The 144,179-nt window shown below is 38.7% G+C and overlaps 3 protein-coding genes across 7 annotated transcripts in view; 2 read left to right on the forward strand and 1 right to left on the reverse strand.

The window, feature by feature from the left end:
- Positions 1-3,411: 3,411 nt before the first annotated feature.
- Positions 3,412-53,571, forward strand: LOC579592 (centrosomal protein of 164 kDa). 3 transcript variants are annotated; one of them, XM_030977664.1, is made up of 31 exons: positions 3,412-3,478; positions 6,539-6,630; positions 7,972-8,086; positions 8,641-8,860; positions 9,135-9,263; positions 10,216-10,320; positions 11,268-11,330; positions 12,918-12,995; positions 14,249-14,344; positions 15,959-16,075; positions 16,753-16,892; positions 19,165-19,404; positions 21,736-21,867; positions 24,922-25,093; positions 27,191-27,313; positions 28,309-28,428; positions 29,577-29,699; positions 31,210-31,371; positions 33,244-33,378; positions 35,432-35,604; positions 35,951-36,192; positions 37,483-37,702; positions 38,591-38,807; positions 41,707-41,814; positions 42,745-42,877; positions 43,856-44,005; positions 45,941-46,327; positions 47,576-47,654; positions 48,815-48,982; positions 52,174-52,305; positions 52,428-53,571. In XM_030977664.1, the coding sequence occupies exons 2-31, from the start codon at positions 6,567-6,569 to the stop codon at positions 52,429-52,431; spliced, it is 4,347 nt and encodes a 1,448-aa protein (XP_030833524.1). In that variant the 5' UTR covers positions 3,412-3,478; positions 6,539-6,566; the 3' UTR covers positions 52,432-53,571. The 3 variants fall into 3 exon arrangements, with proteins under 3 accessions (XP_030833524.1, XP_030833523.1, XP_030833525.1); XM_030977663.1 differs by having other exon boundaries at positions 52,174-53,571; XM_030977665.1 differs by lacking the exons at positions 41,707-41,814; positions 42,745-42,877; positions 43,856-44,005; ... (3 more) ...; positions 52,174-52,305; positions 52,428-53,571 and adding an exon at positions 38,894-39,092 and having other exon boundaries at positions 38,591-38,751.
- A 62,608-nt stretch (positions 53,572-116,179) lies between these two features.
- LOC105436503 lies at positions 116,180-131,211 on the forward strand. The gene is made up of 8 exons (XM_030978510.1): positions 116,180-116,315; positions 119,544-119,659; positions 119,739-119,874; positions 121,120-121,218; positions 124,546-124,641; positions 126,374-126,549; positions 130,317-130,509; positions 130,776-131,211. Exons 1-8 carry the CDS (start codon positions 116,180-116,182, stop codon positions 130,937-130,939), a joined length of 1,116 nt encoding a protein of 371 aa, XP_030834370.1. The 3' UTR covers positions 130,940-131,211.
- An 8,386-nt stretch (positions 131,212-139,597) lies between these two features.
- LOC115920908 (ankyrin repeat and SAM domain-containing protein 3-like) overlaps positions 139,598-144,179 on the reverse strand; it is a 16,235-nt gene continuing 11,653 nt past the window's right edge. For all 3 annotated transcript variants that reach the window (XM_030977668.1, XM_030977667.1, XM_030977666.1), the window contains exons 10-11: positions 141,985-142,157; positions 139,598-140,992 (exon numbers count right to left, since the gene is read on the reverse strand). In XM_030977668.1, coding sequence (XP_030833528.1) covers positions 140,569-140,992; positions 141,985-142,157 — 597 coding nt within the window. In that variant the 3' untranslated portion in view covers positions 139,598-140,568. The remainder of the gene's footprint in view (positions 140,993-141,984; positions 142,158-144,179) is intronic.

Consider the following 144,179-nt stretch of genomic DNA (forward strand, 5'->3'; position numbering starts at 1 on the left):
CAAAGAAAGACTCTCAATATTAGTCCATCTGTAGTAGGGTCCATGCTTATGTCATCGTTTTTTTTAGAACAACTGATTATTAGCGAGTAAACTTGATTAAGATTCAGAAATATAAAAATAAATGTATTATCATACACGTGTATATCTACTTCAGTGGGATTTCTTCGTTCCATTAGGGCTTCGCGTATTCGGGTTATACACGAATTTCCGTAAATTATCAAGCCCTAATTCCAGAAGGAACGGATGTAACGTTTGTGAAATCCCCCCCCCCCCCCCCTTATCGCCAAAGTCTCGGGTCCAGCTAAACTGACACTTTCTATTTTAAAAAAAACCTAAAGCAAATCTACGAAAACTCGCGTATCCGCGATCCAATACTTTTATTCGAGATAAATAATCACAAGAGTTCATTAAAAGGCCAGCGATCGACACTTTGTTATTTTCAGATTGCATGGGCATTAGTGTCGATACAGATCTTTCGCGTTAAACTTACTCGAATGACGAATAATCTTTGCGATTGCCTATTATACATCAGCGGATGAAGCTGATATCAATTCCAAAGCTAGACAAAAGTGAAACTACTATCTGTCATTAAAAAATAAATTAGTAATAAAGGAATTTTCAATCACATATCTAATCATACCATGCACCCTCTCATAACTAATGTATTTGCTTACAAATGATTCAACAATTATTTATAAATGAAAGTAAAAAGCGCATTATGTATAATTGTGTGAAATTTCCAATTACATAAAATATATATGACTGGAATAAGAAATATATATGTAGTCGATATCGTGTTATCATTATAATGGTCCATTATACAAAGAGCACCACTTAAGAATAGGAAGGTTTCTGTTCAAAAGGAAATTAAAAGAGCACTAGTTGAAAGCAGGCGCGGATCCAGGATTTCTTAGGGTTGGGGACACTGGCAGGACACAAATTGGCGTGGGCGGGGGGCTAGGGGCGAAGCCCCTGCGGGGGTTCAGGGGTAGAGCCCCCAGAAGCTCAGGTGGTATAAGCATTTAATTACGGTCAGATGAGCATATTTTGATACTTATTTGTGACACTGACAGGACAAAAATTGGTGTGGGGTCCAGGGGGCGGAGCCCCGAAAGCTGAGGGGTTTTGGGCAATAATTACGGTCAGATGACCATATTTTTATACCTTATTTTGTGACACTGGCAGGTCACGAATTGGCATTGGGTCAAGGGGGCGGAGCACCCGGAAGCTCGGGGGTTTTAGGCATTTCATTACAGTCAGATGAGCATAATGATACCTTATTTAATTGTGACACTGGCAGGTCACTAATTGGCTTGGGGTCCACGGGGAGAAGCCCCTAGAAGATCAAGGACTTTATACATTATACTCAGATAAGCATATTGTATAGTTTATTTGTGACACTGGCAGGTCACGAATTGGCGTGAGGTCAAGGGGGCGGAACTCCCGGAAGCTCAGGGGTTTTGGGCAATAAATTTGGTCAGATGAGCATATTTTGATACCTTATTTGCGACACTGGCAGGACACAAAATGGTGTGGGGTCCACGGGGCGGAGTCCCCAGAAGCTCAGGGGTTTGGTACGCAATGGTGACACCGACAGTGGCGAAATGAGCAAAAACGTTTGGGGACGGGCGGGTGGGGGGGGGGGGGGGTAAACAAAAAAATCCGTACCACCCCACTCTTCGTTAGCCCCGGATATCGTGAATGTTATGATTGGACAGTGGGCTCCTTACTTCGCATCTGGCCTGCTGCGATACGCTCCATTGCGTAGTACCGGACTATTTTTCGTTTCTGTTCTCATTCATTTGCTTAGCACCGCAATTGCGGGGTTAGCAGGAGTTAGCACCACAATTGCGGAGTTAGCCCTGCTATTTTGCAGGGTTCGTTAACCCCGTACTATAGGTGGGGTTAGCCAACTTTAGCCCACTTTGGTAAAAGCCAGTCTGAACAGAAAGTGGAATAGGCTTAACCCCGTACTATAGGTGGGGCTAAGACCCCCCCCACCCTTAACTCCACCAGTACGTGGTTAAGCAAAACCAGTGTGAAAAGAGGGACAGGAATGTGACTCTGATCAAAGAAGTTTGTGAGGGTGTGGTGAGAATGAATGGGGGGGGGGGGGGGGGGGGGGGAGTGGAGGAATCGAGACCTATCGATCGAAAGAGAGGGAGAGAGAGAGAGAGAGACTGGAGAAAGACGGAGGGAGCCGAGAGAGACTGGAGAAAGATGGAGGGAGACTGGAGAAAGAGAGAGAGAGAGAGAGAGAGAGAGAGAGAGAGACTGGAGAAAGAGAGAGAGAGAGAGAGAGAGACTGGAGAAAGATGGAGGGAGACTGGAGAAAGAGAGAGAGAGAGAGACTGGAGAAAGAGAGAGAGAGGGAGAGAGAGAAAGAGAGAGAGAGAGAAAGAGAGAGAGAGAGACTGGAGAAAGACGGAGGGAGACTGGAGAAAGAGAGAGAGAGAGAGAGAGAGATCGAGAGAGACTGGTGAAAGACGGAGAGAGAGAGAGAGAGAGAGAGAGACTGGAGAAAGACGGAGGGAGAGAGAGATGGTCGGGTCAGATCAAAATGTATGCAAGTGAAGTGAGATATATATCAGCATTGGAATGATCAATTATAATTGATCATAGTGCAGCTGGGAAAGGATGACACACGCGAAAGTAGTGACAAGAAGTCTTAAAAGTTTGATATGAGAAAGAGAGAGAGGGAGAGAGAAAATTGAGAGAGAGGGGCCGAGCAGCTAGGTCATTACATGATCGGAGCTACGGTACTATACATGCGGCGCGCTACGTGTAGAATATATAAATTGTATTTCTGGTGTAATTATTTCAAATATTAATTGGCTGTATAAGGCGGCGGGGGGGGGGGGGGGGGGGGGGGGGAGGTGTCTTCGAGTTAATTTAGCAATTCAGAATCTTGAAGATATATATAGCCGCGTATATATTGGGATATATAGGAATTAATTGAAATAGCTGCCCCTATCCGTTGGAATTCTCTCTCTGTTTTGACCAGCATGCACGCACACACAATATCTCCCTAAGCCTTTAAGGACACTATCATTTTTTTAAAGGTTTTTCATAGTGAGGAATTAGGCTTTCTCATTTTCGACGGCCGCGCGGCCGATATTCGGGCCCCACCTGGATCCGCTTATAAGTGTATAATTACTCTCAAGTAACTTTCTATTTTTATTTATCATCTATTGATTTAACGGGGTAAGCTTAATTCTTTTATACAATTTGCAGCCAAAATTAGTACATGAATTGGACGGTCACACATTTATGTGCGGGATGGAGGTAGTTTATCGAGGAGGCCGCGCCAAGGATCATTGATGCGTACAGATAAAACTGGAGAAGAGGTTAACATTTAAAAATGAAAATGTAAACAGACGCGCACGGACTTCTACCAACGAACTCAAACTTGGATTTCGATGACTTCTACTGGCGAATAAAAAAATAATCAAGAAATTTGCGTTTTGGGTCTTCTGTGGTAAGTTTACAGTTAAAGATGAGTATTTAATGAAGCCTTATGCCGAATTCTATCATTTTGTGCCGTTTGTTGTTGTAATTTAACTCTTCGTCTGCCCTCGAAAATCCTGGATTTTTTTTTGAACGTGTGGGACTGGAGCTAGCTAGCTAACCAACCGGCCAAAGCCAAACGTCATTTCAGAATCTGATTTCGAAGAAATTCGATATTGGGCAAGTGTCATTGCTTTGTATTGATGTGTAAGCATATGAGTGAATCAGTAGATGCATCTTACGCTAATGTAATAGCTGAATCCCCTTCATTACATTTTTAAGGTTTTTTCCCTTCATTTTCTGTCTTTGTTTTTTAATTTGATTTTGAATTTTGTTTGTTGATTAACGTTAGATCTAGACTCTAGATCCCCTAGGTCTAACTTTTAGATCTAGTCTACTGGCCTAGTAAATTCTATTCCTAATCCTATTCTAGACTAGACCGAATTTTCCGTCTATTTCGTTCGTTAGCCTCTTATTGGGGTAGGGTCGGCCGGCTCTCTCTTTAGAGACGGAAACCGTCTAGCCTATACTAGTCTACACATTCCCTTGATAACGCCACGGCCATTTCAGGTCGTAGCGTTTTGCCCCCAAAATCCCCCAAAATGTCATTTTACCTCGTGTATATCCAAATGTAAATTAGGCCTAGGCTATAATACATCGGTTCCACTTACTAACTTGATTGAAATAATCCGTTTAATGGTCCCTTTTAAGGAAATTATGGGTCAAAATCGACATCCATGTTGAAAATCTTGCACGCCGTGTTAAACTCTCGCTGCCGGAGTCATCTAAATCAATCTCATCCCTTCTAGTCTACGCCAAAGGCAAAAATGATTATGAAGGAAAAACTGTGATAACGCCATTACGAACGTGTAGATGGCGCACAGTTTTTCCTTGGAGTGTCCCTATCCCTAGTGTACTAAGAAATAGACCGAAAGCTTCAGTCTCTGAAATCGTCGGTTGTTCCACTGAGACTACGTCTGGCTCCACTAGACCTCCGATTACAGAGACTGAAGTCTGGGGACCTCTTTCTGTGAGGCACTGTACGGAACAAATGGTTCGGTTCGACCGGACCGCGATGAATGAGATATGCAACGAGATTTTCACTCTTTACATCCTCATAACTGCTGCAATTATAACACAAATTAAAAATAACATATATATAGCTTATTTGACTTACGATAGCTTGCTCATTTAGATCCTAAATTAATGATTAATCCGAGAAAGTCTCGTCGTCAACATTATCCGTCTTGGTGTTAGTTGATGAATATTCATTTTTTTCTTTTCGAACGTCCAATAGCTACCGTAGCTACGTACGAGTAAGCCCAGCTTGACCAACGAACTCCCACGAAACGAGTGCTCTGATTGGCCATTTGGCTATGTTTTGGTAGGTTGACACGGAAATATTTTGGCCGCTGGGTCATATAGCCCTATGTTCCGAGTGCATGAACGTTTGGAGATACAAATTGGATAATTCATATAAGTAAGTCCGTAAATTATCAATTTAATATTGAGTTATCAAATTTTGATAACTGTAATTAGGACAAATGACATACCGACCTAATTTACATCTGATTTAGAAATCAGGAAATTAGATCTAAATAAAGAAAATCTGGGAGAAAATGTCATGGACGAAAATATGTACATATAGTAACATAGCCATCCCCACGGTACGAGATCTCTGGGTTGCCATCTGTATTGGGGAATGACAACAAATGTCAGTTTTATTAAAGAAATGACCCAAATCAGATGGTTATTGCTGTCTAACTAAGAAAATGCTCTTACGCACGACGCGCGCACTAGATTTAGAAAAAACGCTTTGAACTTGGCGTCTCTGCAGTTTATGAACGATCTGCGCATTGGTGATTTTAAAAACGGATTCTGCGATGACGCTCCATGATGGAGCACAGAGTCACGTAATAATAGATAGAAACAATAAATCCTCTGGAGGATGGACATCCTGTAAAAGATGGACAACCAGCGTGCCGATCGGGGAACCCTACACCTGCAGAGTGCCTAAGAAAAAAGAGTTCCACAAAAATCTGTGGATGGTCCCTATTTTTTAGGACGTGTTTTGTCTGAGTATACAAGGAAATCCTTGTTTATGCAGACGATCCAAACTGTAGAACTTTCCGCATTGAGCGCTGCACAGTGAGTTTACGCTCTCCCCATTGGTTGATCCGCTCAAGCGGCTTTGAATTTAATTGAGAGACCCTACTGATCAACTAGCCCTAACTTTAAATCGGCACCCATACGGAATATACCCCTTGCCCTGGGTGAAGAGGTAGGGTAAACAAAACCTAAAATGCCTTTGTAATCGCCCCTTCCCGCACCTGATGAACATTGCACACGGGCTTCGAAACTCGCGAGTGAACTCTTCTTTCTTCTTATACAAAGCACTTTGAAATAGGTCAAGAATTAAACAAAATTGAGAGATTTTAATACCGCTGTGATAGCGATTTGCTTACCATCTAGTTCTATGTGTTCCCGAAGAATAGTAGATGTATTATTATGTGGTTTACATTCCAAAAACGTTGCCCTCTTACGAGCGGTCGCTTTGTTGGTTCTGGCTGCAATGCAAAGACACCCGTTGTAGTTTGTACACAGGAAAACTTTTTGCGTTGCCAATTTGGTACTTTTACGATAATAGCGATTATCGGTAGTGTAAAAATGCCTGTGCGCAGGGAGCACACTGAATTCAGCAAACTCTATCCATCGCCGTTATACGTAACTGATCGATATCATTGTCATGAAGTAAACTTGTACCAAATTGGCAGCGCAAACATTTGTTTTTTGTGTGTACACTGCATGTCTTTACATTTCAAAGCGGGACCAAACAAATCAAACTCTCGAAATAGGCCAGCATGTTAGCAATGTAAATTATCTAATTTCAGTTACCGGTAATTCATCTCCTAGCTGGGTCCTAGAAATAATACTTTTTTTTGTCAGTAAACATCACATGCTTTTTGAAGTTTCAAAGGAAACCACCTACAAATTGACATATTTTCCATGTGCCTTTTCTTCTCTTCTGTAGATGGAGTGACCAAAGGCAGGTGGTCAAGATGATGGGAGATCAACTAATCCTAGAAGAGGATTATGATGAGAATTATAACCCCACAGAAGGAGGTAATTCATCTCAAATGTGATCAATGCTCTTAATATCCAATAAACTGGTAGTTACTAACGGATTCATAATTTACGCATATTGTTTAAAGAAAGGTTAATCTTGGCAATCTGTAAGCTTGCCCAATGCTTGCCCGACATGGCAACAAGTAATGTATGCAGACTGGATTCCAAGTATTGTACTTTATTTATTAATAACAGGTTAACTCGTCACTAGGTCCCCAGGAAAGAAGAAACAGCCGTAATCTTGAATATATGTTAGGAAAGCGGTCTAAGGGTACATAAGAACTTAACCTTTCTTTACTGATTCTGAACCTCGGGGAGTTACAAGTAATATTTTGGTTTTTCTCAAAATGGTACTCAAAAAGTGGTTAGAATATTAGAATCCTACTTCAATTATCCATATGATAATGAGATCTGTTCATCAGAGGTAATGGATGAACACTTTAAGGCAATTTAATCATTAAAGGGAAGGTCAACCTAGGTAGCAAACTACTCTAGAGGAAAGCAGAAAAACCAGAGAAGTAGACTGGTGAAAGTTTGAAGAGAATCGGACAAAAAGAGAGACAGTTTTGAATTTTTGAAAAATGTACATGGGTTCTTCAAATTGGCTGAATCAGTAATGTCCTTGTGATGTAGTGGTGGAAAACTTTCCCATTTGTTCTAAAATTCAAGTTACTAAAATATCAATTTTTCAAATATGTATGACTCAGGATTGTCTATTCTCTTTAGGAGACCTAGAATAATATGCTATCCATAATATATTTTGAGTAGTGCCCCCAGGCCAAAGAAAAAGGCATCTAGGAGAAAAACAGAAGTTAATTATATTCTTGTACACGATTTGTACACTATATCTCAAGAACAACTTGAGGTATGAGCTTCAAACATTGTTATACATGTAGTTTGTATCATCATAGCATAAGAAGATGACCTAGTTAGATTTTAGGGTAAGTAGAACAAAGGTCATAGAGGTCAATTTGTTAAATTATAGGTATTACCCTTGTTATTCACAATATGTCAGCAACTTATTTCGGTGTGAGCTTCAAACATGGTGATGGTATTATTATAGGAAGATGATCCAATTACATTTTTGGGCTTGTAAGTCAAGATCATCATCGTCGTCAGTTGACATTTGATTATAGGCTTTTTGTTTTAATCGTAATATGTCACCAATAATAATAATAATAATGATAATAATAAGTCCATCCATTTCCTATACTACCTTTAGAGAGGCGACATAAAGGAGACGCTATTAGGTTTGTTTTGTTTAGCGAGATGTCATCATTTTGATCATTAAAAAAATATCAGATATTGTGATGGAATTTATTTATGTTCCAATTGCAGAGATTGTTGAATATGCCACCACAGTGATAGGCATAGACCCAGACACAGAACCTCATTTGATGTGGATTGCTAGGGAAGGCATCAGTGCACCACTACCAGCTGATTGGAAACCATGGTAACAACAACATCAATGCTTCCAGTTAAAAGGGGAAATGAAGAGTAGACAAAATGAGAGAAACAGATTCATGAAAGTTTTGGGAAATCTGAAAATAGATATTGAAGTTAAAGAATTGATTAGTCCAACACAAATTTGTCAACTCCATTACTCCATTACTGCTCTTGCAAGCAGTTTTTTTAAATTTCTTGTCTACAGGTAATTTCATTTTTTTTTGAAAGAAATGTATGACCATTCATGTACCCAACAAATATAGTTGGTCACTTATTTTCATTACAGCTCCGTTTTGTAGCTTATCAAAAGTGAACCTGAACAAATTTTCCCATTTCAGATTATTATTGTGGACTGCTGCAAGACAGGGGGGGGGGGGGGGGGGGGGGGTCCGGACATTGCAATGATTTCAACCCTGAAACAATGCTTGTCCATTATCTTTTTTATCAATATTTTCGGACAATATTTAGGCAATAAATATGGGCCCTTGTAAATTAATTGTGTTATTTAATCAAGATATTATAGAAATTGGTATTTATTTTGATAATGTATTTGTATTGCAGTCAAGACACATCTGGAGGGGACATCTACTATTTCAACTTCACCAGCGGTGAGAGTACCTGGGACCACCCTTGTGATGAGTTCTACCGGAAGATGGTCCAGGAGGAGAGGGATAAACCCAAAGCCACAGGAGGGGCGTCGACTGGAAAGAAGGAGGGGAAAAAGAAGAAGGAAAAGAAGGAGAAGAAAGATGGAGGAAAGAAGAATCAAGGATTATCTTCTGTAAGTAGCACATCTTTCTAGGATATACATAGATGAATCTGACAAACGATGCTTTGGCATCATGCAGATAATAGTCTCTTTTCAGTTCACAGTTAAAACCTATTTAGGAAGGCTGCGACGAGTACTCGCACTGTTGACAACTACTTGAGTATGAGCTTTTTAATGCGACTTCCCAGACACAATTTTATTAAAAATTATATCTTTGTATTTTATGAAATTAATGAATTGAACTGCAATTGAATGTCAGTTCTTCTCTTTTTGCTTTGGTTGACAGTCTCTTGGTCCCCTAAAGGACAGTGCTTTAGGATCCCCCCTTGGCAGTCTGAAAGGCACAGGTCATCTTAGTACTCTAGGGATAGGGACACTCCAAGATCCAGGAAGCACACTAGGTTCTACAGCAGGGGTAAGTCTGAAAGGCACAGGTCATCTTAGTACTCTAGGGATAGGGACACTTCAAGATCCAGGAAGCACACTAGGTTCTACAGCAGGGGTAAGTGGGAAATGCACAGGTCATCTTAGTACTCTAGGGATAGGGACAGTCCATGATCTAGGAAGCACACTAGGTTCTACAGCAGGGGTAAGTCTGAAAGGCACAGGTCATCTTAGTACACTAGGGATAGGGACACTCCAAGATCCAGGAAGCACACTAGGTTCTACAGCAGGGGTAAGTCTGAAAGACACAGGTCATCTTAGTACTCTAGGGATAGGGACAATCCAGTAAACCCTTTCAGGACAGGATTTATTTCTATGGCTCAATGGATCCCATATTCTTCTTCAAATTGACGACAATGATATTTGTCTTTTATTGCTACAATTATAGAATAAAATGCAATGTCTCTGAAAACGATATTAATATCGTCGCTGTTTTCACGAAGTGACGGTAGTGAAAAAAAATTGCATTCACTTTGCGTGACGATTTTCCTCACTACCGTCACTTTGTGAAAACAAGGACGATATGCTAGAATTTGTCAAAATGTCTTTAAAATTGCGCATCTTTACGCGTTGCCAAATCAAAGATTTTAGAACTTCATATATTCATGGAACATATTAAATGGATGCAGTGTGTGGAGAAATATTTCCCTTTCTTCTCCTGTATCTGGTATATTTTGTAGGGCTCTGAATAAAAAGTTATTGAGCCAAACCATAAATTGTGGAATGATTGTTGTGAAAAAACTATTACTATCAAAAGTGTCCCATCCTCGTTGATTTACACTACAAAAATAGCTGTTTGACATTTCAATACTTCTCACAAGAATTCATGGTTCTGTATTTGAAGACTTTTTATTTTGATTCGGAGAATGCAAATATGTGTTTGATTGAAAGTACATGTGTATCATTTTTTTTTTTTTTTCCAGATGAAAGACACAGGATTTCTCAAGAAGTCATTGGATAGCAAGCCATTGTCTATAGCCGGTAACAGGGAAGAGAACATACAGATGTTACCAGACTTCTCAGAAGATGTAAGTTAATATGAATATTTTCAGGGCCCTCTTTCACAACAACTTGTTACCGATAAAAAATACTGAATTTCTATGACGAACATGCTCTCGGCCACTCAAATGCCACGATTTCATATGACAGTTACCGGTATTGCAACTTGTTACCAAGAACAAATGCTGAATTTCTATGACAAAGTTGCTCTCGGCCTATCATATGCCACTGTTTCAGGAGCTTGTGACATTTGTTGTAACTTGTTTTTGATAACAAATTCATTGAACACCCACAGGGCCCTGGTTCATTTATTTTTGAGACATTTATTTCAGCCTTTATTTTGTCAAAGATGTAGAGTTAGAGTTAGTGTTGTAATAAAGGTGTTGTTTTTTCTAATGTAAGATTGAATATAGTTTTTTGGTCTCAAGTTGAAGTTAGGAATTACTTTTGTTGTAGGAAATTGACTGAAGAAATTGTCGCTGGAGCAAGTGTCATAGAACTGTTGTAGATATATATTTGTATGCTCCATATATGAGTTGAACTTTAACATATGACAGGCACCCATTGGTTTGAATAAGTTGAAAATTACACAATTGTCAGGATACACTACATGTATGTCATTTAACCGTTTGAAAATTGGAGATATTTTCATCACAGCATTCTTAAGTTGGTGGAATGATTCCTATTTTCAGGCCTTGAAATTTAGTTTCGTCTTTTCAAAAAAACATTGTAAAAAGTATACGAAAGAAACTGTATTCCTAATTTTTGCTGTGAAAGTAAGGCAGGTGTGTATTTTTTAAGCTAGAAAGGTTTAATCGTATACAGTACCTGCTTATCCCTACATGTGTATGTTCAGTGGAGGAAAGTTTGACAAAAAAAAAATAAAATTCATGCATTATTCATGAGAAATTTCCCCCACTTGTCTACATATATCTACAGTTATTATCACATTTATTTATGTTGCTTTGTCAAACAGGAGCCGACGCCAAGACTAAATCTCTCTCTTGACCTTCAAGATATTGGTCAGCTTGGTTATGAGGTAGGAATGACCTAATTTGTTTTCTTTCTATGTCTGTCTCCTCTTTTTTATTGCTGTATATAGAGCCGTTAAAGTAAAATACGTTAACAGGGCTCGACAATATGATACACAGGTGCCTAGGTGCCTGAAATCTTAATCTGGGCCTGTCTAATAAAGAGCTGATATTAATCGCAACTATGTAAATGAGAGATAGGAGACTGTAAACTTGCAATTGATATCAATTGCAACTATGTACATGTACATAATAATAATAATAATAGTGGTTTCTTGTATAGCGCTCATGTCTGTCATACATGACACTCCTGGCGCTCCCAATTATTACCCTGGCTTTAGCTCGGCTGCCATACAGCGCTCTAGCATTTCAAGGAATTACTTCCTGCCAGGTACCCATTTACATCACCTGGGTTGAGTGTGGCAAATGTAGTTCAATGTCTTGCCAAAGGACATAGTGCCGAAGCGGGACTCGAACCGCGGACCTTGTGATCGACAGTCCGGTGACATATCCACTCGACCACAACACCTCTACATGAGAGATAGGAGACTGTAAACTAGCAAATGATTGGAGGACTCGTGAAAGATTTGATTCAATCGCGACTAAGACGACTCTTAAAATTTCAGAATTTGTAACATATGGTTCATGAACACAGATCATAAAACACTCACTTTGGACTCCCTGCAGGGTGCAGGCAAGCTAAGTGTGGGGTCCTTGAGTAATTAAAATTACATATCAATGTTGGGGAGTTCATGTTATTCTTTCTCATCTGTTTTATTGCCTTAAAGGTAATACAAAGTTTTGGTATGGGGTCATGAATTCGGTTCAAATGAACAAATTGGAAGCATATGCGATCCTACAATATTCAGCGATCGTTGTCGCGGTTGAAATCGAGTCTAAAGTTATAAATTGTAAATTATAAACTCTTTGTGTTGTATAGCTCCCTCTCAAGGTCAAGATATTAATTAAGCTATAAAACTATGTTTTTTTGACTAAAATTGACCGATTAGCTATTCCCGTTGGGATATTATACATCACAACTACATATTCTGAGATTGTCATGGTTGCAGCTACCATTGTACGGCCGTAGGCACTATTTGAAATTTATCAAAATTTACCGGGAGCACCGTTTTTTATATTAAATTTTTCTCGAAAGCAGAAGTGTTTTAGAGGCTAAATTTTCTAGTGCTTATAATACATCCACAGGTGCATCCAAATATATCAAAATTGTAAAGAATCACTGTCCACCCAATTTTCAAAATTTCCCAAAACTTTGTATTACAGGTGTAAACCTTTTAAAAAAGCGGGTCAAGTACAATTTTGCTTTAAAACATAAACTGATAATGTGGACTATTTTTAAAAGGTTTAGTGCAACAACAAAAAACTGTCAGATTCAATATGTCACAGTCATTTTATGTGACAAGTACTTACATGTACTCAATTGCATACATATCTTTTGATGAGAAGAATTCCCTTAGTCCCAGGAAAATTGATGCTGATTTTGGGGTGCTCTTGTTTTATAGCATTAATGTGGTGCTTGTGTTTTTTTTTAATTACATATCAATATATCAATTGGCTGTTTGTTTTGTTGCTAGGAATCAGAAGCAAGTGAGCCAGCATTGAAGCATCTGCAGCCCTCCGATGATGACAGTGATGAAGATGATGTCAATGTGGTAAGAATTATCCCTTTTAATTCTACTCACTCATAGCTCATAGTCAAAGTATTGCCTAGCTGCCAACCATTCCTAATTGTTGGTCTTTAAAGATAAAGTTGAGTTCTGGTCATGCGATTGCATTGTTTAAGAAACAGTGTGGAAATTGATGAGAAAAGGTTGATCATCTTGCATATAAGTATTGGTGTGTACTGCAAGGTTCTGGAATCATCAAAATGATAAGAAATTTGGCCCAGTCTTGGACTACACTAACATGTGGCGTAAAAATCTGTCCTGATTTTTATGTTTTTACATGCCATATTTTGAATATGAAAGCATTTGAAGAGCCATGCCTTTCAGGGAACATATCTGATGTTCTTCCACACTTTCATAATAACAATGATAACGCTCACAAATTATTTTCACCTCTCCCCAGAACTCAACCTTCTCTTTAAGCTGCTGTTTTGAACTCTAAATTTCTCTCTTTTTCTCCTTGAGATATTCCTAATTTTGCTTTGAAAGATTGGCAGGTATCAGATTGGTTAAATGCAGTCGTGTCTGATTCATTTATGAAGATTATCAAGATTATGTAGCAAGACTCATTGTTGTTACTATCTTCATTCTTTCTATATATGTATTTGCTATTGTTGAGCCTGTGCACATATCTCACTGATAGATAAATACAGTAAAACCTGCTTTAGCAACCACCTTTATATAAAGACCACATTTTAAAGGTAAAGACCAGTATTGGAAATGCCCCAATTTCAAAAAATGAAATGGAAGCTCTCATTACCAATCATGTGAAAGAATATGTTTTGACTAATACATGATGATAAAAAATTTGCTGGGAAACCGCCTACTAATTCATATATTTGGTAAATTTGTTTCTCTCATGGTCTGTGAGAGATATAGGGTAGATACATCTTTCTGTGTATAGTGCTTGTAACTTAAAGAAGAATGGGCCAAATTTCTTATCATTTTGATGATTCCAGAACCTTGCAGATGCTAGATGCTAGATGATCAACCTTTTCTGATCGATTCCACAACGTTTCTTTCACAATGCAATCGCATGACCATAACTGGTCTTTACCTTTAATATCTCCCTTGACAATTATTTCTCACACAAACTTGTACTAAAGGAACCTGTTCATAAAAAAACTCTGCCAATAAAGACCACTTTTCTTGTCACCCTTGAGTGGTCTTTATGTAGCTGTACAGATTTCACTGTACAGGCATTGCAAGCTTTTGTGTCCTTTTTTGACCCTGTCTCTCAGGACTTTGGTATTGATGCTAACCTGTCCAAACGTCTTGGTCTAATGGATGCTGACAGCCTGATGCCTTCTACCAGTCCAGATCCCCCCAAATCAATGGTAAGTGTATGCTCTTCGGTTCTGAGTACAGTTCTGTATAGCCACGATGTATTTACATCTAATCAGGGGGTGTTTCATAAAGAGTTCGTAAAGTTACGCATGACTTTACGAACGACTTGTATATGAAAAGCCAAACGGGATGCTCAATCATTCTTGATTATTATTTATTAACTTGAACTGTGCAGATGTAGATTAACATTCTTATTATAACAAACATTTTTAATGCAAAGTATATTTTTTGCCATAATTTAATTGAGGTTATTGGAAATATCAGAAAAAACTTTGGGCATCCTCTCTGGCACTTCATATACAAGTCGTTCGTAAAGTCATGCGTAACTTTACAAACTCTTTATGAAACACCCCCCGGGTTGGTTATCTAGGCAGGGATCCATTGCATAAAACTTTCAATTGATGGTAACTTTGCCATCAATGGCAACTACCATGGTAATAGGGCTCAAAAGCCAATCAAAATCAAGGTTTCCATCTGATGGTAGTTACCGTCAATGGTAAGTTTTGTGCAACAGGGCCCAGATCATTTCAAGCTGTATGTAACCAAGTGTACATGCAAGTTGTCTTGGACATTCCTATTGTATTGGGTCTGTGAGGTCGAAGGTCACAGGATCATGTAGGCAGAGGTAATAGGGCTCAACAGGCAATCAAAATCAAGATTTCCATGGCAGAGGCATACTAGAGACGCAGTCTTATTCATCTTGTCCTGATTTTGCATGAAATTGATTGTAAAGAAAACTTTTGATATATTATTTTGTTTTATACAACACCTACGTGGATCCTTGTCATTTGATTGGAGGATTGTTGGTCACATGATATTCAATAGATGTTATATTGCACGGTCGTGCATTTTTGGTTATATGCGGCGTGCATTTTTGGTTATATGCAGACTGCGTACCTCTCAGCCGTGCGCGCGCGTATCCCTGCGTGTATCTGACGCGAAGGCAATCTGAATGTAATTGAGAAGGCTTGACTCCAACTTTAATTTATCTTTAATATAAGGAGTAAAGCATAATTTGTGGATTAACGTTCTATTAGATCTTCTTCGATGTTGTATAAAACAAATAATGAATGTTTTTCATTCGTCCAATGGTGCGAATATTTTCATTCGTTGAAAGATTAACGTTAATTTTATTCAACTCGGCTGACGCCTCGCTGAATAAAATGTTAATCTTTCAACTCATGAAAATATTCGCACTATTGAACTCATTCATTATTTTTGTATTAATCACTGATGATCCCCATTTTTTGTTGTAATGAAATGTTAGCAGATTTTTCCTCACACAATCACACAACATCTGGGCCCTATTTCATAAAAATTATTACCAATAACAAATTACTATAACTGTTATAAGCTACTGAAATCGTGGCATTTGATTGGCTGAGAGCAAATTTGCCATAGAAATTGAGCAATTTCTATTGAAAAAGTTTTATGAAACAGGCCCCTGGATACAGATGATTCACTATAATTATATAAAACATTCTTTGTTAGATATGAGTTATTAGATTTCATACACACTTCCTAATAAAGATGGAAATGTTATTTTCATAACTCTTTTAATAGTAAGAGATTGAATAATATTTGTTGAATTTCTCCCTCTCCAGTATTTGAAGAGTTCAAAGAAAGGAGCTGAGAAAGGACCGTCGTCTAGACCTCCTCTATCCCTGGACTCCTCCTTAGACAGCCCTCGAGTACCAGACCTAGGCTACTCAGGATTAAAGGTAAATGACACAGTTTATTGCCGTTTGGTCCACACCCAGCCTGTCTGCTATCCACATGGTCTAATAATCATTTGGTCTAATGACTATTATTACTTATGATTAAATGATTATTAATCCATATTGATAGAAGACAAAATGGTAATTAGACTGACTGGATTGGATGTTGGACTAAATGAGCATAGACCAAATAGGTTGTAGGCTTTTTGGAGATTGGACCAAATAGTGATTATACCTTATTTGTTTCTTTCGTTGTAAATATTGTAATATTTTAATTTACCATGTCTAGGAGAATTTCGAATTTTGTTTTTCGGTTTATTGTTTTTTTTTCTTTCTTATGTCTGTTACATGTCCTTTTCTCTATGCGCCATGAGCATCGAAAGGTGGACCTGTGCGCTATACAAGTAGCCACTATTATTATTATTATTATTATTAGCCTTAATGGTCCAATTAGACCAAGTAATAAGTAGTCAAAATGATTATCAGCAATGTTGATAGTTGATGGGCTGGATGTAGACCATAAAGGAGTAGACGAACTGTATGTAGACTGAACGGCAATTCCAGACAAGTCACAAGTTAAATAAATCTTTACACTCACTAAATGAACAAATATTTCATGCACATAGGAGTTACTGGTTTTAGACCGACTTCAATCATTCTTTTTTTTTAATTTCCATCAGATGGGTGCAGTGCCATTCGGATCCTCGGCCCCGTCATCATCCGCTCTCCTTCCCAAACTTGACACTGTGAAACTGCATAGAGAAGCTAAGGAGGAAGAAGAGAAACTCAAGGCTGGCATGGAGGAGAATTTAGAGTCAAAGTAAGCATAGTGTCCTGCCAATGGGATGGAAGTCAAAACTCTATGTAGTAATGGAGTCTTTACTTTTTCTCTCCTTTTTTTAAAACAATGTCTTGAGTTTGATGTTGAGCTGTACTTTCCATGAAGTGATTATCACGAAAGTGTTTTATAGCTGCCAACCATTCCTATCCTTAAAGGTAATACAAAGTTTTGGTATTGGGTCATGAATTTGGTTCAAATGAACATATTGGAAGCATGTGCGATCATACAATATTCAGTGATCGTTGTCACGGTTGAAATCGAGTCTAAAGTTATAAAATTGTAAATAATGGACTCTTTATAATGTATAGTTCCCTCTCAAGGTCAAGATATTAATTAGGCTACAAAAAAATGTTTCTTGACTAAAATCAACCGATTAGCTGTTCCCGTTTCGAAATTATATATCACAAGTACATATTCTGAGATTTTTATGGTCGCAGCTATCATTGTACGGCTGTAGGCGCTATTTTAAATATATCAAAATTTACCGGGAGCACCGGTAAATTTTTATATTCACTTTATCTCAAAAGCAGAAGTGTTTTAGGGGCTAAATTTTCTAGTGCTTATAATGCATCCACATGGGCATTCAAATATATCAAAATTGTAAAGAATCACTATTCACCCAATTTTCAAATTTCCCAAAACTTTGCATTACCTTTAAGAATGATTCCTATTTACTATTATTGTTGTGAACCCCAGATTCCTCTCTTTTTCTGAAATATTCTGTGTGAAAAGTATATAAAATATGCTGTATTCCTACTTTTGCTTAGAGAGGTTCCTAATTTTTGCTGTGAAAGGTTGTCAGGGAAAGTTGAAGGGGTTGCTGTACAGGAGATGAAGAAGGAAGAGATCGTGATGGATCTGGAGGTATAGGAGATGAAGAAGGAAGAGATCGTGATGGATCTGGAGGTATAGGAGATGAAGAAGGAAGAGATCGTGGTGGATCTGGAGGTATAGGAGATGAAGAAGGAAGAGATCGTGATGGATCTGGAAGTATAGGAGATGAAGAAGGAAGAGATCGTGATGGATCTGGAGGTATAGGAGATGAAGAAGGAAGAGATCGTGATGGATCTGGAGGTATAGGAGATGAAGAAGGAAGAGATCGTGATGGATCTGGAGGTATAGGAGATGAAGAAGGAAGAGATCGTGATGGATCTGGAGGTATAGGAGATGAAGAAGGAAGAGATCGTGATGGATCTGGAGGTATAGGAGATGAAGAAGGAAGAGATCGTGATGGATCTGGAGGTATAGGAGATGAAGAAGGAAGAGATCGTGATGGATCTGGAGGTATAGGAGATGAAGAAGGAAGAGATCGTGATGGATCTGGAGGTATAGGAGATGAAGAAGGAAGAGATCGTGATGGATCTGGAGGTATAGGAGATGAAGAAGGAAGAGATCGTGATGGATCCAGAGGTATAGGAGAACAAAGTAACAGAAGAGCAGAACTGGTTCAGACCAATGAGGGAGGTCTAGAGGTCCAAGGAGCTTGAAGTTCATTGTTTCTTTGTTTATTCCTTTCATTACAGTGGCCTCTCTACACCACTTTAGATTGATTTTCACATCATGTATTTTTTTTTCAGGAGTAAGGAGATAAGGAAGAAAAATTGAGAAAAGGTTGAGAAGACAAAGTTAAGGAAGGAGCAGGAGAATGAGTGTATCTGTAAAATGTTTGTTTTCTTCTTGAATACTGTTACACTTTAGACTGATGTTTGCATCATATCTCTTTTTTCCTGGAGAGAGGAGATGTAGAAAGAGATCTAGAAAAAGTTAAGGAAGGAGTAGAAAATGTCTCTAAAACTGATGAGGGAATGTAAAGATGTCAATATTGGTTTTATTCTTAATAACTGCTTAAAGGTAAAGACCAGTATTGGAAACGCCCCAATTTTAAAAAGTGAAATGGAAGCTCTCATTACCAATCATGCGAAAGAATATGTTTTGACTAATACATGATAATAAAAAATTTGCCGGGAAACCGCCTACTTATTCATATATTTGGTAAATTTGTTTCTCTCATGGTCTGTGAGAGATATAGGGTAGTCCCATATACATCTTCCTGTGTATAGTGCTTGTAACTTTACGAAGAATGGGCCAAATTTCTTATCATTTTGATGATTCCAGAACCTTGCAGATGCTAGATGCTAGATGATCAACCTTTTCTGATTGATTCCACAACGTTTCTTTCACAATGCAATCGCCTGACCATAACTGGTCTTTATCTTTAACTACATTTTGCATCATGTCATTATTTCTTCAGGAGAGAAGAGATGAAGGAAGAGATGGAGAGGGAGCTCGAAGAGGAGGAGACAAAGTTAAGGAAGGAGCAGGAGAAATCTCTCAAACTGATGAGGGAGCGCTTGGAGAAGGAGCTTGAGGACGCTAAGCTGGAGCTCCTTGAAGACAAGGAGGATAATCTAAGACAGCTCAAGGAGGACGCTCATAAGGAGGAGGAGAGAGAAGAGGAGGCACTCAACAAAGAGAAACAGAAGAGCATCAGGTTTGTAAATAATAATAATAATAATATTTAATTTTTATCAAGCGCTTAATACAAATGTCTCTAAGCGCTTTACAGATAAACTATTACCCCGGTCAATGTGTGCACAATCTGTACTCCCTGGGGAGCATTCCAGCCAGGCGTTACATGACACTCAAAAACTGTTTGACCAACAATGACGGTCGCATCCTACTGGGTACCCAATTAACACCTGGGTGGAGAGTAGCAATTGCAGGTTAATATCTTGCCAAAGGATATTAGTGCCATGTCGGGATTCGAACCCTCGACCTTCGCATCTCCAAGTCAAGCGCTCACGACCACGACACTCCCGATGAACAAATAAAAAAATTAAAGACCATAGTAGTGGGCTCTCATGGGAAATTTAACACCATTCAGGTGTTTATCCAATAACAGGTGTTGTCCATCACCAGGATTAGCCTTTAGTTTCATGACGAACAAGCCTTATGTAATCCTCTGCATTTTCTAGGTCTACTTTCTAGGTCTCCTGTAGAAACACACTGATTCTTTTATTCAAGGTCTGGATTTAAGGTGGCCTCAATCCATGCAGAGCTGCCAAGTCTCCCGGATCCTGCGGGAGACTCCCGGATTTTGACCCAATATCCCGTTTTCCCGACCCCATGCAAAAATCTCCCGGATTTCCAGATTTTAAGTTGTATTATTTTCATAAACGACTGTTTCACAAGACTAGCATGTTGAGTTCGTACGTACGTATACAAACACACGGCAATTCTGTAATATGAATTTTCCTGTTATCCAGTCGTCGAATATAAATTTACCGTGATATCGTACTTTATTTAACAGCGTAATAAATGAGAGTTACGCCGAACGACTGGCGGGCTAATCTAACAAACCATTGGGAACATGTGATAATGTGAGTGGTGTTTGTGTGATAGCAATTCGCCTGCTTGCTCTGCCGGGCGGCTTCCTCGCCGGCCCCCGTAGCGTCCCGGTACGTTGGTGCCGGTTTCCGATCGGTCGCGTCAGAGCAGCCAGAAGTTGCACTGATACAACAAGCAGACTTTGTCTGCTGCGATCGGCCCAAAAAACTGCACATTTCAACATCAGTTTTTGGATTGATTTGGGGACTTTTGCGATGTGATTTTTAAGTGGATTATCATTTGATACCAACATGGCAGTGTTACTGCAGAGTGGATTTTGAAGCCGACTTTTTTTTTCTGATCTCCTTTGCCGTTGGGAACGCATCGATATAACTTGCATCTTCCGAAGGCGTAAGTCAACTTTGTCCAAAACAAGGCTGTATTTTGCTCTCTGTTTGAGTATTAAAATATCATCCAGGACAATGTCGAAGTCGAAATATTATCAGAAATATAAAGATGACTACCACTTGGAATGGCCTTGTGTTGGGAAATCTACGAAAGGCGAATACTACGCATTTTGTACAGTTTGCGGCGCAGATATCTCCATCAAGACAAGCTTGAGCTGGAATTTGCACAATACCAGGTTGAAGACTTTTCAGGGGAACCAGAGATCCTGAACAAAAACTTGAGAATAGACAAGAAATGGTCTGCAATTTCAAAGATGGAGGATGGCAATGGCTCAAAGAAATACACACTTCTGAGCAAAGTGATGAAATCTTTGCTTGTGATACCACATTCCAATGCTTCATGTGAAAGAGTTTTTAGCATTGTTAGGAAGAACAAAACTGATTTCAGGGGATCAATGAATTTGAAAACACTTCAAGCACTCCTAACAGAGAAAATTGCCAACACAGATGTCCCATGCTACCAAAGGGAGTATAGCAAGGACCTCCTTAGCAAACTCAAGCAAGCAACCTACCAGTCACTTCAAGGAAAACCCTCAAGCACACCCCAGTCCTTGCCTTCCACAAGTACATCCCCCATTTCACAATAGAGGTAACAGGAGTTCATAGTCTGAAATATGATGTGAAGTTCATATGTTATCAATTGTATGCAAATAAAATGTGCCATATCAAAGCCTTCCATTTTGAGAAATCATTGAAAAAATGTGTTCTAAAAGGGTTTCAAAGAGGCTTAAAACCAAGAGCTTTTGGGGGCCTGCCCCCTGCCCCCCCCCCCCACCAGGGGCACTAAAAGGCCATTCTTGGTTCCCGCCAACAATGAAGTCGTTCGATGCTGCTCTCTCAGAAATCTCCCTGATTACCCAAATCAAATGTTGGCAGCTCTGTCCATGTTCTCTCTCTCTCTCTCTCTCTCTCTCTCTCTCTCTCATTCTGTCTGTCTCTCTCTCTCTCTGTCTGGAACATATGTCATAACAAGTAACTAGTGAATCATGAAGATAACTTTATAACTGTATGAATCTTGTGTTTGATAGTGACTTGAGGAAGAGCGTAAAGGAGGACACCGAGGAGGAGGAGGCCATGTTGATGGAAGGAAAGTCAGATGCAATCAGGAAACTTAAAGAAAAGATCAAGAAAGAACAACAGGTTGCAGAAGACAAAATCAGGTCAGTTGTAGCCTAGGCGAAATAAATTGATTTCTGGCTTCCTGTGCTTTCTTTTGTATGAAGAGGAAGGTTTTTTTTTATTTTAGTTAACATTGACATTTTTCTTTCACATACAAATGAAACCATGTCAAGGTAAAATTGCAGTTTATTATTTTATGGATCCTCCTTTAATATACTTCAAAACAAAAAAAATTGTTTATTCAAAAGTAAAAAAGAAAGAATTTTGAATGACCTTTACTTGGCTTTATGGCTCATTTCAATTGCTTTCTTTTCACAGTTTTTTTGCTGCCATAGTTGCTTTAATCTCCCTTGATGAATATTGACTGAGATAATGGTATCATATTATAATTGAACATGAAATAGGAATCATTTATTACTTATTAAGCATCTGTTGTGCAAATACACGCTTTCTGTACTTGTGGCAATGCTTAATAGTATATAACCCTTTATCTTATTCCCGAACTTGTGCCTAATATAAGTGATGCTTATTGAAAATGATATAATCTGAATTAATATAGCGCTTAATATGAAGAAAAAAAATGTCCACCATTTCCACTCCCTGGGGAGTATTCCTACCATATGGTCACCATGAGTGCATATTGCAATTACTAACACAAAGGCTTTGGTCATCCTACTGGGTCCCCATTTCTCTGCTAGCTATGGAGTGGCAAATATAGATTAATACCTTACCACAAGACATTAGTGCTGTGTCGAACCCACAGCCTTTGCATTTCAAACTACGAAACCTTTAAATAGTGGATATCAGTGGCGTAATGAGCAAAAACGTTTTTGGGGGGCTGGCAAAAAAAAAATCCGCATCACCCCACTCTAACATGCAGGCCCTGCTGAACGTTTCGCAAATTGGGGTCTAGGGGCGGAGCCCCCCAAGCCAAGGGGTATGGGCATCAGTGGTGGATCCAGGAATTTCTTACCAGGGGGGGGGGGGGGCACAAAATGGCATGGGGTTAAATATGTGTAAACGATGAAGTGACAGAACGAGGCTTTAGCGGCGAGGGAGCGGAGCGACCAAGCGGGGGTGGGTCTGGGAGGGGGTTCTAGAACCAAATTAGACGCATTTTCAGGCACTTCCTGGAGTAATATGACGTAAATTGCTTTCTCCTACCCCTTCCAAGAGTAGGGATCTTTTACAATTTCAGAACCATATTTGGCGCATTAATGTCCACCGGCACTTCCTGGAAAAAAACGAGGCCTTCTGATTGGTTAGAAGTTAGAGAAAAGTGATCTGTCAAGTCGTGAGACGTTGTCAATGCTTTGATGCCGCGCAATGCACAAAGACGGTGGTCCGGTACTTCATCAGTAGTACTTGCAAAATTTATCTCGAGTGTATAAACTGTGTCGTTATCAGGGGCATCGCTAGATCTTTTTCTGTGGGGGAGTGGGGAGGGTGTAGAGGCCACTGATTACCGACAAAACGAGCAACCAATTACCGACAAATATATTAATGCCAATGTCCAAATGTCTACAAATTTAACGCTATAAACCCGGGGCCAGGAACTAAGTTATTTTTCAGTTCCCCACCCTCCCGCGCAAAGCGCGAAATCTTTGACACTTCATTAAATTATTAGAGAAAGAAGACGATCCGGTGTACCGTTTTCGACTCTTAATCCTCTTCTGGGTCCAGCTCCCCCCCTCCCTCCCGCGCGAAAGCTTTGACGTTTCAATAAATTATTACTCTTAATCCTTGTCTGAATTCATTTTCGCCCATCCCGCGCAAAGCGCGAAAGCTTTTACGTTTTATTAAATTATTAGAGAAAGAAGACAATTCGTTGTATCGTGTTCTTGTCTGAATTCAGTTTCCCCCCTCACCCCTCCCGAAACGCGGAAGCTTTGCCGTTTCATTAATTATAAGAGAAAGAAGACGATCCGGTGTACTGTTCTCGACTCTTAATCCTCTTCTGGATCCAGTTCCCCCCCCCCTCCCACCCGCGCGAAGCGCAGAAGATTTGACGTTTTAATAAATTATTACTCTTAATCCTTGTCTGAATTCATTTTTGCCCATCTTGCGCGAAGCGCGGAAGCTTTGACATTTCAAATAAATTATTACTCTTAATCTATGTCTGGATTCATTTTCGCCCATCCCGCGCAAAGCGCGAAAGCTTTCACGTTTTATTAAAACAATAGAGAAAGAAGACGATTCGTGGTATCGTGTTCTTGTCTGAATTCATTTCCCCCTCCCGCGCAAAGCGCGGATTCTTTGACACTTCATTAAATTATTAGAGAAAGAAGACTATCCGTTGTACTGTTCTTGACTCTTAATTCTTGTTTCGTCCCTTCCCGCGCAAAGCGTGGAAGCTATGACGTTTCATTTAATTATTTGAGAAAGAAGACGATTCATTGTACCGGCCCCGACTCTTGATCCTTGTCTGGATCCAATTCCCCCCCTCCCTCCCGCGCGAAGCGCGGAAGATTTGACGTTTCAATAAATTTTTACTCTTAATCCTTGTCTGAATTCATTTTCGCCTATTCCGCGCGAAGCCCGTAAGCTTTGCCGTTTTATTAAGTTATAAGAGAAAGAGACGATTCGTTTTACCGTTCTCTACTATTAATCTTGTCTGAATTAAATTTCCCCACCGGGCCCCTTAACGGTACATGTGCAGTGTTACATGATGTAAGTATGGAACGCCCGGCAGTGCTTGTCACAGTTGCTTCTCGAAAGGATTTTTTTTTTTTTTTACTAGTGTTACTGTTAGTGGCCACGGCCCCTTAGTGACTATAAAAAAAACATATGCTCTTCCTGGCTATTTGGCAATGTGTCATTTTGCAACAGAAATGGAGAAACGCGCATTTTGTTGAAAATAATGTAATATCACGAACATTTATACATCACGGAATTGAAAATAAGTCATGGTTCAATTTTATTTGGGGGGGGGGGGGCTGGCACCCCCCAAGCCCCCCCCCCCCCCCACCAGTACGCCAGTGGTGGATATATAGTGTTAATTTAATTGACGGGCTCGATTTAGTATCTTTTTCCTTATCATTATCGGTGCTGATAATATTGACTATTTTTTTATATGTTGTACCATCATCTATCAGGGAAGACAAGGATAAAGCACTAAAGACTCTGAGAGATGAGGTTAGAGATCTAAGAGAGAAAGAAGAAGAGAAACTGGAAGAAGAGAAGAGGAAAGCAATGGATAAAATCAAGAAGGAAGTGGCATCCTACCAGGAGGAAAAGATGGCTGATTTGAAGAAGGATCATGAAAAGGTACATGTAATAATAATAATAATATTTAGATTTTATATAGCGCTTAATACAATGTCTCTAAGCGCTTTACAAATATACTATTACCTCAGTCATTGGATTCAGTGCTTGCCCGCACACACTGTGTGCACAATCTCCACTCCCTGGGGAGCATTCCAGCCAGGCGTTACTTGACGCTCATAAACTGTTTGACCAACCATGACGGTCGCATCCTACCGGGTACCCATTTAACACCTGGGTGAAGAGTAGCCAGTACAGGTTAATATCTTGCCAAAGGATATTAACATTCATGCCAGTATTCAGAAAAGCATATGAACCAGTGTGTGTGTATATTGGGTTTTTACAGACGTGTATCAATCAGATTTGATTATTTACGTCTGGGGACCGACCTTTAAACGTCACCATCCGAAAGACGTGACTCAGCTTCGAACCTGCGTCCTTGGCTGAATCCGTTTGTAACTTCCACTGTTAGCTAGTTAAACCACATCATGACCCCATCTCATAAAGATTTGTGATTGATCCTGATCGATTAAAGTCTTAAATTCAATTGTAAACCTTTAAAACCCTGTCTCTTTAGTACAGAGTTGCAAATGAGAGATTGATGAAAGTTCTAAATTCAATTGTAAACACCTAAAATCCTATCTTTTTAGTACAGAGTTGTGATAGATTGATGAAAGTCCTACAATCAACTATTAACTCACAAAACCCTGTTTCTTTAGTACAGATTGATTAGATTCAATCGTAGCTCTTTAAAATAGGGGGCCCGGGCCGGACCAATAATCAATTACAGTATGTAGGGTCCAGTAATTTACGAAGCATGAAATACCAGTGTCATCCTCGTCATCCCATGAAACTACTTGATTAGGTAACTACATGTAAATCAATATTAAAGGTATATATTAAAGAAGAAAAAAATATTAAAGGCATAGACCAGTTTTGGAAATGCTCCCCTTTCAAAAAATGAAATGTAAGCTGTTATTACCATTCATGTGAAAGAATATGTTTTTGACTAATACGTGGTGATACAAATTTTGCCGGGAAACCGCCTACTTAATGATATATTTGGTAAATTATCATATTGATCCCATATACATCTTTCTGTGTACAGTGCTTGTAACTTTACCAAGACTGGGCCAAATTTCTTATCATTTTGATGATTCCAGAACCTTGCAGTACACACCAAAACTTATATGCTAGATGATCAACCTTTTCTGATCGATTCCACAACGTTTCTTTCACAATTCAATCGCATCACCAGAACTGGTGTTCATACAATTTCAAAATGGTCTTTCCTTTTAATTCAGAATTTAGTTTACCATGCGCTCCACTCTCCAACTCTAATTTCATTTTGGAAGACATAATTGTGCAATATCATGAGATTAGAAAATATGATTATAGGCTACATGTATTTCCTAGGTTGAGGGTTTAGAAACATCTGTTAGAAAATGCTATTTTTATAATTTTATATGGCAGCCAGTTCATTTTTTATTGTGTGTGTGTACCTATAAATGGGAATTACTGAAATGTAAAGCCAATCAATTCGTACATGAACATGTATTGGTAAAAAAATAGGGAGTAAAGATTCATGCTAAAACAATAAATGTGCTTTAAATTTCTCTTGCCGTGCAGTATATTAAAGGGATCCGGTAACTTTGTCTCAGATTCTGAAATAAAATTCTGGATTTAGCTCATGATGCAATGATAATTATAAACCTTAAGGTTAGTCAGGAACCCCACGACTTTTACATGCCGATCGCCTGTCTGATTATCAAGATATTTATGATTGGAATTACAAATTTTGAAAACCGTTCGCCTGACGGTTTTCATAACACTACAGTCTATTGGGGGAAACAAGTATGGTAAAACTGGTCACTCAAAGATTTTTACTTTTTTGAGGCACTTCTTGATCATTTTGAAGCGCAATTTTTTTAGGGCTTCAATGTTACACCATATCACAGACACTGATAACACATAGGGCCGTGTATCTCAGATTTAACATTGTTAAACGATCCCTTTAATACATGTTAAAAAGCAGGAAATGTCCATAGGGATTCATACTTGTATTGCAACTGTACATTTTATGATTTGTTTTTTCCTTAGGATTTAGATAAGCTGAAAGAAAAGCTCCAATCTGAGCAGCAGGCTTCACTAGACGACTTGAAGAAGACGTTTGATGAGGAGATAGAGAAGAAGAAGACTGAAGCTAGTCAAAGACACAAACGGGTTTGTTCCAAAACAAATGCTTTTTTAAAAATTATGTTGACAATAATTGTTGTTGTTATCGTTTTTGTATGATTGAGACAAATAAAATCACCCCCACAAAGTTATCTCTTTAGAATCTACTTGCAAAGTTATACTGTGGAACATTGGCCCTGTTTTATAAAACTTGTTATCAATAAGAAATGCTAAAAATTCTATGACAAATTTGCTTTCAGCCAATCAAATGCCACGATTTCAGTAGCTTATAATGGTTATTGTAACTTGTTATTGATAACAAGTTTTATGAAACAGGGACCTTGTTTTACCTGCAAACTTTGCACTATAGAATTTAATTTGTTACATCAGGCCCCATCTTATAAAGACGTCCTCCAATCAATCGCAAGTTTACAGTCTCCTATCTCTTGTGTACATAGTTGGGATTGATATCAATCAGATAGGCCCTTGGAATAAAGAATTCTACCACAGTTGCATCTGGCAGGGTGGTGTTTAATCAAGAAGTTATTTTTGCATCAATCTTTTTATCTTACCTCCACACTGACACATTATCTAGTACTGCTAATTAATCATTTTATTAGGCAGGACCTGGTGTTCTTTTTCTATCAGAGTTAACACAGATAATAATAATCGTTTTTTAAAAACATGCAATATAAAGAGTGGAGAGCAGCAAAAGTACCTTCTTTTAATAGGATTTTGTTATAATAATAATAATAATAACAAAATCCTATTAAAAGAAGGAACTTTTGCTGCTCTCCACTCTTTATATTGCATGTGAAATCTGCATATAAAGACCACCCAAGGGAAACAATAAAAGTGGTCTTTACATGCAAGTGGTCTCTTTGTACAGGTTCCATTAGTTTATGTGTAAATGAGAAATCACTTTCAATGGAGACAAAAATGTGGTCTTTATAGACGGGTGGTCTTTCTATACAGGTGGTCGTTAAAGCTGGTGAGAGTTCTTTGTAATGAGGTTTCACTGTATTATTTATTTGTATGTGTAGGAGATGGATGATATTTTATCTGCTCTGCGTGAGAATCAGGATGAAGAGAAAAGGAGAGAGGAAGAGAAGCTGAGATTGAGTCGTGATAATCAGGCTGCTATTAGAGACATGGAAACAGGGGTAAGATTCATCATTCTCTACTACATTTAGTATTTCATTGTAATATAAATAATTTGGTTCTTGTATAGCGCATATTGTTTGTTTGTTTATTTTATTTTAGCACAGTGGCATACTTCAGCTAATGGCTGTTCTTCAGCATGGCCGTGCATATAAAAAGCAATCGCAATTTCACAAAGTAACATACATTATAGATTAACATGATTGACATACAAAGTTAAATAAAACATACACATATATATAAACAAATAGGTTAGAAGGCGAGAAATCCAAACGAGCTCTAATTAAGAAAAATAATACGAACAGAAAAAAAAGTATATAAAAGAATACATTTTTGATAAATATAGAAGAAAAACAAATCAGTTATTTTTGTTTGCTATTAAAAGTCAAACATGATATGACAAATATTATAAACTGCTTTTGAAAGTATAGTAAGTTGGTTTATATTTAGTTTCTACCGGCATATACATTCTAACGTCTCTATGCGCTTTCAAAGAGCATTTGGGAATTATTACCCTGGCTTTAGCATGGCTGCCATTAGGTGCTCTAGCATTTCAAGGAATTAATTCCTGCCAGGTACCCATTTACCTCACCTCAGGGGAGTGTGGCAAATGTTAGTGAATGACTGAATGTCTTGCCAAAGGACATTAGTGCCCGGCGGGACTCGACCGCGGACCTTGTGATCCACAGTCCGGTGACATATCCACTCTACCATGACACCTCTATTATCTATTATATGTTAATAATAATAATGGTAATAGTATGTCTTGTTTACCCGAGGTTGCTCCCCCCCCCCCCCCCCCCAGGGCCCTGCAATTATATTAATAACCATGTGTTCGGCTCAAGCATTAAGGAATTACTTGCTACTGAGTACCCATTTACATGTACCTCACCTCCGGGGAGTGTGGCAAATGTTGATAAATGTCTTGCCTAAAGACATTAGTGCGGTGGCGGGACACAAGCCTTTGGTGTTGTTCACTTCATACATTCATTTCCTATACTATGTATTGATAGTTTTCCAAAAAATTAAATGATTGTCTTTTTCTTATTCTCTGAGACAAAAATTGGTGGGCATTTCATTCACTTTCATATTTAATAGTCTTCGCTGTGTGGGCTGTGATCATGTTCCCCTTTGTGTTTTGAATGAGTAGATGGATAGCGTTCTTCAGGAACGTAGACAAGCAATGAAGGAGGAGCATCAGAAGGAGATGGAGAAGATGAAGAAGGAGCATGAGAAGAAGATCAGAGATATGACCAGAGAGCTCCAAGATGCAGTAAGTTTAAAGGCCATCTGTACTAGTTTGGCCAGAAGGGATTAGACCACCCAGCAAGGTCACTGACATGTGACTATCTCATCAATTCAGCTCTCAATGAACATAAGAAAAAGAGGATCTAGGGGGACTAACAGGCACCGATTGGGGAATTTTTTTATATAGAGGGAGCAATTAGCTTCAAATAGTACAGTGGGGCGTTAATATACATGTACTTTGGTGTAGGCCCTGTTCGCAATCGGATAAACAGCTAAAATACAGCTTTAGCAAAGTAAAAACTGTTTGATGTGTGAATGAATCCCAAGGGAAGTGAAACCGCTTTCTAAGGATACCCTTCTATGTGTAAATACATAAGAAATTTGTTCTATGTTACATTTTTGCCATTTTAGTTCAATTTGCTTCTTCCTTCTTTTTTTTTTAAATTCTTTTTTTTATTGTTGGTTATTTAGCCTATGATAATGATAACAAGACTTTAGAAATTAGTAGTTTTTAGCATTGTGAAATATTGAAACGGTATCTTATATTGATCATTGTATGTCTTATTGTTTTCACCTGAGCTTAATTTTAGTTTATAGCCAAGGTACTTTTATTTTCATGTATGGGTAGTAATATAGCTTTATTTCATTTCACAAAAGAGATAGTACGATAGGAATATGTTAAGTTAGATTTTTCAGTCTAAAAGCGGCCTTGTCCAATAATTTGTTTTAAAATGTAACATTTTGTTAGACAAGGAAAGACTTTTGATTATAAGTATTGGTAATGGTATTGGTATTGGTTAAAGAGCATATCGTCGGTGGGTGACAAAACCATCTCAAAAATCATGAATTTTCAGGAGAAAGAAAAACTTTCCTGTCTCAACAAATTTAGTGCTGTGACACCGTCCTTTCTTTTTAAAACTGGAATATTTATACAATTTTTAATGTCATTGTAGAAATACAGTAAAATAATTGTTTTTATATTTGAAAGTGAGTTACGAGGTTTTTGCGTTTATCTACATTGAGATACAAGTTTTTAGTTTTTATTCAAATTGAGATACGAGTTCTTACTTTCAACTCTGAATGAGTTACGAGGATTTGAATACACTAACTTCGGTACTGTTAGGCCGACGCCGTGTGTCAGTTAAGAGGAAAAGGAATTACGTATCTTATGTTACAAGGTTTTGTCAGTGCAGCTTCAAAGGGGGTTAAAGTAACGAGGTTTAGTTTAAGGGTGTTTGTGTGGAATTTGTAAAAAAACCTGGAAGGAGACGTTCCATGGATTTATCAGGTGGTGTCGTAGGCCATTAGTTACAAAATTATGCAAAAAAATCAAAATCTCAAAAAATTGAGATACAAGGTTTTGTCACCCCACCGACGATATCTTTATAGTGATTATTGATTTTCTGCAATTTGTTTCACTCTCACTCTCTCTCTCTCTCTCTCTTTCTCCATCTCTCTTGCTCGCTTTCTGTCTGTCTCTGTCTCTCTTCCTCTCTCTCTTCCTCTCTCTCTCTCTCACCGTCTCCTCATTTTAGGAACAAGATGAGAAGAAAGCCTTGCAGAAGCAGCATGAGGCAGAGAAGGAGAAACTGGTGAAAATACATAAATCAGGATTCAAAGTGCTGAAAGAGGAGTTTGAACAGAAGAAAGAAGTGTTTCATACCAGTCATGAAGATGAGGAGAGGGCTTTGAAAGAGGTAATAAAGAGGTTTACATACCTTCCAACCCTTCCAAATAACCCAGAATATTCTGATTTCCCAAATTTGGAATATTCTGATTTTTCCAATTTTCCTTTTTTTGTTTTTTTGTTTTTGTTGCTAAAGCCTAATTAAGCTTCTTTAATCCTGTGCCGCGATTTGAGAGTTCACGTATTGCGTGCCTTGAATGGCTGCATGAATGAGCAGCAAATTTGTATTCGCTTTTTATGCCTCCGTTACGAAGTAGCCGTAAGCATTATGTTTTTGGGTTGTCCGTCCGTCCGTACGTCCCGATCATCATTTTCGACTGCACGCAGTCAAAGTTCCATCTAGTTTGTACAGATTTAACGCGTGTTGCCAGTTACACTGCAGCTTCATGTGTTAACGTCTATTAAGGATACAGATTTCTTATTTTCGAAATTCCTAATTCTTATTTTCAAATGTTGGCAGGTATGGATTTATGCAATATCTTATATTAATAATTATATCAATTTATGTAGCTCAGCTATTACATAAATATACTTTACTGCACTGTAATGAAAACAAAACTCCTAACAGTGCTACTTTACAGACACACAATACCAAATATAAACAATCCATTCAAAAGCTCCTGAAAACAGGTACGTCTTCAACAAAACTTTGAAGACTGCATTAGATGTCGTGGCACTCCCAACATTATAACCCAAGTCATAGCCAAACGGCCAAATATGAAGTTCTCTTGCTTCGGGTACCCATATTTAACCTGGAGAGTAGCAAACGTGGATTAATGTCTTTTCAAAGGATGTTGGTGCAAGGTTAGGATTCAAACCCTCAACCCTTTGACTGAGATCCAAATCCTTGACAGTATTATGAATCAATGAGTCTGTCATAAACAGACTTGCCAACCGTTGCGTTTCTAACGGAACTGTTACGTTTTTGAAGTTTTTAGAGCCATGAAAAACGGAACGTTCCGATTTTGGGGAATTATACATGTAGTGTAAATACCAGTTGGCTTTCCATAGTTTCGATCCGATGAGTGCTGGAAGGATTGTATTGCGCAAGATGCGTGCAGCGTGCTTGTTGCGCGCCACGCTGATCTCTATTTGCCACGTGTAATAAGGAGCCCGCGTGTCTAGTGCCCATAGAGTGCCATGCACAATCCCTCAGTCATAGGCACCGCACAGCGTGCACGCGTCGCGCTAGCACTATCGCTCATGATCACCGCATGACTCCAGCCTTATATGCGAGATACGTATTTTACATGTAGTGCAGTCGCAGCATACGGCACATGATTTGCGATGTGCGTTCCGTTTTCTGAATTTCAAATGTTGGCAAGTATGCATATATACTGTATATGGATTCGTTGGTTCATAATAATGCCGACGAAGTAAATAAACCACTACATGTACACCAAGTCACCTCCAGTGGATAATGAAGAGAGTTCATCTTTCTTCCTTGTAATTTAAGAAATAAGTCGAGAAATCAAGTACCCATTCATTGTATGTGATTGAATGGAAATTTGAAATGTCTACTTATTTTTGTAGAGGTATCATGGTCCAGTGGATACGTCACCGGAGTGTGAATCACATGGTTCATGGTTCGAGTCCCGGTTCAGCACTAATGTCCTTTGTCAAGACATTTATCTACATTTGCCACTCACTACCCAGGATGTGAAAGTTGATGTGGTTGGATTGGCATGTGTGCGTTCGTGAAATGGCGCCTGGCTGGAATACTCCCCAGGGAGAGGAGCATGAGTACTTTTAGGTTCAGATCAGCAACTGAATCCAATGACCGGGGTTATCAAGATTAAAATGTAAAACTGAAAGCGCTTAGAAATGTAGTATTAAGCACTATACAGATGTGACTGTTATCATCATTTTACTTATTCTACAGGTAAGTGAGTCCCTGAGTGAGAGAAAGAAGGTCCTAGAGAAACAAAGCAAGGAGCTTGAAAGAGAGGAAGAGAAGATCGCTAGAAGGAGAAGCAAACTTGAGGAAGAGAAAGAGAAGCTGCAGCATGATCAGGAGGTAACTTCATACAGTTAACAACTTAATTTTGTTTTCACCCTTAAAGGTAATCCAAAGTTTCGGGAAATTTTGAAAATTGGTTTGATAGGATTCTTTACAATTTTGATATATTTGGATGCCCATGTGGATGTATTATAATCACTAGAAAATTTAGCCCCTAAAACACTTCTACTTTGGAGAAAGATTGAATATAAAAATTTACCGATGCCGCACAGTGGTAGCTGCGACCATGAAAATCTCAGAATCTAGTTGTCAAGAAACATTGTTTTATAGCTTAATAAATACCTTGACCTTGAAAGAGAGCTTTACAACATAAAGAGTTTATTATTGACAATTTCATAACTTTAGACTCGATTCCAACCGCGTCAACAATCACTGAATATTGTAGGATCGCATATGCTTCCAATATGTTCATTTGAACCAAATTCATGACCCCATACCAAAACTTTGTATTACCTTTAAAGGGCCACTCTAAACAAAACGGGCTATAAAATGAAAAAAAGTCATGTAGAACAATTTTTGACAGAGATTCCGAACATGACAATGATTTTTCTTAGAAATCATCAATAATTCTGGAATCTAGCTTTAAAAATGATGATTCAGAACGCGCAGAAAAAAAGCCCAGTTTCAGTGATGACGCATTTGACGCCACTGCAGGCCCCTCTCCGGTGAACAGGAGGGTGATTTAGGCATTAAAATGTCTTTAAAAAGGCAAACTATGATATTAAATATGAAAAAAAGACATTTATCCGAAAAATAATATGCAATTGATAATCCCAGTATGTTTCTGGCAATTTCGTCATTCCTAATTATGAAATTATCAAATCGGACATGCCCGCAATGCAACAAATGAGTCATCAAGCCACTTGACCGTATTACCTTTTTTCGAGGGGCGTAGCCCAGCAAGCGTGAGAACTGTGAAAAATGGATGGCTGTTATCATTTTTTTTTGCCAATTTATAGATTTTCTGAAAAATCAGAGGCTGGAATATTAATAAGTAGAGGTGTATTCATGTTTTGAAAGGCTATGTTAGTTGGGTTAGAGTGGCCCTTTAACAATTTTTTTAATTTTTGAAGTATGTGAACAGTATTTAAGCTTACATCTACAATTATTCAACGGAGGCCCTAATTCAACCAGTCTACCTTTCATTCTTGAGTTATGAAAAACACAAAAAACATAAGATTTACAAGTAGTATGAATGATTTAGTTGTTAATTGGATGTACTGAGCATATGGACAAAGATGAGCTACATACATATGCTGTAGATACAATAACATTTGACAACCGATTAAAAATATGAAAGTTATGAATTGTTGAAGGTGCAATCAATCAAAAACAAATTGTCAACTCTCTGTGATGTATCTTGCGATGTCTCCTTCCATATGCCCTGTATGAAGAGAATTCAAAAATCTCAATTTTTGTTTAAAAGAAATTTTTCAGTCGTACATTTACCCTAAATACAATTTTTACAAACATGTTTTTGTCACCCCTGTATGAAAAAAAATTATAATGTCATCAATAAGGAGGACAAACTTTATGAAACTTTTTGTACAGAGCGAATTGGAAAGGAGCTCGCCAGATACACAACAGTGTTTTTATAACATTACAGTCTATTGGGGAAAATGAGTATAATAAAACCGATCACTCAAAGATTTTAACTTTTTCGAGACACTTCATGATCATTTTGAAGCGCAATTTTGTTAGGGCTTCAATATTACACCATATCACAGACACTGATGACACGTAGGGCCATGCATCTCTGATTTAACATTGTTAAAACATGCCTTTGAGTTAAAAACCGATAGTGTATGAAACTGACCATGGAGCCATCATCGCCATTTTTTCATTGAACCTGTTCTTGATATATTGTATTCTGGCGGGCGTTTCACAAAACTTGTCATCAGTTACAAATGACAGTTTTTCTTATAAGCTACTGAAATCCTTGCTTCTGATTGGTTATCAGCAGATTTGTCACTGATTTTCGTCATTAGTCATTGAAAAAAGGCTTTGTGAAACTTGCCCCTGATTGTTTGTTTGCATTGTCTGGCTACAGGAGGTTCTTGAGATGAAAGGAAGGAGTGGAGACGTATCTTACATGGAGGATATGCAGAAGGAGAGAGCCGACCTGGTTGCAGCTATCAAGAAGGAGAGAAGGATGCTACAAGAACTGGAGATGGAGAAGAAAGAGACGGAGGGAAAAGTGAAAAGTCTGCATGCACAGTCCAGGTTGGTAACAACCAACATATTTGAGAGAAAGAGAGAGAGAGTGAGAGGGAAGGAGAGAGAGAGAGAAAGATAGAGAAAGGGAGTGAGAGAGAAAAGAAAAGGATTTTACAAGAACTGGAGGAGTTGAAGAAACAGACGGAGGGAAAAGTGGACAGTCTGCAACTCTGCATGCACAGTCTAGGTTGAGAATCCTATATTTTTGTATTACCTGTGATGTTGGGAAATCTTCCATATTGTTAACTGTTCTGCTCTTCTATGTATTTCTAACTAAACTGAAATCCAATTCATTTTGTATGATCGCAATGAATCACCAAGTGTAGTATGTGTATCTTTATCTTTATGACAGACATTTGAATTCAGGACTTGACCGAGAGATGACCAACGGTTACCATGACAACCCCTCCACACCGCACCATGCCCGCTCCAGGAGGAAGGTAGACGTTCCTGACACACCCGATGTGGATGTATTAGACCTGAATGAGCTTGACCCTCTCACGCCCTCCCCTACCAAACATGTTCGTCAGATGGTACATCCCAGAGACCTGCCAAAGTCACCCGCTGCAGAACGTGATGCTCCATTCTCAAGAGGTCAACATTTATTCTTCTTCTTTTGTATGCCTCCGCTACAAAGTAGCCGGAGACATTATGTTTTGGGGTTGTCCGTCCCTCCGTACGTGCGTCTGTATGCCATAATTAGGTCATGTATGTATCTTGCAGAGCCAAGTAACTCTTTCTCCCTTCCTCTCTCCCTCTATCAATGCTTATCTCTTTCTCTATCACCCCGTCGAGGTCTAGGCTGGGTAAATTAGATTGCATAGCGCTAGGGTTTACTTTAGGCTTACTGCAATCTCAGCTCTAAAAGTGGTGAAAGTCTAATGGGGGTTTCAATTTTAAACAACAAGTTTTTCGTCATGGATTCTTTTAATTTTCATTGAAAACAGACATCAAGTTTTTCCTATTGCTAAAATTTGTTGAGGATGTTTGTTTGAGGATTGCTTTACTTGACTGCTAAGAAAGCATGGATATGCTTGTAAGTAAACAACCAGGGGACCAACAGCTTAAGGTCTTGATTTCAAACTCGGGGCTTCCCGATTACGAGACCACTGAGCTATAGCGCCTCCTCATTAATCATTTTCTCAAGAGTTTCAGGGTTATATTTTTCTTGCTTTCTAAGACAAATCAATTTACAGTTTGAAGTATTTTTGTCTCGCCTGCGTAGCAAAAAGCGAGACATAGGCGCTGCTTTTCCAGATGACGGCGGCGGCGTCAACATAAAAAAAATATGAAAATAGCTTAAAGCCCCTCTTAAAGGGTTGGGAGCCCAAAAAATTTGATAGAAAATTTATTAAAATTGTATCATAATGCGAAAGAGGATGTAGTTTTTAAGACACATTTCTGCAAGGATGAAAGGATACAAAATGCAAAACGACATCCTCTTTCACATTATGATACAATTTAAGTTTTACTTAAGCTTTACTGGTGATGTTATTAATATGTTCAGAGATGTCAGGCTTTTGCCTGATTTCAGGCCCTGACAACTTCCCATTTCAGGCTTTTTCAGGTTTTATATTGTACAGCACATATGGGGTTTTTACGTGTTCTGGCTTCTTTTCAGGCCCAGTGAGTAAAACTGACTGGCATCCTGTATGTTATTGAAGACTACAATTTTCTTAAAGCCCCACTGTCCTACTTGTAGCTACTTGCTCCCTCTATATAGAAAACTTCCCCAATCGGTGCCTGTTGGTCCCCCATGATCCTCTTTTTCTTATGTTAGTTGAGAGCTGAGTTGATGAGACACCTGTCAGTGACCTGGCTGGGTGGTCTAATGCCTTCAGACCCAGTAGTATTGACGGTCTTTAATGTCATGCTTTCTTACAGAGCTTAATGATGAGGATGACTATGATAAGGTGCTTGGAGGGAGGAGACACACTACTCACCGGTCAAGAGGAAAGAGAGCTACCTATGATGATGAGGATGATCAGAAGTATAATCCGCCGCTCCCTTCGAGACATAGAGGGCGCCAGGCATGGCAGTATCTGGATTCTGACGCATCAGAGGAGTTTGATGAAACGACAGCCAGGCATCAGATGGTCAAAAGGTTAGTAGATGTATCATTCCATTCTAGTATAACCAACTTAGTATCTTAGTCAAATTAATTGCACAAAAACACACAAAAGGCATAATATTTGTTGATGTTAGTTAATTAAGTTTTTTTTTTTTTTTATGCCTCCGCTACAAAGTAGCCAGAGGCATTGGCCCGAATTCACAAAGGAGGTTTGAATTTAACCCATGGTTGAAACCCTCATTAACAAAACCCATGTTCTAAAATTAGTGCAAAATAAGCGTACCATTTTGCTTATTTTGCGCTAATTTTAGACCATGGGTTAAATTTAAACCTCCTTTGTGAATTCGGACCATTATGCTTTCTGGTTGTTCGTCCGTCCGTACCTTTTAATCACGTTATTTCAAGAACCGATTGATGGATTACCGCCAAACTTGGGTCATGTATCCAAGTTATATTGATAGCAATCTGTTTTGTGTGGTTGCACTAATATAGAGTAAATATTTTTGCAATATTTGGTGATGATCGTTATTCAATATTTTAACTTATGTAACTTATTTATGTAATAGTTACTGCTATTTTATTATGTATACTTGATTTAATTTTTATATTGTACCCAAGACAGGTGTCAGTCTTCGGACTGTTTGTTCTTGGTTTTTGATATAATTTGATTTCAATAAATCCTAAATATATTTTCCTTGTGGGACAATCATTAGAAAGATGTAGACTTGAATCGACCTCAGAAATGTGATGCTCATGAATGCAGTGAGCATGAAGAGGACTTTACCATTCTTTGAATATACCTTTAGTTTCAAATTGATGTTCATTTAATATGTTTATTTCCTATTCATTCAATTTGTTTCAAATTTGTTAAAAAATTACTAGTGGTTTTATATTTTAATGAAAATATTTGATCTGCTTCAGTGATCTTCGTCTACGCCTAACGGAAGAGAATGGTGCCATTCGACGGGCGAAAGATTTCTTGAAGCGTCAGAAGAGACAGCTTAACCAGCAGAAGTCTGCTTTGGAGGATGCTAAAACGGAATGGAGGAGGGACCTGAGACATGGATACGAGGAGAATGGAGATCCTGGGAAGGGATCGACAATGATCTATGAGGATGTGAGGCTTGGATTAGAGAGGGTAAGAATGAAGGAAGGAATGGATGGAGGGATGGGAGGAGAGAGGATGGAGGAGGGACCTGAGACATGGATACGAGGAGAATGGAGATCCTGGGAAGGGATCGACAATGATCTATGAGGATGTGAGGCTTGGATTACAGAGGGTAAGAATGAAGGAAGGAATGGATGGAGGGATCAATAGAATAGAGGATGGAGGAGGGACCTGAGACATGGATACGAGGAGAATGGAGATCCTGGGAAGGGATCGACAATGATCTATGAGGATGTGAGGCTTGGATTAGAGAGGGTAAGAATGAAGGAAGGAATGGATGGAGGGAGCAATGGAGGGATGGATAGAAAGAAGAAAGAAAAGAAAATGGAGGAGGGATCTGAGGAAGGGATACAAAGAAAACAGAGCTTCCGGGTTAGGGAGCATTACCGATCTATAATGATGTGAAGCAGGATTTGAGAGAGTAAGATTTAGAGGATAAAATGGATTGATAGATAGATATTGAGTGATAGATTATTGAATGGATGGAAGGATTATTGATTGAAAGGAGAGATAAGAAGGAGGAGAGACAAACACTGATCCTAGAACGGGAGCAACATTGATCTGTGAAGATTTGAGGCTGGGCGCGTGTAAGAGAAAAGGCTAATAGTACGGGAGCAACATTGATCTGTGAAGATTTGAGGCTGGGCGAGTGTAAGAGAAAAGGCTAATAGAACGGGATCAACATTGATCTGTGAAGATTTGAGGCTGGGCGAGTGTTAGAGAAAAGGCTAATAGAATGGGATCAACATTGATCTGTGAAGATTTGAGGCTGGGCGAGTGTAAGAGAAAAGGCTGATAGAACGGGATCAACATTGATCTGTGAAGATTTGAGGCTGGGCGAGTGTAAGAGAAAAGGCTGATAGAACGGGATCAACATTGATCTGTGAAGATTTGAGGCTGGGCGAGTGTTAGAGAAAAGGCTGATAGAATGGGATCAACATTGATCTGTGAAGATTTGAGGCTGGGCGAGTGTAAGAGAAAAGGCTAATAGAACAGGAGCAACATTGATCTGTGAAGATTTGAGGCTGGGCGAGTGTTAGAGAAAAGGCTAATAGAACGGGAGCAACATTGATCTGTGAAGATTTGAGGCTGGGCGAGTGTTAGAGAAAAGGCTAATAGTACGGGAGCAACATTGATCTGTGAAGATTTGAGGCTGGGCGAGTGTAAGAGAAAAGGCTAATAGAACAGGAGCAACATTGATCTGTGAAGATTTGAGGCTGGGCGAGTGTTAGAGAAAAGGTTAATAGAACGGGAGCAACATTGATCTGTGAAGATTTGAGGCTGGGCGAGTGTTAGAGAAAAGGCTAATAGAACGGTAGCAACATTGATCTGTGAAGATTTGAGGCTGGGCGAGTGTTAGAGAAAAGGCTGATAGAACGGGAGCAACATTGATCTGTGAAGATTTGAGGCTGGGCGAGTGTTAGAGAAAAGGTTGATAGAACAGGAGCAACATTGATCTGTGAAGATTTGAGGCTGGGCGAGTGTTAGAGAAAAGGCTGATAGAACAGGAGCAACATTGATCTGTGAAGATTTGAGGCTGGGCGAGTGTAAGAGAAAAGGCTAATAGAACGGGAGCAACATTGATCTGTGAAGATTTGAGGCTGGGCGAGTGTAAGAGAAAAGGCTAATAGAACGGGAGCAACATTGATCTGTGAAGATTTGAGGCTGGGCGAGTGTAAGAGAAAAGGTTAATAGAACGGGAGCAACATTGATCTGTGAAGATTTGAGGCTGGGCGAGTGTAAGAGAAAAGGCTAATAGAACGGGAGCAACTTTGATCTGTGAAGATTTGAGGCTGGGCGAGTGTAAGAGAAAAGGCTAATAGAACAGGAGCAACATTGATCTGTGAAGATTTGAGGCTGGGCGAGTGTAAGAGAAAAGGCTAATAGAACAGGAGCAACTTTGATCTGTGAAGATTTGAGGCTGGGCGAGTGTAAGAGAAAAGGCTAATAGAACGGGAGCAACTTTGATCTGTGAAGATTTGAGGCTGGGCGAGTGTAAGAGAAAAGGCTAATAGAACAGGAGCAACATTGATCTGTGAAGATTTGAGGCTGGGCGAGTGTTAGAGAAAAGGTTGATAGAACAGGAGCAACATTGATCTGTGAAGATTTGAGGCTGGGCGAGTGTAAGAGAAAAGGCTAATAGAACGGGAGCAACATTGATCTGTGAAGATTTGAGGCTGGGCGAGTGTAAGAGAAAAGGCTAATAGAACGGGAGCAACATTGATCTGTGAAGATTTGAGGCTGGGCGAGTGTAAGAGAAAAGGCTAATAGAACAGGAGCAACATTGATCTGTGAAGATTTGAGGCTGGGCGAGTGTAAGAGAAAAGGCTAATAGAACGGGAACAACATTGATCTGTGAAGATTTGAGGCTGGGCGAGTGTAAGAGAAAAGGCTAATAGAACGGGAGCAACTTTGATCTGTGAAGATTTGAGGCTGGGCGAGTGTAAGAGAAAAGGCTAATAGACAAACGATGCCTGGTAATTTAGTTGTGGCTATTTCACCTGACTGCTAGGTAAGCATAAATGCTTGTAAGTAAGCAACCAGGGGACTGACTTCTCTATGTCCTCTCCGAGGGACCTGGTAATAAGGATTAATGCCTTACTAAAGGGCACTAGCGCATCAACTTGGTTTTGAACCGGAGTCACCGGATTACGAGACCACTGCTCTACCAACTAAGCTACTGCGCCTCCATTCAATATACAATTTATCAGCACTTGAGTGGAGGCTGTTTGCATCTATCGTCCAAAGCCAAATACCCATCACGCTGGAAGATGTTATCAGTCAAATTTATGATTCATACAATTAAGCCAAAAAGAAAATCTCATAATAATTTTGATTAATCGTCTGTTCCTCATTTTTCCCTAAACAGGAAGCACTGGAGATTGACAAAGCCCTGGTGAATTATACAACAGGAAGTCGTCTTGTGAGAGAGAAGGAACATAAGCTGAAGAAACTAGAAGAGTCTCTGAATGATAAGGTAGGTCCTTCCTATACATCATACTTTCCTATGTCTGCGTGTAAATCCATATCTTTCAATGTTCATGATGATAATATGCTGTGTATGATTGTCACATTATGATATCATACATCTAGCTTCAAGTTTCTTAAAGGGGAAGTCCACCCTGAAATTAAGTTAGTTTTAATAGGAGTAGAAAAATGAGAGAAACAAGTCAGTAAAAGTTTGAGCAAATTCCGATTAAAAATAAGGAAGTTAGGATTTTTGAAGTTGTGATCAATCAAACACAAATTGGCAACTCTATGACGTATCATGCGAGCTCAACTTCCATTTGCTCAGTACTAAAAAAATCTAAAATTTTCATTTTCCCTCAAGAAAAATTTCAACCATACATGCACCCTAAATATCATAATTGCAAATATGTTTCTGTACTCCCCCTGCAAGGAACAAATATATATTCCGTCATCAATAACAAAGAAAACATGATTTTATGGAATATTATGCACAAAGCAAATGAAGGAGAGCTCGTATGATAAGTCACAGAGTTGCCAATTTGTATTTGATTGATCACAACTTCAATAATTCATAACTTTCTTATTTTCATTCAGAATTTGCTCAAACTTTCATTCACCTGATTTTCTTATTATTCTGCCTCTATCGAAACAACTTATTTTGGGGGTGGACTTTCCCTTTAAAGATGTAATTCATACGAGGTACACACATAGTAGACCTGGGTTGAGTGTGGCTAATGTAGATAAATGTCTTGCCAAAGCTTATGTAAGCCATTTCCAGTGCAAGGTTAATCCTTCTACCAATTGATACCTATTGTTTTGTGCAAAACTTTACGTTTGGAAAACAAGCGACCTTGCAGAGAGGCAAAGAAGACAACTGAAGTGTTAAAAAGTGTGAATTTGATTCAAAGGTCATTGTGTATAAAATTATCATTCTCAGGATATGTACCGGGGTAGAGACCTAGGTCAGCATTCGGAGGCAAACCAAGACACCATGTTTCTTCTGAGTGATTCCTCAGGGAGCAGTGCTAGGACCAATACTAGCATCAGTGGTGATGAGTCTTATAAACCAGGTAGATTTTCCATTCTTCCATTGACAGACATTATGCTAACCAATTTTGTTTGGGTTGTTACAATATCTCACTTACATGTAGCTGTTTGAATATGTACATATTGTGCATTAATTGTAAACTGATTTGTGTCGATTAGACAAACAGCTGACTAGTCTGTAAAATGATAAGGGAAATGTCTATTCATGAGTAAAGTTGTACAGTAGGGGAAACACTGTTTTCATAGAAACAACAGTAAGTCTGATTTGATACGGATGGTGGATAATAACGCTCATACTGACCATAACAGGTGCGACATGTAGGTGCACCCAATATTAGCCCAACTCTAGCTTACTGCATTCAAGGAATTCATTCCTACCAGTTACCAATACCAATGCAACACCTGGGTAAAGAGTGGCAAATTTAAATGAATGTCTCGTAAATAGACATTTTCATTCGTGCTGCATTGGGGCTTGAACCTAGGACCTGCATATATACATATTTCATTTCATTAATTAATTTCCACATTCAAAGATAACGACATGTAAATGCAATATAACTCATAAAAATACATGATATACAAATTACAGAGGATAAACAATATATATTTTTAATAATTAAACAATTGAACAATAAAAAAAACATACGAACAGGAGAAGGTAAGAACTTACTGTACACTTGGATATTTGCCTGTGCCAGGGGGATCGCCAAAAGCCAAATAAAGGCTTATCTTGGGCAATCCCACTGTCAAATGATATAAGGTAAATCATGGAGGAGAGAGAGAGAAAGATACATAACAATAGAAAGAAAGTTTACATGCATGACCTGGGTTTTTAAGTGCCATTGCAAAGCAGATAAGATTTCTATTTCTATTTTAAATTTAAAGTTGTTTGACACAACTTCAAATCATTTGGGACAGTATTCCAGCATTTTGTTCCAATGGATGTTATAAAGTGCTTCTTGAAAAAAACTGTTTATTGTGTATAAATCTTTGTCAATCAGATACCGGAGGTCACAAGTCTAAGAAGAAAGTGAAAGGGATGAAGCAAGATGAATCATCTAAAATCTTCTTATCTCTCAACAATCTAAACACTCAGTTACAGAATGTTATGACTGTGCTCAATCAGCGTGAGCAACTCTCAGATGCACCAGGTAACTACTGTTTAAATTTCTTCTTAAACATTAAAAAAAAAACGAGGGAAACGCTCTCGGCGGTCTCGCCTGCATAACGCAATCCAATATGATAAACCAGAACGTCAATGACGTAGCGCTCATCCGCATCTCGCAACAACAAATATCGTAAATTTTATGTGGTACACTTTTGAATTGGTCAAAAAATAAAAATTTGATGCCCTGGAAGGGACAGAATTTCATTTCATTTGCATAAAGTACCATAAATAATCAATGGAGCAAAATCTCACAATTCTGTGTAGAAGTTTAGTGTTCCAAATTTAGCTCTACCAGATAAGGCAAACCAAATCAAAATCGTTCAAGAAATGAGGGAAAAGAAGCAATTTTTTGTTATTTTTGGAATAAATTTGCATAAATTACCATAATTGTTCAAAATTCTGTGTAGAAGTTTAGTGTACCAAAGTTAGCTCTACGATATAAAGCAAACCCGCAAATCAAAATCGATCAAGAAATGAAGGAGAAGAAGCCTTTTTTGTGATTTCAAATAAATTTGCAAAAATTAGCATAGATAATGAATTTCATGATTCTGTGTAGAAATTTTAGATCCCCCTCCTAGCCCTATCATATGAAACGATCAGAATCAAAATCGGTTGAAAAATAACGAAGGAGCATTTTGAAAATCTTGATGTTGATGCCACAACAAAGTCTAAGTTTGTTAAACTTAAATGACCTTTGACCTTAACTTAGTGACCTGAAATTCTACTCACATGATTAGGGAGACTTGATAACCCTATAGTCCAAGTTTCATTGACTAAGAACGTATACATTCAAAATTATATCAAAAATTCAAAAACTTAACCTTAGGTAAGTTTTCGATGATGATGATGCTACAACATAGTCCAAGTCTGTTGACCTGAAATGACCTTTGACCTTGACTTTGTGATCTGAAATTCTCCCCACATGATTGGGGATACTTGATTACCCTATAGTCAAAGTTTCATTGACTAAGAACTTATACTTTAAAAATTATATCAAAAATTAAAAAACTTAACCTTCGGTTTTTGATGTTGACGCCGCCGCCGTCACCGGAAAAAAAGGCGCCTATGTCTCGTTTTTTGCTACGCAGGCGAGACAAAAATTAATTGGGTGTATGAATTATTTGCAAATTTTTTGAGGGACTTGTTATCAATAACAAATGCAAAATGTCTATGATAAATTTGCTCTCATCCAATCAGATGGCATGATTTCAGTAGCTTATAACATTTAATGACTTGTTATTTATAACAAGTTTTATGAAACAGAGCCCAGATTTGCGGATGTCAAAATGCCTTGAAATGTTTCGGTTTAATGCGTTGGATGTCAGTCCAATATTTTACACCGTGAAGTAAATTTCCTTGCACCGGTACATGTACGTATGTATAGATCTAGCGCGCGGTCACTGATAACCGCAAATGCACGTCCAAATTTAATGAAGCCTGTTTGATTTTGTAAAACTCCCACAAATGTTGATATTCGAGTACCTTTCAAGAGCTGCTTATTGAGGACCTAATCCCTTGAATTCATATCGCAGTCATTACTTGTACGGAGGAGAGCGAGTATTGGCCATGGCCAAAGTTTTAATTTAACAGTATTGCATCAGTGAGTAAAGCTTTAGGCTTGGTGGAGAAAAAGAATGTTTTACAGGGATTGCTTGGAAATTTGAAGAAAAAAAAGATTTTATTTGTTGTTGCTTTGTATCATTTATTGAATAGAAGTGATATACAGAAGGAGACAAATTGCAAAGAGGAAGATAGATACTGGACTACCTGCAAATCACAAAAAGAGCAAGGTCACTAGTCTTCATGAATAATGTGATTTAGATCCATATTCTGAGTTGTGATACATTTGTGTGAACTTACTGACATGGTTAGGTTAAGATATGATGTAACCCGTTATATTTTTTTTCCTTCAATACAGCTGGTCCCACACAAAGTTCTTACCCACTCTCCCCTCCTCGGGGAATCCCCCTTCAGAACGGTACCCATGTACCCTACTCCCACCCTCCTCATGAATATGCAAACCCTCATACATTATATGCACCAGCCCCACAGTCAGCATTACCTCGTACCTCATATTCAGTGCCTTCCACTGGCTCTAGACCCGCCCACTATGGCCAGCCAAGCCCGTACCATGGTCCTGCACAGGGCTATGAATATTCATCAGCTGGTAGGCGTGGCCTTGGAGGGGGTGGTGCTGAGAGGCCGTATACAGCAGGAGGGGGTGTGTTTGATCCAGTCAATCCACGATATGGGGCGGAGTCTGCCGAACAAGCCATGGGCAGAAAGTGGAGGAACTATTTTGGAGGTAAGACACAGATAAATAGTATACAAATAATGAATGGTTATGAGTTCAATAGTGCGAATATTTTCATGAGTTGAAAGATTAACATTCTATTCAACGAGGCGTCAGCCGAGTTGAATAGAATTAACGTTAATCCTTCAACGAATGAAAATATTCGCACTATTAAATGAATGAAAAACATTCATTATTTGTTTTATACAACATCGAAGAAGACCTAATAGAACGTTAATCAACAAATTATGCTTACTCCTTATATTAAAGATAAATTAAAGTTGGAGTCAAGCCTTCTTGATTACATTCAGATTGCCTTCGCGTCAGATACACGCAGGGATACGCGCACGGCAGAGAGGTACGCAGTCTGCATATAACCAAAAATGCATGGCGCATATAACCCAAAATGCACGCCCGTGCAATAGAACATCTATTGAATATCATGTGACCAACAATCCTCCAATCAAATGACAAGGATCCACATAGGTGTTGTATAAATAATAATAATGATAATAATCACGATTAAATAACATCAACAACAACAACAATAATATGTCTTTTTTACGCAGTATTAATACTGTTCTCCCTGAGGACTGAGGACGTGCAATCATATTATTATCCCAGCTTTAGCCGAGCTACCCGGCATGATAAGGCGCTCAATTGAATTCATGTTTTGTCAATGACAGCCTGATATACCTTTGTATCTGTGATGGACTTCATTATCTTGAGAAATGTGAGATACATTCCCTTTGAATTTACCCCATGCAGTTGCACATATAGACCATATAGCCTCCAATCATTTGATTACATGTTTTTGAATGGTCTTTTGATGTCTTAAAAGTTTGTAAACTGTTTTCTTCTACTTCATTTTGAGACACTGTGTGTTTCCCAGGTGTTCCCAGTATGCCTTTAAATGTAATATGTTGAGGTGTCGTGGCCATGAGTGGTTGTGGGTTGTGGGTTCAATCCCTGATATGGCACTAGTGTCTTTTGGCAAGGCAACCTACATTTGCCACGCTATACCCAGGAGAGAAATGGGGACCCGGTAGAATGAAGAAAGCCTTTGTGTTAGTAATTGCCATATACCCTCACGGTGACCATATGATAGGAATACTCCCCAGGGAATGGAGAGCACATTGTGGGTGAATGAAACCGATAACTGAGGTAATAATGTATATTAATGCGTTTAGAGAAGTTATTTCGTATAAAGCATCATATAAATCCAGATTATTATTACTATTATTATTTCATATTCATTAGATGAGAGAAGAACAGGTGCTCCCGGATTTCCTGTGACAGGCAATGAAAAACCAAGCTTTGGAGGCTACGTCTCAGCTAGGTATTCTAATCTATTTATTCTTGTGTAATGAAAACCACAGACACCAGAAGTACATTTCATTTTTGGTTTAGTTGCATTTTTTTGTAAATTTCATTTTTTACAGCGTTTTTACAACTCACTGAATTGTTAACGGTAGTAGGATTTCAAGGATCTTCTGTATATTATTTATCTAGCATTTAATACATACAAAGAAAATTAAAAAGTTGGCCAAAGTTTTTGTACATGTAAGGACCCAGGCTCCTAAAAAGCATACCTTTTTAATAAAGTACATTGCAGGGATTTGCATGGTGAAAATTTCCAAAACTTCTTAAAGTGCTAAAATGTTGTAAAACATCATCATTGAAAACTTTCCTAAAAGAATGGTGGCAAAATATTCATTATTAGAAAAATTTAAGTCATTTTTCTTTTTCAAATTTGAATTTTGCAACTGGCAAGGTTTTATTTACCACATTTGTTGTGTACAAAAGGAAAAATTATCCCAGATTACCCTCAGGCAACTGCCTGTACCTAAGGGGTACTTTAAAGTTAATACAAAGTTTTGGGAAATTTTGAAAATTGAGTGGCAGTGATTCTTTACAATTTTGATATATTTGGATGCCCCTGTGGATGTGTTAAAAGCACTAGAAAATTTAGCCCCTAAAGTACTGCTTTCGAGAAAAATTGAATTAAAAAAATTACCGGTGCTCCCGGTAAATTTTGATTAATTTCAAATAGCGCCTACGGCCGTACAATGGTAGCTGCGACCATGAAAATCTCAGAATATGTAGCTGTGATATTTAATTTCCAAACGGGAATGGCTAATCTGTCGATTTTAGTCAAGAAACATTGTTTATAACTTAATTAATATCTTGACCTTGAGAGGGAGCTATACAACATAAAGAGTTCATTATTTACAATTTCACAACTTTATATTCGATTTCAACCGCTACAACGACCACTGAAGATTGTAGGATCGCATTATGCTTCCAATATGTTCAATTGAACCAAATTCATGACCTAATACCAAAACTTTGTATTACCTTTAACTCTGCTGGCGATTTTCCTCTTGGGATCGCTTTAGGGGTAGTTTCCTAGAATCAAATCTGAACAGCTCTTGAACATTTCATGACCTTGAAAGTTTTGTGTTTGACAGTAATGAGTACCGTATGTTTATTATTCAGGGACCAACTGAAAAGTTTCAGGACGCAAGGACCAATCACCTCCAGACCAGTTCCCACATCGACAAACCAAAGTTCTGAAACCCACAACAGAATGGTAGAACTCAATGAATGGTTGAAAAAACATCGGATGAGTGGGGCATTGAACCTAGCTGACCTAGACCCAACCTTGTATCCTTTTGTAATCAAATTAATTTCATAGCCATGGTTTTTAATGGAAGTCCAACATTGGAGGTGTCGTGGTCTGGTAGACACCTCATCAGACTGTGGATCACATGGTTCGCGGTTCGAGTCCTGTCACGTCACTAATGTCCTTCAGCAAGACATTAATCTACGTTTGCAATACTCCATCCAGGTGAGGTAAATGGGTACCTGGCAGGAATTAGTTTCTTGAAATGTTAGAGCGCCACTATGGCAGCCATGCTTAAAGAGAAGGTTGAGTTCTGGGAAGAGGTGAAAAATAATTTGTGAGCGTTACCATTCTTATTATGCAAGTGTGGAAGAAAATCAGTTAAGACATGTTCCCTGAAAAGCATGGCTCTTCAAATGCCTTCATATTCTAAATATGCATGTAACATCGTAAAAATCGGGGGGCCGGCTTTTTACGCCACGTGTTCGTGTAGTCCCATATACATCTTTCTGTGCAAGTGTTTGTAACTTTACCAAGACTTGGCCACATTTCTTATCATTTTGATGATTCCCGAACCTTGCAATACACACAAATTCTAATATGCTAGATGATCAACCTTTTCTGGTCGGTTCCACACCCTTTCTTTCACAATGCAATCGCATGACCGGAACTCAACTTCATCTTTAATAAGCCAGCGTAATAATTGTGGAGCGTCAGGAGTGTAAAATCTGACAGACATGAGCCCTTTACAAGAACAGACTATTGTTATTATTATTATTATTATCATTATCATTATTATTATTATTATTATAATCATTTTATCATTATTATTATTATTATTATTATTATCATTATTATTATTATTATTATTCTATTATCATTATTATTATTAGAAGTAGTAGTAGTAGTAGTAGTAGTAGTAGTAGTAGTAGTAGTAGTATTATTATAGTAGAGGAAGATCAAGAGTAAAATGGTTGGATAGTCTGCAGAGATGGCTCGAGGAGAGAGGAGTGAAAGATCAGAGTTTAGAGCTAACTGTGAATTAAACAGAGAGTTGTGGAACAACATGATCGCCAAAATCAATAGATTCAGCACATAGAGAGAGGAATAAAGTAGGGATTTCAAATTGAATGTATCTTGCAGAGGTAATGACTGATTAGAATTTTGGTTCATTTGGTCAAAGGTCACAGGGCTCATGTATTCAAAAATAGCTTGTGATCGCGTTATTGATCGATGGATTCCTGCAAAACTTATGTCATGTATTTAGTTTGCAGAGCCGATGAACTGATAAGATTTTGGGGTCAAAGGTCACAGGGCTCATTATGTATGCCAGGCCTGTTATTTACCCCGATTTAAATCAGTTTCCTGATTATTATTTTTTCCAGATATTTTTTCTTCTCCATATTTTCTTTTTTCTTCCCGATTTTACACCTATTGTTCCAATTTTTCCCTTATTTGCATATTTTTCTCTATTTACCCTATTTTCCCTATTTTTTCCCCAAGATTCTTTACTCAAAGGGGCGGAATGTTGTAAGATGCCATTTTTATGCCTCCGTTACGAAGTAGCCGGAGGCATTCTCGTGATCACGTTATCTCAAGAACCGACTGATGGATTCCTACCAAAATTTGGTCATGTATGTAACTTGCAGAGCCAATGAATTGATTAGATTTTGGGGTCACAAGGTCAAAGGTCACAGGGCTCATTATGTATGCAAAAATAGCTTGTGATCACATTATCATTAGAACAGATGGACAGATTACCATGAAACTCAGGACATGTAAAAGCGCTAAATAAGAACTAGCTATTATTATTATTATTATTATGTATGTATCTTGCTGAGACAATGAACTGATTAGATTTTGGGGTCATGAGGTCAAGGTCAAAGGTCATGGGGCTCATTATGTATGCAAAAATAGCTTGTGATTGCATTATCATTAGAATCGATGAATGGATTACCATCACACTCAAGACATGTATGTATCTTGCACTTGGGGTCATGAGGTCACAGATCAAAGGGTCATACATGTATACTGGTATGAGAAAAAGCTTGTAATCATGATATTCTGAGAACCTGTTAATGGATTACAACCAAACTTGAATTTGACAAATTTCTTCCGTTTTGGTTTGTAAAATTGCTCTATGACGGAGGAATCACTTTCGACTATGCACAGTCGAAGTTCCATCTAGTTTTCCCCACCGAATCCCTTTTTTTTTTTTTTCAAGGGGGGAGGGGGGTGGAAAAAAAACACCCATTTTTTTTTGTAGTAAGCAAATAACTACCGTTGGTGAAAGTGATGGGACAAACTATCACTTCCGAGGCTATCTGGATGTAGCTATTCGCTTCGGAAAGATAGCGTATACATTCAGATCGCCGAGGAAGTGATAGTTTCCCCTCGCCTGAATCCAAAACGTTTCACTTCTTCCATTATTTTAGAGCAACAAGTCATCAATTAACAGCTAGCAAACGATGTACGATACGTACAGTGTATGCAATATGGCGGTGTGACCATATAGTTCGCGCGTGACCAAAGTTTGCGTAATGACACTTAAAGCGCTTAAAGAGGAGAGCAATACGCAGTGTAAACAATTAAAGTGCGTTGCACTGTGTAGATAGTAGCCTATCTACACAGTGTAACAAACTTTTTGCTTCTCCCAGCAATGATGAGCGAACTATCTTTCCTCACATGATTTACTTTTGACCAATTGTAGAGCAAGATTCTTAGTGTGTGGAATATAATGCCCACTATCACCCCTGGTATGCAAAAATAGCTTGTGATCACATTATCATTAGAACCTATGGTCAGATGACTATCAAACTCAGGAAATGTACCGTATGTATCTTGCAGAGCCAAATGAAAGGGTCATTCATGAATATGAAAAATAGTTTGTACTGACGATATTCTGAAAACCTGTCAAACTTGAATTTTTATAAAATTGCTTCTGTTTTGGTTTGTAAAATCCCTCTTTGGCGGAGGCATCATTTTTAACCTGCGTGCAGTTGAAGGTCCATCTAGTAATCAATCCATAATGTATTCTTCATACAACTCTAAATGAAAAGGTATTCAAAAGAGACCCCGGAATTACTCTTGTTTTTGTATACAACAAACAGATCCTTCATATTCGTTCATGAACAAATCTCCACCTTCTGTATTGTGTTGAGAAGATAGATCACTCTGATAAATCGTGCTGCAGTATTTATCATTTGTTTTCCTTAATACTGGCAATGTTTAGATCAGGGAGCGAGAGTCGGCGGTCAGCAAACCATACCAACTCAGGGACCAGCACCTTGCCCGGTCAGAAACCAGCTGCACAGACAAGGCTAGAGCTGGACTCTAATAACCAGATCAGAGTCAGAGAGGTCAGGTGATTCATATACCACCTGATATTTCATCTTGTGATGGATCATGTGACCACGCCATGCCAGGTCAGAGGCTAGATCACACCAGACTAGATTTCAGCATTCAAATGAGAGTCAGAGTGGTCAGGTGATTCATATACCACCTGATATTTCATCTTGTGATGGATCATGTGACCACGCCATGCCAGGTCAGAGGCTAGATCACACCAGACTAGATTTCAGCATTCAAATGAGAGTCAGAGAGGTCAGGTGATTCATAACCCACCTGATGTCCAAGTCATGTGATAGATCACATGATCAAGCCAACCATTCCTGTGATTTCAGTGCCATTCTCTAATATAGACCAGCCTTCAGATGAAACCAAATTGTTTGAGCTACCTGTGCATGTGCATTTTTGTATGCTGTTTGTTATCCAATATTGCTAATGGTGTGCTTTGATTTATTCATATATACATACAGACATACTTCACATAAATCATCAATTACATTAAAATTACACATGAATGGATTGTTGTAAGCTTGATAGAGATGCCAACAATAACTAAAGAAAGTTATACATTGACAGTATATGATATCAGAGGAACTCCACTATCATATTGGTCAATGGATTGCATTATAAAATTATTAAAATTGTCTGTTTTAGATGGGTCAGCTGTTAGAAAGTTTGTTGCTCATGCACAATTTATAGGTGGAAAATTCTTCATGACAAAATTAATATAACTAATGATGAAAGGTGATCCCTTTGCCAAAGGAAATTAGCATCGTACACGCGGCATGATGGTATTCATGATGAAAATCATTCTCATGAAGTTATATACTGGGAAACCTGTATATAAACACCACTCAAGGGAAACATAAAAATGTAGTCTAAACAGGTGGTCGCTTAGGCAGGTTTGACTGTAGAGTTACAATTTTTGCAGGACCTGTGGTAGTCATTTGCACAGTGCATTGATTTCTTGTTTACATCCATTAACCCTGTATGGCCTGGGGGAAGGCTTCAGAATCCCCCCCCCCCCCCCCCCTCTACATTTTCCACAATAATTTTTTTTAACTCAAAAGAATCTTGCTCTGAAATTTGTTGACTTTTTTTCTTTCAAGTCTTGCGCATCTTTTGATACAAATTTTTGCGAAAAATCGGACCTACCATTACAAAGTCACATGACTTTTTGTCATTGCATGTCAGCCCGAAAATCGCTCATTTTCGTGATTGTGTACAAAACATATGGAAATATAATTTTTCCAACAAAAATTGGTCTTTGTTTATAGTCTAAGTGTTTGTTTTGGGGTCAGAATAGCTGAATTATAGTTAGAAATGAAACAAAAAAACAAAAACAAAAAATTACATAGGTTAAGAAAACAATGAAATACATAAAAAATTATCAAAATAAATAACATAAGGAATAACCTGGCTCTTCCAAATGAGTAAATTTTTCACTAAAAGTTGAAATTACCATAGTATTGTATACACTTTACTTGACATGCATGCACATTTTCGCGGCTGGGGGGGGGGGGGTCTTAACCCCCCCCCCCCCCCCCCCCCCCCCCCCCAGGCTATATAGGGTTAAAGAGATTGGGGATTTTTGTCTTTCATTCTGAAACAAAATACTGGATTTTGCTCATGCTGCAACGATAATCATTAACCTTTAGGTCATGGTCAGGAACCCCATAACTTTTAACAAGCCAATCGCTTATCTGATTATCAAGATATTTATGATTGGAAATTTTTGTTGGACTTCAATATTACACCATATCACATACACTGATAACACGTAGGGCCATGCATCTCAGATTAAACATTGTTAAACGATGCCTTTAATGCTTTTCACAGGATACAATTTAATCTGCTATTCTAATTTACCTTTGAAAATTCAAATTGCATCCAAATATTTGATGAACTAAGCTGTAGACAAATTTACATGATCAAAAGTTCCTTTTTTGTTGATGCAATTGTGCAGTTTGGCATCTTAAAAAATGAATAGATAAATAAATAAGATAAAAAGAATGCTACTGGGGCTCATTCATGCACCATGCAGAAAACTGCCTCAAACAATCCTCACATGGCAATATGAAACTATTTTGTGTGTAAAAGATCGGCAAGAGGGTTTGTAAAAAGAGTAATCACTTAATCTGTAACGGCCCATAAGTGATATTGATCGGTGTAATGAGATACAGGCCGACAAGGGCGGGCTCCATTCTAAATTGCGAGTAACTTTGTTTCATGCAGCATTCAAAGCGCATGTGTCAATACGATGTGAACGCGTAACGCAGGCAGTGACGCAATAATACATGCGCTTCTGAAAATATTAATGACGCAATGTTAAGTTTCAAATTAAAATGGGGGCCTTAACAGTGAATACTTTAGGTGTATGCATTTTTTTTTCATAGGTTCCTGTGTAATGTGTAAATGGGGCTTTAAATGAAATTCTATGAAAGTAAACCTAAATGATTATGATTGGTTGAGAGTTATTATGCATTTCATCTTTCAAGTTAACTTCCCCGGCCGACAGTTTTTACCCTAAGATTTCCAAGAAGTGTGGTGTGTTGTCAAATTTGCATTGTTTCTGAGATATGCAGATATATATGCAACCATATTTTTGTCTTGCAATGCAGTGATCATTTGTTAGGTTTTATCTTTGGAGTACTAAATATCAGAAACAGGAAAGGGTTTTTGTATTCAGTAAATATTGACAGTATTACAGTGCTATTTTTCATTAAGATCTTGCTACAGGTTTGTATATATTTCATTTTCGGATTTACAGTGTCTTGCCATTTTCTATGTATTCAGTACATTTGTTTGTTTAATTTAGTCAAAATGTATATTATGTCTGCATCTATGGTGTTGTCAATAATTCTTCGTCACATGAATATAACTTTCTGAATACATGCATTTGAATTTAATTGATGAGAATATACATGTAAATGCAGGATTAAATTTGTTAAGTTGTTTTGTGTTGTTTTTACATAAATACCAATCGACAAGTCCTCTGAAATATAAATTAATTTACTGCAACATATAATAGTTCCTAGTAAACTAGAGTTTGGCAATAATAAGAGAGTCCATGAAGTGAAGTTATTACAAAGCAATGATTGTTATAGATCATAATCATTGCCAAAAGGATTGAGTGCTGCTATATTCTTGTTGGGGCACATGTTATCTTATTTTTTGAACATCCATCCAAGTTGCGCATTCCATGATTTGTTCGCATCAAAACATTCATCATTCCATTCATGTCAGTAGTGAGGTTCTCATAGTCAATGTTGTTTTTAGACTTTACCAAGTGTGAAAATACTACCGTATGCATGAAGTCGATTTCCAGCTACACAGTATAATAGGTCTCATGCTTTATTGAGTCTACCAGACTTTTCATAAAATGTTGCCTCGAGTAGAAGCAGAAAAATCAGTTAAGTGGGAACTTATAAAAAGAAAACCTCTATAATTAATGATCTCAATTTTTACAATTCTAAACCTTTCTTCTTATTTTTTCATGAATTTTTTTCTGATGTATTTTTCTGCTTCTACTTTGCCAACTTTCAATTAAAGGTTAATGCTATTTTTAAGTATGTGATTCATATAAATTATTTCATTCAAATTCTTTATTTAAAGCCCAAGTCCACTCCAAAAATAACTTACTTTCAATAGAACCAGAAAAATCAGACAAACCAGTCAAAAAAGTTTTAGCAAAATCGGATAACTAATAACAAAGTTATACATTTTTAATGACATGAAATAAATTGAAAATCACTACACAAATTGGCAACTCACTCATGAATCTGTGACGTATGGTCCTCACTATCCACTAATTGTTTTCTTTATATTGATAATATAAATTTCCTATTTTCACCCTAAGAATCTTATTTCTTCACACCAGCATCCAAGTTAGATTGTTAGTAATTTGTTTGTGTGGATGCAGAAATAAAGAGTAATTTTTGTCCAGTTAAATCATGAAAAATTGAATTTTGATAAACTATTTATATCAAAATCAATAATTATGAAATACAATATTCAGAAAAAGTATAAATTCTTTAAAATTCATAAAAGTTTTTGGGAAATGTCATGCACCCAATATGATACAAATCATATAACCTGGGCTAAGGCATGGGGAAATCAAGTTTTGGGGGATAAAAAGGGAAATTAATGGGATTTAACTATATAAAGCTATTGATAATTTGTGAGGACATGACGTCACAAACTGATAACCATCTTGGCAAATTGTGCTGTGATTCTCATTGTTCCATAGTTTTACATACTTTTTCAAAAATTCATAACTTTCTTATTAATGATCCGATTTCGCTCAAACTTTTTTTGAATGTTTTGTCTGATTTTTCTGCTTTTATTGAAAGTAAGTTATTTTTGGAGTGGACTTGTCCTTTAATATGATTATATAAACTTTCGCAAAGAATTTGATTAATAGTGGATTTTGTATATCCCAAGACTATAGTTTGTAAGTGAGAAATTACTAGTGAACTAGTTAAATATGCAAGAATACTGGTAAATGACAAGGGGTTTATAAAAACAAATGTGATGTGTCAAAGTTAGATTAGACTCTTAAAGACCATCAATACTACTAGGCCAGAAGGGATTAGACCACACAGCAAGGTCACTGACAGGTGGCTTTCGCATTAACTCAGCTCTCAACTAACATAAGAAATAGAGGATCATGGGGGACCAACAGGCACCGATTGGGGAAGTTTTCTATATAGAGGGAGCAAGTAGCTACAAGTAGAAAGTGGGGCTTTAAAATAACTCTTTAAATATTACCTCAGTGAGAGGCTTACCAACCTCCTAAAGTTAGTGACAAGAGAAACAGAATAATTCATGATAGAAGCAGAAATATGTTACAAAAAAATTTCGTCATTATACATGTACATTTGTTTTCTGTATGGAATATTAGAAGTGTGTCCCGAAACTAAGACTGTGCACAACAGTGTAATGAGGTACCCGAGTATACTCCCAGGCTTACAAGCAAATACTTGAATATTCGGACGCCATGTTTTTTATAATTTTTTTGAATTTTTTTTTTTTTTTTTGACACTTTGATGCTTGTTATGCATCCCCTGAATTGCATAGAAATGTCATTGAAATTGGTATGCATATTATCCATGTTGGATATTGACGTTAAAGATAAAGACCAGTCATGGGCATGCGATTGCATTGTGAAAAAAACGTTGTGGAATCGATCAGAAAAGGTTGATCATCTAGCATATAAGTATTGGTGTGTACTGCAAGGTTCTGGAATCATTAAAATGATAAGAAATTTGGCCCAGTCTTGGTAAAGTTACAAGCACTGTACACAGAAAGATGTAAATGGGACTACGCACGCATGCGCGACACATGCGTTATATCTATCAGGTCTTAATAGATATAATAATTTACCAAATATATCAAATAGTAGGTGGTTTCTCGGCAAAATTTGTATGGTCACGTATTAGTCTAAACATATTCTTTCACATGATTGGTTATAAGAGCTTCCATTCCTTTTTTTTGAGAGGAGGGTGTTTCCAAAACTGGTCTTTATACCTTTAATCTGTGTATTACACAAAACTGGTAAGGAATAGTAATACACAGTGTCCAGTTTACAAGCAAATGATTCATACCCTTACCAAGTTTTATAATGATTTAACTTAGTGCAGTATGTGAAAGATATATTTATACAGATTTGTTTCTTGAGAGTGACATATTAAACCTTACATCCTTATTCAACAAAGGCCCTAATTTAACCAACCCCCATTTCATTTTTATTTATTGAAAAAACATGAATTTGCAAGGGTTATACAAATTGACTCTGAACAGCACCCCCACATTCTCTTGTCCCATGCAATGCTATGACTGTGTGGATCTTATACTGAGGAGAACAACCCCTTCATGAATCTCTTCTCAGCGGGCAGTCATCAGGGGGGGGGGGGGGGGGGGGGGGCGTTTCACAAAACTTGTCATTAGTGACAAATTACAGTTTTTGGTATAAGCTACTGAAATCCTTGCTTCTGATTGGTTATCAGCAGATTTGTCACTGATTGTTGTCATTTGTCATTGAAAAAAGGCTTTGTGAAACGGGTCCCTGGAGTTATTGCCATCCTGTCATAGGACTAAAGGGCTAGTCCAAGGTATTGGGTCATTTGGTCTTCCGTTTGTCACCAAGTCTTGAAAAGTTCTCAACGTACTACATTGACATCAAATGTATCTTTTCACTTAATTGTAGAGTAGAGGTGTCGTGGATACCTCACGGGACTGCGGATCACATGGTTCGAGGTTCGAAAATCTATTGTTGTTTATGAATGCACATGTTTATAAGCAATGTATTGTATAATAATAGAAATGTTTACACTCTTAATATATGTATCTATATGCATAGCTCTATGTTTTGATAGGAAAAAGGAGGTACTTGCATCACTTTTTTTGTTGCTGTATATTTTAGTGCTGTATTGTATATAAGTTTGCCACATCAAAAAGAAAAACAAATAAAAAGTTCACAAAATCGAGGTAATTCAACTTGTCAGTCTATTTTTATTGTCATGTAGCTCTTTTGATTAGATTTGTTACAAATTATACATTTACATTACAAGTCAGGGTATGTGAGGGGTTAAAGGTCATCCTGGTAGAGACATCAACTGAACATGTGAACCTCAGCAACATATAGGTACTCATCATCAACATCATCACTGCCATTATCAGGTGTGTTTTGTTATTATGTAGATATATCGCCTGCTATGACAGGCTTTAGTTGACTATGTGAAAAATACTGTTGAAAATCATGCTCTTCAGGAAAATTCAAAAATAACTTCATCTTCCTTTGAAATAACTAAGTTTACACATAGGTCTATGAAACTTGGCAGACATGTGCATCGAACTTGACACCTGTCTGCCAGGTTTGGTAAAATATGGTAATGTCATCAAATGATGAATTTACTATGCATTCAATAACTATGCGTGTATGCTTGCACGTGTGCGGGGATAAGAATGACTTCAATGAAATGCTCTTTAGAATGATACCAAACATAATATTTGTTTACACAAACCAATTGAAAAAATGTCACAATACAGATTTCGCTTGACCTTTTGCCCAACACAAATTGGCTATGACGCCAATTTTCAAATCACTTTTCGCCAACGAAATTGCAACCATTGTATACATTGCAGAAAAGGGCTATTCGTATCTGTTCATTTTCTTGGGGACAAGCCCACACTGAAGATTTATTTGTTAAATGTTAATGTTCGTACTGCTTTTCAACTCAACTCTTACTACTGTGCAATATTAATTTTTAAACATAAGCAGAATATGTTCCATGAATCGGTATCATCAATGCTCACTTTGAATGCAGCTGTACATAATCATAATACAAGAAGCAGAAATAAATATCTTCAGGTGGGGGGGGGGGGGGTGTAGAGGCCACCTTAGGGGCGGATCAAGCTGGCGGTGACGGAGGGGCCCAATTGGTGAGAAAATATTTAGCGGCGACTCCTCCGACCGGCCGAGGGGGGGGGGGGGGGGAGGGGGGAGACAGTATCTTCTTCTTTTTTGTTCGTAAGAAAAATATTTAGCGGCGACACAGCCAGCCAGCCGAATAAAAATGTAGGGGTGGGGAGGCGGTTTGGGTAGTGGACATTGGTGTCGATCCCGGGGGGGGGGGGGGATATATCCCCCCAATATTTCAGGTGTGGGGGATGGCCTGTACAATCATCCCCCCCCCCCAATAATTCACCATCACAAAAAAAAATGAAGAGAAAAATTAATGATGAGAGCCCGATGAGAGTAGTTAATGGTTATTACTCGCAAGATGACCATCAATATACACATTTTGCTATCTCATTTTCATAATACATACATATATAAATAGAAAACGAAGTAAATGAGACAACCGTATACGAGACAAAAATTAATTGAATTCTCGCTCATACGGTTTCATCAGGAGTTGATAGATTTATTCAATTCATTCAATCAACATCATCATAGAAATGCAGTGCGCCAGATGCAAAGGCATAGCGTTAAAAAGCAACGAGCTAAATGTTAAGCGCGAAGCGCAAATGTGCCAAAAAGAAGTAGAGAGTGGGAGAGAGAGAGATAATAAAAGACAGAGAGGATACAGGCGCGTAGCCAGGGGGCGGGGGCGGTGGATTAAGAGTCGAGAACGGTACAACGAATCGTCTTGTTTCTCTAATAATTTAATGAAACGTCAAAGCTACCGCGCTTCGCGCGGGAGGGGTAAAACTGAATTAAGACTTTGATAAAGAGTCGAGAACGGTATTATTCTTTAATAATTTAATGAAACGTCACAACTTCCGCGCTACGCGCGGAGGAGGGGAACTTGATTCAAACAAGGATTAGAGTCGGAATGGTACAACGAATCGTCTTCTTTCTTTAATAATTTAATGAAACGTCAAAGCTTCTGCGCTTCGCGCGGGAGGGGGGGGGATAAAACTGAATTAAGACATTGATTAACAGTCGAGAATGGTACTACGAATAGTCTTCTTTCTTTAATAATTTAATGTAACGTCAGAGCTTCCGCGCTTCGCGCGGGAGGGAGGGGAGAAAACTGAATTAAGACTTTGATTTAGAGTCGAGAATGGTACAACGAATCGTCTTCTTTCTTTAATAATTTAATGAAACGTCAAAGCTTTCGCGCTTCGCGCGGGAGGGATGGGGGAGAACTGAATTCAGACAGGGATTAAGAGTCGAGAATAGTACAACGAATCGTCTTCTTTCTTTTATAATTTAATGAAACGTCAGAGCTTCCGCGCTACGCGCGGAGTAAGGGGAACTTGATTCAAACAAGGATTAAGAGTCGAGAATGGTACAACGAATCGTCTTCTTTCTTTAATAATTTAATGAAACGTCAGCGCTCACTACCGCCCCCCCCCCTAAAATAAAATCCTGGTTACGCGCTTGAGAGGATAATAACCCGGGTAGCAAGCCTATGTGGGCCCCACATGGGTCCCATATTCTCTGAAATGTTATCTTTATTGAAGGTGACTTGAAAAAGTTAATATCCTGGAAGGGAGGGGTACAACCTGCCACACGCTTCTACCTCTTGGTTGCTTTGATCCATTGCCGAAAATATTTTGGCACCTATCATCCCCCTTCCCCCAACCACGGATACAAATCGACACCCCTGCTAGTGAAGCACTACATTTTTTTTTACTGCGTCCAAGTCTCAAACAAATGCATGGGAGAAGTATGATTATACAGTGCGTCCCAGAATAATATTGATGCATGGCTGGTCGTCAACAAAACGGAGTTAAGTCTTTTGTCAACTCTGTTTGTTGCTACGACAGACAGCCAGTGAAAACGAATTCGTTAAATCAAATTATGGAAATGCAAGCATTTCTTTGATTACTCCTGGCTCATTTTTCCTGATTGAGGTGTCATATGAAAGGGTAGAAAATGAACTTTCTAGATATGTGATTTTCTCTTTGAAATTCAGATACCGCCCGCCAAATGACTTTTTGGTACCCTCTCTACAAATTGTTTTTAATCACTCGACATACGTGAAGTATGCATCATATGAGTTACATCAAATGAAAGAAGAGGATCTAAGCTTTACAAATGTGTGTCATTTATTAATTATAACTGTGATTAAGTTATGATAAAACATCGATAATTCTCGGTTTCGTTTTTGGGGGACGCACTGTATAATGATACAACAAAAGATCAATATATTTAATGGTGGACCTCTCCCCCATGCATTTGCTTGAGACTTGCTCCAGACATAATTATGAGTAACGATAATTCTTAATGTTACCGTTGAAGGCATGCATGTTTTGCTCGTATCATAATTTGTATACATGATTAAGAAAAATCCGATAAAATAATAACGAAGAGATAATATATTGATACTTTCATGTACTAGGAACGCCCACGATCGATCAACCAGTTAGCCGATATCAGTTTTGCGATATGTGTTCTCTACTCGGAAGCATTTAGACATATCTCAGGCCTATATCAAAATACTTTATTTTTTAATATGGTATATATAAATTTGTAAAGCCGGCATTGATCTCCGATTTGTTTGCCTCAATAGAATAATATTCAATTATACAGAGGTTGAATTTCACTCCAGTATGATATTTCACTTTGCAAATACTGAAAGGCTATATATGAAAGTAGAAAATATTTGTTTGTTTGATTGCAACGACCTTTTAAATACACAGATCAGCCACTGGTGCAGTAAGGGAGTGAGAGGGTTGCACAAACAGTATTTATTGTTAACACAACCATTTTTGTTTGAAGAGAACGCTATATATGAAAGTAGAAAATATTTGTTTGTTTGATTGCAACGACCTTTTAAATACACAGATCAGCCACTGGTGCAGTAAGGGAGTGAGAGGGTTGCACAAACAGTATTTATTGTTAACACAACCATTTTTGTTTGAAGAGAACGCTCCATCTGTTGGTTAGTGAATTTTTAGTTTGTACTACCAGACAATTAAATTGGCACCTTACTGTCTATTTACGTAAGCACTGCCCTTCATCATGATGGAAAGGCTTCTAATCGAAATATGCCCTGTTTTTGACGTGCAAACGTCAATAATTTGACGGATATTGGATTTGTTTTCCCCTGAACAATAGCTAGGGTACATGATCCTTTCCCACGCCAGTTGCTGTCATCCCTTTTCGGAATTAATTGCGAAATTCAATGTGGAAAAAATGACTCCCCTGGGAATCGAACAAGGGTCACTGGCTAAAAACGCCAATGAGTGATTTCAAGTATGGTGTTCGGTATTGGTGTTGGTGTTGGTGTTGAGAGCGCAGAAAGGCTGCTGAACCGAGCTCCAACACCGACGGTCAGTTTAAAATGACGATACCGATCACGCGTGCGCGTTATCGATGGCTCAACACCAGCCTCAACATTAATTCATTCAATATAATTGAGATTACTGTATTTTGTACTCTGTAATTGGTTCCAATATGTTATATATTACAATTTGTATGAATTAATATTATTTATTGAGTGAATACAATAAAGAATATTACAAAACAAAAAGAACACCGAGTGACGTGCTACTCTACAGGCGAAAAGTCTTGCGATAAAAGCATAATCCAGTCACAAATTCCAATAAATTACATCATACAGAATATAAAATCTGAAGCCATATATGAAAATGAATAGAGAAAATATAATTTCTCTTGAAAAATATATATAGCTCCCATGATTTACAGTTGTTTTGACTGGAAATGGATTTTACCTAGCTTGATCGTGAGATTCGTGCCAGATGTCGGCATAGTTACCTGCGGTATACTGCAACACCAACACCAACACCAACACCGAACTCGAAATCATGAATTTCCCAATCCCTATAGGGGCTGGTGTTGGTGAATGGGAAAATTACACGTAAATCATCAACACCAACCGCTATACTCGATTCAGCAGACGACATTCAACACCAGCCCTCAACACAGACATATTTTCCGAGGTCAACCTGAGTCCTGAACACCAGCATGACTTCAAATTCGGTGTTGTAGCTGGTGTTGGTGTTCTCACAACACCTACACCAGCTTTCAACACCGAACTTGAAATCACTAAATGTCTTGACCACTGGACCAAGGAGACGGGCCAGAATATAACAGGCATAAATACACTGCATATTCATATTTCATAATAATAAATTTGAGATATAATTACGGCAATACTTGTACAGTAAAAATGAATAAACTCTTAACGATTGAAGAAATCAAATTAACACTTTACCGGTAGGCCTACAATCGTATGAGTTATGAATATCATGATTGAAAGGAGATACATATGATCGACATGATTGATAATAAATTACATAATGATTATGATCATGATCTAAATACGATATCTTTATGTTATTGCATTCATGTGATATCACCTGACTAACATTGCACGAAATGATAACAATATATTTATTATAAGATACGATAGCATGTGATGCAAGAATGCTATGATAATGTTTTATATGAAAAAAAAAATAATATGAATATGATATAATAATTATTATTATATGATATAGTATGAAAAGATACGATGTAATATAATAATGATGTGACAAGGTATGATTATGATAGCAACAATAAATTACTATGAGAATATATGATATGGATATATTATGATAACAGTCATAACATATTAGATATATGTGCTATGATATAAAATATGTATGATGTAGTATTTGGATATGATATATATGATAAGAAATGACATGATATTGATTGTTAATCAAGTTAGCTCAATCGGTAACATTTAAGTTTTATAATAAGGTCGAATTCTCGCCGGTTTTTTTAAATGTGAATTTTGTGTTATCCGGTTATGTCCATTTGTTTTCTTGTATGCGTATCAGCTTGGGGAAAAGAAAACTTAAAAGGGTGGGGGGGGGGGGTGATGTTGTTGACGATGATGATGGTGATGGTAGTGATGATAATGATAATTTACACCGTTTATATGGCGACAGATTTCTGATTAAAGAACATTCAAAGGCACAGGCCCCTCCCATGAAGACAGTATTTTTCGCACTTGCCGAAATAGATATGTTTAAGGATTATTTGACATGTTCAAGATTGTAGTCTCACGAAGACAGAAAGGGATTGAGTCCCACAAAGGCTGTGGGATGGATAAAAAGACACACTCTGTGGTGTGGGTACATAGGGAGTGAGCCCAGAATGAGCGCAACCCAAGGCGAAGAAGATATGCCGGAAAAGAAAAACCTCCAAACTCTTAAAAAACCCTCTCGCATCATTTTACATTATGCAAATACAATCAAAGACGTCATTACTACCTACAACCTATCGGCTGTACTAAACTAATATGCAAATGAAGGTAGCGCCTTTTCGTAAGTCATGAATGCTCTTATTTGTCAAAGCTGTCAAATATGCAAATGTAAAAATATGCAAATGATGGTGTATTTTTTTATCATTGCCTCTTACGGATGTTAATAATCAAAATAAAACCGATACAGATTTCTGAAGCGCACTTTCTGACGCAAAGCGCTACCAAATATGGAGTTTATTGTAAGCCTACTCCTCTTCGATGCCTGTTTTTATTGGATAAAGCTGTGCAATATCCACATTTTTGCAACACCTTTGTGCGTGCTTTTTCGATATAGCTAGAAATGATGGTGTATGTGGAACGCCCTTTCCTAGTATACCGATACAGATTTCTGAAGCGCTACCAAATATGGAGTTGATTGTAATGCCTATTCCTCTTCGATGCCTGTTTTTATATATATGATATTTATTCTTTTGGATGGTCTTTTTTCCCGCTAGGTTTTGTTTTATCTGGCATTGTGGATGTGTGGTTTCAGAAAAAGCCGCTTTCAAAAAGACCATTTAGATTTGTGTAATAAAGTAAAGTAATGGTGTTTCTTGAACAGAACTAATAAAACTGCATTTTTTCCATGCACATGAAATATTTCGCAATTCAGAAATATTATTCAAGTGGGAAAATAACGACTATTAGTTGTCAAATCGACTTTAGGGCTATAGAGCCCAAAAGTAATAGTCTTGATTTTCAGACAATTGTACCGAATGGTCATACGTTTTATGCTGAGCAAAGATTCAATCAGTTTAATCTTGGCCATCACAAGAAGTGGGTTATTGATGTAGACAAATGCTCATGTACCCTTTACAACTCTTTTCATGTATGTTATTACCAAAGAAGAAAAAAAGCCAGTCAGTCACTCAATAGTGTCTGACAGTGAAGTCTAGCAAGTAAACGGGTTTCCTTGCATAATTTGAACATGAGGACACTGCCTAACGTTTAAATTTCACAGATAGGACATACATGACATATTCATAATTCCTGCAAAGTTCTACAGCATTTGAGGTTGGCTGCAAAAGGGACATAGTACCTTTAAAACTTTTTGTGGTAAAGGGCAAATTCCAGCCAATTTTTATTATTATAGATAATACCCATTTCACCAAATGAAGTGAATTTAAATCTTTATTAAGTTTATTGGGTGTGATTCCCAAAAAGAACATTTTCGACTGTTAATTTCAACACAAGTTTACACCTTTCGTACAATTTCTTTTCGAAATATTCCCTTACTTTCCTCATTATGTGACATTAAACAAATAGGTGTTCAATGGTTTCTTCATGCATGCAATAAACGGAATGTACATGCGCTGCTTGATTTAACCTGTATTTTACACAGATAAGAGTTTGTTGGAGTAATTCAATTAATCAAGCAATATTGGAACCATCTGAGTGTAACGTCTTGTATTGTTTGGTATGGTATAGAATTAAAACATCGCCATTTCTTGAATGAGATTTGTTGCCAACTTTCTCTTTCCATCTTTCTTTCCTTTTTACATTAGCTGATACCCTTCCTTTTACCATTGAAACGTAAATATTTTTACATCCTTGTCTTTGCTTCATCAAAATACTAAGAATATATGGTCTAAGAGGATTGGTCAACTTCATAAACGCATTGATGGTTGTGACATTTTTTCCAACTTTTCATCAATCTCCCCTTTTATAATTAAATATGTTAGGTAGTCAATAGAAATATTGTAAGTTTCAGTAATTTTTTTGTCTGCTTAAAACCTGATCATCTACTCCAATTAAGTCATTTACAAATATACACCCTTCTAGTTCCATTGTCTACAATTAACAAGGGTTTTATTTATTACAATGTCTTTATTGTGGCAAAAGAATTCAGAGCCGAACTCTTTTTTGCTGGAGCATCTATTTCCTCTTCCAAAAACACACCACAAAGAAACTACATCCTTCCAAAAAGGATTCATTATCAAATCGATATACTTTTCTAAATAACTATAACCGTATAGGAAAAAATTACAATCTGAGAATGGAACAGAGCTCGGAAAAGAGTTAAAACACATACCGTCAATAAATTCGTTATACATTCTTCGTATCCAAGCTATTATTTTGCATTTGCCGATCTTATTTCTCCCTCTGCTTCCCTTCCTGCTCCCGGCCTCTCCATCATACGTATTTCTATATACAGTCAAACCTGCTTTAGTGACCACCTGTCTAAAAGGACCATATTTTTTGTTTCCCTTGAAAATGGTTTCTCATCGAGACATGTACTAAAGGAACCTGTCTACAAAGACCATTCTGTGCTTCCCTTGGGCGGTCGTTATAGACAGGTTTGACTGTATATCTATATCTCTCTTCTCTCTATCCCCGTGTCTTTGATCCTTCTTGTTTATATCAAGATTGCTTTTCCTTCATTTTCTTGTTTTCAATATTTTATTCCCTTCATCTCCTTTTTTTGAACGCATCATCCTTCTATCTAAACCAGGTTCCCATGCCCCATAGTGCCACATCGCGTGCTTTTATGTTAAACCTGCAGGCCTGTCGTCTGCAATTAGTGGCCACACCCGTGTGTGTGTGTGTGTGTGTGTGTGACGAGGCTTCATGCAGATTTGTCGTCCATATTGGAAATTGCTCTTGTTTGTAAGTGAATATACAGTTACAAAAATCGATAACATACAATATGGATACAAGTGATATAATGACATTGAACACAAATAACAAGCAATGCTATGCTACAGATACAGCATAACAAAACGAAAAAAAAATATCATTGCAACTATAATTATAGTTGCAATGATAATTTTTTAAATGTATTTATTCATTTTTATTTTTATATTTTTTTGAAATGTTAAATCCAACATTTTAAATGTTAGATTTAACGTTAAGCAAAGGTTGGAGGAGTGACAACCTTTTGAATGTTAATTTAATATTTCAGAAAATGTTAGATTGAAAGTGTTAAATGTATCATTTGGAAATTGTTAAAAAGTGTAACATTTTGAAAATGTTGAAATACAATTTGTAATATGTTGAAATAACATTCCAAACATTTAATTTACCTTGTGCCAAGGGTTGCTTTTGTGTGTTTTTATTAAATGTTAATTTACCATTTTGGAAAAAGTTACAGATAACAAATGTTACATCCTCATCCGCAGAATGGTGGATTAACATGTGCAATTTGATGGAATAACATATTAAAAGTGTGGTTTATCATTTGCCAAAAGGTTACAGATCAAACACTTAACAAATGCTAACTTGACAATGCATTTGGCAACCTTTTGCTATGGAGAAATTATTACTCGCAAAATCACTTCAAATAGGTCTAACTTGATTTAGTTTTTTTTAAAACGCCTACATGGCTGTGGTACACAAGTTGCAATTATTTTTTTAATTGAAAAATCAATGAGATAAAAGTAACAACAAAAACACAGTCAATTCAATTGTATGCAATTGAAATTATGACTCCACTTTACAACTCATTTTAAGATACTACAATATTTTTTTGTTTTTATTATGAATATAACACTTCGAATCAATGGGCTATTCTTCAGGAGAAAAATACTTCATTTCAATCTGGAAAGTTCAGTGACTTTGAACTTTTACTTAATAAATCAATACACCAGTTTACGGTTGTATCAGTGCGCATGCGCAGACAGTTGACCTCGGGTCATTGGCCCTGAAACAAAGCCAATGACCCGAGGTCAGTGGTATTTATGCGTAAATTAAGATTGCGCCCATGCAAATGATGTGCGCGCACAACGCAGCGCGTAGGCAGTGATATCATTATGATTTGCATGGGCGCAATCTTAATTTACGCAAAAATACATGACCTCTAGGCCATTGGCTTTGTTTAAATGGCGCACACAACCGTAAACTGGTGTAATATTTTGTTGTTCTCTATGGAGCTTACATACTAAATATAATTACTGGTGGGTAACGCGGGGTAAGGCATGTGGACATAAGCTGAGAACTCAATTCAATTCAAAGTTGTTGTCCATATTGGAAATTGCTCTTGTTTGTAAGTGAATATACAGTTACAAAAATCGATAGCATACAATATGGATACAAATGATATAATGACATTGAACACAAATAACAAGCAATGCTATGCTACGGACACAGCATAACAAAACAGAAAAATACAAAAATATGAATGAATAAATAAAAAATAAAAAATCATAATTGCAACTAAATAGAACGCGGGCCCCGGAAAACTAAAATCATGAAACGGTAAGCCTCCCCCCCCCCCCCCCTCTTCTTACTATTGTCCACTGGTAAGTTGATATTGAATTGTCCCTTGGACTGATATATTGATTGATTGATGATTGATTGATTTTTATTCGACAAGCTTCCAATATACAACAATATACAATAATAACAGATCAAAAATAAGTCAGCTTGAACAGGATAACCCACGAAAGCTCGAGAGCTTATTTCCAGTGGGGTCCCTTACAGACATGTATACAATTAATAAATTAAAATAGTAATATTTACAGACAGATAAGAAAATTAAAAGAACTACTTATTAAAGATAATAATAACAACATTAAACTGATGATAGAAATGATATTAAGTACAAGAAGAAAAAGAAGAAGGAGAAGAAGAAAAAGAGGAGAAGGAAGAAGAGGAAAATAATGATGAATTTGTAGAATTTCTATAACGTACGAAAACATAAGTATATACAACATGAAAAAGTATGAACCGACAGAAGAATAACAATTTCAATCATATAACATGTCATTCACTTCTCTTCTCTGACTGTCAAGTATTAGGTATTCCTTTAATTTCCTCTTAAAATGATCATAGTTTCCTATTTCTTTTACACCATTGGGAAGGGAATTCCAATGTTTTATGGCATTGTAATAAAACGAATTTCCAATACTACCTACTCTTTCTGGTAAGTTAAAGTTGAATCGTCTATTTCTTGTATTATAATCATGTACGTCAGTAACAAGATCGAAGTTGGATCGAATATAATGATTCGCCCTAGTATGATATATTTTATGCACGTGATGCAATGCGAGTTGTTTTGATCTTTGGTCGACTTCAAGAAAACCAGCTTTAGAAAGTTCGCTATAGCCAACATGAGTTCTTGGACCAGAACAGTTGATAAATCTCACCATTTTGTTCTGTATAATCTTCAACTTCTTTTGATCTGACTTGTTTATGTTACTGTACCATGCAGGGTTAGCATAGTCAAATAAACATTGAATAAGAGCAAAACAGAGTGTACGTCTTGCTTTTAAATCCATACAACTTTGATATCTGTACAAAAATTTCAGACGAGAATTTGCTTTTTTTACAACTGATTCTACTAAAGATGAAAATGAAATTGCGCTAGCCAACTCAATGCCTAAATACTTCACAGACTCTTTTCTCTTGATTGCTTGATTATTGTGTGTCACTTTGAATTCAAATGACTTTTTAGAACTACTTTTAGAACAAAATAAAATGCTTTCTGTTTTTCCCAAGTGTAAAGAAAGCTTATTATCAGTCATCCAATCGACACACGTAGACAGCTGTTCACTGAGCTTTTCCTCAATATATTTAGGATCAGGATTTGAATAGAGTAGTACGCTGTCATCTGCGTACAATAATAGTTTGAAGTCTTTTATACAAATACACATATCATTTATATAACTTGAAAATAGAATTGGGCCTAAAATACTTCCCTGAGGAACACCGCATGTTATAGGCATTAGTTTGGAACGAATATCATGAATGGCCACTACTTGGTGCCGATTAGATAAGTAGGATCTGAACCAATCTAAACTTGCCTTATCAAAACCCATTAGTTGTAACTTCTTCAATAAGACGCAATGATTAACTGTATCAAAAGCTTTTTGCAGATCAAGGAGCACCATACCAACAAAGCGTCCTTGGGAAGTTTCTCTCCTCAAATAATCAGTCAAATGAATTAGACATGTTTCAGTCGAATAATCATGTCGAAAACCAGATTGAAATTCATAAATTATATCATTTTCTTTGAAGTATCTTTCAATTTGAACACAGACCGATTTTTCTAGAATCTTTGATGCTACGCTTAAAACACTAATAGGTCTATAGTTGCTAACATCAGTTTTATCTTTCTTTTTATAAAGTGGAGTCACTTTTGCTATTTTCATATCTTCTGGAAAAGTACTCGTCAAGATAGATAGGTTCATTAAGTAACTTAGAGGCTTAAATAAAACCTTCGCACCATCTTTTAGAAATTTAGCTGGAATCAAGTCTAACCCAGTACTTTTTGATACATTCAACTTACGTAACTCTTTGAAAACAAATTGTTCACTGATTGGTAATAACTCGAAGCTGTTTTCACGTACACCTTTTCTTTCGTAAAAGTCACGAATACAATCATTGTCTGCGCTGAAAAAGTCTTTGGAAGGGGGGAGTTTGTCTACTAATTTGGCAGCCACATTTGTGAAATGAGAATTGAATTCATCAGCGATGGCCATCTTATCATGACATAATTCCCCATCAATTTTAATGACAGATTCTTGTTCTTTTCGCTTCTTATTTTTCAATCCTAAGCTTTTTAGATTCTGCCAAAGTTTTTTCGAATCTTGTTTATTTTCTTCTATCTTGTTTTGTAAGTAATCGAGTTTAGCCTTTTTCACCTCTCTTTGGACCATATTTCTTAATACTCTGTATCTTTTATAGAGCTTCTCATCTTTTGCTCTTTTCCTCCATTTTTTGTATACTATATTTCTCTCTTGAATTAGGGAAAGAATATCTTTAGTCACCCAAGTTTCTGATCTTTGTTTTATTCTTATCCGTTTCAGTGGCGCTATCATATTCAAATTTGAGATAAAAACATGTTGAAATATTGACCATGCCTCATTTACATCTGTACAGTCAGTTATTCGTGACCAATCAACAACAGATAGTTGAAGATTGAAAGACTCTTCTGTATATTTTTTCATGGATCTGATATCATTAGTCCTGTGATGACCTATAGCCAGTCTAACATTTTTCCGTGTACAGAAAGTAAAATAATGGTCGCTAATACCTAGATCAATGACACCACTTTGACTTATTTTATTTTCTTTGGTACAACCAACATGATCCAATAGAGAAGAACATGTAGGTGTAACGCGTGTTGCCTCTTTAATGAGTTGACTAAACCCATGAAGACTCAACAAGTCAATATATTTTTTAGCCAGTGGCGATTTGCGAAGAAGACAAATATTCATGTCTCCTAAAAGAATTATTTCGTCATCCTTCTTTAATGTATCAAGAATATTGGACAATTTCTCGATAAACAAATTGTTTTTCGGAGGTCGATACAGAACACCAACAACAATTGGTTTTGATCTTGGTATAAGCAAATTTATCCACAGGGATTCCGTATCTCCAGTACTTATAGCATCCATAATATTAAATGCAATATCATTTCTGATATAGAAACATACACCACCTCCAGAGCCAGAGGATCGATCATGGCGTATGATTTTATATCCGTCTATTTCAATTTCTTCATCATTTATGGAATTGTTTAACCATGTTTCAGTGAAAGCAATAATAGACAGCCTTTTTCTTTTAAAAAGAATTCTAAGTTCCGATATCTTGTTTAGAATAGACCTCACATTAAGGTGTAAAAAATGAAGACCTTTAACTTTAAACTTTTCTTCAAATTCTTGATAAAGAGAAGTGTTTTCATCTCTGAGGTTTGGCTGAATTACTCTTGCTATCGCTTGCTTTTCAGGTGTAACGCGCGTTATCTTAAAATAGTTTTCTTTTAGTCTATCCTCGTTTTGGCTTTCTTTCTCTAAACAATCGTCGTTAAATAATGAGTCACAAAAAGATGGCAGACAACATGTTAAACAATTCCACTTCTCATCAGGGCATTCATAATATAACCTGCGGTACTCTGAAAAACTGATAGCTTGACAATTAGTGTGAAACCATTTTTTACAATAAGAACACAGAAGGCCGTGTTGATTACATTTGACTGGCTTATCACAGTTCCCACAAGGGAACTTATATTTTCGACCGTCAACTATAATTTTCGGATCATCACTAGATTTTGTCAAACTTTCACTTAATTCAATACCCTTCTTACAAATTGAAGATATTTCGCCCAGTCTTTCATGTCCACCTTGGATGGTCTGAAGGCTGGTTTCAGTCGTGACCTCTGTTTGACTGCACTGAAATCCAAAGATCTCCCAGAAACAGATTCGGCGTAGGACTTTACGGGGCTGCTTTTCTCCTCATCAGAATGAAGACTCTGGTTTTCTCGGTAGATGGCTTGATGCCGCCTTGCTCCAGGTTCACTGCCTGTAACTTGATCGGACGACCGTTGAGTCCAGCCATGGCCTCGTGTTGTCGGTTGGTTAGCACTGTTGATGAGGCGTTTCAGGTTGCCTGCCAAGATTCGTTGACCGGCTCTGTTGAGGTGAACGCCATCACGCCCGAGATGCTGCTCGCTGATATCATTGTTGATGATGAGGCCCCATCTGTTCTCGCTGGCTGCCAACTCCATCAGATAGTTGATCTCATCAACCCGCTTCTTGTCCGCTTCACTCTCCCCTCTACGATGGATGATCGTAGAGACTGAGACGTTAAACCCCTCGGCAGCAACAGACTTGCCGAGGTCTGTGATTTGGTGGCAAACTTCACCAGCACCCTCAGAGATGTTATTGGTGCCAGCGTGGATGATCAGTTCTCCCCCTGGCTTGAGAAACTCGCAAGGTGAAGAGGTGAATATGTCTCTCACTTTTGCACCGGGAAAAGAGACGCACCTCACATTCTTGCTGCGGGAGAGATGTCTTCCGTCGATGTGTTTTATCATGGAATCACCGACCACAACTACATCTCGTTTGTTGCGGATCACACTATGTCGGTGGCGGTATCCCTCTATCTGCTCATGGTATGGTGGTGAAGTAGAAGTAGTACTAGTAGGTGTTGACAAAGATCGGTCTGAGCTGTCATCAGTTGCGTCGTTGTCAACAGTTGCGTCGCTGTCATCAGTTGCGTCATCAGAGATAACTTCAGAATGGGTGATGTTGGTTTTGGAGAACAACTTCAGGTGCTTGGCCTTGTAGTCACGAAGTTGATCTTCAATTGGCATTGATACACTCTTGGCACTGTTGTCTGATTCCGTGATCTCGGATAGTATTTCAAACCGGTTATGCGTAGCAATTGTCGGGAAATATTTGGTGGTAGGCCTAGATACTTGTTGTTGTGCCCTCAGATTCCCTTGCTCCTTCTCCTTCTCCTTCTCCGTCTCCTTCTCCTTCTCCTTCTCCTTCTCCCTTGCACTACATCCTGACTTATGGATCCTGCTGAGTATCGTCGTAGAAGTAGAAGTAGAAGTATGCTGTTCGAATAGATTGTTGAACTTCTTCTCGATAGTATCTAGCCTACTATTCAAGCCTTTTATTTCACTCAGTACATTATGCAGTAGTTGTCGGCAGTCTGCGTCATCATTGAAGACATCATCTGGCTTTTCATGTTTATCTTCATCTACATCACCAGCGGCATTAGTGTTCCTTATTTCGTCTAGGCCTACTGCATTTTCTAGTCTTTCAAGAAGGATCGCCTTTACTCCGTTTGTATGCATACCTCTTTTCTGTAACTCAGCACGTAGTTGCTTCACGCGGAGTCCACAGAAAATTTTGAGTCAATCGCATTTGAACAAAGGTCAATATACGAATTTTGCTAAGTTTCCCCCAAATTATATCACGCATCGGCTAGGACGTCATTTTCAGACTGCTTTTTACCCCCTTTCCGTCATTTTTTCGCTTTGAAATTGTGCAAACGACTAATAGCCAACCACAGGGCATGTCAAAGCCGGATTAAAAAAAAAATCTGTCAAGGGGGCCATTTAACCCTATTTAGCCCGGGCTATTTTGAAACTGCATAGCCCAGGGGGGGGGGGGGGGGCTTCTAAGGCCCCCCTATGATCTCGGCCGTGAAACGCCCGATCGCCGCGAAAATTTGCAAACATGTCAAGTGAAGTGTATAGAATACTATGGTAATTTCAATTTTTTGAAAAATTCACTCATTTGGATATTTATGGTAATTTATGCAAATAAGGTCATACAATTCACATTTTTGCCCATAAATCAGACATTATTAATATTTAAGCATTCTTTCTCACTACATACATTAGTTAGACCATTTGGAATAATAATACAACTCAACAAATTGAAAAACCAGGGTTATTCCTTATGCTATCTATTTTTTGATAATTTCTAATGTATTTCTTTGTTTTTTAACTTATGTATTTCATTATTGTTGTTGTTTTATTTCATTTCCAACTATAATTCAACTATTTTGACCCCAAAATAAACACCTCAACTATAAATTAGACCAAATAACCAATGCTTTATCTCTTTATTTGAAAAATGAGATTTCCATATTATGTTTTGTACACGAATCACAAAAATGAGCGATTTTCGGGCTGACATGCAAAGACAAAAGGACACGTGACTTTGTAATGGTAGGTCCGATTTTCAAAAAATTTCTTTCAAAAGATGCGCAAGACTCGAAAAGAAAAAAGTCACAAAATTTCAGTGCAAGATTTTCTTGCGTTAAAAAATTATCGCGAAAAATGTCGAGGGGGAGGCTTCTAAAGCCCCCCCCCCCCCCGGGCTAAATAGGGATAAGACGCCACTCTTTATTATGATTATTCTAGTATGGACGGGCGTTATATAGTGCAACAGGTCACGCCATGACGTGTTCATCATTCATCACGATCCCATTCGTTTTGCACGTAATGCCTGCTAGTCCTGTCTAGGCCCCTCCATTTAACCCGATTCCTTTCTAAATTCGTATTCATATAGTCTCTTCTTCTTCTTCTTCGTTTGGTATTATAATGACTATTAGTCAAATTTGACTATTGTTGCCAATTTCATCGCATCTCTTTCTTTTAATGACTTGGTAAAGTTATTTTGTATTTCTTTCTTTTTCCAATCTCATTTTAATATAATATTAGTCAGTCTACAAAAAACAAAAACAAAAAATTATTTCAAATTAAACCATGATCCGCACACAGTTCCAACTCACGCTGGCCCTGTCCTTTTTATGATGATAACTATTTTTTCTTTCTTGCTCTGTTTCTTCCTATTTCCCTTCAATATACTTTTTTAAAAAAATAAGTTGGGGGGGGGGGGGGAGCTCGAGGCTTCCAATCCCCGCCATTTCGCGGGCCCTGACATGTAGGCATCTCAAAAAGCATATTTCTTGCCTGACTGCAAACTTCGGAATTTGCCATTTTCCAACAAACGCATAAAAAAGTATAATTTACTAAAAAGTGAGGAAAACTCTCGGAAATTATGTCATTTCAGCATTATTTGTAAATCACCGTTATGGAAATAACGGTGCTCCCTCTATATAGAAAACTTCCCCAATCGGTGCCTGTTGGTCCCCCATGATCCTCTATTTCTTGTGTTATTTGACAGCTGAGTTGATGAGATAGCCACCTGTCAGTGACCTCGCTGTGTGGTCTAATCCCTCCTAGCCACACTAGTGTTGATAAGCTTAATAAACGTTTGAATGTTATTTATACCAAGTCCTCCCCTCCCCTATCAGTACGCCAGTGCCACCCCCGATCTACACTTTGTTTGCGTGAAAAATCGCAACTGATCTCCTCTACCTTTCTTCTTTCTCTTTTTTTTTCTCTTTCCCTTTCTCTCTTCTTTCCCTTCCCTTCCTTCTCTCTCTATTAGGTTTGCTGGGGTAAGGGAGGCAAGGGCCTTTCGGCCCTCACCCCGATCCACATGTTGTTGGCGGGATTAACCGTTACTGATCTCCCCTTCTTCTCACCCTTTTCTTTTCTTCTTCATCTTTTTTGTTCCCTTTTCGCTCTCCTCTCTCCTTTTTCCTTTCTTCTCCCTTTTTTTTTAGCGGGGGAGGAAAGGGCCATTTGCCCCTGCCCGGCCCCGACCCACAACTTGTTGGCGGGAAAATTGCAACTGATATCCCCCCTTCTTTACTTTTCTTCTTCCTCTATTTTCTTTCCCTTTATCTGCTCTTTTCCTTTTTTATTTCCCTTTCCTTCCTTCTCTCTTATTTTTTTTTATGGGGGGGGGGGGCAACAGTCTGCGACGCAAGACCCTTTCGCCCCTAGTCTCCTTCTTCCTTTTTTTTTCTTTTCTTCTTTTTTCCCCTTTCTCTCCTTTTCCCTTTCCCTTCTTTTCCTTCTCTCTCTCTTTTTTTTTGAGGGGGGGGGGGGAGGGGAAGGCCTACTCGACCCCCCCTTGCATCCGCGCCTGAGAGACAGAGAGGGGGTGGAGCTTTTATAGGATCAGCACAGAGTGCCACAGACCCATGCAAGGAACCATCTTATTTCATTGTGTTTCTTTTTATTTACTGATTTAATTCTTATAAATGCCTGATCTGCAAGACTACGCAAAGAGTAGTTTCAACTTTGATTATTTCAATTTATAAAACGACATTTCTATTCCTGAAACATTTTAAACGACTGATGTGAAAGACTAGTCGACGCACCTTTTCGAGAAAAGACCCCCCCTCCCCCTCTTTTCTCGAAAGGGTGTGCTAAGACGGTCCTCCGTTCTCAACGCACCCTTTCGAGAAAAGCGGGGGGCCTTTTATTGAATGGGTGCGTTGAACTCACCACACCGCGCCGCACCGCACCGCACCCTTTCGATGTAAGCCACTAGTAGGGGCCTAGAGGCTAAAGCAGTAGAGGAGGGTGAGGAGGTTCCGAGTTTAGGAGAGAATTGTAGTGAATCTACTGTATTTTTGAGGTATGTACATTTACAATCACATGTGATTAAGTATCACCTTTGAAATTGTGAAGTTCCTGTAGCCAGAAGTGTATTATATAAATATATGAAGATTGAAAGTTTGCTGCACTAGCTATGAGTGGCTAAAAGTGATAAGGACAGGTATTGTTTATGCAGGGCACACTTGCTGCACACAGATAATGGATTTTGCTCCATGAGTGTGAGTTTGCTCGCGTGTACAGAAAGTTTTACTCCTCAAATAGACAATTGAGTTTTGTTCAATGAGATATAATATGGCAGTAGATTAATAACAGGAATTCTGTAAAGGTATGAAAAGAATCTGTTTATAAATAATGTTAAGTGGTTATAGTACAGGTAATTGAGTGTGGGGTGTTATAAAGTGATTTAGTTACAGGGTGCAAAGTAAAGCACATTGTTGAAAGCAGGCGCGGATCCAGGGGGGGGGGGCCGAGCGGGCCTTGGCCCCCCCCCCCCCCCCGCAAAAAAAAAAAAAAAAAACAGAGAGAAGAAAGGAAAAGAAGGGAAAGGGAAAGAGGAGAGAAGGGAAAGAAAGAAGAGGAAGAAAAAAAAGAAAAGGGGGAGGAAGGAGATCGGGGGGCCGAAAGGGCCTTGCCTCCCAGGCTGTTGACCCCCCCCCCCCCCAATCAAAAAAATAAGAGAGAAGGAAGGAAAGGGAAAGAAATGACATAATTTCCGAGATTTTTCCTCATTTTTAGTAAATACGTTTGTATGTGTTTGTTGGAGAATGACAAATTACTAAATTTACAGCCAGGCAAGAAATATGATTCTTGAGATTCCTACATGTCAGGCCCGAGGTGGGGCGGGGATCGGGAGCCTCGAACTCCCTCCCCCCCCCCCCCCCCACTTTTTTGAAAAAGTATATTAAAGAGAAATAAATAGAATGAGAGCAAGAAAGAAACAATAGTTAACTGCCAGTGTTAAACAATAATGAGGCATCTAAATATGCACATCTGACCGTGATTAAATGCCTAAAACCCCTAAGCTCCCAGGGGCTCTGCCCCTGGATTCTACCTAGGACCCTACGGCGGGCCCTTAGATGCTCATCTGACGGTAATTTAATGCCTAAAACCCCTGATGTTTTGGGGCTCCGCCCCCTGGAACCCACGCCAAATAGTGACCTGCCAGTGTCATAGAATAATAAGGTATAACAAAAAATGCTCATCTGACCTTAATTAAACACCTAAAACACCTAAAAGGATTAAGAGTATAGAGAACGGTACAACGCATCGTCTTCTTTCTCTAATAATTTAATGAAACGTCAAAACTTCGCTCAAGAGGGGAGGGGGGGGGGGGGACTGAATTCAGACAAGGATTAAGAATCGAGAACGGTACAGCGAATCGTCTTCTTTCTCTCATAATCTTGTGAAACGTCAAAGCTTCCGCGCGAAGTGCGGGAGTCGGGAACCTGAATTCAGAGGCGAGAGGGTAATACGAATCTTTAATTATTTAATGAAACGTAAAATCTTCCGCGCTTCGTGCGGGATGGAGGGAAAACTAAATTCCGACGAGGAATATTTTCGAGAACGGTACAACGAATCGTCTTCTTTCTCTAATGATTTCATGAAAATTAAAAACTTCCGCGCTTCGCGCCCCGCGGCAGGGGGGAACCTGAATTCAGACGAGGATTAAGAGTCGAGAACTGTACAGCCAATCGTCTTTTTTCTCTTATAACATTATGAAACGTAAAAGCTTCCGCGCTTCGCGCGGGAGGGGGGGGGGGCACTGAATTCAGACGAGGATTAAGAGTCGAGAACGGTACAACGAATCGTCTTCTTTCTCTAATGATTTAATGAAACGTAAAAGCTTCCGCGCTTCGCGCGATAGGGGGGGGGAACCTGAATTCAGACGAGGATTCAGAGGCGAGAACGGTAATACGATTCTTTAATGATTTAATGTTACCTTCCGCGCTTTGCGCGGGATGTAGGGGAAACTTAATTCCGACGAGGATTATTTTCGAGAACGGTATAACGAATCGTCTTCTTTCTCTAATGATTTAATGAATCGTAAAGCTTCCACGCTTCGCGCGGAATGGGGAAAACTGATTTCAGACGAGGATTAGTGTCGAAAACGGTACAACGAGTCATCTTCTTTCTCTAATGATTAAAGGAAACTTAAAAAGCTTCCGCGCGAAGCGCGGGGGGAACCTGAATTCAGACGAGGATTAAGAGTCGAGAGCTCTCCAAAGAATCGTAATAATTTAATAAATCGTAAATTTTTCTTGTGAAATGTCAAAGCTTCCGCGCAAAGCGCGGGAGGGGGGGGGGGAACCTGAATTCAGACGAGGATTCAGAGGCGAGAACGGTAATACGAATCTTTAATGATTTAATGTTACCTCCCGCGCTTCGCGCGGGATGTAGGGGAAAATAAATTCCGACGAGGATTATTTTCGAGAACGGTATAAAGAATCGTCTTCTTTCTCTAATGATTTAATGAATCGTAAAAGCTTCCACGCTTCGCGCGGAAGGGGGAAAACTGATTTCAGACGAGGATTAGTGTCGAAAACGGTACAACGAATCGTCTTCTTTCTCTAATGATTAAAGGAAACTTAAAAAGCTTCCGCGGGAGGGGGGGAACCTGAATTCAGACAAGGATTAAGAGTCGAGAACTCTCCAAAGAATCGTAATAATTTAATAAATCGAAAAAAATTTCGCGCTTCGCGCGGGAGGGGAAAAACTTAATTCAGACGAGAATTATTTTTGAGAACGGTACAACGAATCGTCATCTTTCTCTTTTAATTTAATGAAACGTCAAAACTTCCGCGATCGCGGAGGAGGAAGGGGAAAACTCGCCCCTCCCTGCACCGACCCCCCCCCCATTACGTCACTGTTGGTCACCATTACGTACTAATATTTGGCTCGCATAATTTCAAATTTGGCCCCCCCCCCCCCTAAGAAATCCTGGATCCGCGCCTGGTTGAAAGTTACTCGGCATGGCTTTGTTTTGTTGTTTACTTAGAGGATGAACACTAGTCTAGATGTCAGACCTTATTTGGTCAGAACCAGCTCATGAGTATAGTCTGCAAGCACAAACCCTGGTCAGTCGTAAAAGTGAGTCTGCACTATAAGACTACCATAGGCCATGTACGTAGCTGCTCCCGACACAACCAGTAGGTAGCTGGGCTAGACTTCTCTCAAGGCACAATGATTTTTTGATAAAGTTTCAAATTAGGGTCTGTGCCTGCAGACTATCATGAGTATTGCAAATTATATGTTTTTGATATTTACAACTAGGCCTATATAATACAATAATAACATCAATATAGAGATATGTTTTGGCTTTGTTTAGAAGAGGATGGATTATTGCAGTTAGTATTGGCTAAATGAACATACAAAATGATTGATATGTATGTCTTAAATCTTTAGGGGTCTGCAGTATTTTAGACCTGTGTTCAGTGATTCCTAGCAGTTAGCAGTACATTACTGAGTTGTTGAGCTGGATCACAGCCGAGGATACTCCAGGTATGATTTAGTCTTTTATGTGAGTGTGTTGGTAAAAGACAAAGGTTCTATTGGTAATTTTGTTTTAACTTCGATGTAAGCGAAAATTTAAGTAGCTAATTATTATCTTTATATGAATGTCGATATATACACATGTAGTCTTTCATTATTTTGTATGATTGCTCACTACTAGGAGTATGAGTCATTGTTAGTAGTCACATTATTGTTCTTTCCATTGCTGTTTCATCATTTATCTTTGTAGTAGATGCAAATTATCGTTCTGTGATTAAATTATATGGAATGATGTACTATAGTAGTCACAGTTAAACAAGAAGTTTATCCGGAATATCGATTATGTCACTACCGTAATTAACATTGTATAAACCGCCCTCGTGTATTAACCGCACCCCTCTTTTTCGCCCTTTTTTTTTTTGCCGACTTTTTTTTTTGCAGACTTAAAAAACAGTAGAGGACCTAGGGTAGAACCTTGTGGTACGCCGTGTAATAGAAGAAAAATTGGAGGAATTATTTTTATCAACTACATATTGAAATCTATCAGAGAGATTACTTTCAAACCAAGATGGCTGACAAATTTGAGTGTTGTTCTAGTTTCTGAGTGGTGAGTCAACACACTGATTACTAAGCTGGGAGACATTGCCAGGCATAGCGCCAGATGGAGGGGCAAAAAGGTGCGGTTAATACACCGTTAATTACGGTATACCAAATACACTGTATGATGGTTCTTTATTAGCATCACTTTATCAGTTATTCAAGTTCAGGATACATAGTGATTATTGAGTATTTTATCTGAAACGACTTCAAAGACTTGTTTTTTGTGGATAACACAATACATTCAAATATTGATGTTCAATGTAGTTTACAGTTATATTATAAAAATTAGTACTTACAAATGGAGGGTAATTGTGTTTTGTTTCATAGAGTTCACATAGCTCCAGAAGAGTGACTGGATAGAACGGCAAGGTGTGAGGCTACGTTAAACAGTGGTTGTTGTTCTGGTTAAATCTTAGTTGGGTGAGTAAGTCAGAATGGCAGAGTCAAATTGAGTGATTTTATAATCAGTGACCTAATATTTATGCATAGTCATTTTGTTTTGTATTTGCACGGGTTTTCTGTTCTGTTCTTATTCTACTTAATAAATTCAACTATTTGTTTGGCTTCATGGTGTGTGACCTGCGTCCTGACAAGCCCCCCCCCCCCCCCCCCATAAGCTAGAATACGACACTAGCATCCCATTAATGTCACTGAACTCTTCTTATTCCGAAACCACTCTTGCGTGACAGTCCAGGCGCCATTTTGTCCGTTTCGGGCCGTTGTGAGGCCTTTCTTTGGGCCTATACCTATCTCCACTTTCATAGAAGATCTACAGACTTCTAACAAATGGCTCTCGATAGTCTGAGAGATGCTTCTTCGTTTAACACGAAGAAACACAGGCTTCAATGCACGCACATCGTTCTGATACGATTGCAGTTCAAGTCTTAGTCTTCTTCTTTTCTCCCGAAATCCCTTTCATTTTGCACGTAGCGCTTTTGAACCTAATCTAGGTCCCTTTCTCCAACCAAATTCCTTTCAAATTTTGTAGTAGTAATCTCTGATATCTAATCTAGGGCACCTGAGTCTTTGTTTTCCAAGATCACCGTGACTGATACGTAACCATCCAGTCGCCGTTTTGTTCGTTTCTGGTCCATTTAAGGCATTTCATTCTTCCTTCGTATCTCCACTATCCTTGATGCTACAGACTTTTACCAAATTCCTCCAGATAGTTTAAGAGATTATTATTTCATCTGCCATGTAAAACAGGCCCTTAAAAATTCCATCTTTATACTCGAACTTCAAATCCTAAATTAAATCCGTCAAAAATCGCTATGATTGTTTAACAATAGAACGCTAAAAAACGTAATTGCCATAACTGATACCAATTCCGCTTTGTCTCACATCCTTACAGTATCTTGTTTTTATAGAAGCACACAATCCTACTGAATTTCACGTTTCAATGGTCACGCATGATATAAATAGCGCCCTCTAAAGTCCTGAAAATGGCTTTCTTTCTGTAGCTCCATCGTGTCTGGCCAAAGCACCCTTTTTTTGGATTTGGATACTTCGAGATATGCCCTTTTCTCTAGTTTAGTTTCATTTCTAGATCATTTCCCATGAATCTTTCATTTGTCCTTGAGTCTTGACAGAGAAGTTAATAATCCCTTTAAACTAGTTTTGTTGTTGTGTTTTGTTGTTATTAAAGGGACTATGTCCCATTTGCAGGCCAAACAAATGAAAAGGTTAAATTCCAACGGCATTTGAAAGACAATACTAATTTGGAAATGGCTTTTAGTGGGAAAATAACGACTATTAGTTTTAAAAACTGATTTGCATACGCTTGTACCAAATGGTTGCACGTTTTTTGCTGCTCAAAGTTTCAATCAGTTTAATTTTGGCCATCACAAGTAGTGGGTTATTGATGTACACAAATGCTCATGTACCCGTAACAGTACATTTATGTTATTACAAAGAACCTTTTCGGCATGATTATCCTTATTACAGCCCCCTTACACTTTAAAGAAAACAAATCTAGACTAGCAAAATAAATCTAGAAGGTCTGCGTCATTGCGAAAGGGAGAAAAACATTGATTTAGTTTTGCACTTTCCCTAAAAATATCACACTTTTTCCTTAGAACTTGCTTCAACCTCAACTCTAAAAATCCAGGCACCGCCAGTTGTCGTGGATCAATATTTCCTTCCATTTACCATCCCATATCTGGCATATTCTAGTGGCATTTTCCATCATTTGCTTGCTTGTCGAGGTACAGAACGGTCGAGATGTTTTCATACCTGTGCAAAGTGTGCATCCTTCTTTCCTGTTTCACCATTACTGTCATTGCTGAAGATAATGGTGAGTGTTATTTCTTTCATAAGGGAATACTTGAATAATTCAATAATTTCAATTCAATTTTTGTTTAATGCCATTGATTCTTTATTTATTTAAAGTTTAAAGACATTTAGGGAGGCAATCGTTTATCAAAGGTTCGTAATTCCCAAGGTTTCTAATTCTGCAACAGAAATTTCCCATGCAAAGGCGTTCATAATTCTGAAAATAAAATAGGGTTCATTATTCAGAATAAAGGTTCATTTATCCGAAGGTTCAAAATAGTTCTGAAGATGAAATAGGGTAAATAACTTCAAAATTTAAAAGGGTTTGGTATTCCAAAGATTCGTAATTTCCAAAAACAATAGGCCTGAATCGAGGTTCTTTTTCATTTTCGGAATTATATGAATCTTTGGGATTATGATTCCTATTTCATATTCAGAATTACGAACCTTCAGAAGAACAAACTTTCGGAAATATGAACCTTTCGAATTATAGAACCTTCAGAATAACTAATTTTCAGATCAACCGAACAGTCTTATGCAGGCTTTAATGACTTAATCACTGTGGTGTCATGTCTAAGTCTTCGAGTTAAACATTGCAATATAGCCGAATGGCTTTTCCCCCTTTTACATGAAACATAAAACTGCCTAAAGTGTTTAAAAATCCAAGTTTGATAGAAGATTTAATTTATGTATGATACCGGATTATCATGATTTTACAAAGACCTAAAGGCTTATTAATTTTCAATTTAATGAGGACAAATATTTAATTGTACAACTGTTTTTTGTTGTAAGTTGGTATGGTCAGTATACGTGTTTATGGAAACATGTTTGACATTTCCAGTATTAAGAAGTGTCCGATATTGGTGACATATATATAGTGCCGTTGCCTGAGTCCGTCATGGGGCTGGGGGGGGGGGGGGGACATCAGTCTTAATAACTGGCTGAAATACAAATCAACAAGACCATCATGTTGGGGGAGAGTGTACGTATAGGATAATTATCATCTGTTCTCCCATGTTCCATTTCCCATCTCCCTTCCCCTCTCTTTGTTTCTCTTTCTTCTATCTTCTATTCTTTTCTTTTTTTCATTTTTGGCAAATGATCGGGGAGAAGTAGGCAACTGCCATCGAGTCTCTTTTACTTTGCTGCTTCCTTTTTAAGAATTTCAAGAATGTCTGGAAAATGAAATGGAAAGACTTTTAAAGATTAATTAACCCTAAAGATTGTCGGTAAGGTGGTACTTTAAGGCATACCGGCCTAAAAGCCGTTTGTTTGTTTCTAGGAGCATAATGCTTAAATAATTTTTAAAATGAAATATAGAGTACATAATTCTGAAAAGGAAAAGAGTTTCGGTGATCGAAAGGTTCGTAAATCCGGAAAGCAATAGGCTTGCATCTAGTTTCTATATCATTTAAGGAATTATGAACCATCGGGATTATGAATCCTATCTTGTTTTGAAATTATGAACCCTATTTCATCTTCATAATTGCGAACCGTATTTCATTTTTAACCTTAGGAAAATACGACATGTGATCGGGTTTTTAGCAGGCTTTAACGACTTATTCAGTTTGTTCGTGTGTCATGTCTAAGTCTATGAGTTGAACAAATGCAATATGGTTTACTCAAAACATTAAGCTGTCAAGTATGTTTAGAAATCCAAATTTTATGTGTTACCTGATTATTATCATTTTATTAAGAATTAAAGGGCTAATTAATTTTCCATTACATGACAAGAAATTGTTAATGGTATAATCTTTTTGTTTGGTTAGATGGTATGGTTAGTACACATGTAAATGAAACCACGTTTGGCATATGTTTTATTTGCATAATGCAGCATAATTTAGTATTAGCGAAGGCTAATGAGTTCTATTTAAAAACTTTTGGACAATTAGTTTAATGGAAAATATTATTTGAGGCATTAACCTATAACCGGATACTTACCACTCATATTTCGTACTACATTAAAAGCTTTTCCATAAATTGGCTTACAAAAAAATTGGTGACATACCAAGAAAATACCCATGAATGGAATCTACTTGTTTGAAGCGATGAATCTGTGGCACATGGTGAGGATGGTAAAAACAATAGAACAATTCATACAAAAAAGCATGGTCTTAATACCAAACACTTATTAGTCACTGTAGGATACTAGGATAAAGGTAAATTCTTTTTTAGTATTAATTACATTTTCATTTTATCGACAAGACCATTATTTTACACACTTTACTATGTATAAAATGATTAAACAATCTTTGATTAGCCCCCCCCCCCGCCCTTCGCCCGCCCTCCTGAAAATTAACCGCACGGACAATCAGCCGCCCACTCCCCTTGGAAAATTACCCCCAGTAAGAAAATGACTTGTTTTATAACCAACTTATTATCAGGGTAGACTACCCCTTTAATGAACAGGGAGGGTAATTTTGGGGGGAGAGGGTGGTTGTCCTTGGCGATGCTTGGGGGAAGGGGGAGGAGTAGTCCGGGGGATGGTTGTCCTTGGTTGTCCAGAGAGGGGGAATTGTCATTAAGGGGGTAATTTTTTAGAGGTCCTGAAAATGGCTTTCTTTCTGTGGCCGTAGCTCCATCGTGTCTGGCCAAACCCGCCCCCTTTTTTGGATTTAGATACTTCAAGATATGACCTTTCTCTCTAAATTAGTTCTTTAAAAAGTTTATAATTTCATATCTAGATCACTTCGCATGAATCTATCATTTGTCCTTGAGTCTTGACAGAAAAGTTAATAATCCTTTTAAACTGGTTTTGTTGTTGTGTTTTGTAGTCAGTAAAGGGATTATGTCCCATTTGCATGCCAAACAAATGAAAAGGTTAAGTTCCAACGGCATTTGAAAGACAATGCTAATTTAGAACATCCCTTCAAACGAAAGTGCTTGAAAATGACTTTTAGTGGGATAATAACGACTATTACATGTAGTTTTCAAATCGACCGATTTGCAGACGCTTGTACCGAAAGGTTGCACGCTTTGTGCTGCTCAAAGTTATTTTGGCCATCACAAGTAGTGGGTTATTGATGTAGACAAATGCTCATGTACCCGTAACAGTTCATTTATGTTATTACAAAAGAAAAAGAGATGTTAGTCGGTCACTCAATAGTGTCAGACAATAAAGTCTAGAAGGTAACCAGGTTTCCTTGCATAATTTGAATACTATAGGACCAGGGATATGTGAGTTAAATTCACATATCCCTGCTAGGACGCTGCTAATGTTTAAATTTCACGGATACGACATACATGACATATACGGTACATAATTCCTGCAAAGTTCTACAGAATTGGATGTTGGCTGCAAAAGGGACATAGTATCTTTGAAGTGCAATGTCTAGAAGAAATTTTGATTGAAATGTGGACACAGACAAATATTGTGTACTCACTTTTGTGAGGGAACAATAAAAGAACATGTGTGGTTTGTTTTTTGCTTCCCATTCCCACGTTCACGGCTTCACGCACAAAACATTGCGAGCCTTCAAACAACAAAGGGTTTACACCCAGATGACTATATATAGGGTATTTGGTTGTTTTCCACTACCAACGTGTGAAGATTGGCGAAGCTGTTATATTACCATATGGTGATATGACGCAAACCCTCAGATAGTCTTTGATTCTATTCTCACTGAGGGGTATTTTGACCCCCCCCCCCTGCCCACCGCACTTTACAAAATCCACGACTGCTGCAAAACTGCTTCAGATTGCGAATTGCCTTTTCGTTATTTTTCCTTTTAAGGGTCTCGCAACTTTTGAGACCAAGTTTGCCAAATTGGGCAATCCTTTGCGGGGCCACACAACATTTCGGTGTCACATGTTGTGACAAAAAATTAATGAAAATTTACATTTTGCATGAAGTTGTCTGACTCTCATTGTTTGCACATTGTAAAATAGTTTACAGTTAGGCTGGAAAATGTATGGATGGGACAGTAGAGAGATTGAGCAACAAAAAGTAATCTTGACACTGATTGAAAAGGTTTGGGGAAAATTAGAAGAAAAAAAAATGATTTAAAACTGGCTAGAAGGAAATCTTGAATGCTGTACAAATTGGACATAGCGAGGCCCGCTGCAAGTAGCGCTCTATAACCACACTTTGGTTTTAGGACAAGAAGCAGTAGATAATCGGTGGCTCGGCAGTCTTGAGTGTATTTGAAAGAGAGCATCTAATATTCCAATGAATTCAAATTACTGGATAAACAAACAAACAGGGACAGAGAGGGGGGGGGGGGTGTCTTCCCAAGTGGGAGTTTATGGGGAAAATGGCACCTCCAATACTCCAAGGGAAAAACTGAATGCAAACATTTTGTAGACATTGGTATTGTTATATCATTATCAGGAATGATTTTAATATTTGTTACTCTCTTAACTCGGTCCAAGATATTACTTTGCAATTGGGTATGATTGTCTGAATATTCATTTATGAGCGATCCAAGCGAGCGAACAATAAAGTTATAGATTTGTGAGGTCACACGGTTGGAAATACAACATCATTGAAAAAGGAAAAAACAACCGTGATGGAATTTTAAGCATGATGAAAGTATAACAGACTAAAAAATGACCTTTAATAAGAAACAAAATTATATCAACTCGAATTTTTTCAAAACTTGTTTTAAAGTGACGTGGTAACATTATTGAAGGTTGGTGAAAAAAATTGCTTAATTTTTTTAATAAAATGTTACTTACTATATTCCTTCTACTGTACTAACCCTCTGACATGCAAACAATCCTGAAAAAAATTCTCAAACCACGAAGATATCTACATGTATGGTTTTCTTTGAAGGAGTCGATGTATGACACATCTTTAGTCATATTTTGGTCGCTGTCTTTTGTGCGCTCTAACTGCCACATTTCTTGACAGATTTCTTTCAAATTTTCTACAGAGATGCATCATACTCTAATCTACACACATATTGTTTTGGTGTTGCTGCTCTTATAGTCTTGACAATAGTCTGAACCTCTAGTGGCGATCTCTACGTCACCCTTTTGTTTCAGGGAGGGGAGAGGGGATCTTTGTCCCTCCTTCGACCATAAGGATGACACAAACTCGCTGCCTCTGCGGGGGATACGCATCGCGATATTTCTAGGTCTTCTATCTTCTATTCTTTTTTTCTTCTTCATTTTGCCAAGTGATGGGGGAGAAGTAGGCAACTGCCTCTGAGTCTCTGTTACTTCGCTTCTTCCTTTGGAGAATTTAAAGATTATCTGGGAAATGAAATCGAAAGACTTTTAACGATTAATGAACCCTATAGATTGTCGGTTAAGGCCCTTTTACACTTTCACGGATCGCATCACGGATCATCCCGGATCTTAATCCGGGGTGTTCCGGCGTGCGACACCACGATTTCTTCTCGATGCCGGTGTGGATACGTTCCGAACTAGGTGTATACACGGGCAAGTACGGTGTCTCCACGGACAGACAAGGTAGCAACGCGGACCACGCCGGAAACGCATACGGAGCTAACAAGGATTTCAAGGAAGAGCACGGAGGCTACTGGGTACTTTTACGGTCCTTACACGGAGGTGTACGTTGTCTATTGGGATATCTCCGGAATGTTGACGCGTGACTTGAGCTTGTAGGCGCTCATTTGATATACGGAATTTCAAACCCGGATGAAACCGGTGTTAATACGGACCTCCCGGTGTCTACACGGACTGTCCCGGATGTATTCGGCGGCTACACGGAGGTACACGGTGCCTACAGGGAAGAGGACGGATTGTTTCATCCGTGAACTCCGGGATGAAAAATTAAGCAAGTTTAATTTTTTCCCCAGATATGCCGGTACGCCAAGGATCACGCCGGATGCCTCCCCGGTGTATACACGGTAATGCCGGAGATAACACGGATGATCCTGGAGCGACGATCCGGGATGATCCGTGATGCGATCCGTGAAAGTGTAAAAGGGCCTTAAGGCGGTACTGTATTGGCGTACCGGTACCGCCCCAAAACGCGTTTGTTTGTTTCTTTAAATGAAATAGAGTACATAATTTCGAAAATGAAAAAGGGTTCAGTGATCGAAGGTTCGTAATTCCGGAAGACAATAGGCCCGCATCTAGTTTCTATGTCATTTTAGGAATTAAGAACCTTCGGGATTATGAATCCTATCTTGTTTCTAAATTATGAACCCTATTTCATCTTCAAAATTGCGAACCGTATTTCATTTTTAACCTTAGGAAAATACGACATGTGACAGGGTGTTATGCAGGCTTAAACGACTTATTCAGCTTTGTGTGTGTGTCATATCTAAGTCTACGAGTTGAAAATATGCAATATGGTCGAATGGCGTCTTTTACCTTTTAACTCGAAACATGAATCTCTCAAATATGTTTAGAAATCCAAGTATGATAAAAGATATAATTATTGTGTGTTACCGGATTATCTTAATTTTTTTAAAGTCTTAAAGGGCTTATTGATTTTCCATTATGAATGACAAGAAATTTGTAATGGTATAATCTTTTTTTTTTGTAAGATGGTATGGTCTGTAGACGTGTACATGAAACCACGTTTTGCATATTTGTTATTTGCACGATCCAGCATGTATTAGCATAGACGAACGAGTACTCTTTCAAATCATTCTTACAGGTCTGATGGACGATATCGTATGAGGCATTAACCTATTACCGGATATTATCGCTCTTATTTCGTACCACAGAAAAGCTCTTCAATGAATTGGAGGCCTGCAGTTAGAACATTTCTGCACTCTTTTGTATTCTTCCTCGTCTTTCTGTTGAACTTTGATGCCTTTAGTTCAGAATAAAAACTTGTGCTTCTTGTCGTCCGATTTTAAAACAGCATTAGTCATCCACGGTTTTACTCCCATCCCCCCCCCCCCCTTTTCAGATTCTTCGAAGTTAGTGACATCATTGTTGCATGCTTGTCATAGACTTGCGCAAACAATTCGTAAAATACAGAGTATGACTCATTACATTTTGTACAACCTCTTACATAATCACGATCAATTTTACCTAGATCTTTCTGAAATGTATTAATATAAAAATGTATGAAGGTACGATACACTAGCCTTCGTAAATGTAAGATGTTCAAAGGCACCAAGGATAGGAAAATGATCTGAAATATCAGTTAATATTATAACTCCTGCATGAATAAAATAATTTGTTATACCAGCGTTTTTCAACCTTTTTTTTGGGGGGGGGGGGGGCAATCACCTCAGCCTTTTCGGAAATAAATAGTTTCGCGTTACCCTAATCCCGAATTCATCAGATTATATTACTTGTACATCACCCCGAAACTCGTCAAGTTTCATGTACATACTAACGGGCATACTTATTTTTTGATTAGAGTCTCTCCCCCTCCCCATTACATCTTTAATATATTAACCCTTACTGTACTGGGGGGGGGGGGGCGTGGGAGGCTCCCCCCTCGACATTTTAGGAGATCGCGCCGCAATCGCTTGGAATTTCGAATTGTCGTTTCATGACTTTTTTTTCCTCAAGTCTTGCGCACATTTTGATACCATTTTCGTAAAAATCGGACATACCTGTAAGGTGTTACATAACAATTAGTATGCGCATGTCATCAAAAAAATGCTATAATTGCATATATTCATGTACAAGCAGAAATGTGAAGATATGAATTGATATCAAATTGCTTTTATATGTTTCTCAGAGTAACTTGATGTATTCCAGAACAAAATAATACATTAGAAATAAAACAATAGATATAATAAGAAATAAAAAACAATAAAATACATAAGAAAATAAGTAGTTGAAAATCGCATCAAATTTGCATAAATTATCATTATTAATTACATCAAATAACTATTTTGTGTTGGAAAAGAAGTTTCATATGAATAATGAGTTTCAATATTCAAAAAGTGGAGTCTGACAATTTTTGTAATGATTCAAGTTCCCTAAATATAGTTCCAGATTTGATATTCATGAATGCGTAATTTGCGTATTCATAATTTATGCAAATTAACCTATGAATTTTCAAATATCATAAAATTCAATACATTTTCAAGATTCTTCATAAGTCTACGGACAAATATGTAGAGTTTTCTGTAAAATGCATAAATTAGCATTTTGCATAATTAATTAGGCTATAACGACAAAAATTTGCATGTTAGGAAAAAACTAATTTTAGGGCATCCCGTTGCCCGGAATTATTTCATTTCTAAATTCTGCGAGCAGTAAAAATATAATTGTTATGTAGAAGTTATACCATAATCTTTTCTGTCATATAAAATGAGGTTCAGACAACTCGTTGCCAAATATGTAGCTATTCAGGCACTTCACTACCTGCAATCTGCCTGTTTCTAAACGATGCGAGCGAGTGAAGCAAGCTTGGAAGAAATACACTTTTTTGTCTTTAATATGCCATTTCTCATAGAATAACCTCAACTAGCAGTTTCTGATTTATAGTGTCCAACGAAACCGACGTTGCTCAGATAAATTTTTGATGTTACTAAATTTCTCTGGCGGCACCCCAGTAAAAAAAAACGCTGGTATATACGCAATTACACATGGTCTATACGAGAGGTAGTTGTTTTTAGTTCCACAATGTTGGTGAAGTGGTTAGTTGCTGCATACCCAAACATTGCAAACTTTCATATTTAACCCTTTCCTTCATTAATATCAAAATCTCCAAGAAAATGTTGTCAGTTTTCAATTTAAGAAGCACTGGAGTAAAAACTTTACCCTGTGGCCCTGTGGCAGTGAACTCAAGGGAGGGGAGGCGAGGGGCGAAACCCCCTAACACGAGAGAGGAAATCAAAGCCTATGGCTCCTTCACGCTTTGCACCTTGTTGTGTCCATTCAAGGGCTGTCATCGGATTGTTCCTCTTGCATCCCCATATTCGCCTCTGCTCAGTCCAAACACTATGGACATTAGGGGATTGGTGTAGGTGAAAAATAGCTTAGCGGGGCCGTTTATTTCGGAAAAGGGGTTCTTTAAAAACATTTGGCCGAATATAAGACGAAAAACAAAAACAAAAAACGTTGTTGGCATGATTATCCCTCTTCAAGACCACTTTCACTTTAAAAAAGGAATCTTTATAAACAAAATAAATCCAGAAGGCCTGCATCGTTGTGAAATGGAGAAAACATTCTGAATTATTTTTGCTCTTTCCCGAAAAAATTCTTGTTCATTCCCTTGAACTTGCTCCAATCTCATTTTTAACAATCCAGGCACCGCCACTTGTCGTTCATCATTGTTGGCCCTTATTTATCATCCCATGTGGCATAATCTACCGGCATTTTCCATCATTTGTTTGTTTGTTGATTGAGATACAGAATGGTTATGATGATTTCATACCTGTGCATCCTTTCAAGTGTTATTTGTTTCATAAATGAATACTTGGATAATGGCATTGATTCTGAAGTTATTTAAAGCATAATTAACTCTTTTAGAGAGGCACTTGTTTATCCAAAGGTTCGTAATTTCTAAAGTTTGTAATTCTGAAAATGAAATATGGTACATAATTCCGAAAATACACAAAGGTTATTCCAAAGATTCGTAATTCCGAAGAAAAAAAAGAAAAAAAAAGTATGCCTTTATTAAGGTTTTTATTTCATTTTCGGAATTATGAACCTTTGGGATTATGATTCCATTCATTTTCAGAACTACGAACCTTTGGAATAACAAATTTTCAGATCAACCTTAGGAAAATACGATATGTAACCAGGTTTTATGCAGGCTTTAGCGACTTAATCATTTTTTGATATCATGTCTTAGTCTACGTCGAGTTGAAATTTGCAATATAGCCAAGTGGCTTTTCTACTTTTAATTTGAAACATTGATCTGCGTAAAACGTTTGGAAATCTAAGTTTGATAAATTTAAAAAAAAAAAAGTATCATACCAGAATATTATGAATTCATCAAGACATACATGTAAAGGGCTTATTAATTTTCTTTTTAATGGCAACAAAATGTTTAATGGTACAAATTTATTTCTAAGTTATGATGGTCAGTAAACATGTATAGGATCAAGACCATCCAGTCGAGGGAGAGTGTATAGGATAGTTATCATCTTTTCTCCCATTTTCCATGTCCCCTCTCCCACTCCCCCTCTCTCTTTCTTCTTTCTTCTTGACTTGTCTTTCTTTTATTCTGTCATGTGATGGGGAGAGGGGGCAACTGCCATTGTATTCCGTTACTTTGGAGAGTTTAAAGAATGCCTGGGGGAAAAATATATAGTCTTTTAAGGATTAATTAACCCTATAGACTGTCGGTAAAGTTATACTATAATATCAGGCGTATTGCAAAAAAAAATGCGTTTTTTTGTTTAAAGGAATATAGTTCTCTATGATCTGATTTGCATTTAATGTAGACGGCTTCTTCTTCCCATATGGGAATTCAGCAGAGAACGACTTGGTGTTAAACGGAGAAAAAACTATAATATTCAACAATAACTTCACGATCGCCAGGGAAAGCTCCAACTCGTTTAATGTAAGTTTACTACTTCATTCATTTTTTATGGAATAATAATATGGAACCACGTTCCTTGCCTCCCACTCTCAGGAATGCCATTTAAGGCGTCTTGATTCTCTCTCCTCCTCTCAACACTCGACTTTATTTAAGTCAAGTGTGTGTGTGTGTGGGGGGGGGGGGAGGGGTCAATTTTCATCACGGTATGGCGTGCTAAGTGTTCAGTTTTGATGTAAGAAATTGTTTGCATGTATAAATGTCATACACACCCACTTCACACACAGACATATCTTCTTCTTTTTTGCACGGTATAACATGTACAGAAGTAAATTAGACTGTCCACCTCTCTTCCATGCCCTTAACCATGAATTGCAATTTTTACATGCGCACATCCGATGTGAAGGCAATCTGAATGCAGGAGTTCCTCCCACATCCCTGCTGATTGTACTCAAGAGGGTCCACATGATTGTCTTAGCCGCACGCATCCGATGTGAATGCAACCTGAATGCAGGAGTCCCTCCCACATCCCTGCTGATTGTACTCAAGAGGGTCCACATGATCTCAAAATAGATACCCTTAATAATCTTAGCCGCGCGCATCCGATGTGAAGGCAATCTAAATGCAGGAGTTCCTCCCACATCCCTGCTGCAGGTACTCAAGAGGGTCCACATGATCTCAAAATAGATACCCTTAATTGTCTTAGCCGCGCGCATCCGATGTGAATGCATCCTGAATCCAGGAGTCCCTCCCACATCCCTGCTGCATGTACTCAAGAGGGTCCACAGGATCACAAAAGATACCCTTAATTGTCTTAGCCGCGCGCATCCGATGCGAAGGCAATCTAAATGCAGGAGTTCCTCCCACATCCCTGCTGCAGATACTCAAGAGGGTCCACAGGATCACAAAATAGATACCCTTATTGTCTTAGCCGCGCGCATCCGATGTGAATGCATCCTGAATGCAGGAGTCCCTCCCACATCCCTGCTGATTGTACTCAAGAGGGTCAACATGATTTCATAATAGATACCCTTAATTGTCTAAGCCGTGCGCATTCGATGTGAATGCATCCTGAATCCAGGAGTCCCTCCCACATCACTGCTGATTGTACTCAAGAGGGTCCACAGGATCACAAAATAGTTACCCTTAATAATCTTAGCCGCGTGCATCCGATGTGAAGGCAATCTGAATGCAGGAGTCCCTCCCACATCCCTGCTGATAGTACTCAATAGGGTCCACATGATTTCAAAATAGATACCCTTAATAATCTTAGCCGCGCGCATCCGATGTGAAGGCAATCTAAATGCAGGAGTTCCTCCCACATCCCTGCTGCAGATACTCAAGAGGGTCCACATGATCTCAAACTAGATACCCTTAATTGTCTTAGCCGCGGGCATCCGATGTGAATGCATCCTGAATCCAGGAGTCCCTCCCACATCCCTGCTGCATGTACTCAAGAGGGTCCACAGGATCACAAAATAGATACCCTTTATTGTCTTAGCCGCGCGCATCCGATGCGAAGGCAATCTAAATGCAGGAGTTCCTCCCACATCCCTGCTGCAGATACTCAAGAGGGTCCACAGGATCACAAAATAGATACCCTTAATTGTCTTAGCCGCGCGCATCCGATGTGAAGGCAATCTAAATGCAGGAGTTCCTCCCACATCCCTGCTGCATGTACTCAAGAGGGTCCACAGGATCACAAAATAGATACCCTTAATAATCTTAGCCGCGCGCATCCGATGTGAAGGCAATCTAAATGCAGGAGTTCCTCCCACATCCCTGCTGCAGGTACTCAAGAGGGTCCACATGATCTCAAAATAGATACCCTTAATTGTCTTAGCCGCGCGCAACCGATGTGAATGCATCCTGAATCCAGGAGTCCCTCCCACATCCCTGCTGCATGTACTCAAGAGGGTCCACAGGATCACAAAAGATACCCTTAATTGTCTTAGCCGCGCGCATCCGATGCGAAGGCAATCTAAATGCAGGAGTTCCTCCCACATCCCTGCTGCAGATACTCAAGAGGGTCCACAGGATCACAAAAGATACCCTTAATTGTCTTAGCCGCGCGCATCCAATGCGAAGGCAATCTAAATGCAGGAGTTCCTCCCACATCCCTGCTGCATGTACTCAAGAGGGTCCACAGGATCACAAAATAGATACCCTTAATAATCTTAGCCGCGCGCATCCGATGTGAAGGCAATCTAAATGCAGGAGTTCCTCCCACATCCCTGCTGCAGGTACTCAAGAGGGTCCACATGATCTCAAAATAGATACCCTTAATTGTCTTAGCCGCGCGCATCCGATGTGAATGCATCCTGAATCCAGGAGTCCCTCCCACATCCCTGCTGCATGTACTCAAGAGGGTCCACAGGATCACAAAAGATACCCTTAATTGTCTTAGCCGCGCGCATCCGATGCGAAGGCAATCTAAATGCAGGAGTTCCTCCCACATCCCTGCTGCAGATACTCAAGAGGGTCCACAGGATCACAAAATAGATACCCTTAATTGTCTTAGCCGCGCGCATCCGATGTGAATGCATCCTGAATGCAGGAGTCCCTCCCACATCCCTGCTGATTGTACTCAAGAGGGTCAACATGATTTCATAATAGATACCCTTAATTGTCTAAGCCGTGCGCATTCGATGTGAATGCATCCTGAATCCAGGAGTCCCTCCCACATCACTGCTGATTGTACTCAAGAGGGTCCACAGGATCACAAAATAGTTACCCTTAATAATCTTAGCCGCGTGCATCCGATGTGAAGGCAATCTGAATGCAGGAGTCCCTCCCACATCCCTGCTGATAGTACTCAAGAGGGTCCACATGATTTCAAAATAGATACCCTTAATAATCTTAGCCGCGCGCATCCGATGTGAAGGCAATCTAAATGCAGGAGTTCCTCCCACATCCCTGCTGCAGGTACTCAAGAGGGTCCACAGGATCACAAAATAGATACCTCTAATTGTCTTAACCGCGCGCATCCGATGTGAATGCATCCTGAATGCAGGAGTCCCTCCCACATCCCTGCTGCATGTACCAAAGAGGGTCCACAGGATCACAAAATAGATACCCTTAGTTGTCTTAGCCGCGCGCATCCGATGTGAAGACAATTTGAATGCAGGAGTTCCTCCCACATTCCTGCTGCATGAACTCAAGAGGGTCCACAGGATCACAAAATAGATACCCTAAATTGTCTTAGCCGCGAGCATCCGATGTGAAGACAATTTGAATGCAGGAGTCCCTCCCACACCCCTGCTGCATGTACTCAAGAGGGTCCACAGGATCACAAAATAGATACCCTTAATTGTCTTAGCCGCGCGCATCCGATGTGAAGGCAATCTAAATGCAGGAGTTCCTCCCACATCCCTGCTGCAGGTACTCAAGAGGGTCCACAGGATCACAAAATAGATCCCCATAATTGTCTTAGCCGCGCGCATCCGATGTGAATGCATCCTGAATGATTGTACTCAAGAGGGTCCACATGATCTCAAACTAGATACCCTTAATTGTCTTAGCCGCGGGCATCCGATGTGAATGCATCCTGAATCCAGGAGTCCCTCCCACATCCCTGCTGCATGTACTCAAGAGGGTCCACAGGATCACAAAATAGATACCCTTTATTGTCTTAGCCGCGCGCATCTGATGCGAAGGCAATATAAATGCAGGAGTTCCTCCCACATCCCTGCTGCAGATACTCAAGAGGGTCCACAGGATCACAAAATAGATACCCTTAATTGTCTTAGCCGCGCGCATCCGATGTGAAGGCAATCTAAATGCAGGAGTTCCTCCCACATCCCTGCTGCATGTACTCAAGAGGGTCCACAGGATCACAAAATAGATACCCTTAATTGTCTTAGCCGCGCGCATCCCATGTGAAGGAAACCTGAATGCAGGAATCCCTCCCACATCCCTGCTGCAGATACTCAAGAGGGTCCACAGGATCACAAAATAGATACCCATAATTGTCTTAGCCGCGTGCATCCCATGTGAAGGAAACCTGAATGCAGGAATCCCTCCCACATCCCTGCTGCAGATACTCAAGAGGGTCCACAGGATCACAAAATAGATACCCATAATTGTCTTAGCCGCGCGCATCCCATGTGAAGGAAACCTGAATGCAGGAGTCCCTCCCACATCCCTGCTGCAGATACTCAAGAGGGTCCACAGGATCACAAAAAGATACCCTTAATTGTCTTAGCCGCGCGCATCCCATGTGAAGGAAACCTGAATGCAGGAGTCCCTCCCACATCCCTGCTGCAGATACTCAAGAGGGTCCACAGGATCACAAAATAGATACCCTTAATTGTCTTAGCCGCGCGCATCCCATGTGAAGGAAACCTGAATGCAGGAGTCCCTCCCACATCCCTGCTGCAGATACTCAAGAGGGTCCACAGGATCACAAAATAGATACCCTTAATTGTCTTAGCCGCGCGCATCCCATGTGAAGGAAACCTGAATGCAGGAGTCCCTCCCACATCCCTGCTGCAGATACTCAAGAGGGTCCACAGGATCACAAAATAGATACCCTTAATTGTCTTAGCCGCGCGCATCCCATGTGAAGGAAACCTGAATGCAGGAGTCCCTCCCACATCCCTGCTGCATGTACTCAAGAGGGTCCACAGGATCACAAAAGATACCCTTAATTGTCTTAGCCGCGCGCATCCGATGCGAAGGCAATCTAAATGCAGGAGTTCCTCCCACATCCCAGCTGCAGATACTCAAGAGGGTCCACAGGATCACAAAATAGATACCCTTAATTGTCTTAGCCGCGCGCATCCGATGTGAATGCATCCTGAATGCAGGAGTCCCTCCCACATCCCTGCTGATTGTACTCAAGAGGGTCAACATGATTTCATAATAGATACCCTTAATTGTCTAAGCCGTGCGCATTCGATGTGAATGCATCCTGAATCCAGGAGTCCCTCCCACATCACTGCTGATTGTACTCAAGAGGGTCCACAGGATCACAAAATAGTTACCCTTAATAATCTTAGCCGCGTGCATCCGATGTGAAGGCAATCTGAATGCAGGAGTCCCTCCCACATCCCTGCTGATAGTACTCAAGAGGGTCCACATGATTTCAAAATAGATACCCTTAATAATCTTAGCCGCGCGCATCCGATGTGAAGGCAATCTAAATGCAGGAGTTCCTCCCACATCCCTGCTGCAGGTACTCAAGAGGGTCCACAGGATCACAAAATAGATACCTCTAATTGTCTTAACCGCGCGCATCCGATGTGAATGCATCCTGAATGCAGGAGTCCCTCCCACATCCCTGCTGCATGTACCAAAGAGGGTCCACAGGATCACAAAATAGATACCCTTAGTTGTCTTAGCCGCGCGCATCCGATGTGAAGACAATTTGAATGCAGGAGTTCCTCCCACATTCCTGCTGCATGAACTCAAGAGGGTCCACAGGATCACAAAATAGATACCCTAAATTGTCTTAGCCGCGAGCATCCGATGTGAAGACAATTTGAATGCAGGAGTCCCTCCCACACCCCTGCTGCATGTACTCAAGAGGGTCCACAGGATCACAAAATAGATACCCTTAATTGTCTTAGCCGCGCGCATCCGATGTGAATGCATCCTGAATCCAGGAGTTCCTCCCACATCCCTGCTGCAGGTACTCAAGAGGGTCCACAGGATCACAAAATAGATACCCATAATTGTCTTAGCCGCGCGCATCCGATGTGAATGCATCCTGAATGATTGTACTCAAGAGGGTCCACATGATCTCAAACTAGATACCCTTAATTGTCTTAGCCGCGGGCATCCGATGTGAATGCATCCTGAATCCAGGAGTCCCTCCCACATCCCTGCTGCATGTACTCGAGAGGGTCCACAGGATCACAAAATAGATACCCTTTATTGTCTTAGCCGCGCGCATCCGATGCAAAGGCAATCTAAATGCAGGAGTTCCTCCCACATCCCTGCTGCAGATACTCAAGAGGGTCCACAGGATCACAAAATAGATACCCTTAATTGTCTTAGCCGCGCGCATCCGATGTGAAGGCAATCTAAATGCAGGAGTTCCTCCCACATCCCTGCTGCATGTACTCAAGAGGGTCCACAGGATCACAAAATAGATACCCTTAATTGTCTTAGCCGCGCGCATCCCATGTGAAGGAAACCTGAATGCAGGAATCCCTCCCACATCCCTGCTGCAGATACTCAAGAGGGTCCACAGGATCACAAAATAGATACCCATAATTGTCTTAGCCGCGCGCATCCCATGTGAAGGAAACCTGAATGCAGGAATCCCTCCCACATCCCTGCTGCAGATACTCAAGAGGGTCCACAGGATCACAAAATAGATACCCATAATTGTCTTAGCCGCGCGCATCCCATGTGAAGGAAACCTGAATGCAGGAATCCCTCCCACATCCCTGCTGCAGATACTCAAGAGGGTCCACAGGATCACAAAATAGATACCCATAATTGTCTTAGCCGCGCGCATCCCATGTGAAGGAAACCTGAATGCAGGAGTCCCTCCCACATCCCTGCTGCAGATACTCAAGAGGGTCCACAGGATCACAAAATAGATACCCTTAATTGTCTTAGCCGCGCGCATCCCATGTGAAGGAAACCTGAATGCAGGAGTCCCTCCCACATCCCTGCTGCAGATACTCAAGAGGGTCCACAGGATCACAAAATAGATACCCTTAATTGTCTTAGCCGCGCGCATCCCATGTGAAGGAAACCTGAATGCAGGAGTCCCTCCCACATCCCTGCTGCATGTACTCAAGAGGGTCCACAGGATCACAAAAGATACCCTTAATTGTCTTAGCCGCGCGCATCCGATGCGAAGGCAATCTAAATGCAGGAGTTCCTCCCACATCCCTGCTGCAGATACTCAAGAGGGTCCACAGGATCACAAAATAGATACCCTTAATTGTCTTAGCCGCGCGCATCCGATGTGAATGCATCCTGAATGCAGGAGTCCCTCCCACATCCCTGCTGATTGTACTCAAGAGGGTCAACATGATTTCATAATAGATACCCTTAATTGTCTAAGCCGTGCGCATTCGATGTGAATGCATCCTGAATCCAGGAGTCCCTCCCACATCACTGCTGATTGTACTCAAGAGGGTCTACAGGATCACAAAATAGTTACCCTTAATAATCTTAGCCGCGTGCATCCGATGTGAAGGCAATCTGAATGCAGGAGTCCCTCCCACATCCCTGCTGATAGTACTCAAGAGGGTCCACATGATTTCAAAATAGATACCCTTAATAATCTTAGCCGCGCGCATCCGATGTGAAGGCAATCTAAATGCAGGAGTTCCTCCCACATCCCTGCTGCAGGTACTGAAGAGGGTCCACAGGATCACAAAATAGATACCTCTAATTGTCTTAACCGCGCGCATCCGATGTGAATGCATCCTGAATGCAGGAGTCCCTCCCACATCCCTGCTGCATGTACCAAAGAGGGTCCACAGGATCACAAAATAGATACCCTTAGTTGTCTTAGCCGCGCGCATCCGATGTGAAGACAATTTGAATGCAGGAGTTCCTCCCACATTCCTGCTGCATGAACTCAAGAGGGTCCACAGGATCACAAAATAGATACCCTAAATTGTCTTAGCCGCGAGCATCCGATGTGAAGACAATTTGAATGCAGGAGTCCCTCCCACACCCCTGCTGCATGTACTCAAGAGGGTCCACAGGATCACAAAATAGATACCCTTAATTGTCTTAGCCGCGCGCATCCGATGTGAATGCATCCTGAATCCAGGAGTTCCTCCCACATCCCTGCTGCAGGTACTCAAGAGGGTCCACAGGATCACAAAATAGATACCCATAATTGTCTTAGCCGCGCGCATCCGATGTGAATGCATCCTGAATGATTGTACTCAAGAGGGTCCACATGATCTCAAACTAGATACCCTTAATTGTCTTAGCCGCGGGCATCCGATGTGAATGCATCCTGAATCCAGGAGTCCCTCCCACATCCCTGCTGCATGTACTCAAGAGGGTCCACAGGATCACAAAATAGATACCCTTTATTGTCTTAGCCGCGCGCATCCGATGCGAAGGCAATCTAAATGCAGGAGTTCCTCCCACATCCCTGCTGCAGATACTCAAGAGGGTCCACAGGATCACAAAATAGATACCCTTAATTGTCTTAGCCGCGCGCATCCGATGTGAAGGCAATCTAAATGCAGGAGTTCCTCCCACATCCCTGCTGCATGTACTCAAGAGGGTCCACAGGATCACAAAATAGATACCCTTAATTGTCTTAGCCGCGCGCATCCCATGTGAAGGAAACCTGAATGCAGGAATCCCTCCCACATCCCTGCTGCAGATACTCAAGAGGGTCCACAGGATCACAAAATAGATACCCATAATTGTCTTAGCCGCGCGCATCCCATGTGAAGGAAACCTGAATGCAGGAATCCCTCCCACATCCCTGCTGCAGATACTCAAGAGGGTCCACAGGATCACAAAATAGATACCCATAATTGTCTTAGCCGCGCGCATCCCATGTGAAGGAAACCTGAATGCAGGAATCCCTCCCACATCCCTGCTGCAGATACTCAAGAGGGTCCACAGGATCACAAAATAGATACCCATAATTGTCTTAGCCGCGCGCATCCCATGTGAAGGAAACCTGAATGCAGGAGTCCCTCCCACATCCCTGCTGCAGATACTCAAGAGGGTCCACAGGATCACAAAATAGATACCCTTAATTGTCTTAGCCGCCGCATCCCATGTGAAGGAAACCTGAATGCAGGAGTCCCTCCCATATCCCTGCTGCAGATACTCAAGAGGGTCCACAGGATCACAAAATAGATACCCTTAATTGTCTTAGCCGCGCGCATCCCATGTGAAGGAAACCTGAATGCAGGAGTCCCTCCCACATCCCTGCTGCAGATACTCAAGAGGGTCCACAGGATCACAAAATAGATACCCTTAATTGTCTTAGCCGCGCGCATCCCATGTGAAGGAAACCTGAATGCAGGAGTCCCTCCCACATCCCTGCTGCAGATACTCAAGAGGGTCCACAGGATCACAAAATAGATACCCTTAATTGTCTTAGCCGCGCGCATCCCATGTGAAGGAAACCTGAATGCAGGAGTCCCTCCCACATCCCTGCTGCAGATACTCAAGAGGGTCCACAGGATCACAAAATAGATACCCTTAATTGTCTTAGCCGCGCGCATCCCATGTGAAGGAAATCTAAATGCAGGAGTCCCTCCCACATCCCTGCTGCATGTACTCAAGAGGGTCCACAGGATCACAAAATAGATACCCTTAATTGTCTTAGCCGCGCGCATCCCATGTGAAGGAAACCTGAATGCAGGAGTCCCTCCCACATCCCTGCTGCATGTACTCAAGAGGGTCCACAGGATCACAAAATAGATACCCTTAATTTCATATAACCAATATTACATGCATTTCATTGTTCAATATAACATATATTGACCTTCAAATCCAGAATTTACCATGTGCTGTTATAATTCGACCTAGGATTGCAGCTCAGTGAAATATAACACCACTGGGCAGAAACTGCATTTTCTCGGTACACATTTATATATATTCATATATATATATATATTTAGATATATTGCATTCCTGCTAGCTGATTGCAATATATATGATATACCAAGAAAGAAAGTCAATAGTATTATTACTGTATACATAAAATAAAATCGAACTACAGTGAAATCTAATGGTTCCTTAATTCCTTTGTCCCACTTTCCATTCGTAAATACAATGTACAACTCCAATCAATTTGAATAAGCCTGTATCTTGCAACTTCGCTAATCATCAATTGCATTGTACCCTTTCCTTTTTCTTTTCAACCAAATGTACCAGTATCACGAGCATAGAAATTAATAATACCCTATGATATCTTGTTATTCCAAGTTTTAGCATGTTATTCCAAGGTTTAGTTATATACTGTACCGTTTAATTTATGAAGGAAAAAGGAAAGAATTCAGCTATATAACCGTGACAAAGAATGAAACATGTAATAAATACTGTTGATAATGATGATGATAATAATAATAATAGTAACAATAATAATAATGATAATGATAATAATGATGATAAAAATAATGATAAAATAATGATAATACTATTTTGTAATTCTACGCAATCGTACATTTTCAATAGTATTGTAAGTCCATTCATTATTTATTCTATTTTCTTATATTATTCCACTATGTAAAAACGATTTTATATCCGAGTTTCCATATGAATCTGTCATTTGGCGTTTGCTACTGTGTAATATCTATTGTGTTTGTTCATGTGCTTTATGTAATGCCAACAACTGAATCTCCAAATGGACCAATAAAATTAATCTGAAATCTGAATCTGAATCTGAATCTGAATTTAAAAAAGTTCAATTTATCAAATCATGGCAATGTTCGAATCCAACAGTGTCTCGACTGGTCTTAGAGCAAAATTTGGCAAGTCAAAATGAGAAGAAGAAAAAATCCCGCAATACTAGCAATGCATTTTTATAAACTGGGGTTCTATTCAATTCAGTAGGTACATTAAGTTAGTATTTTAATTAGAACTTTACTTGACTTTAATAGTTATATGTCTTTACTCGTATTCAGATAATATCTTAGCAATTTAGTTAAGCAAGTCGACTTTAAGGCAAAAAAATAACTGATAAGCATTGCGACATCACATGGTCCATCAAAATGTGCATGCTTATAATTGTGCGCAGCTTAGGAAGTCACGCTTGGCATGCAATATTATTGTAACGATAAAGCACGCTGATTCTCCATCGGTGAAGTGACGTTTTGTGCGGAGGAAAAGCAATATGTTCACAATATTGAACTCGACCAGGAAAAGGGAATAAAATACATGATTTTATTCTCTTGGCATAATAATTTGTTATTCTTTTATACTATTGGACTATTTGTATACTATTTTGCCTTGACTTGCAGGTAATTGGCGATAGTGGGTATATTTCCCATGCAGGAGCATTCATTAACGTCCTTTGCAGTGGTGTTAGAATCAAGGGCGATATCTTTTTCAGGTGCTGTATTACATTTTGACTTGATTAGATCTTATTGGTCATGTAGAGTCGATATTAATTTCTACTTAAAACTTTCGCTGTATGGTTATAACGATGAAGTAAATAATAATTGTTCATCAAAGATGCAGGAAGAAATGGGAAAAAGCATGGATGTACACACACTGTGATTGATTTGCCCAGACAGAGAGGGATAGAGAGAGAGAGAGAGAACGAGAGAGAACGAGAGCGAAGGGGGAGTGGTATAGACACACATACTGTACATGTACTCACATAGAGTGATAGTGGGAGAAATTAATAGAGGGGGGGGGGGGAGAGAAGATGGAGAGCGGGGAGAGGGAGAGAGACAGAGGGAGAGAGAGCATGTTGGGGGGGGGGGCTAACACACACACACACACACTCACACGCGAGCATACATGTACACACACAAAGTGATAGTAGGAGAAAGAGAGGGGAAGAAGAGGTAGAGAGAGAATTAAGGGGGAAGTATATCACACGAGAAGAAGACTTCAGATCCCCTTCTCACACCATCTTTCTATCGATTGTACGTGATTTGTTAATGTTCTTAAAGGTAATACAAAGTTTTGGGATGGGGTCATGAATTTGGTTCAAATGAACATATTGGAAGCATATGCGATCCTACAATATTCAGTGATCGTTGTCGCGGTCGAAATCGACTCTAAAGTTATGAAATTGTAAATAATAACACTTTATGTTGAATAGCTCCCTCTCAAGTTCAAGATATTAATTAAGCTATAAAACAATGTTTATTGACTAAAATTGACCGATTAGCTATTCCCGTTCGGAAATTATATACCACAACTACATATTCTGAGATTTTCATGGTCACAGCTAACATTGTACGGCCGTAGGAGCTTTTTGAAATTTATCAAAATTTATCAAAATTTACCGGGAGCACCGGTAAATCTTTATATTAAATTTTTCTCGAAAGCAGAAGTGTTTTAGGGGCTAACATTTCTAGTGCTTTTAATACATCTACAGGGACATCCAAATATTTCAAAATTGTAAAGAATCACTATCCACTCTTTTTTCAAAATTTCCCAAAAGTTTGTAATACCTTTAAAGTAATACTGGTATCCTGTCTGAATCCATGCTACGCCACTTAGTTAGTATTTATCTTGGAGTTGCCAGAATTATAGTCCGTTGTCATTTGGTTAGTTGTGGATTTTTGTGAGGATTCTTGGAAACATACATTTTTAGAAAGAGAGTGTCGTAACTGAAATTATGAGTGTTGTTTCCAAATTTCAAAATATGTCTGAAGTTGGCATGAAGAATTATTAGACACTGACAGAGAGGAGGATGGAAAGAGAACGTTTAGTAAGATACGAAAGGGGATAACGGGCACATAATGATATAGCAATTAAAACTCATTGTGATTTACAAGAACATATTGGTGCACTTAATTGTAATTATGTTGACAATCACGTTTTGCGTTATAAGAACAATTTATTGAAAAGATCAATGATATGAGATCCCAGAATTCAATTCAGTTTATTTGGCCAAAAAAAAAATACAAATCATAAATCAAAATTGCATGAACTAATGCCACGAAGGGCCAGTAGTAATTGCAACCATAATTTAAATTGACAGAGAATCTTGTGTTGATAGGGTTGCATATTCCTTTCATGTTTATCATGTTGTTTCTTTTATATTATCTGTTTTGTTTCTCACTATATCACTCCATTTATCGATACCCTTGTCAAATGAATTACATAATGGATCTAGCGATTCATCCAAAGTTGATCAAGGTCAAACATTACATAACTGAAAATACGTATTTTAAGTTCTGTGTCAAACACTGTCGACGATAACAATTTTTCACATTCACTGCTGATGGCGTGTAAAATATGTTAAAAGTGCCACGATATCTAAACATAATTATGCATTTTCAAACATTATTAGAATCATCTCTAATATCATGTCTAGAAAAATATTAGGGAAAAATAACAATTTTTCAGTTAATGATACATATATTTTTCTAAATAGCAATATAAGAATCCTAAAAATACCCAAATCACCATTTTCGCAATGCCTGAAAAGTAAGTTTACATCCATTTTAAATTACGGAACAACGTGCATATTTTTAGTCACGACCTTGTCTTTCCAAAGTATATGTTTCCAAACATCCTTACAAAATTTCCCAAACGGTCGAGTGTTTTTATTAAATAAATGACAACGGACTAAAGTGTATTTAGGAAATTGGCGTCAGTCAAAATCAACCTTCAATGCGATTCAGCATCCTTCTTTCCTTCGAATATAATTGGCTAAATATTATCTTCTTAGTGGTTTTTGTACATTGTTTTGAATATTATATATAGTGGCGTAATGAGCATAAACGTTTGGGGGGGGGGGCTGACAAAAAATCTGCATCACCCCACTCTTACATGCAGGCCCCGCTGAACGTTTTTCAAAGTGGGGTCTAGGGGCAAATCCACGGCGGGGGGTCAAGGGGCAGACCCCGAGGCTCTAGGGGTATGGACATCAGTGGCGGATCCAGCGATTTCTCACCGGGGAGCACAAAATGGCATGAGGTGAAATATATGTAAAACGATGAAGCGACTGAGCGAGGCTTTAGCGGCGAGGGAGCGGAGCAACCAAGCGGTGTCGGTTTGGGAGGGGGTTCCGAGTATAGAAAGCATTTGTAATTTTAGAACCACATAAGACGCATTTTTAAGGCACTTTTTGGAATAATATGACGTAAATTTGCTTTCTCCCACCCCCTCCAAGAGTAGGGGTCTTTTGCAATTTAAGAACCACATTTGGTGCATTAATGTCCACCGGCACTTCCTGGAAAAAATGAGGCCTTCTGATTGGTTAGAAGTTAGAGAAAAGTGATCTGTCACGTCTGCACAATGCACCAAGAAGGTCGTCCGATACTTCACCAGTAGTACTTGCAAAAATTATCGCGAGTGTATAAAATGTGTTCTTATCAGGGGCGTCGCTAGACCTTTTTTTCGTGGGGGAAGGGGGGGGGGTGGTGTAGAGGCCACCGATTACCGACAAGAATTGCCACCAATTACCAACAAATATATTAATGCCAATGTCCCAATTAATGTCTACAAATTTAACCCTATAAACCCGTGGCCAGGAACTAAGTTATTATTCCGTTTCCCCCCTCCCGCAGCTATGACGTTTCATTTAATTATTAGAGAAAGAAGAGGATTCATTGTACCATTCTCGACTCTTTAATCATTGTCTGAATTTGGTTTCCCCCCCCCCCCCCTCTCGCGCGAATCGCGGAAGCTTTCACGTTTCATTAAATTATTAGAGAAAGAAGACGATTCGTTGTATCGTGTCCTTGTCAGAATTCAGTTCCCCCCTCCCCCTTCATTAAATGATTTACGCTTAATCCTTGTCTGAAATCATTTTCGCCTTGCGCAAAGCGCGGAAGCTTTGCCACTTCATTACATTATTAGAGAAAGAAGACGATTCGTTGTACCGTTCTATATATTCCCCTAATCCTTGTCTGAATTCAGTTTTACCCATTACGGGCCCCTGCCAGGCGCACCGGAAGCAGTTTGGGATCGGGGGGGGGGGGGGGTGGGGGCAAACATTTCAGGGGGCTCGCCTTCCAGGGGCAGTGGCGTTATGAGCAAAAACGTTTCGAGGGGGGGGGGGGGGTGGGCAGAAGAAAAATGTGCATCACCACCAGCTATGCAGGCTCCACGGCAGTGGCGGATCCAGGGCCGGGGGGGGGGCCTGGGGAAAAAAATGTGTAAAACATGATTTTTACCTGTTTTGGGCCATGGACCCCCCCCCTGGCGCTCAAGGGGGGGGGGGTGCAAATTTTTAAATTTTGGAGGGACAAAAAAAAAAAATGTGCTCACTACCCCATCAAAATAATCAAAATGACTAAACCGTTAAATAACTGCATGTATATACAGGTTCATTTATAACAAAGTCTTTCATATGAATCTAAAATCAACTTAATTACTAATCAATTGCAACACAAATCATAATGGATTACATCGAAAGGGTGCGGCGCGGTGTGGTGAGTTCAACGCATCCATTCGAGAAAAGCCCCCCCCCCCCGCGCTTTTCCTCGAAAGGGTGCGTTGAGAACTGAGTACCGTCTTAACACACCCTTTCGAGATAAGCGGGGGTCTTTTCTCGAAAGGGTGCGTCGACTAGTCTTTCACATCAGTCGTTTAAAATGTTTAAGGAATAGAAATGTCGTTGAAATAATCAAAATTGAAACTACTTTTTACGTAGTCTTGCAGATCAGGCATTTATAAGAATTAAATCAGTAAATAAAAAGAAACACAATTAAATAATTAACTTAAATATTTTAAAAATGTCAAATATAGGTGGTTAGCTAGTCTTGCATATCAGTCGTTTATTTATTGAAATAAAAAATAATATCCATTTCTTTTTTGTATGGAATTCAGTTTTTTAATGTTAACTAGTCTTGCATAACTGTCTCTAAATTACAAATAACAATTAATTGCCATTTTACTTAATCAGACACACGTTTATGTATTCGTCAAGTCTTGTTGAAAAACTGTAGGGGTCATGTGTTTTTTTTTTTACATTTTGCCAAAACAAATTGAAATTATCTTTTATTGTCTATACTCTATACCATCTGAAAAATGTATTCACCGGCATATATGCCATCTGGTTGTTATCACATCCAGGTAAATTTAAATTTAAGGAAAGTAACATTCTTTCGCATAAAATGCCCTTCTTTAGTTCAAAATAAATGTGTCACCTTCAAAATCAGTTATTATCCAATTAAGACAGCAACAAGACATACCCAATCAATATTCACTCACACACCGGTTCAACTTGTTTACAAACGTCGTTGTTGATGTTAATTAAAAAGACAAAATATAATAAAAAGTTTGATATAAAAGCTAACATATTTATTACTTTTCAATAAACATTAAACTAGCAAACAATAATAGCAGTAACAATTGATGAAGGTATTATGGGGAATTCAACAGAGATGATTCCTTGCTTGGGTCTGTGGAACTCTGTGCTGATTCTATAAAATCTCCATCCCCACCCTCCCCCCCTTCTGTCTCTCAGGCGCGGATCAAGTGGGGGTCGAGCGGGCCTTGCCCCCCCCCCCGCCAAAAAAAAGAGATAGAGAAGGAAAAGAAGGGGAAAGGGAAAAAGGAGAGAAAGGAAAAGAAAGAAGAGGAAGAAAAGAAAAGGGGAAAGAAGGAAATCGGGGGACGAAAGGGACTTGCGTCGCAGGCTGTTGCCTACCCCCCCCCCCCCCCATCAAAAAAATAAGAGAGAAGGAAGGAAAGAGAAAGAAAAAAGGAAAAGAGCAGATAAAAGGAAGGAAAAAGAAGAAGAAGAAAAGAAAAGAAGGGGGGGGGGCTCGCCTTCCAGGGGCAGTGGCGTTATGAGCAAAAACGTTTCGAGGGGGGGCAGAAGAAAAATGTGCATCACCACCAGCTATGCAGGCTCCACGGCAGTGGCGGATCCAGGGGGGGGGGCCTGGGGGAAAAAACGTGTAAAACGTGATTTTAACCTGTTTTGGGCCATGGACCCCCCCCCCCCCCCTGGCGCTCAGGGGGGGGGGGGGTGCAAATTTTTAAATTTTGGAGGGACAAAAAAAAAAATGTGCTCACTACCCCATTAAAATAATCAAAATGACTAAACCGTTAAATAACTGCATGTATATACAGGTTCATTTATAACAAAGTCTTTCATATGAATCTAAAATCAACTTAATTACTAATCAATTGCAAGACAAATCATAATGGCTTACATCGAAAGGGTGCGGTGCGGCGTGGTGTGGTGAGTTCAACGCATCCATTCGAGAAAAGCGGATCAAGTGGGGGTCGAGCGGGCCTTGCCCCCCCCCCCCCCGCAACAAAAAAGAGATAGAGAAGGAAAAGAAGGGGAAAGGGAAAAAGGAGAGAAAGGAAAGAAAGAAGAGAAAGAAAAGAAAAGGGGAAAGAAGGAGATCGGGGGACGAAAGGGCCTTGCGTCGCAGGCTGTTGCCTACCCCCCCCCCCCCATCAAAAAAATAAGAGAGAAGGAAGGAAAGGGAAAGAAAAAAGGAAAAGAGCAGATAAAAGGAAGGAAAAAAAGAGGAAGAAGAAAAGAAAAGAAGGGGGGATATCAGTTGCAATTTTCCCGCCAACAAGTTGTGGTTCAGGGGGGGGGGAGCAAAGAGCCCTTGCCTCCTCCCGCCCCGGCCCTGGAAAGAAAAAGGAAAGAGGAGAGCGAAAAGGGAACAAAAAAGAGGACGAAGAAAAGAAAAGGGTGAAAAGAAGGGGAGATCAGTTGCGGTTAATCCCGCCAACAACGTGTGGATCGGGGTGGGGCCGAAAGGCCCTTGCCTCGCCTACTCCCAGCAAACCTAAGAGAGAGAGAGAAGGAAGGGAAGAGAAAGAGGAGAGAAAGGGAAAGGAAAACAAAGAGAAAGAAGAAAGGTAGGGGAGATCAGTTGCGTTTTTTCCCGCAAACAAAGGATATTTGACTCCGTACTTCGTTCTAATGAAGACGGTCGCAAACTATCCCGCTTGTTGGGAAATAGTGGGATATTTTGCAAACTAGACCGAGATATCTTGGGATATTATCCCGACCAACTATCCAGCTAATTTGCTACTTCGGTCTAATGAAGACGCAAATTAGCTGGATAGTTTCGATCGGGATAGTTCAAATAGCTAGATATTTGGCAATCTCGAGATAGTGAAGACGGGCCTATGGAAACTAGCTGGAGATAGGACTTTTACTATTACTGCATCTTAATATTGGAATAGGCTACCTTTAATACTCAGGCAATCACCATCTTTCTCTTCTCTTCATTTAAAAAAGGGACTTTAAACATTTCTTTTTTTGTAATCCAGATTTTTAGTTTTCATTCTCATTCTATGTAGGATTCTTCTTGTAAGCGCTTTGGGCCGCTCTGCAAAGCGCAGTATGTAAATAATAATTTGAATGCTCGGAATATGAACTTGAATGAAGAAAGTATGACAAAAGCTGCATAAACCTATATTAATTCATTTTTCTTCTAGGCATGTTCTTATTCTATTCTTGAACATAGCTACCATGCAAAAACAAATTCAGTGTTAAATCTCGTGAAAGACATAATCTTCAAGATCATACATCTAGTAGTAATGGTAATCTGTCCTAAGTATTTTCGGACAAGAAAGAAATTCAAATATTGTATTATGAGCAAACAAATCTGCAATCTGCATTTTGGGCAGCCACTACATCGTGTTCGGAAGCGAGGTGCCCACATAAAAAGTCAATTTTTTTCTTCATTAAGAAATTAAAAAAATTACCAAATAAACTATTTTAAAAGCTTGGTTCTCTTTGGTCGCTGGCAAAATTTAGAAATTGACAAGTCAATATTGTCGTCACCCCCCCCCCCCCCCATCGGTTATGATGTGCCTGTATGCCTGGTATATGGTAAACCCGGACGCTTTGATTTCTATTTATTTTTCATTGGTTTTATCTGTACCTACTACTTTTTAACTCTGAACAAATTATTTTTACTCCTAATACCGCTTTGATCATCAAACATTGAATGACCCGCTTTGTTTACATTTTATCATTGTGTGATATTCATGAACCTTCAGGACATCAGATCAAGGAACTGACCAAATAACATACACTCAAGCTGAGCGTGTAATTCGAAACGCTGCACCACAGTTTCTTGGCCATTCTTTACGCGGCGCAATTATGGTTGTTTCATGGATAGATGTACTTCGAGGCCCCGATCAGGTTCGTAAAAAATCCTTCTCATTTCTTCAAATCAATCAAGATAGAAATAAAACCATATTAAATAAAATTGATTGTATACCTACCATAACGTTCTAGAAATTATGACATTGAAGTGGCTCGTTAACAGGTACTATTTTCGGAGACGTGAGCTTAGATTCAGCTTATCTCCTTAGAATCCTGGTTGCGAACTCAAATACAATGAGACGATTCAAGGGGGGGGGGGGGGGGGTGATGTCCTGAAAAATCAAAACACTTATTTTTATGTTTTCCCCTTTTTGTTTGATGTTCAGAACAGTACGTTTCAAGTACTGATCGGAACAGATGGTGAGCTGACTTACGTTATCTATAACTATAAGAGAGTCGGATGGAATGCACATCGGGTAAGAAATAGTGGCACACACAAAAAAAAAAGAAGAATCTGAAAAAAAGTGAACGAATTATGTTAGAACCCGTTAAATAACATCTCTTCTATATACCCTCAAAGTGGTAATTTACATGTATAATCATTCGTATATTTTTCCTTCTTCCCACATTGAAGGAGATATTAAACATCAATCTATCCTTAATATATTGGTAAGTTACATATATTTGCATTTACCATTTATGAGGGCGCTGCACTGTAGCGACCAATATACTTACATGACTTCTTGCTCCTGTTATTGTGTCTAGAAATTATGTTTCTGTGATATGACATTGGACTGTGTATCAAACCAGGATGTATTTTTGGAAATGTGACCCTCACCTGGTTGTGTTTGACTGTGTTTTGTTTATGTCTCGTCTGTGAAATCCACTGCCAAAATGGACTACCTGCAACCCATATACAGTACGATCAAGATTTCTTGCTCTACCTCACCGCTATACCCTCGTCTTTGATCCGACCCCCGGACCTTCCCGAGTGGGTGCCAACAGGAGAGGAAAGCACGGAGGGATCAGATAGAGGGGTTCGGAGACGGAGTCATCGCTTTGAGGCGCGCCGTAAACAGTTTGGGATTGGCAAACATTTTAGGGTGCTCAACTTTAAGGGCCAGTGGCGTAATGAGCAAAAACGTTTTTGGGGCAGAAGAAGAAATGTGCATCACCACCATATTTACATGTTACATGCGGGCCCCGCGGAACGTTTTTCAAAGTGGTCAAGGGGGGATACCCCATTTGTGAGACTGGCAGGTCACTCATTATATGTGGGGCTCGAGTCCCCGGAGCCCCGCTGTTCTGCAGGCGCTGACATGAAGGCTTCGAAATAAGTATATTTTTGGCCCGACTGTAAATTTGGGAATTTGTAATTTTCCAACAAACGCATAAAGAAGTATAATTTACCCCCCAAATACCGGAAAATCATTATATTTGTAAATCACTGGTATCGAATTAAAAATAAATCACATTTAAATGTGACCGCCCCCACCCCCTCCTCTGCTCCCTACTTCCGGCGCCCCTGATCGCACTGCGCTACCAACAATCAACCTTAGTACTGAAGATCAATTACGAACAAAATCGACGAACTGCAAGCAAACGTGAGTAATGATCATGAATACAGAAACTCAAGTCTTGTATGTATGACAGAAACCTGGCCATTCAACAACATTGCGATAAATGGCTTCTACTCCATAAGATTGGATCATTATTTGGAAGAGAAGTACCTAGCCCTGAAAAATAGTCAAGATCTGCATGCAAACAAGCATGCAATGACTACATCAGGAACATCAGTCCAAATGCAACCCGAAACAGTTCTGGTCATTCATTGGCAGTAAGAATGGTATCCAACTGGAGAAATCATCCAATATGACTGCACCTCCAAGGCAGACACCATCAACAAACAGTTTGCATCAATATTTACCAAAGATGAGTTCTCAACTAATATCCCAGACAAAGGTGATATTCCTTATTCCTCCATGGAAGACATTGACATCTCTCCAGCTGGTGTCAACAAACTGTTGTCTGGACTTGATCCCCACAAAGCAACAGGCCCGGACTGAATGTCGGCTGGGTTACTCGCAAGGTACTTGCTGATGAAGTCACCCCAGTACTTACAACATTATTTAAAGCGTCTGTTGAACAAGGCGTTGTTCCACATGACTGGAGGATGGCAAATATTGATCATGTGTTAAAGAAAGGATATAGGAGCAATCCACAGAATTATAGCCCCATTTCTCTGACATCTATTCCATGCAAAATCTTGGAGCATATCATCTGCAGCTGCACCGTGAGTCACCTTGATGAAAATAACATCCTTTCAAATGCCCAGCATGGATTTCGCAAACGTCGTTCATGTATCACCGAATTCATCCTCACCTGTGACGACCTTGCCAAGGGACTAGACAGAGGCGAACAGCACGACATGATTTTGTTAGATTTCTCAAAGGTTTTCGACAACGTCCCTCACCATCGACTTCTATACAAACTTAAATTCTATGGCATCTATCAGTCTACACTGAGCTGGATACAAGATTTCCTCCACAACGGAACACAGAAATTAGTTCTCAATGGATGTACCTCAGACACTGTCTCAGTCTCATCAGGGGTACCGCAAGGTAGTGTCCTCGGCCCGCTCCCCTTCCTACTTTACATCAACAACCTACCCTATAGTGTATCTTCCCAATCAGATTGTTTGCAGATGACATGTCTCCTCTACCGCAAGACTTGCTTTAAGGATGATGCAGAAAAAACTTCGAGAAGATCTCAACTCCCTGCAGCAGTGGAAATCAGACTGGCTGATGACATTTAATCCTCAGAAATTTCAGACCATCTCAGTCACTAAAAAGAGGACCCCAATCAACAAGACATACTCAATCCATGGTCAATCACTAGAAAATATCAGCTCTGCCAAGTATCTTGGTCTACAGCAAAACCTGAGCTGGAATCACCATATAAGCATGGTTGCCAAGAAGGCAAACTCCACCCGTGCCTTCTTGCAACACAACGTGAGCTCCGGCCCAAGAAACATCAAGGTGCTATGCTACAAGGCTCTCCTCAGACCTGTCCTGGAATACGGATGCGAATAATATTCGGAGGCTAGAGATGGTGCAATGGCAGTACACCAGGTTTTCCATAGGAGACCACCCTCGCACAAGCAGTGTCACCAACATGCTCCTTCGTCTGCAGTGGCCCATCCTTGAAGAAAGGCGAGCTCAGTACAAGCTGATAATGATGTACCGTAAGTATGCTCAACTCCTTGGTTGATGTACCAGCTGCACAATACTTCAAAGGCCTCAACTTCTCTTTGTGGCAATCAAAAGAAGATGCATGTCCCATATGCTCGTCGTTCTCCCTGCAAGTACAATCGCTTGTACCTCAGTAGCCAGCTTTAATAATAATAATAATGATAATTGATTCTTCTTGAGTGCTATTACAGACAAACTGATCAGAGCGCTATTATAACAGAAAAGAAACATAAAAATCATAGCAATCAAACAAGGAACAGTAATTAAGATATTATGAACGAAAATAAATTTAGATACTCAAAACGTACATTATGAACTCAAGATGGAAAGAGTTGGGTTTTAAGTTTCTTTTGGAAAGTGTCTTCTGTACTACATAGGCGGAGGTGTTGTGGTAGAGTGTTCCAGATGGTTGGTCCAGCATATGAGACTGAGATGCAGAAAACACTGTTGCGCTAGGATTGCGCCTGTTCTTGTTAACCGCACATATAGATTAGATCTGCACAACATTAAAGTACGAAGATACACCGACAACATGATGGCCTGTACTTCAACAGGAAAAGAAGAAGAGACATCGAACTGATGTGTGTTTCATTTCGCCCCTTTTCATCTGCCAGAGAAATTCCCTCAAGTCAATGTACTTTTAGTTTATATACCTCCGACCTCAGATAAACAAAATGCCTTGGAAACTGTTATGCCCCATTATTACCAATATGTTGATATAGCAACAATTAGGGGAGAAAACATTTTAGATAAATGTTACTGCTCAGTTAGGGATGCCTACAAGTCTCTTATTCGACATGGGATTGGTGCATCAGATCCCCATGCTGTCCATCTTATGCCAATTAGGTACAGATAAAAAGATTAAACGTTAAAAGCCAAGGAAAGGGTGATAAAAGAGTGGGACAATTAGTGGAGTGTAATGCTACAAGTCGCATTTGATATCACTGATTCAGACGTATTTCGTGACGAATGTGATGACATATATGAACTAACAGATACAATAAATAGTTATGTCACTTTCTGTGAAGACTTACACCTTCGACTAAGCCCTGGTTTAATAGAAAGATAAAAGCAGCCATACAGAAAAAGAGTTTAAGAATGGAAATCATAATCGGATGAAAGAACTGACGAGATAAATAAAAAAAGACAAGTCAGTGAAGCAAAATGAAAACACAGATAAAAGCTGGAACGGTGCTTAATGACAAATAATCCCGGGAATGCATGGAAATCCTTAGAAGCATTGACGGAATTTTCCAACAAAAAGCAAGGAAACACTGTCGAGCACGAAGAGATTACAAAAGGAAAGGCAAATGAACATAATTCATCCTTTCTACCCCCGGCCCCCCACTCAGTGTTATTTAGGGTACGCATATGCGTGTTCCAACCGACCCCCCCCCCCCTTTTCAGCAAAAGTCCGGTGTGTAAAGTCAATACGGCTCGACCTTTTTCTTTGTATACGAGCCTTTTCAGCATCCCCCCTTTTCAGCAAAAGTCCGGTGTGTAAAGTCAATACGGCTCGACCTTTTTCTTTTGTTACGAAAAGGACATTTTGGCAACACGCATGCGGTCATTTTGAAACCTGAGTGGGGGGGGGGGGGCCGGGTTTCTACCACTTCGAAAACCAAGATCGTCAAGAAGAGCTCAACGAACAACTAACACCGTTGCGTAACAGAATAAAAATGACTGCGAGCCTTTTGTGATCCATGAATCGGATGTTCGCAAACGGTTCAAGTTCATTTACCCTCGAAAGGCACAGATGGGGCCTCACGGTGTGAATGGACGAGTACTGAAAACATGCTCATTCCAACTCACGTCCCATATACTCTATGATATTCTAGATGTCGATCTCCGAAAGAGTAGTACCTGCCTGTTGGAAAGCGACCGTGTTTACGCCAGTACCTAAGAACAATCGCCCCACACGAATGGGGATTTACGCCCTATCGCGGTGACATCGGTTGTTATGAAAAGCCTGGAAAAGACGGGAACGTGCAAAGCTGACATGCTCAGTTCTCCCGCTATACTCGATGTAAACCATATAAAGCGAAGTGTTACGTTACTGATGCAGTTCCCACCTTGACAAACATGCTGTAAGAACACTTAGATAAGGAAGGTATTAGGTGTTATGCGAGAACAACTTTTATTGACTTCTCATTGGCATTTATTATTATTATTATTATTATTATTTATTTGGCATTTCAAACATACAATAGAAGGCACAATAGAATTACACATAGGATACAAAGTATGAAATAATAAATTTGGCTTCCCCTGCTGCACCTTTGGAAGTTAAAAAAAGGAATGTGAAATTCCTATAACACGTAAGTCTTTTCTTCCGACTGCAGGAAATGCATCAGGGGATGCCTAAAATATTATACATAATCAGACTTTAAAAAAAAAAAACAATTTATTGATGATAATGCATAAACTTAAGCTCTATAAATTGCAATATGTTATCTTAGTTGTACTTGTATGATGATGTCGGTGTCCTCTTACCCCCCCCCCCCCCCTCCCCCTCCCGCCCCTAATTCAGCGACTGGCTGAGTCGTCGCGAAATCTTTGGGACTAAAAAGGAAAGAAAAACATATGTCCTCTCACCTTCCCCCCCCCCCCGGCCCCCCCCCCCCCCCTCCTTGAAAAAATCCTGCGTACCAGTACGCGCTTGATAGAGCCAGTAAGTAATAGTTTGATTTTCCGACAATTGTACGGAATGGTCGTAGGTTTTATGCTGCGCAAAAATGCAATCAGTTCAATTTTGACCATTACAATAAGTGGGTTATTGATGTAGACAAATGCTCATGTACCCTTTACAGCTCATTTTATGAATGTTATTACCAAAGAAGAAGAAAAGCCAGTCAGTTACTCAATAGTGTCTGTCAGTGAAGTCTAGCAAGTAAACAGGTTTCCTTGCATAATTTGAATATTAGGACACTGCTAACGTTTGAATTTCACAGATAGGGCATACATGACATATTCATAATTCCTGCAAAGTTCTACAGAATTTGATGTTGTCTGCAAAAGGGACAGAGTATCTTTAAGATTGCATCTGACGTTTAAAATGAAATATATCATTAAAAAAACTGTCATTACTCATTTCTACGAGATTTTGATTTAACACTGGATTGTAGGATGTCTTTCAAATCTTGCTAATAACATGATGTTATTTAATGGATAACACAAGGAGTCCCATCAATACTTGTTGTTATCATCAATATCCCCATCAGTTTTCATCATCGTCACCATCATCATCACCATCATCATTGTTATGATCAACGCCAACATCATTATCATCATCACCATCACCACCATGTTCATCATCAACACCAGCATCACAATCATTGTCATTACTGACCATCATCACCATTATCTTCATCATCATAATGATCATTATTACTATCATTTTTATTATCTTTATCAAGGTTGGGATGTATTATCCAGACGGAACTCTTCGCCACCTAGAACTTACCTTGGATGATCTTGTGACAGGTAGTAACTATGGAGTACAAGGAAGTTGGTTATTCGAAGTCTCAGATACATTTCGTGAGATAGGAAAAGGTACTGTAGAATCGTTATTTATTGTAAAGTACGCATTTTCGAATAACAAGAGTTTCATTCCAAAACTAATTCGAGTAAAGCAACGGATCTCTTTTAATTTACCTCTTTCCCTTGTTAGTTATCACTCCTGTTTTTTTAATGGTAGGGATATTGCCATACATAAATTTGCTTATCTTTAAAAAGAAATTCTAGCAATAAATTCTATTTTTCATAATTTGTTGTAATTTGAATTTGTGTAGATTAAGATACTTCTGGAATGAAACTCTTTTGTGACGATTTACATTCACCTAAAATGCAATTAAATTGTAATAATATAGTTGGGAGAATTAAGGAATCGATTAGAACAGTTTTTCCCAATTTTTATCATTAATAATAGTCCGTTTTTACTCAAATTGTCAGATTATCTGAAGAAAAAAAGAACAAAAGATGTGTGTGTGCTAAAAGGTTACCCAAATAAGTGACCTCCCCCTCTTCCTAACTGAACGAAATATTGGTCGGCCAAATTTTCAAATTTCTTGAACGAACAAAAAAAAATGTGCTCTTACCCCCCCCCCTGCTTATTCACCGACTGGCTGAGTCGTTGAAAACAAATTCCTCAAATCTTGGACCCCCCCCAAAAAAAAAAACTGTGCTCTTACCCCCCCCCCCCCCTAGCTAATTGTGCAACTCCTGTATTTAGAGACAAATATTAAAAATGTGAACTAAAGGTTGAACAATATATGGTGCAATTTTTTCAAGAGATTATAATTCTGTTATAACCAGAACTCTGATTATTCTTCATTTCATTGATAACATTAATAACTTCCATTTCAATAACTGGAATGAAGTATAAAGCTATCAGATTTTAAGCAAAGAGAAAATCAGTAAAGTGACTAGCCTATTTGTGGCGGGAGTTTTCCTGGCAAGATTTTTGGCAAGAAAGGCACAAATAAACTAGATTGAGAGGCTGTCTGTCGTTGATTGCATCTGGTGTAGCAGAATACCTCTCTATCCGCCTCCGTCGTCTAGTGGTAAAACACCAGGGGCGTTTCACAAAAGCGATTCCAGCGTAGACAAGCTTTTGCAAGCTTTGTAATAATTTCCAAAACAAAAGGAAGCATTGTTATAGGAGGAACAAGAAATTTTAAAGCTACACGTTAATTGTTTGTCTCATCCAGTTTATTTATCACTGCTGTAACTTCGATAGACCACATAGGAATATAGATTTGATTGTCAACCACTGTGTTTCTTATATTTTTCCAACAGTTCTATGTGAACCGACCAACCCTTGTCTCAATGAAGGAACATGTGAGAACGATACATGCGTTTGCCCCGAGGGTTTCAGTGGAAACTTCTGTCATTTAGGTAAAAAACAAAAGACTAATTTTATGTTGGCAAACTCTGCTTTTTCTAGACTGCTGGTAAATTTAAAAATGGAGATGTTTTGGGTTTTGTGGAAAAAATATCATTGGCTATCTGGAGGGTAAATGTGGTCCAATAACCCTCCCCCATTCATAAAGGTCTATATAGGTATTAACAAAAGGAAAATTTTGTTTATAATTATGTTTCAATATCCCTGCTGTATTTGGATATGTATGTTAAATGTACGTTCAGTTAGGGAGCTCACTAGCATAATTGCTATTCCTTTGTACAGTAAAACCATATCTACAGCGGCTGCCCAAGGGAAACGCAAAAAGTGGTCTTTGTAGACAGGTTCCTTTAATACATGTTTCAATGAGAAACCATGTTCAAGGAAAACTAAAAATGTGGTCCTTGTAGACGGGTGGTCTTTGTAGACAGGTGGTCACTAAAGCAGGTTTGACTGTAACGGGATGAAATGTGATCAATGGCAAGGAGTCAGTGTAACATCCTACAGGACAAGAAGCTGTGTATTACGAGCTCATTAAATTGGCGATAGCCATTCAGATTCTGCTTCGTACATTTAAATGCACACTCTGATGAAAGCAGGATTTTACTTTCCAATTATATATTTATTTGTTTTGAATCATACCAAAATTAATCAAACTAGAATCGAATTAGAAAAATTAAAAAACATTGAGAAAATTTAAAGCAATTGATATTTGGTCTCTAATTTTGTTGGACTGCGGGTAAGTTACCTGCATGAATTTGCCATCCTAATAGGGACTTTTAGATTTACAGGACGAGAGCGTGGACTGCCGCGTGTGACATTGTGTTAAGGCACTGGGCCGTGCCCGGCAGTGTCTTAAAAGGACGTCACATTACCTTAAAATGATGTCATACGTGGCGGTCCACGTTCTCGTCGTGTAAATCTAAAAGTCCCTATATTGTACACCTGGATTCACTGGTTCTCTGTGTGAATATAGTAACTACTAAGGGCTTGATTATTCACGAATGTTGGGTAGCCCGAAATCAACTAAGTAAGCCACCCCTTTTTTGTTTAAGGCTGAAAGGCCGGACTACTAAGTAAATCACTGTATCACTCTCTTTGTGTATAGGCTCGGTGTAAAGGCCCAGGGGTCTCAGTCATGTAGAAATACTGTATAGCATGCGTGACCCAGGAAGCTGTAATGAATGGAGATCCCGTCCAAGAGGCCCCTTTGAAGTCATCCGTGGCACCGCGCGTCTTTTGTTTCCCCTACCGTAATCCCCTTAATCCCCCTCCAAAACCTTACAGCTCCCTAGTAGCACTAAGTCCTTTCCACACACAGCCCAGCCCAGCGAGCACGGCGGCTTTTGCTTTGCCGGCCCGTACTTTGGGTGAATAGTGGTGCTAACTTGACAACTTCTAGCCCTAAATCAATAAATGCGCAAACATATAACACAATTTCATTTAGTTCTTTAGGAAGATAAACCTTTGGACTACCTTCCTAGCTATGTACAAATTTCGGAAATTTTCGGAAAATGTCAATAATTAGACGAGAAAATCATGATTATGAAAATCTTTCATTCGCTCTAACTCATGATTTCCTTGGTCGATTTCGCTGGTTAAAATGGCCATGTCTTTAGTAGAGCTATCCCAGAACGGAAAACGCATTTGATGACTAATAGAAAGTTGCATTGGTCATATGTTGTGAATTCTGCATTTTATATGTTATAGCTAAATACATCTTCCATGAACATGACTTAATTTGTCGGTGCCACGCATGGCTTCAAAGCCCGATGCTTGCATATTTTTGCAAACGAGTGAATAGAGAACTTAGGGAAGCAGAGGCGTTGCGTAACATTTCGTACTATTTGGAATGCCAGAGAGGGACTGTGCATTGATATGGACAGCTGTTGATGGAAATGATGGCTGGAGAGGGTTACATTTCTTTTTGTTAAGCCAGGTTAATCTTGAATAATTTTCCCTCGGAAAATTCTTTCGAGACGGTATCTCCATTCATTACAGCTTCCTGCGTGACCACATGTTTTCCAGGCACCCCCTAAACAAGGATTTCTTCTGAAGCCAAAATACACCCTAAATGAGGATTTCGTGTGGTTTTTTCCCCGAATTCACACCCTGTAAACGGGTATTTAAAGAAAGTGTAAGCCTACACAACACGCGCGTGGCGAGTGCTTTAATAGCTAGCTAAGGTGTATTGCAAAGAGAAAAGACTCTGGGTGCATGCAATACCCTGCCATGCTACCTACCTCTCGCGGCCGTCGTCCACACTATAACCAAAGATGACAGAGCGCCGCAGTCTATCATCTTTGCTATAACTGGCTAGGTGGCGCGCCAGGCGGCGGCCTGAAACGTCTCACCAATGTGAAATTAATACCCCCTCCCCCCCCCCCCCCCCAGTCTGGCCCTGAGGGCTAGAAAAAAAACCTATACGCGTATACCGGCGCATACAGCAGGATTTTGAACCATTTTGAAAAAAGTGACCGTTTTCTTGAAAATGGCCCAAAATTGATATTTTTGAAGCTCTTATTGCCGCCGCGTGGCATCCAATCTGAAAAGACGCTTTGTTGGTCACCCAATCTCACAGTATTTATATTTGACCCCCGGGAGTAAAGGACGTATACATTACGAGCCATAGGATTAGATTTTTGAAAGTCCTTGTAAGATTACAATTGTTGGATGTTTGGGTTTAAAGGACAGCAACCTGTTTATTGTTTTTTGGGGGTAGGGGAGGTTTAATCTAAATATGTCTATTAAAACAAAAAGAAAATGTTTCCTTCAAGCTAATTGTAAGCTCTGGTATGGGCCTCGTATGTCAAGAGAACATGGCTACAATTCATTCTAGATTATTTATCCTTTGGTAGGTTGACTGTTTGAACCAGTAAAATAAAAACGACCATTTGCACATAGTGACCAATGATGCGGGGCCTACTTACCTTAAATTTCCTTATAAATCTTTCTTTGCTCACTACTCAGCCCCTTTATATTCTCTACCAAAATCGTTTGGCATAAGTCATCATCTATATGTATTCATTGACATTCAGTGTTTTTGTTTTTTGGGATTCTGTGAGAATTTTTTTCCTACCATTGCCAGAACTCAAGCTTTTCTTTAAGAACACTTGCCATTGTTGTTAAGATATCAATGTGGGCATGCACGCATGCCCACATTGATATCTTAACAACAGAAATGAAAAGTAGCAAAAACGACAGCAAATCTAACTCGAACTCGTAAATGACAACAAAAATTGTTTTACAATTAGCTCTTTACCTTCGTACTTTCTGGAGCCACATCATTTAATAAAGCAACTGTTGTCTCTAAATATTTTCAGATGGATGTGATAACCGTTGTCTCAATGGAGCGAGCTGTGAGCAAGGCAATTGCACATGTCCAGCAGGATTCGGTGGCGATTTTTGTCAAGATAAACGTAAGTTTCTTGAATATTTTTCTTGTGTTGGACGAATACCTGTTCATGATTTAGCCAGGATTATAAAGAATAAAATAAAATAAAAAATAAATAAATATTTAAAAAAATTGAAAAATAAAAATTGCAATTTTTTTTTTATTTCGGTTTCATTCAATATCAAAACAATACTAATAATCATACAAAAAGACAATTTGTTTCCTCATCATAATCACATAACAAAAATAATTTAATACATGTACAATTCATAAGTTTTGATAAAAATAATGAATGAAATCAGTTATGATATAACACACATTAAAACTCCCTCCCTAATTACCTTCCCAAAACAAAACCACCATATCTGCAATACAGATGCACACTAACAGACGTGTACACTCCACAATAACATACACTCACACACAAGAACACCCTCAAATTAAAAAAAGACATTTTGTATTATCTTTTCTCAAATCAAATACATATTGTACAAATCATTCTTAACAAAACTGGATACATTGTACATTGGATGAAAGCTAAATTGCAATAATAAAAAGAACTGTTTAGAAAACTTGTTCATATATATGATCAAGAACACTATGTTAAACATACTCTCAACACCCTCATTCACACACTACTACCCCCCCCCCCACCATGCGACACACACACACACACACACACCCCACCCGACCATACTTCTGCACATATACCACACACTGTTCCTAGCCTCCTCAAAATTGGAGCGACAGAATAATGGAATTGTCTAACTTCTCTATTAAGTATTCATAAACCTTCCTCAATATTAAATCTCTGAGGAACTTCACATTACTGTTAAACTGCATTGCACTGCTTTTACATCCACTAAACTCCAGTTATCCTTTTTTCTGCTTCTCAAAATAGCTTCCCCAATAGTCCATACATCAACAATTTTGTTTCCTTTTAACCCTAAATGTTGAAAATTAGATATTGACCACATGCCATTTTCAGCAGAAATATCTTGAACTGATATTATATGGCATGTAAACAACTCCTCATCAAAGATCATTTTCTTTTAAAAAAAATAAATCGTTGTTGTTGAGAAACATTCCTACAACCTTCTAACTCTTCCCATGCTTTTATCTTGTCTAAAAAGAACTCAGGTAGTTACACAAGAAAATAAATCTACCTCCTACCATCTTGAAGCAGAAATCAAAGTATAGCTTCCATCTCATTGCTTTTCTCCGTACAATAGTCTTTCTACCCACATTACACGTTGGGTTTTTAAAAACGAGTCAAAATTAGTCATTCGTAACCTCACTTCATTATAACATTAATACAATGATATTAATCTCTTAATTTGATCTTTCCTATTCCAAATAAATGTAAAACATTCTTTCTGTATTTCCAATATGACCCATTTTGGAACCACTAGTGAAGCTAAAAACGTAATTTGATTTACATGTTTTAAATAAATGAATTTTTCTAAACACCGTGAGGTCCTTCTGTTTCCACCATCTGAGAAGTCTTTTAAGATTGCTTAAAATCTCCTTATAATTCAACGGCGTCTAAAACGAAATACACTCCAAAAATCTTAATTTCTTTAACCACATTCCCGGATGCTTAAACAACCCGTCTTCATGAACACACACGCACACCCTCACCCACACACACACCCTAATCAATTACGTCAAATTTCACTTCTGACACCTGAGAGATAATTATGAAAAGGGTGACGTAATTGACATTTTCTTTGCTCTTGACAATTCTCTTATACCAGTGACATTTGTTGAGTGTGGAAGTACTTCAATGACCGTCAACATAGATGAACGGCTAGTCCCAGGTGAAGCATCTGCTGTTCATTTTAAAGACCGATCCTGCTCCGGTGTAAAGAACGATAGCACTAATGAGATCACTCTCACTACAGAATACAATCAATGTGGCACCATCATTGAGGTAGGATTCCTTAAATGTTAACTGGTACGAATCACTCCTGTTGCCATGGCTACCAATACCATGGGCGTGTGCAGGATTTGTGAAGAGGGGGTTTAAACATAATGTTTTGGGTTCCAGTACGTAGAGCGCAGCCACAAACTGCGTGGTCCAGGGGCAGAGCTTTGAAGTTTGCTTTGACAGGCATGACATGCTGGATTAAATAGAATCTGTTTACTTTCATTCCAAATAACAATATATTTGTTATTCTTTTAAGTTCCGATAGAAGAGGTCCCGGAATCTTTCTTACTCTGCATCCGATTCCGCCGTATTGTTGACGCTTCAGTATCTTTTTTTCTTTGTAAACTTAAGAAATATTATAACACGGTAATAAAATGTTATTCAACATCTTATTACGCTAGAATAGTACTTGACATTAAATCAATCAACAAAACAAATTTTAGGTGCAGAAAAGTCAACAAAATTGATTTTTTTTTTTTAGGAATGTGAGCCACTGTGCCTCAAACGTTTTCACACGGTGGGTTCTAAGACACTTTTCTTCAACAAAACTGCCTATTATGTCTTGAAGGAGAATGCGTGACTTTCAATTTTCATCACTTTATCATATGGTTTCTAAAGAGCATTCGTCTTTCCTTCCTTTTCTTGCTTTTTGGTTGGGGGGGGGGGGGCGTGAGAGGGGCTTCAACCACCAAAGGCCCCCTCCCCCCCCCCCCGAGCACTAGTGATTACAACAAAATATACCGCGATACTGGATTTCATTTTTGTTTTCGTAACATTATTTTATTTTATATTACTTGGTGTCATTATAGGAGGATAACACAACAATTACCTTCGTCAATGTTATCACTTACGCCAAGCCTGGCTCGGACGACGATATAGTAATTACCCGTGAATATCACATGCAGGTTAAGGTTGCATGTTGCCTCGAGAAAGAGGAAATCGTCAGTGGATCCTTCAGACCACAGCTTGGTGAGGTGTCCTTCAGCGACAAGGGCTCTGGTGACTTCAGTCTGAGCCTGCAAAGATTCCTGACAAATGCTTTTGTTGAGCTGAATTCGGACGCCACCACTGTCTTGCAAGGAGATGACCTCTACTTTGCTGTGACTCTTGAGTCAGTAGCAAGTGTTGGTATGTTTATTGATCGCTGCTGGGCGACAACCACTCAAGACATGGATTCTGCTGTTCAACACTCTCTAATTACTCAAGGGTTAGTAGAACTATTCATGAGCCTCGTGAAATAAATCATGTAGTGATGATAAAGTGGTTCATTCACTTGACTCTTATACCAAGGGTTGAGGTCCCGATCCAAGGCCGGCATGTAGGTCTTTTGGCAAGATATTACTCCACGTTTGCCACCCTCCACTCGGGTTTTAATGGGTAATTGGTTTACTGCTGGGTTAATACTTATTTGAAGGCCCTCAGGAAGATCGGCATTGATGCTGATGAGGCTTCTCGACTTACTTCGTTCCAAAGTGTGTTCACGTCAGGTTCCACAAACATTCGTGAAAATAACCTCATAATCACGAAAGGTCGTGTGCTTCATGTTGTTGGGTTAAAAAATATTTTGTGAAAATATCCCCTAATATTCACTAAAGGTCGGGTAAATTAAACGCAAATAATGATATGTTTTCAAAGATGCTCTTTGAGATATATAATACAAAAAACATTACATTTAGTGGCAAAAAATATTCAGTCCTGACTGATTGCCAAACAGATATAAATAACAGCAACAAATAATGTGAAAAGATATCAACAATAACGAGGTGTTGATCGCTAGCGTTTTTTTGTTACGAATGTATGTATCCCATATTAAAAGTGTTGGGCCGAGACATGAGTTTTTTTAGAAGGTGTCTGGTAAACTGGACTTATCACTTTGGAGTTGAGTTGAAAGTATTTCACGAACATTATACCTGACCCTCGATCGGGAATCAGGACTGGGGGTGTTTCATAAAGCTGTTCGTAAAGTTACGCATGACTTTACGAACGACATGAATCTGAAGTGCCAGATAGGATGCCCACATTTTCCTGATGTTTTAACAAAATGTGACTATATTTCCAAAAACCTCAATTAAATTATGGCAAAAAATCTACTTTGCAATAAAAATGATTGTTATAATAAGAACGTTAATCTACATCTGCACAGTTCAACTTTAGTTGATGCCAGGCACGTACACAGGGGGGGGGGGGGGGGGGGGGGGGGTGGGGGTTAACCCCCCTTTGGTAATTTTCTGGATGTAACCCCCCCCCCCGTAACCCCCCTAACCCCCCCCCCCTTTTTTATATTAAAAAAAATATATATATATATATTCCCATGGCTGACCTAAAAAAGGTGACCTTACCCCCCCCCCCCCCCTGCTTATTCAGCGGCTGGCTGAGTCGTTGCGAAATTTTCGGCCCGATTTATGAATGTTAACCCCCCCCCCCCTTCAAAAAATCTTGCGTACGCGCCTGGTTGATGCAGTTAAAAATGATTTAGCATCCCATTTGGCTTTTCAGATATAAGTCATTCGTAAATTCATGCGTAACTTTACCAACAGCTTTATGAAACACCCCCCTGGATTTTTCACGAAAGTTTGTGTAACCCGAAGACGAAAAAAAAACACGATGGAACAAAATAAGCCAGGCTTTCTATGGATAAACAAAATAAAAGAAGCAGTAGTAGTAGTATAAAGATTAATCGTTGTTGTAGATCATAGTACAATTTTTGTTGTTTTCGTTGTTGTAGATCATAGTACAATTTTTAAAAATTTGTGTTGTTGTTATCATTATTTTATAAGTATTATTGTTATTATTATTATCATTATTATTACTACTATCAATATTCTTATTCTTAAACAATATTATATGATTCCCTACTAGCCGTTCTCTCACGGCTATGACTCCTCCTAACTCAAGTACATCGCTTTCAATTGATTCTACAGTTGCCCAGATGAATACACAGTTGAATTCTATCCTCTCCCTGGATTGAATGAAGAACGCTTTTCTTTTGAGGCATTTGCCTTTGTTGGGGATTACACTGAGGTAAATTATTTACATGGCATGAACTTATACACCTGATTTTATTACAATTTTGTTTGCCAATTTCATGAGTATTTTACAAGAAAAATAAAAAGTAGAATCTCTGTCTTAGTTGAGTGATATCTGCCCTGTGTCTTTGGGTTCAGTAGTTACCTACATGTACGTGTAAATGAATGGCAACTGTGTGCAACCGAGGTGTCGAACAATTTCACTGAGCTTTATGGTATAACATACACAAATTTTAGACTTTTTTTAAGCCTTTTTTTTTCTTTGATTATAATTGCCTACCTTGAAGTACACCCAAATAAGTGAAAATTTCAGCAATATCCAGTTGAATAGGAAAGTTATAACAAATTGAAGTTGTCTTCAGTGAAACACAAATTTTCAACACTGTGAGGTACCTTGCGAACTCCTCTCCATTTTGCTCTATACATAAAATTTCATAAACTTTCATTTTCTTAGTTATTGGTGACGGAATAGATGTGTTTCATACAGGTATTGTATAAAGAACATATTTGCAATAATCATATTTAGGGGGAATAAATGGTTGAAAATTTCTGAACATAAATTTATATTTTTTACATTTGTAGTACATGGCAAAAGGGAGGGGACCTCACAACCAACTTAATATCAGGTTGGACATCCCTTATAAAAATTACGGAAACTTTAAAAAGCATTTTTGTTTGGATGTTTAGAAAGTATTATAATAATGAATTTTAATGCATGCATGCATCATCATATATTTTTCTCAGGTGTATATTCACTGTTCAGTGAAGGTCTGTGGTGCCGAGGAGGCTCAATTGCTTCGAGACGCAGAATGCCCCGCAGACATTGAACCTCCACCTCCCGCCCGCAAACGTCGATCTTCGTCCGTTATGTCCACTCAGACCATCAGTAATGGTCCGATTCGCATCCGTCGCTCAACCAGCGATATGGCTACTAATGGTATGTACTATTTTGTAACAACAACCACTTAAAAACCTGAAAAAGTAACATTTTTCTCATAAGACACAAAAAGTTATCACTTCTGATAATCCTTTACAGGACAAAAATAAGTATTGGAATATCTCCTCTCTTAAATTTTCTACTAAAAGGTGGATGGGACGGGAGGAGGGGTGGTGAGGAGGAGGGTTATTCCCTGTTCCCATGGATACGCATGTGAAAATATCTAATCCACATCCAATTGTTTTACCATATTTTATCTTTTCCAGTGACCACAGATGTGGCTTCCTTCAACCCTTTTGCGATGCTCCTCCTTGGAATGATAGCAACATTGGTTGCTATGGCAATCCTCATGGGTGTGGTCAAGCTTGCTCGTTTCAAACCTGATATCAGATACCAGCAGGTCCCAATCGAATCCATGGAAGGGATTTAGAAAAAGGGCCATAGAATAGAAAATGCTCTCTTACTCTATCGATAATTGATTTGATATCGAAACAGGACATCCCACAAAGTTGTCCAAACAGGGCCCCTTACTACAATCAGCAAAAGAAAAAAAAAGAGGGACACCCGCTATCATTAATTTTTTCATATAAATACAACAATACACTGCGCAAACTGCAACAGTGTATGTCTGATGTTCAGTTAGGCCTAAAATAAAAACTTGTTGTATTGCCCTTTGCGACCGACCCCAAAATCTGAAAAACTACGGTCAGCATTTTAATTTTTTTTTTTTTAAACATTTTTTTTGCATTTTTTGTATTAATGAATACAAAATATGTATTTTGTTTGACTTAGGATATAAATGCATAAAATCAAATTATTCCAAACAATCTTCACATTGCTAGCAAGTTTTACAGGTAGTTGAAAACCAACTTCGTCAGCAGGAAAGCACAGAGTGTTGTCTCAACACAACATTGCAAACCATGATTATTACGAGGTGAAAAAGATATGAATGGAATGATGACTCTGAAACACAAGTATTAAAGCATTAAAAACTGAGAAATATCAGCCTAAAGAGGGCGGGAAAAAAAACAAAAAAAACCATTCAAAACTGAATTTATATTGGCCCAAAGAGGGCGACAAAAAAAAAGTTAAAAAAACAAAACTTTTCCGACCGACCGACCGACCCATGTTTTGGCACCTAAAGGGCAATACAACAAGTTTTTATTTAAGGCCTTATGGGTGTTGGCTAATAAACTGAAACTTAATCAGGACAAGACAGAATTCATGATTGCGGCATCTCAAAAGTACCATCAACAGTTACAGCATGTCCCATCTAAACCCTTTATAGCCTGAGCTATTTTGAAATTGCATAGCCTGGGGGGGGGGGCTTCTAAGCCCCCCCCCCCCCATCGCCGCGAAAAATTTGGATATTTAGGTTAATTTATGTAACTAAGGTAATACAATTCACATTGTATCCATAAATCATATATTCTTCATATTTAAACATTAGTTTTCAATACATATATTCTTTGTTATGTATTTCTTTGTTTGTTTAACTTATATATTTTGGTGGTGGTGGTGGTGGTGGTTAATTTACCTTACTAAGAAAGCATAAATGCTTGACAATGTAGTTAAGCAACCAGACGGCCGACGGCTTTAGGTCCTCTCCGATGGACCTGGTAATGAGGATTAATGCCTTACCAAAGGGCACTAGCGCATCGACTTGGTTTCAAACCCGTGCCACTAGGTAATTTGCATATTTAGGGCAATTTATGTAACCAAGGTAATACAATTCACATTGTAACCATAAATCATATATTCTTCATATTTAAACATAAGTTTTCAATACATATATTCTTTAAACGATTAAAATAATACCAAAAACAAATTGGAAGAGCCAGGTTAATCCGAATGCTATCTGTTGTTTTGATAATTTGTTATGTATTTCTTTGTTTGTTTAACTTTAATATTTTGGTGATGGTGGCGAAAAATTTGCATATTTAGGTTAATTTATGTAACTAAGGTAATACAATTCACATTGTAACCATGAATCATATATTCTTCATATTTAAACATTAGTTTTCAATACATATATTCTTTAGACCATTATAATAATACCAAAAACAAATTGGAAGAGCCAGGTTAATCCAAATGCTATCTGTTGTTTTGATAATTTGTTATGTATTTTTTTTTTTTAAGGGTTTTTAGGGTTAAACATATCATTTTACCTTTATCTGTTTGCATATTAGGTGTTACCTTTGACAAGCATATGTCAAATCATGTTTCAAAGTATCAAAATCTGTTAATTTCTACTTACGTACCGGTAACCTTAGTAGAATAAGGAAGTTCATAAAGATTCTTCTCATGCAGTTGTAAAATCTCTTGTTTTGGCTCGTGTAGATTAATGTAATCACTACTCTATGGTATATCGCATTATGGTCTCAACTCCCTTCAGAGCCTCCAAAATAAAGCAGCATGGCTCACTCCTGGTAAACAAAAAATTGTCCACGTCTCCCCTCTTACCACGATCTTCACTGGCTATATACGCGTTAAAGGTAATACAAAGTTTTGGTATGGGGTCATGAATTTCGTTCAAACGAACATATTGGAAGCATACATGCGATCCTACAATATTCAGTGCTCGTTGTCGCGGTTGAAATCGAGTCTAAAGTTACTAAATTGTAAATAATAAACTCTTTTTGTTGTATAGCTCCCTCTCAAGGTCAAGATATTAATTAAGCTAAAAAACAAAACAATGTTTCTTGACTAAAATCGACAGATTCGCTATTCCTGTTTGGAAATTATATATTTCAACTACATATTCTGAGATTTTCATGGTTCCAGCTACCAGTGTACAGCCGTAGGCGCTATTTGAAATTTATCAAAATTTACCGGGAGCACCGGTAAGTTTTTATATTCAATTTTTCTCGAAAGCAGAAGTGTTTTAGGAGCTAAATTTTCTAGTGCTTATAAGACATCCACGTGGGCATCCACATGGGCATCCAAATATATCAAAATTGTAAAGAATCACTATCCACCCAATTTTCAAAATTTCCCAAAACTTTGTATTACCTTTAATAATTGTACTATACATAAGACCTTAAAGGTATTATGTCCCACTTGCAGGCCAAAAAATGAATAGGTTAAATTCCAACAGCATTTGAAAGACAGTACTAATCTAGAACTTCCCCGAAGAGGAAAGGGCTTGAAAATGGCTTCTAGTAGGAAAATAACAACCATTAATTGTCAAATCGACTTCAGTGATTGCAATCTCCTAAGTAATAGTCTGATTTTCAGACCCTTTTACCCATCGGTCATACATTTTGTGCTGCACAAAGTTTCAATCAGTAATTTAATTTTGGCCATTACAAGTAGTGGTTTCTAGATGTAGACAAAATGTTCATGTACCTGTTACAGCTCATTTTATGTAAGTTATTACCAAAGAAAAAAAATGTCAGTCAGTCACTCAATAGTGTATGACAGTGAAGTCTAGAAGGTAAACGGATTTCCTTGCATAATTTGAATACTAAGACACTGCTAATGTTTAAACTACACAGATAGGACAAACATGACATATTCATAATTCCTGCAAAGTTCTACAGAATATGATGTTGGCTGCAAAAGGGACATAGTACCTTTTAAAAAATTTGTTCCTCTCGGTTTGTAATTAAAGTGACTTGGTAAAATTGTTGAAGGTTGGTGAAAAAAATTGCTTCATTTTTTGTATAAAATGTTACTTACTATATTCCTTCTACTGTACTAACCCTCTGACATGCAAAAAATCCTGAACAAATTCTCAAACCACGAAGATATCTATGGTTTTCTTTGAAGGCGTCGATTTACGACACCCTCCAACAGTGATTGACAGATTCTCCCAACCATTTTTGAATTTTCCCAACCGTTTTTTCTTGAAAAAAGACATAAAACAGGCTTTAAAAAATCTGTCAACACTTAAATGTCTGGAATGGAATGTAGAGCCATTTTATTGCTTCGTGAGATTTCCATTCACCTAAATGTAATTAAATTGTAATAATATAGTTGGGAGAATTAAGGAATCGATATCAGATCAGTTTTTCCCAATTTGTATCATGAATAATTGTCCGTTTTCACTCAAATTTTCAGATTATCTTTAATTGTACATCTAGCATTGAAGTCACTACCTTAGCACCACTATCTCTCATCTGAACAATGTTACCAAGTCCCTTTAATGTAAGCTTCGTATGATAATGTTGTCTCTTTTTGTAATTGTGTTTTTGTTTATGCGCTTTGTGTTTGATGAAAATAATAAATTATTATTATTATTATTATTATTATTATATAATTTTAATCAAAAATGTAATCTCTGCCGACAGCAGTTATTAGAAAATATTAATTATAAATGGTGACCAATTTTATGTTCTTTTTCTAATTGATTATTTCTACTAATAATTATCTTTATTGAAAGTGGCAACTTTTATCAAAGAGAGTGATATAACCCAGAACAAAATAAATGAGACCATAAAAGGGACGAATCTTGTTGTCATTGGTCAGTTTTGTTGTATCAAACTCATTATTTTAGAGAACCTTAGTTTCAACTAATTTTTTTACCTCGAACCTTGTTATCAAAGAGCCCACCTATACGTCATAGCGAGTACACAGTGGGTAAAGTATGAGCATGATCACACACACTTGATTCAGTCCATCTAGAGAAAAGACTTTAATATGTATATCCTAGTAGTATAATTGATCTACATATTTACTCAATATCTTTTTTTCTACTTTAAATGAACATTAATCTTCTATTGGACAGTATACATACATTAATATCAAAATTAGTTTCTAAATTAATGCTCCAATTACATTAGTTTTCATTCACTCATTCTTCCTTTGTTTCTGAAAAAAGGCAATTAAAGGGCCACTAACATAGCCTTTCAAAACATGAATACACCTCTACTTATTAATATGCCAGCCTCTGATTTTTCAGAAAATCTCTAAATTGATAATAACCATCCATTTTTCACAGTTCTCATGCTTGCCAGGCTACTGCCCCTCGAAAAAAGGCAATACAGTCACGTGGCTTGATGACGCATTTGACGTCATTGCGGGCATGGCCGATTTGATAATATCATAATTAGAAATGACGAAATTGCCAGAAATGTACTGGAATTATCAAGTGCATATTACTTTTGGTTATTTTTTTTTCTTCTTTTCATTCTAATTAATATCATAGTTTGCCTTTTTAAGACATTTTATTGCCTAAATCACCCTCCTTTTAGTATTATTGCAGTTTTGAACTCTATAATGCTAGCATTACCACTATAATCATCATCAGTATAACATCATCATCGTCATTATCAAGATCGAGATCATTGTTGTTTAACAAACAAAAGGAAGATTAAGAGAGTGTGTGAGAGAGAGGGAGCTAGTGAGACAAAGAGAGAGAGAGAGAAAGACAGTGAGAGAGATAGATAGAAAGAGAGAGAGAGAGAGAGATAGACAAAGAGAAAGAGAGGGATAGACAGAGAAAGATAGAAAGACAGTGAGAGAGACACACAGAGAGAGAGAGAGATAAATAGAAAGAGAGAGAGAAGGCGCATATATACTGTCAAATACCTCATTTCCTAAAATCACGATGTTTCGTGCACCCGTTTACACTTGTGCTGAAACTTCACCGACTGAAAAGCTCAGTGATGTTTTTGCGTGTTTCAGTTAGTAATGCGCACGCGCGGCACTCCGATGCAAAAACTATTATTATATTCTTTATCATTTTTTTCTTTCTGTCTTTCCATATGTTATTCTTTGTTTCTTCCTTCTATCACCTTCTCTTAAGTTATTCTTTTTTTTTTAATCATTCTATCACTTTCTTTTATGTTATTCTTTGTTTCGTCCTTCTTTTACCTTCTTTTATGTTATTCTTTGTTTTTACTTTCTATCACCTTCTCTTTCTGTCTTTCCAAAGACAGAAAGAGAAAGTGATAGAATGATAAAAACAAAGAATAACATAAGAGAAGGTGATAGAAGGAAGAAACAAAGAATAACATAAGGAAAGACAGAAAGAGAAAGTGATAGAATGATAAAAACAAAGAATAACATAAGAGAAGGTGATAGAAGGAAGAAACAAAGAATAACATAAGGAAAGACAGAAAGAGAAAGTGATAGAATGATAAAAAACAAAGAATAATATAAGAGAAGGACATGGATGAAAGAAGTACCATTATCACCTCTGATAATTAGCCTTTGTACTCAGACACATGCTTCTTTTTATTTTCTCATAAGTGTCAAAACCCTTTCGATAAGTGTCCCCTTTTCCTCTCATCATTAAACGTGCCCCTAATTTCAAGCGACTAAGAGCAATTTCCCCCAAAGCTCGCTCGCTCGTAGTGATAGCCTAGATATAATTATGTAACTCATCAAAGGTCTTTTTAGTCTTTCGTTATGAGAATGTGCTTATAACCCATAGATATATATTAATATAGCTCTCTGTTATAACCCCATCAGGATTGGGTTTTTCCTCTTTATAACATGTAATTTTTGCACTGCGACCTCATAAATCTTAAACATTTTCCTTGCTCGCAAATGAAATATCAGACCATCATACCCTACTGCAAAGTGTGATGCTTAAGCAATATCTCATATGATGTAAAAAGAGAAACAAATATTGAAATCATCCCTGATAATGTAATCACAATATACAGGTATATACCAATGTCTAAGTATTGTATATTTTCGCTTTGAGGATTTCCCTTTGAAGGTGCCGTTTTTCCAGAAAGTGCCCCTTTTTGTTGGTGCCTCCGCCCCCCACTTTGAAAAGTCGCTCTGCCGCCTCTGCATACCCACCATGTAAAGGCCCGGTCACACAGCCCTCCACGGGCGTATCGCGGCCGAATCACGGCCAAAAATTTCTGCCCGTGAAGCAGACGCTGTTGGACGCTTTGAGGTCGCGATAAAGACGCGATACAGCCGTACTTTACCCGTCGTTACAGGCGGTAAGAAATTCACACGCGGTTGGCCGCGCGAAAAAGTTTTGGGCTGCCCAAAAATTTAGACCGCGGGTAATCGCGGGCGGTACACGTGGTACACACGCGGTAAAGACGCGGTACAGACGCGGAACGAACGTGCTAGGACGTGCTACGGCCGCGGTTAAGACGTGGTTACACGCGGAATTGGACGCGAAATTTTAGCGGGTAATCGCGGGTGGAGCACGGTCATAGCACGTTTGTTCCGCGTCTGTACCGCGTTGTTATCACGTGCATTAGCGTGTGTACCGCGTGTAAGCGTGGTAGGCCGCAGTACCGCCGTGCTTCACCCGCGATAAGGACGCGGAACAGTCGCCGGCGTCTGTTCCGCGGGCATACCACGGGTAAACCGCGGGTAAGCCAATTTTGCACATTTTCCACCACGGGCAACCGCGGGCAAAAAAAAAATCGCGAAATTTTACCCGCGATACAGACGCGAAAGGCTGTGTGACCGGGCCTTAAAGAAGAATGGTTTGGTATAGGTAAATTGTAAAATTAAACAAAGGCTCACAAAAAATCGTTTGATCTTCATTCCATTTTCCAATAATAAATGAGATATATATTGCGCTCCGTGTGTTTTATGTGTGCTATGTAATCAGAATTCTATGACTTTTATTGGTTGCATAATTCCCCCCCCCCCCACCCGGCCTCATTAGGGTTAAAGCAGTAACTTTATGAGAATACACAAGTGTTCACAGATCACCCCCCCCCCCCCCCCCCCCTTTTAGACAATAGAGGTTGGACGTTGTCAATAGTAAATGTGGTACTCGGGCATATGTCATGGTTTATACATTCAATATACGAACAATTAAAATATTCAAGACAACTGAAATTTAAAAAGAAATGTAAGAAACATTTATAACGACAAAGTATAACTATGATATTGTTAATTAACGTACGTTTGCTATAATTTAATGCAGTGTCCTTCCAACGTGAAGGTAATTTCAAGCCCAGTTTGGATAATATCGTTGTTTTACCAAACCGCCATCTTTTTTTTACTACAATATTAACAGACACACACATTGGCTATTATTTCCCTCATTTCGGGCACGTGGGTATAAGTTCATTTTAGAGACCATAATGAACAAAATATGACACAAAATATATTTTTTGTTTTACCCGACAAATTAAGAGTGTATGGTATAAAATTTCAAGAAATTGTTGTTTTTCTCGAGGGCCATCTATCAATTTGAAGAAAAACAAAACGAAAACAGTTGTTGGTATTAACTGACATTCATTTTTTAAAGCATGTTTTGAAGCATTCTTCTGAAACCACACTAACATAATACCTTCAGAGTGATATGCTAAAACATACAACTGATTTTATCAATCAATAATGAATTTAATTGAAATGGTTTATTAATAACATTTCATCGGGCCCAAAGGCTGAATCACAATTTTTTTATTTTTTACATATTAAAAATACAAAAATATATACAATCATAACAAATGGGTACAGAAATGATAAAACAACAAGACAAATGCAACTGCATCTCCTATATGCCTCTGCCCTAAATTCAGTTTAGGAATGGATGGAATTAGTGGTGACATATCACAATGAAAACAAAAAGCCTATCCCTTGTGGTTCAACCCAATTTGGAACTAACGCTTGAACCATGCATCGGGTTGAAGCTTTAATACAATGCGGGGCTATAGTGGTTGCCATCAGCACAAATATCAATTAACCATGCAACTCTCTCATAATTTAATAAGATAGGTACATACTTACATAGATGTATACATACTGGTAATAAAACTGTTCAAGGTTGATAAGTTCTTGTCTTAATCGACTTGCGCCAAAGTTGCTTATGTGATGTTTGAATAAAACAATTGGGATTTGGGTATTAATACGGTCTTTGCAGATCCAAATAATATCCCTAACAAAATTAATCATGCCACACATATCAAATATCGAATATCAAATATCAACGATCATTTGTGTGTGTGTGTGTGACTTTGTTTCTGCAAAAAGCATATGCATTGCATTTCATTTGATACATTCAATTCATTTTCTCACTTCGCTAATCCCAACATAATACATACTGTAGGCATCACTTTGGCGCAAGTCGATTTTTGCACTCTCGCAAACAATGCTTCATGTTCATCGTGAACACATACCACACAAAAATGATACCAGATGATTTGGGATAAAACACTCTTTCATAAGATGTATAATAATTTACTGTCCATAGGTCATTTTAAAAATAATTAGCATTTTTCTAGGTGTCAACTTTTTTTTGACTCACACGGTAGATGTAAGCCAACAGTTATACCATATTTCTCAGTTCTCACAACTGCACCAGGACTCGGGAGTGTCATATTTGACAGAAATAAAGCAATGCACATGCTCACTATTGTTTTTAATAGTAGAAGTAGTAGTAGTTCTATGGTCGTGAGATGGCAAAACAAGGTAAGTAGAATTGTGGGGCAAATTAACTTTTTTTGCATATTCCGAGTTGTAATTCCTGGAACTTGAAATTGCCCCGTTACCAAGAATTTACCCCTCTTCCCTGCCAAAAAACCCTCTTGTTTTGCTGGCAGAACAACATAAGTTGACTTCTTCTCCTTCTCAACGGGCGTTCGTGGTTGAGATGGCAGAACAACGTACATGTAAGTTGACTTCTTCTCCTTCTCAACGGGCGTTCGTGGTTGAGATGGCAGAAAAACATATGTTTGACATACGTTGTTTTGCCGTACAAACACATCCTCTTATATGGCAGAAAAACGAATTACCTTGATTGTTCCTTTGTGTTATATCAATTCTAGGACATACGTTTTTTTGCCACATCAACCTATTGGCACCGTACTTGCGGCAAAACAATGTATCTTCTACACCTATGTAAATAAATCGTAATTTAAGGGATTAAGTAGGAAAATTTTTGACATCGGTGGTCATTATCATGCAGAATATCAGATATCAAATACAAAAACTAAAAGAACTGATGTCCTCCTTCAAAACTTCAAACTCGATTATCTCCCAAAGACATTTTGTGTAGATACAATGTTTTGCCATCTCACAGCTGTGTAGTGCACATGCATGTTCTTGCATAGCATATTATGTTAAAAACTCAATAACAACTATGTACTTCTGAAGGATTTTGAAGATTATGTAGTGCCACACATGTCATGGCAGTGAATTACCACTTGAATTTGGTGAGAATGCGCTCTGTCCATCAACGATTTTATCCATATTATTGGTCACCATGGCAACGATGCGACCGAGTTTATGCGACAGCTGACCCAGCATTTCAACAAGGTCTACCATTGGTAGCTTCCTGAGTTCAACATTATCATTGTCCAATGAGAGGGCTTGTTCTACAGATGAGTGTCTACTGCCGTCTCGTACGGGAGAGCCCATTGGCTCGTTTGAATGACTGGAGCCGACCACTGTACCTCTGAGAACAGGACTACTCATGATGGAGCGAACGATGTCTGATGATGAGGATGGTGACCCGCCACGCCCATCGGAGCTCATTCCTGAATCACTTTCTCTTCTCGATAGCAGGGGCATTGACTGAACACGCCTCATCAACTCTACTTGGTAACATCTAAGGGTAGAAGAGAGTCGAAATATAAAGTTGTGAAGATGGAAAACTCCATTACATAATACATGTACAACTTTCAGAAAAACAAAATAAAAATGATTTTCTCACCTAAGCCTTTCTGATTTTGCACACCTTCATAATTATTTTCTCAATTGTTGTCTTTGTAATGTCTTTGTATTAATATTTTGTCATGTAACATCGATGGTTACATGTGTGATTAATAACATAGACTTTATAAAACATACCTCCTATAGGCTTTTTTCTTACGACTAGTGGTCTTTATACTTCTTTGTAAGTTTTGAGATGAACTTTAATAATAATGATAATAATATTAATACTATTAATAATAATGATAATGATGACGATAATTTTAATAATAATAATACTAATAATACAAATGATAATAATGATAATAAAAATATTGAAAATGATGATAGTTACATGTATATTAATGATAATAATAATATTTATAATAATACTTGGATTTAAACAACGCCTTTTCCAGGTGATACAAGGCACTGTCATTAAGTCTAAAGACAGATTCAGAATTGTAGACGGTAGAGATATGTTTCAATTGTGTTTGGAGAGAATACTGGTTTTGATGAGGTGCCTTAAAGGGGCACTGAACCACCCTCTTAATTCCTCTTACATGTTCTTCCAGGGGGGTGTTTCACAAAGATCCTAAGTCAAACTTAACTCTAAGTTGGACTTAAATATTATGGAGAGCCATTTGTAGCCTTAAAATAAAATATGTTCAAAGCGAAAATTCAAGTATTTTAGACTTCTTATAAATTCCACATCAAAAACATGAATTCTCCTTGATAATAGAAAATTATGAATGATTTGAATCAACATTTTATGCCTCTTAAAAAAGCTTTTACAAAATAATTTCAAAGATGCTAACGGCTTTCCATAATTTTTAAGTCCAACTTAGAGATAAGTTCAACTTAGGATCTTTGTGAAACACCCTCCAGGAACGCTTAGCTCATTATTACCTCATATTATCATAGAGCTGCCTCATGCGATGACACAGTTTGCTGGTGTCCGTTACCATGGATACCATCTGCTGGTAGATCTTCTTATCTTCCATCAAGCATCCCTCTACCACGCTCCTTAGTTCTCTCTCCTGAAGTACTTGTGCTTCCAGCTGCTCTTTCTTCATGCTATCCTGTAATGAAAAGAGAAAGGAAACTTAGATTGATCTGTGCATTTAAATCGGGCATTCGTGTACCACGCATGCTAGTGCTTTATCCCGGAGTACCTGTGCTTCCGGCACTCCTTTCTTCCCACTGTCCTAAAGCATTACAAGAGAATAAAGGTGAGCACTATTTGAATTTGGTATAAAGAAGAGGAGGCAAGACGGCTCAGTCCGTAAAGCGTCTGGCTGTTAAACCAAATGATCCGACCTTTACATGAGGCAGTCTTCTACCAAGCTCATCAGTTTTCTCTCCTAGGATACCGGTGCTTCAGGATGTTCTTTCTTCCTACTATCATGGCTCAGTCCGTAAAGCGTCTGCCCGTTAAACCAAATGATCCGACCTTTACATGAGGCAGTCTTCTACCAAGCTCATCAGTTTTCTCTCCTAGGATACCGGTGCTTCAGGATGTTCTTTCTTCCTACCATCATGGAGTGATCAGAGAGAAGAATCCTTAAAGGGAGTCACTCGTCAGTTTCCATGTACAGAAGGCCACAATTCGCAGACACTAATAATAATAATAATAATATTGGCATTTATATAGCGCTCTTACAGACATACATGTGTATCACAGCGCTTTACAACATTACATTACATTACTAGACTTGCTGGAATAAAAAATCATTAACGTATGTACAGGTCTGCACACAGCGAATCTGTAGGCCAATCGAGAAATACCCCCTCATCTCTCGGAGACTTCGGTCCATCCTTCGGATGAGGGAAAAGTGAGATAATGACTTTACCATTTGGGGGAATGGGTGGAAAACGCAGTATATTACATAAGGCCGGCTGGTCATAAAACTGAAGGCTAATTCTGGTGATTGACAGCACCTCTTATTGGGTAAACACCCGAACGGTGTTGAATTCCCCACGAGAGCCTACTACTATGTGTCTTTAACACAATTTGAGTTTGATATAGAGGAGAGGTGAGGAGTCGGCTCAGTCAGTAAAGAGTATGCCTGCTAAACCAAGTGATCAAACATTTAAATGACCCAGTCCGCTACAAAACTTCTCAGTTCTATCTCCCGGACTACATGTTCTTCCAGTTGTTCTCTTCTCTTCATACCTATTCATGTATTATGATGAGAAGAAACATGTTATAGCCAACTGAGCAAAATCTGGTTCAATTTGATTCTGGTTTACACAGCCTTGCAAATGCAGTAAGTACGTAGATCTGTTAACATATATTGCGCAAGTTGTCATGCGCTGTTAAACATGGCTACAAGCGGCCATTTTGATTTTATGCAAATCATGCAAAAGCTAAAATAGTTCTGGGAGCGCTCAAGATTCCAAATCAACTAAGCTTATCCCCTGAAAGAACTTTTCTGGGTTCATTATTAAGTGTAACATTGACTGCCTACTAAATTCATGCTAAAAAGCAATGAAAGCAACTCAAATTAGATAAGTATTTTGTGAAGCAATTTAATTATTTGTCTCTATGACACTTTGATGTTTTAATTTGTGTAAACAGGTGCATTTTTAGTGTAAGTGAAAGCGATATTTGTGTACAAACAACATATTTCTATCCCAAGTGACCTTTTGAGGCATGTGACAAGCTAGGGAGTAATGCTTTTTCTTTTCTTTTTGCAAGGAAACTGGTTGATTCTCATGAAGCCTGGAACACAGAGGGGACAGAGTCTGATATTGGGCAATAGAGAATAAAGTGATATCCTTCTTTAGCATCAACATCAGCATTACACGGGTGAGAGTTAAGGTGCCCCTTTAAGTCTTCCAGTCGCTCCTTCTTAGGAATGACAGAGTAATCTACTTGGAGGGCACAAAAGAGAGCGTTGGATCATGCATTACATAATACAGATCAGGGGGGTGTTTCACAAAGATCCTAAGTCGAACTTAACCCTAAGTTGGACTTAAACATTATGGAGAGCCACTTGTAGCCTTAAAATCAAATATATTCAAAAGCAATAGTTCAAGTATTTTAGACTTTTCATAAATTCCACAGCAAGAACATGAAATCTCCATGATAATAGAAAATA

The sequence above is a fragment of the Strongylocentrotus purpuratus genome, unplaced genomic scaffold (genome assembly GCF_000002235.5).
Source record: "Strongylocentrotus purpuratus isolate Spur 01 unplaced genomic scaffold, Spur_5.0 spur5_scaffold_1, whole genome shotgun sequence".
NCBI classification, from domain to species: Eukaryota; Metazoa; Echinodermata; class Echinoidea; order Camarodonta; family Strongylocentrotidae; genus Strongylocentrotus; species Strongylocentrotus purpuratus.

Coding starts and splice junctions, on each gene's coding strand:
- LOC579592 (XM_030977663.1), top strand. CDS start 6,567: ATGATGGGAGATCAACTAATCCTAGAAGAGGATTATGATGAGAATTAT. Junction 33,379..35,431: donor AGCTGCAGCATGATCAGGAG/GTAACTTCATAC, acceptor GTCTGGCTACAG/GAGGTTCTTGAGATGAAAGG. Junction 44,006..45,940: donor GCAACTCTCAGATGCACCAG/GTAACTACTGTT, acceptor CCTTCAATACAG/CTGGTCCCACACAAAGTTCT.
- LOC105436503 (XM_030978510.1), top strand. CDS start 116,180: ATGGTGCAATGGCAGTACACCAGGTTTTCCATAGGAGACCACCCTCGC. Junction 119,660..119,738: donor ACACCAGCATCACAATCATT/GTCATTACTGAC, acceptor ATCTTTATCAAG/GTTGGGATGTATTATCCAGA. Junction 124,642..126,373: donor CGATTTTTGTCAAGATAAAC/GTAAGTTTCTTG, acceptor CTCTTATACCAG/TGACATTTGTTGAGTGTGGA.